This window comes from Ochlerotatus camptorhynchus, unplaced genomic scaffold (genome assembly GCF_037179485.1).
Source record: "Ochlerotatus camptorhynchus isolate MF236.1 unplaced genomic scaffold, CSIRO-AGI_Acam_v1.1 ptg000022l, whole genome shotgun sequence".
NCBI classification, from domain to species: domain Eukaryota; kingdom Metazoa; phylum Arthropoda; class Insecta; order Diptera; family Culicidae; genus Ochlerotatus; species Ochlerotatus camptorhynchus.
Genome location: NW_027040514.1, coordinates 4,311,864 through 4,456,042, shown reverse-complemented (window position 1 = coordinate 4,456,042; position 144,179 = coordinate 4,311,864). Strand labels below are relative to the sequence as shown.

Below are 144,179 nucleotides of genomic sequence, written 5' to 3'. Positions count from 1 at the left end.
CATTGGATTGTCAGTGGAAGGTTATCAATGATCCCCATGGTGGCGATCATTTGCCAATCATCATTTCAATAAAGTGTGGCCCTCACTCTGCAGAACCATCTCGGGTTCCATTTGATCTTACAAGGAGCATCGACTGGCAGAAATATGCAACGGCGGTGACAATCGGTGTCGAATCAATAGATGCGCTTCCACCATTGGAAGAATATCGATTCCTAGCCGATTTGATTTACAAAAGCTCACTGGAAGCACAAAAAAGAAAAGTTCCAAGTGCACCCTTTAAAAGGAGACCAGCCACACCTGGTTGGGACGAAGAATGCACAAAATTGTATGTAGAAAAATCTGATGCTTTCAAAGCTTTTCGTAGACACAAAACCTCCACTTACTTCGAAAAATATTCAAAGCTTGAGACAAAGCTGAAACAATTAATCAAAGCAAAAAAGCGCGGTTAATGGCGCAATTTCGTCGAGGGACTCTCACGAGAAACCTCCATGAACACCTTGTGGAGGGTGGCTCGCAACATGCGTAACCGCTCATCTTTCAATGAGAGTGAAGAATACTCCAACCAATGGATATTCGATTTCGCTAAAAAGGTCTGTCCGGACTCAGTTCCAGCACAAAATATTCTTCGAGAAGCGTCTCCTAGCGGCGGCTCTCTGGATAGACCATTCTCAATGCTGGATTTCTCTATGGCTCTTCTTTCATCGAACAACTCCTCACCGGGAAGCGATATGATTAAATTCAATCTTCTGAAAAATCTCCCAGATATCGCTAAAAGACGCTTGCTAGATTTATTCAATTCCTTGCTAGAAAACAACATTGTACCGCCTGAATGGAGACAGGTCAAAGTAATAGCCATTAAAAAACCTGGCAAACCAGCGTCTGACCATAGCTCATACCGTCCGATTGCTATGCTTTCGTGCATTAGGAAATTGTTGGAGAAAATGATCCTTCGGAGACTCGATCACTGGGTCGAATCAAATAACTTGCTATCAAATACACAGTTTGGGTTCCGCAAGAGCAAAGGAACAAACGATTGTCTAGCGCTGCTTTCCACAGATATTCAACTGGCCTTTGCGCACAAGGAGCAATTGGCTTCAGTATTCTTGGACATTAAGGGGGCTTTTGATTCAGTTTCCATTGAAATTCTGTCAGACAATCTGCACAGATGTGGACTTTCTGGAATTTTAAATAATTTCTTGTACAATTTGTTGTCAGAAAAGCAAATGAACTTTTCTCTTGGAAAACTGACAACTTCCAGAATTAGTTACATGGGCCTGCCCCAAGGCTCATGTCTCAGCCCTCTTCTTTATAACTTTTATGTCAAAGATATCGACAACTGTTTGGCAGAACAATGCACGCTAAGACAACTTGCAGATGACGGTGTGGTTTCCGTAAGAGGTCCGCATGCCGTGGACTTGCAAGGACCATTGCAAAATTCCTTAGATAACTTGTCTTCTTGGGCTATGAATCTAGGGATCGAATTCTCGCCGCAGAAAACTGAACTGGTAGTGTTTACTCGAAAGCGGTACCCAGCCCAAATGCAGCTTAATCTTTTGGGCAGAAACATTACCCAATCATTGTCTTTCAAGTACCTTGGGGTCTGGTTTGATTCAAAGTGCACTTGGAATACCCATATTACGTATTTGAAGCAAAAATGTCAACAGAGGATCAACTTTCTCCGTTCAATTTGCGGCACATGGTGGGGTGCTCATCCGGGAGACCTCATAACGCTTTATAAAACAACTATTCTCTCTGTTCTAGAGTACGGCTCTTTCTGCTTTCTCTCGGCAAGAAAAAGTCACCTAATAAAATTGGAACGAATTCAATATCGTTGTCTGCGTATTGCTCTAGGCTGTATGCACTCAACGCATAACATGAGTCTCGAGGTTCTGGCAGGAGTAACACCCCTCCAGAACCGTTTCTGGGAGCTCTCTCTCAGAATACTAATCAAATGCGGAGTGACAAACACACTTATAATTGCTAATTTTGAAGAAATTCTTGGGCTGAACACACAATCTCGATTTATGAGAATCTACCACCACTACATATCGTCGGATATGTGTCTTCCTTGTTATACTCCAGACCGTGTTCACTTCACCAATCGCAGTTCCTCAATTGAATATGATCTGACCATGAAACAAGCAACTCATGGGATTCCCGATCAACTTCGACCTATTATTATTCCGCGTATTTTTACTGAAAAGTACCAACAAGTCAATTGCATGAAAAGATATTTTACAGACGGGTCCCGTCTCAATGGATCCACTGGCTTCGGTGTCTTCAATGAAAACTCTAGCGCCTTCCGCAAACTTCAGGAACCTTGTTCCGTTTTTGTTGCTGAGCTGGCAGCAATCAACTTCGCATTGGGGATGATGTCCAACATGCCCGCAGACCATTACTTCATCTTCTCGGATAGTCTCAGTTCCATTGAGGCTATTCGGTCGATGAAACCAAGTAGGCACTCATCTTATTTCCTTTCAAAGGTAAGGGAGCAGATGTGTGTGCTGGTCGAAAGATCATATATGATTACCTTTGTATGGGTCCCCTCACATTGCTCAATCCCAGGCAATGAGAAGGCGGACTCTCTCGCAAAGGTGGGCGCGCAGGAAGGCGAATTGTATGACAGGCAAATTTCACACGATGAATTTTACCATTTAGTGCGTCAGAGTACCCTTTCGAGTTGGCAAACCGATTGGGACACTGGAAATCTTGGACGGTGGTTACATTCAATTATTCCTAATGTTTCTTCGAGAGCGTGGTTTAAAGGCTTGGGCTTAAGTCGTGACTTCATTCGCGTGATGAGTAGACTTATGTCCAACCACTACTCGCTAGATGCTCATCTCAATAGAATAAACCTCGTGGACAGCAACATCTGTCGGTGTGGAAACGGTTACGATGACATCGAACACGCAGTTTGGCAATGTACGGATAATGACGCCGCCAGAGAGCGACTTTTGAATACCCTCGAGGCCCAAGGAAGACAACCCTATGTTCCTATCAGAGACGTGTTGGCAACCCGTGATCTCTGCTATATGCAGTCCGTTTATGTTTTTCTTCAAATGTCTAGTATAAGAATTTAATTCCTTTTGTCTTTTGTCTCTCTTTATTAGTTTTTGTTTGTCTTGTCCCCCCGTCTCGATGAGTCTCATCGTCGCCCACTGGTCACCCACCATAGCCGGTCAAACTCCGGACGAAGCTAGAACAGCACTACCGTTCATACTGGCGACAACGCTCTGATGAGACAACGAAACCCTACCTCAAGCTCCTCCCCTGATCCTATCCTTCGAAAATGTACCCTTCTAACCTCGAGTAAGCCGCGAGTAATCGGCCCAACTCCTACTAGACATAGAATTAAGTGAATTTTGTTACACACAGTGAACAATGAATTATCGGCTCCGTAAAGCTAACGCGATTGAGCCTTCCAAATAAACGAACTAGATAAAAAAAAAAAAAAATCGAGTTTGACGTATGTTTCGTCATCGATCAAAGTGCAGACCTTGTGTTTCGTCACGGAATCTTGCTTCATGTGCTGGTTTGGATGTTTACTGGCTTTGTACGACTTGTATCCTTCCCTGGCAAGGATGGTCCACACCGTTTGAAAGTTGGCGTTGTACCTTCTGGCCACATCTCGGATCGAAAGACCGGGGTTGGCTAAACGCACTTCAACACCTTGCTGCGCAGCTGACGATCTCTGGTTTTAGATTTTTCGTAGGTTCACTGATTCCATTCCACACTCAGGGTTTCCTTGTAGGTTTTGAGCACTCGACAAATTGTTGTTTTCCCGCTTCTTCAGCACTTTAGCCGGAACTCCGGATTTTCCAGGTGTTTGTGCACAGTATGTTTTCTTCCTCCGAGTTCCATTTTACGTTATTTCTGAACGCGATCGACTACTATGATCAAACTTGCCCGAATTCAGGGGAAACATGTCAGAAGGGTCTAACTCGAAACGCAAACAATGACTTGGATCGTCGGTTTCTTACGAATGACTACATACTTCTGACAAGTTTCCCCTGAGTTGTTCTCTATAGAAGTGTAAACAAACCACTATCAAAAATTTTCGATTCCCAACACTACACTGAACCAAAACATCTTCCTGGCATCGAATGATTATTGCCTCACTCAAGCCCTATAACTATTATCAGATGATTTTGAGAGGATCTTCATTCGATTTATCATATATAAATGGAATATAAACAAATCAAATGACAATCATCCATATAATGAATGATTTTAGATCGATTTGCGAAAACCAAAGTAGACATAAATCAAACACAAAGTCATAGGATAATCGTATTATTTTCAACCAATTATTAAATTGAAATTATATGACCGATTTTCGGATGAAAATCAGGTGCACAACATCAAGTCATTTTACAATTTATTTATGATTATATTATTTACAAGTTTGTGATTTGAACTGAGCTGGCGGGTCCTTGAGAGATGAATGATGATGGCTAGGTAGAGCCAATTGAAGGGCAAAGATGTTTATACAGCAGATTGATGTTGGCTTCGTAGACAGGAGTTGTCAACGATGTCATTACAGGAACGATTGCTCTGACTCTTGGGAAACGTATCCGTAGGTTGCTATGGGGCCTGGGAAATAATGGGAAAACTTCAATAGTCTCATCATGCACGTGCATCTGGAACGAAACTTATCTCCTGGCCTCGTTAGTAAAATTGGTCGACCACGACGTTTGGATGGTCCAGTAGCGCTGACCGTTCCAAATGCTGACATTCTTGAACGTTAAATGCGTTTGGGTTAGCAAAATGATACGTTTACTTACATCTGAGCATTTCAATTCTCTTAAGACCTTTGAGAATATATAACAACTTTACACTCAAGTTAAAAGATTTTATAGGGCAAATCAAATGATTTTAGTAATGGGACTATCTCAAATGATATTCCATTCGTTTCCAAACTGAATTTTTTTTTTTCATTATATCTAACATATTTATTACTAACGAAATACACACAAAAACATGTCAATATTCATTCACCAATCAAAAGAGCAGCACATGCTTCCAAAAAGAAAATCATCCGACTAATTTTGTCATCCGGGTTTCAGAAACATTGCAATTGGATGCAACTGAGTGCTAGTGGCACGCGAGGGGGTTCGTCACTCCGCATAGTGTGCCAAAAGCACAGTTGGGCACACTCATTGGCACTATATGGCACCCATGGTTAGAAATTGTCATGATCTTTTAAGATACTGGCAAAACTGTACTATCTCTGTGCCTGCGCCACGCATGTGTCAAATAATGCTTGTAAACACATTTCAATCTATGGATTCGGTGAAACCGCTGCCATGAATTTTCAGCCCAGGCCCACCCGAGGGGCACGTAATACAAAGAACCGGTGCGTTTTTAAAATACCGAGAACAGATTCCCCAGCAGCGCATATCCTAATGCCTGTCCGAAGCAGTCATTCATTCTGCGCAACCCTAATAAAAACATAATGGTTTTATCAAGGGGTAGGTCACTCCACACACCAATCGTTCGTCATCTTTTTTGTCAGTGTACCGCATGTGTGCCGCAGGTGTGTCGATGTTGCCGGTCATAGAACAAGCTGCGATTGTTTTGACACCTTGAATGTTTTGGTTTGAAATCGCAAGCATAAATCGGATTGAGGATGACGCGGGAAGTGGTGGGTGTACGAAATTTTGGTGTTTTGTGTTCATAGGATAATAAAAGTCCTGTGTTATAGGGTATTATAATGCCCTCAAGAGTAGACCAGAAGCCTGGCCTTTCGTGATGTGAAAAACAACGGTCTATCAGCGGCCGAAACCGGTGGGGAACATTATTGGAGTCTGACTATAGAGGATGATGAATATGATTTCTTAAGTTTGTTTAGTGTGAGTTGCAGCATTATTTGAATTAAGTTTACTAATGGGGTCTTGTTAAGTCCTCTTGAGGTCACTCTAGAACTTACATTTCGTATTTAGATCTATAAGTGAACTGCTGGTCTGAGTTCCTCTGGTATATACAACTAAAGGATGTTCCTGAACATATAGTCAAACAGCACGTAATGTTGTGAACAACTTCAGTGACAGTTGTCCAGCAGTGCTCCCATTTTATTTACACCAATCTAATGCCTACGAGATTGTGCCGAAGGTATGCCGAAAATGTGCCGATGGATGTGCCCAAGCTGTGTAGATGTGCTTAGTGACTTACCCCTTGTGAGAAACTGACTTGGCACAAACCATTTGAAGTTTATATGGGAATTACTATGGAGAAACCATAATTTCGGTTCATATTTATCTCAAAATTAGCCAGTTCACTCTACTTTAGAAAATGATGTAAGGAACAAAAATTATTAATGATTCAAGTCACTGATGTCTTATGATTATGCTCAATTAATTGTTCAGCAGGCAACATTGGTGTTTATGGCGCGTAGAATAGAGCATGGCTACTATGTCACACTGCAGAACACAGTGCTGCCCACAATACAGTTGCTTAATCTTTCCAAAAGATTATCAATCTCTTAAACAATTAATAACTATTCAATTTGACGATTGGCTGAAAAGCGATTTTCTGCAAAGTTGTAGCTGATAAAAATTTCCATAAGGATAGCAATATAGAATTTGTTAACAGTACAATATGTAAAAAGGCTAGGAGACAATGAACAAAAAGTTTTGTTTTCCCATAAAATGGTTTGTGCCAAGTCAGATTCTTATCAAATGAGTTTAAACTTTCGGAAGCTAATCAGGACCCGATTTGAAACCGTTTGAACACTGTGGAGCGAAAATTTCAAATTTTGCATCAGTCTAGTGTGCAGGATACATGAGTGAGTGAGTGAGTACGGATTTCGCTTCCGCACTGTATAATGCTCTACAACTGACGCGTAATGCTTATACAACGGATCTCTTTCAGTGTATACTTTGTTTACAAAACCTTTCCTGACCTGATAAAGCAAAACCTTCTCCGATTTCAACGCTCTCACAGTTCTCGCGATAATTCACATTGATAACAACAACGATGAGCGATGATGATGATGTCGATGATGATGACGTTCGTTCGATGGTGTTTTGTGGAACCGGATTCGCAGATTTGATTATTTTAGTCTACTTCTTGTTCAATTTATTCCCATTCCATGCCTATTCTCGACTAAAGTTGTAAACTTTTCATGGAGTACGATCCGTAGGTAGGTAAAATGTGTTTCCATTGCGTAAATTATTGCTAAATTTGTATCACCGTTTTCCAAAAACAGTCATTCCAAAAGAAAATGTTTTTTTAAGTGATGAGCGGGCGGGTGAGCGAAAATTGTTAAAATCCGTAGATCCATAGTAAATCAAAAATCCGTAGATCTACGGATGAACCCGTAGAACTAACCATTCTGCTCTGGACTGAAGGAAGCTTGTTTCCGCACGTGTTCAAAACTGCGCAATCAAGTCGTTGCCGCATGGCAGGCTTCGAATCATTCGAAACTTAGTCAACTGCAGATAATCATTCGATTTTGCGACGGCAGCAGCACTCCGTGGGCGTAACATGACATACGATACGCGATCTTGCGCTCAGAACTTCCCGAATCGTATACGTTTGCGACTACTAGAGAAGAAAAAGTCCTCATATGCTGCGCTAGTCCGCTCTCTGGTTCGTTGCCGTACGATCGCAGATACCGTGACTGTTGGCTTGAATGGTTGCGAGCAGTATTTTACAATGACTCGTTGGAATTAGTGGTAATTTGCATCTGATTTATTTACACATATTGTGGTAATTGAATCAATTATTTGCCGTTGGAAAGAGCAAAGTGTGCGCCGCGAGTGAGAATGGGGAATCTAGCGGAATCGGTGTTATCGACCGAAGCTGATAAAGTAGGCGAGGGTTTCCAGGAAACCGCGCAGAATATTCACTTCGTTTCTCTCGAATGATGAGTTTGTAACGTCTTGTCCACATTGCTAGATGAATAAACGTAAACAGCGAAACGCAAAATTCTTCAACCGAAATGTGTGGGCACTTCAAACTCATCCTACCGCGTCATGCATGAGTGTTGCTCTCTTTCGTTGTGCGTGTTTTGTTTATTTTGCGTTCATCTCCAGCATCAAATTGCGTGCGCCGTCATTGCTTAGCAGAAGGTAGAACTTTTGTTTTCGTTTCGTTCGCGTTGTGCAAAAAGTGAAAATCATGTCCAGAACGACTTAGAAGCTCTAATAACAGCAATCTAACTTGGTGGTAAATGGTCAATTTTCAATTCTGCTCAGTAGCGTATAGCCGTTAATCATATGCTCTAATACACACTGAATACAGATCACTGAAGTCGGTAAAAACATACCTGATTTTTGAACAGCTGAAAACGTTGGTAAAATTTCAAATGCGTAAGAATTCAATAAAATCGACATAGGGTAAATGATGGGTTCGGCATCCATTGACTGTTTTCCAAAATGTAAACGTTACTTTCACTGTATTGTTCTCACCAAAACACTTCGCTGAATGTATTTAAACGATTCCTTAGTGTTTCAGCTTCAGTCTGATTACATTTTTACAACTAAGCAAACCTGTCATGCCAGGTTTTTACGTAGGACTACGCCTGTGATTTCTATTTCGGGCACACTTTGTGAAAGCCGAAAATGGAACATGTAACAAAATTATGAAAGATTTTGAATGTTAGTAACTCAGCTGCCCTGGACCAATTTCAATAATTTTATCACCAATCGATCAGAACTATTTCTACGCATCTGATAAGTTTAAGGCTTTATCATTTTTAAAATGTCACTACTGAAAATTGCACGAATGTGTAACTGTTGCTATGATAATTAAAATAATCACCGATTGCCTGCGAAAAGCGATCTCCCTAACACAGATTTCAAAGTTGAATTCCATTAGGTCTGACCAAACGGTGTTTATTCAATCACCGCGTGATGAGTAGTGGTGTTCTTCAGTACACAACGAAAGGCTACCTGCAAGCAGCGAACTGCAGCCCACATGAGCATCCATAGAATGAGGAAGAAGCCGCGCCGCTGTTGATCGGAATCAGTAGCTCTTCGTGAGTCGCTGTGGGACTAAAGAGTATAAACAGAGAGAACCACCGACAAACCGACATGAAACTTAAACTTAACTTTTGATCGAGAATCCATAACGGCCGATTCAAATATGCAGCGATCCTATCTGTCAAAACCATAGCTTTCTTTTATCTAGATAAAAATAATTTGTCCACGATAGATTAGACACGAACCAACTCATACATTTTGTACGCGTGCTCGTGGCTAGGATACACATTTTTCGCGAACACGGCGGCAGATGTCAGTTTTGTGCTTTGATCAGAAATTTCATGGGTGCATCGATTAGCTTGGGACCGAACATAGTACCAGAGCTGAGCCATAAAGTTGAGCACGTTTCTTCGGGACCTTCTGGTCTTAGAGTTACCTCTATGGTAATATCCTAATTAAGAGGTCGGTCGACAAAGTAAAAGTCAAGCATCTGACAGTGACAAAGTGGCAAACAGATTTAAGCTAGACAAGTCACTTTTCAAATAGACCAATGTAACATATCCACCATTTTGAGAAAATTTAAGTTGAAGATCGACAGATTTTTATTATTTAACCAATACATTTTGTAATACTATTTTTAATGTAGTCAGTGTATAATAACGTTGAAAATTTAGAAGAAACGGTAAAACGGTGAAATAAAAAACCACATAGGACGTTTTGACAAGTCGAGTTGTACATCGGACATGTTACATTGGACGATTTTTCTCAATGACGTAATCAATGAGTGTTACATTGGACGTTTTGTCTACATGATACTAGATTTCCTTTCACAGATTTCAGAGTATAGTACCTAACTTTAGATTGGCTCCGCCTTTGGAAAATGAGCACCAATCATGTTACACACTTAGAAAATAATACCGAACTCGACTTAATTTTCTACGAAACCTCTTCGGTTACCAACGAGAAACCGAATAAACGGTTTAAAAGCATTTTTTTTCCGGCGTATTTATCGAATCAGACCCAAATTTCGGTAGCATAGTATAAATTTGACAGAAAGAAATGAAGGTTGAACCGAAAAGTACGGTAAAGTATCGACATTTACGAATTCGGTACGTGAAAACCGAGAAACTCGGTAAACTGAACTGGATGTTCGCTAAAACGTGTTAAACGTCAAACGCTTAAATGTCAAACGTTCAACTTGCGCTCAACTTCGCGACGGTAATTTTAACCGAACACTGGGTTCTCTAAGCTGAGTCTAAAACTAGTCAGCCATTTTTCTCGCGTGTGCTCGTCGGAAGTGTGCAAATGATTATTAGATTATTGTTTACTGGATAGGTTATCGTATTATACAATTACCTTTAATTTTTATTTTCAGTCAGATGATGATTTTCCTACTGATACCAACGTCCCGGTATTGATTTGCTAAGGAGCGTTCATGGAGGCCTCAGCAGACTTTGCCGTCTGTTTGGGATCAATGTTGGTGAATGTCTAACTTGACGTTGCATCTGCTTCTTTTTTTACCGGAACATGTTTTGTTTAATGATTTTCAATAAAAAAAAAGCACATTACTGCATCCCAGAACAAATAAAATAAATATATTTCATACGTTTCCTTGACAAAATTGGTTTTATTTTTATGAAAATTCGAAGCAACGTATCCTCAATCAAAATTTAAAGCAGGATTTGAAATTAAAACCGAGTGCTGCTCAAAAAACCGAATTCTGTAATTACGACAGGTGGGTCGGTTTATTTGACAGCGTTCGGTAATTCTTGAGTAAACCGATGTTCGGTTATTTCAGCTTAAATTTATTGTTCGTCAACCGAGATTTTCGGTAACTTTGACAGATTGTGGGTAAAAAATAACTAACGACAGCTCGGTTATACTTCTTTGAACCGAACAGACTACCGAGCGTTCAGCAGATAAAAAACTCCGAGTTCGGTATTATTTTTTAAGTGTGTAGGCAGTCCGAATGACCGAAGTAACAATCATAAACCCATCATTTCAAACTGTACATTGAACAATTTTTGATCAATGATTATCTTAAATAAATGAAAGTAAATTTGGATGGATGTTTTTGTATCACATACAATGATAGAAGAGCAATAGTTTGTATCGCTTAGCTAGATTTGTTTACGTTTGTTACATTGGTCTATTTGAAAAGTGACGCGAGAAATGCAGCCAGGCTGCTGTCACGAACTGTCATTGGGAGCCAAGCAGTTTCATGATGCTTTTCTTACAGTTGAACAAGAATACACAAGGCGGTATTGAAATCTTTCGTAAAGTAATTCATGACAAACTGTCGTTTCCAGCTATTTTATTCAATGGGATACCTTTTTTTAAATTCATTCAAAATCCACACAAATCAACATTGAAAGATACCTTTAACCAAGATTTTGTTAAAACATCTAATAAAATACCAAACAGAAAAGTACAGTTTTTCACTCCACACTGAACGATCTCAAACCACAGACAAACAGACGTAACTCTTCATTGTGTATCTTCGTTCATGCATTTAACGGTTGATTTGAATATTATCAGTTCCGTGAACTACTCGCCGCAGCGCTGGCATCGGATCACTTTGTCGTTTCTTTATATTCTATAGAACTTTTATGCAATATTGTTTACGAGTTAGCGAGCAAGTTTGTTTTCCGCGAGAAGCCAGATAGATGTCGTTACTGAGGTTATATGTTTTGAGATACTATGTTTTCAAGAACAAGTTTTTCAAAGAGTTACGTCTGTTTGTCTGTGCTCAAACAATACCTACACGGTCAAAGCAATACACGCTGTTTTGCTACGCCTGTTTTGATTTGATTTCAATAGCACAATGGCAAGAAAAACTAGTATAGACTTCTCTGACATTTGTGAAACACACAAGTATTAGTGCAGAACTTGGGGTAAATTATGAATATTAGTGCAAGAAAACCTTTGAATTCACCCAAAGTTCTGCACTAATACTTGTGCAATTCATAAACTTCAGAGAAGTCTATACAATGAATTCCATGTGTGCTATCTGCTTCTCCCTCCCAGATTTAAACCAGTATAATTCTCGATCCATTTTGAACTGATTGTGGATCAAGGCAAGCACTGTTCCAATCTGGTTTGACAGGTGTCCCACTGGAGGATTTGTTTTGTTTTCTTTCGTAGGTGGGGCTTTTGTTTCTGCCGTCGATTTGTTTCGTCGATTTTTTTGTGAAACGAGGGCGGTTCCAGCAAAGTGGTCATCGCTAGCAAGAAACAATCGATTGCTAGGAGAAAGATTATCCGGAGGAAGAGGATTGTTCGAAAGAGGATTGTTCGAAAGAGGATTGTTCGAAGAAGGATTGTCCGCAGGAGAATTGTCCGCAGGAAGATTGTCGACAGGAAGATTGTTTGGAGGAGGATTGTCCGCAGGAGGATTGTTCAGAAGAAGATTGTCCACAGGACGATTGTCCGCAGGAAGATAGTTCGGAAGAGGATTGTCCGTAGGAGGATTGTCCACAGGAAGATTGTTCGAAAGAGGGTTGTCCGCAGAAGGATTGTTCGAAAGAGGATTGTCCGCACGAAGATTATTTGGAGGAAGAGAATTGTCCGCATGGAAAAGTTCATCAAAGTTCCCTATGACTCGCGAACTTTTCCCTTGGTGAACTTCGTGAAATATCGCGAACTTTTCCAACACTGGTCCGCAGGAAGATTGATCAAAGGAAGATTGTCCACTGGACGATTGTCCGCAGGAAGATAGTTCCAGGAAAGATCTTCAGAGACAATCAATGGCGTTCAAGGAAAACGTTGGGGAACGACACTCATCCTGATGCATGTTGCTTCAAAAAAGATATGGCAACACTGTGACGGCATGCGAGCGGAATTGAAAGAATTTTCGGAATAGACAGAAGGATCAACAGGGATATTCAGGATATACTGAAAAATAGACAAAAAATCGAATAAGGATGTCTGGAGAAAAAATGTTCTGACTGATGTTCTGGATATATAAGCAGAATTTTATGGATAAATTTGATGGGGATACAGGATGCATCCGAATGTATCGTTCCCCCTGGAACATATAAAGAGCTTCAGAGTTCCGGATAATCTTCTTCCTCCACGTACTGCTTGACTCGTCGGTAGCAGACAATTCTCCTCATGCGGACAATCCTCCTTTGAACAATCTTCCCGCGGACAATCATCTGACTGGCGGGATCTAGTCCATTCGGTCCTTGCTACACAAGGATCGTACCTGGGTCCGCCTTGCATGATTTCTAGTTGGACCCCCAACAATTAAGTGATAAAACTGATTCCATTTTGATCAACATCAACAATGACATTAATCCTAGCTCTGAAGTTCAGGTTAGGAAAAAAGTTAGGTTAAAACAAAACGTCAGCTATTGTTGGTAAGCAAAGCGAAAGCATTGTTGACAGCATTCCCCCATGCACTCAAAAATATAACTACCCACAAATCTAAAAAACCTACTACTGCGTGCACTTCCATTCTATTACCGAGAACCATGATTTTTCGATAAATTCCTTCCACGCTATTGGTCCTGACCTTTGGGTCCATGGTTAAAATAATCCACCATTTGCAAGCTTGAATGTCACTTTTAACCACGAGTTAAATGTAAGTCGGCAAATGGTTCACAGCCAAGGGGTAAGTCACTCAACACATTTGCCAAAATTAGATTCGACACAGCTTGGGCACATCCATCGGCACACCTTCGGCACAATCTCGTAGGCGTTGGATTGTTGTAAATAAAATGGGAGCACTGCTGGACAATTGTCATTGAAGTTGTTCAAAGCATTACGTGCTGTTTGACTGTATATTCAGGAACATACTCTAATTGAATATATCAGAGGAACTCAGACCAGCGGTTCACATATAGATCTAAATACGAAATGTAGATTCTATAGTACCCTTAATTCAAATAATGCTGCAAGTCGAACAAAACAAACTAAAGTGAAGTCTATTCATCATCCTCTATAGTCGGTCTCCAACAATGTTCCACACCGGGTCAAACACTTTCCGGTCACTGATAGACCGTTGCTTGCACACACGAACGGCTAGGTTTCTGGTCTGCCGTTGAGGGCATTATAAAACCCTAAAACACAGGACTTTTATTATCATATGAACACAAAACAAAAAAAATCGCGTACCCGCCACTTCCCGCGTCATCCATAATTCAAACCAAAACATTCAAGGTGTCAAAAATACCGAGTTTCCAGGGTGGGTATCTTACAAACAATCGCAGCTTGCTCTATGACCAGCACAATCGGCACACCTGCAGCACATTTGCGGCACACTGACAAAAAAGATGACCCAAGATTGGTGTGGGGAGTGACCTACCCCTAGTTCACAGCCTAAGTTCATCGATGAGCGAGCAAGGTTGGGACAGAGGCAGTCTATGTTGTTAACTAGACCAAAACACTTGCTTCAGGTTAGCCTCTATCAGAAATTCGGATGCTAGGCGAAAGAAACCTAGATTCTGGCCGGTGCGAACCAAATACTTTTCAGCAAACCGTTGCAGATCTTCAAGCAGCGCAATCAATTTGCAAACAAAGTGTTTGAAAATACTAACAAAAGTCCAGATGTAGCACCAAGTCTTCCAGTGGTGAATCTCCAAAATTCTCCTCCTTCTCAAAGTGCTGCACACGGTGCAGGGGATGGTGCAAGTCGATGAAAAAAAAAACGAGTCCGCACGAAACTGGTCCTAGCAGCAGGCCATTATATCCATCGTAGTAAGCATAAAAATGTGATGCAAGAGTTGAAACATACAAAGCAGGCCGTGAACGGGTGTGGTGGTGCGAGGGACGAAAACAGCATCCAAAAAACAAAAATGGGCTTGCAGCACGACAAGATGCGAAAGATGCAGGAAGAATGGAAAAATATAGCCAAAAATTATATGGATGTTCTTTTTTTTTTCTCGCATGCCCCACGACGATTGTTCTTCTCGGTGGCTTTTTGCACTATCTGCGGTTTTAAGGTTTTAATGTGGTTGCTGCTGCTGTTGTTGAATTTTGGCAACACGTTTTCGGTTTTTTTTTTCTTATTCGATTCTATCATGAAACCTTGAGATGATTTTCCAAGAAGAGCTCTTTCCTTGAATAACTTTGATATTAAAGTTGTTGTTTTTGTTTTCAGAATAAATTTATGATACAAACGGCTGGCTCAAGGATATGCGGTATATGGTGTTTTTGTATTCGATGTAAGAAATGTTAATAAAGCATTCGAAAAATGAAATATATTTTGGGCGTTTGCTATGTAATCAGAATAATAATATTAAACCACCCTCCCAAGTATTGAATATTCTTTGGAAAAGTGCATATTTGCTCTTGTCAATTATTTTCTCGTAAGAAACATGTGCAGAGAATGTAAGAAACTGATACTGTCATTTAGTTTAAAAAACTTAATTTGTTTTGGTTGCATAATTACCTATGGGAAAATGTTTATCAAGCGATATTCTGATTATATCCTTCGTAATGCTCGAAAAATATTAGTTTTGCTGTAATTCGAGCTGTCAAACCTGACATTCTGCCTTCTGCACTACCGTAAAACAAATATCGCCAAAATGTTGTAATCGCTCGGGCTCTCATGTTACCGCAGTCTGCTCTTCTCATAATCCCCCCCCCCCTCGCCCTGACGAGTCCAATATTTTTTGTCCACACATATTTTCTAGCTTGTCATTCCTGCTATCATAGCAACCACCGCCGTGCGCTCAACCGGCCTGCTTAGTGCTTAGGAGCCCGAAAGAAAAGAAGAAACCCACAGGGTACTTAAAATGCAAACAACTTCACGAAAAGATCCCATTAACTTTTGAGCAATCAATTCTCGCCGCCGTCGCCCGACCATCGTCTCCGCTAGATCCAAAGCGAGGACTACCGACCGAGCGAGCGAGCGAGTCAAAAGGACTGCCGGGGAACACATCCTGCTCGTTTTGACCGTTAAGAACTGAGAACTTCTGTGCGCATCTCAGTCCACCGCGCCGCGCCGTTGCCGTTGCGTATGGACAAAAGCAGGAGGCACAAAAATGACAATCAATCTTCTGGGTCTCCTCACCGCACCGCCGTCATGGCCTACAAGCTGTCCGTAAGAGGATCAAGCGAGGCTCGGCTGATTATATACATATATGGCTGCTGCGATGGGGTCCATTCTCCATGGCTGCAAGCACAGGATGTTGGGTACAAGTGACGAATCGACACATTGTTGTGGTCCGGTCTTTTGCGAAGAACAACGCATGAAAAAAGTGGAAGAACCTTTGCCCTGCTTTTGTTTTTTGCGAAAAACCCCCTTCGGGGGCCAAGCCAGCAGTATAATGCAATTCCACTTTATTTTTATTTAATGTTTTCCTTTGCCGTGGTCGTCGCGAATAATTGATGGTTCTGCCCCAGGAATACCGGTGGGTACAAGGAATCCTTCTCGGATGCATCGTTTTCGGGATAAAATGGGAAAGGATGGAATGGAATTCTGTAGCCCGGTGCCTGTAGGAGGCGGAGAGCAGGATTCTGCTGGACCCCAACGAGAGAAGTGTTCAAAATTATGGTTCTCGGGACTCGTGATCGGGAGCGGAGATCCGGTTGGAAGGAACCGGTTTGAAAAAAATCCGGTTTTGGGGTTCGCACACCCGGTTTGTTTTACGATTTACGAACGTAAACAAGTTTTTTCGGTTCGGTATACATTCATTAATAACATGTCGCATTTGCGGGTTGCTGAGGTTTTGCAAAAAGTCGATTGCAAACTGCGGAGAGACCTCTCAAGGAACGGTTTTTAATTGAATAATTTATCAGCGCCATCTATGATGCAATTCTTTGGGGGGCTTCGCATGGTTACTTGGCGACCAAGATTGCTTTGACTGATTCGAACACCTCGCCGAAATCTGCGGGTAAGCAGCTTAATAATTAAGCAGGCATTAATTTATTGAACCTTTCGTTAACATTGTTGTCGTACTGGTAACGAAAAAGTAACACATCATTTCGCCACGAGCAATCCCAAGCGAAGGCTTTAATTATCTTGCTCCGTGATTCCGAACTGAGCGACCAGTTTTGCAAGTTGTTTTCAATTTGATGCTGCCATTAAGAAGTATAAATGAGTGACTTTTTCGCTTACAGCAATAAAGCTTTATGGCAATTGAAGAAGTGCTCAAAATACTCCATTATTACCCCTCTGCTTATTGCACCTCTAAATTTTGACTGTGTAATTTGAGCTTTCCTTCGGAAAATATTTGCATCAGTAAACAGTATACAATCCTGACAGGCAGCATCCGATCCAACCTCGACGCTGTCAAACCGCTAATCAGCATGGTTGGATGATGCCATTCACTGAATCAGCAACAAACAAGTGTTTACCGTCCGCTGCGGGCCACTAATTAACCAGCCGTTCTAATCTCTCCATGACACCGACGATGATACATATTAGTATGGTGAAAGGCTCTGGCCTCATTTTCGGCGCTGATTGACCCCTCGAGCAGTGCATCGATAACCCCTTGCTTACGGTGTTCTGCGCGTACAGAGAACGCATCATATTTACAAAACCATAACTTTCCATCAATTTACGTCTCTGCGGTCTTATCTGAAGGCCTGGTGAAGTCTGATACAGAATGCAAAGAAGCAGGAGAGCTGCGAACGGCTCTTATCAGGGAGGCAAATGCGGCGTTTCAATACTGCGCCGCTGCAATACAATGTGGTTTCTGTTTTCTCTTCTCCACTAATCAGCTGTTATCAAACGGGGAAGTTTAACAGCGCAGTTGGAATTTTCAGCGTTCCTTACGGCACTACTGTAACTTGCGGCATACCTGCTGTACTGATGGTCAGAACTATAGACAGTCAAGGGCCCATTGACCTTTCTGACGTTTATTACACGCTCACTTGAGTGCCGTGGACCCCCGGTACTCTGACCGTTTTCAATCTCAACACTTTTTAATTTAAACGCCGTTAATCTGCACGTCGTGCAAACTAAAAATGGTTCCAGCGTCATTTAGCTCATGGAATGGAAAACCCGCGCTTTCTGATGCTCACAGGGTTACTAGATGTTCAACTTGAAAAAAAACTTCGTTAATACCGTGCGGGACCGAAATCCGTACACCTAAGCACGAGAGAATCATTAACGGTCAATACTAAATAATACTATCACATTATGCTCTGTACCACATCATTTTCCTTTACATTTATCTTTATTTTTCTAATATTTGCAAACACAGGTCTTAAAATTACCTTTAATTATTAGAAAAAAAAGATTTAAATTGCACATATCTTGAATCAAAATCCGTACAGCGTTCTACGATTGAATCAAAATCCGTACAGTTTTGAATCGAAATCCGTACACTGTGTTGAGGATTAATCAAAATCCGTACAGTCATGAATCAAAATCCGTACATGAATGTAAATCGATCCAAATCAATGTAAAAAAACATGTTGCTATCTTGAATAAAGTATTTTTTTTTTAGTTGCTTGGGTAAGAGTCCAAAACAGCTATATTCTTTTAAATACACTAGTTTACAGCATATTTGAACTTTGTACGCTGATGGTCATTTCCCATGTAAAATCATGCGCTGAATCCAAAAATGTAGTCCAAAAAAATCTCAGTATGATAGTTTTGGAGATAAAGGGGTAAGAGAGGCATAGTGAGCATCGCGTGCTCCAGCTTGGACTTCCAGCCGTTCAGAACAAATTTGTTGGCTGTAGGATCAATATCATCATGATATTGATCCTACTACCAGTTGATTTGTTTCATGCAGTTGGAGATCCAGAGCCAAAATTCGGGATGCTCACTATGCCCCGCCTGTTCACTATGCCCCTCCTTCCCCTAGCTAAAAAATGAATTCTCACTTTAAAAAAAAAAAATAAAGCACAAATATCTCTGGCTGCAATGAAGTGATATTAATTATTTTAACGCCAAATTAAACGTGATAAAATTTTATTTCGATCGTTATAACACTATTTTTCCGTGAGGGTAATGGTAGAACCACCAAAAACATTTTAATTTACATTGCACTAATTCAATTTTTCTTAGGAAAACTTAAAAAACAAACTATTAACTAACAACAATACCATCAATCTCACTGACAATTGATGTTCAATTGATCGGACGAAAAAATGTCTTACCTCTAATTTAGCGTTAAAATAATTGATATAATCTCATTACAACCGGAGATATTTTTATTATTGTAATCAAACTTGTTTAAAGTGAATTTTCATTTTAAGCTGTATCTCGAAAACTATCCTACTGACATTTTTTTCGACTACATTGTTGAATTCAGCGCACGATTTTACATAAGTATCATTCGTCAAAGGTTCATTTCTTCTTTTACTTTTTTTAACTAATTATATCAGCGTTAGATTAATTGATGCTCCAATCGATTCAAAGGAGAGGTAACTGATTTCTTTTTATTTAAGAAGGTGACTGTTCTGGATTTTTATGCTAACTAATATCATGTTTAAGGATTCATTTCCTCCAAATTTTATTCTATACCAGTGCTTTGGGTTAAATATTCTTTCTGGAGTTTTCCTCCGATCACAACTTCGAGGTTTTTGAAATTTGACATGTGATAACGTGCAAGATGCGCCATACTTTGGAACTTGGGGGTACTCCAGATCAACGCTACAAAACATTATTAACCGGGAGTAAACTGGGCGGTGTAGCCTGGACAATGTTGTCGAATCAATAATAGCAAACTTAAGATAAGACTGCCGAAAGATCTTTAATAAAACGATAATGGAAACGCTCCACCAACCCACTGGCATCAAGCGATAATCTAACCGTTTCCTAAGATGGTAGCCCTATAATGGCGGATAAGTAAAAAAAAATACAACCATCTTAGAAACCAACAAAAAAAGAAAATGAACTGACATCAAGGATTAATTTTTCGTTTTGTGCATGAAAATTAAAATAGGTAAAATAACGACTATAACTTAATTTAATTTAATACGTCAAGAGAGTAATAATCATAAAAATGCAGATCTTTCATTGCTTCATTTCCACAGCTTTCTTCTGCTTCTTCTCCATTGTTACCATTGCCTTTTCAAGTTATAATGCTTTCTTGCTTGCAACCCTAATAAAAATAACCATAATAGAGAGCTTAACGACGTGTTCGGGGTATCATCCAAACCATTTGTGGGATAGTTCGTTCATGGTATTTGTTTATTAGGGAACTTTCTTTCCTCTTCTTCCTTTTCTTCCTCCTCTTCCTCTCTCGCTTAACCTTTTTCTTTTGTCGTTCCTCAATCCTTTGTTTATTTGCGTTCTCTTTATCAATTTTCGCCCGCACTACTTTCATGTGTATTTCCGGTCATTTCTCGCTGGTAGCTACTGCTGGGAATGCTCTCTGGCCCATTTCTGTCTGCTCTCTGTAAGGGAGCATCCAACAATGACGTAGCATATTGTTGATCAATTGTATACTCCTCCCCCCCCCCCCCGTAGCGTATTTGGCTATATCCAATACATGGCTGGTCACAAATTCTGAAACCCTCACCTCCCCCCTTAAATGCTACGTCATTTATGCATGGTCCCTAATTTGAATACGCGTGTTGGTGATATCCTGTAGGGGAGCTGCGTTGTTTTACTTTTCGGCTGGTTCTTGACGCTCTTCATTAAAAGATATTAATAATATAACATTTACAATACGAATAAAATAAGAGAGTAGCGATTCAATACGGCATCTCTTATGGTGGTGAATGGAACGACAAAATCCCTGGATGCTTCTCGGTAAGATTTACCCGCACGCATCATTGCCACAGTCTTCTCCAAATCCTCCGGCGTGTATTTAGCTTCCATGATCTGCTGAAAAACATTGGATAAAGTGGAGTCGTCATTGTTAATGCACAAGTGTACGGATTTAGAATCAGCTGTTATATATGGATCGAAATCCGTACAGTACTAATTTTGATAAATAAATACCATATGAATGATCCATTGCTTAGAATTGAGATATAAAATGATAAACACTTACCTTTCCGATCGACCTTCAGGAAACTACTTTCAAAAATCACTTAAATACGCTTAACAACTGGAAGTAAATCCGAGAGATTTTCTTAGAAAATCGTTAAGAACGCAACCGATTGACAGAAATGCCCGACACGTGATAAGGTTTTTATTTTTCTTATTTTAATTGCATGACATACTGCTTAATTGTTGACGTAAACATGAAGCTAATGCATGAATGAACATGAATATGTATTCATGTATAATATTTACATTGTCATGATGTAATAAATAATCAAATTCAACAGGGTGTACGGATTTCGGTGGTGTACGGATTTCGGTCCCGCACGGTATGGATGAAGTATCGTTTAGATTAGTGGATACCCTCGGTAATCCCATTTTCAAGTTCGTTTTTTTAACTCTTCATTAGTTCTAGATTCAAAATAAATTACATTTCATTTTAACTTAGCTCCAGCTACTACAGTAACTTATGTAGCTGAGTGTGTTTACATTATTCCTGCCTTGGAAATTCAATATTTTAACAGGTTTTCTATACCTGCATGTCAGTAAATCAATTGAGGATTGCAACGATTTCTGCCTAAATTATCAATTATTTTGTTGGACATTTGTTCTAAAGTCTCAACATTCGAAATTTAGTGTACCTCGGTAGTACTGTACCAGGGAGACAACTTCAAAATCATCTTCCTTTGAAGGGATTTTTTCGTGGACGTGCAACAACTAGACCATATTGACACATTGTAAAGCATGGTCGGTCTGAAAACTTGTTCAAATATTAGAAATTTATTCTTCGGGCAAAGTTTGGATTTCCTTTTTATAAGAGGATACAAACATTTTAAATATTTGTTACACAATGTCTTGAATGCCCTCAATGTGATCTTTAAAAGTTAATGTTTGGTATAGTACTAATCCAAGATATTTCACTTGGTTTGCCCAGGAAAAACTACTACTACACACTACGAAAAAGTCGTGTAAATTTGGGTTCCCTGAGACCAACACATGTAAGCGGCCCTTTTGACATAAGAATCAGTTGAAAGAAACGAGAAAATCAATTCAATCAAACGTTCTCTTCGTTTTTCCTTATCTTTCGGTTTGAGAAAACTTAATTTTACATGAAATGTTTGTTTACGTTCCATGATTTAAGTCAAATATGGATTACGTCTCGTGTAAAAGTAGTTATTTCTAAGTGTGTAGGTTTCAAAAACGAAGCTCTAGGCTTATGTGGAAATATTATAGGTTGAGTTTTGGAAGCGTTGGGAGAAATCTTCCATTTTTGTAAATGAGAAAAGAAAATATCTAAACTTTTCTGCAGTCTGCTGCAAAAAACACGAAGACTTCTTCCTTTAGCGAAAATTGCCTGTGTCATCGGCCCAATAATGCTGCCCTGTGGAACTCCAGCTCTAAAGACCACCCACATTTAGATCCATTTGCGTTGCGTTGACGTAAATTTGACAGTTAGGCAATATATTTAGCTGTCACAACGCGTCCGATCCGGATCTAATGTGCGTGGGCCTTAACAGGTAGTCGTTCAGATTTTGAATTTTGATAATTTACCTGCAGGGTTCTGTCAGTTAAATTATTTGAAACAATTTCACAATATAGAGTGGAAAATTAAACTTTTTCAATTTAGCAATCAAACTTTCATTCCAATGCTTTTTCTATGTCTAGAAGAGCAACTCCAGTTGAGCAGCCTTCGAATTTGTTTGAACGAATTAAATTGGTAACTCTTAAGAGTTGATTAGTAGTTGAATGCCCATGGCGAAATTCAAACTACTCATCTGAAAAAATCAAGTTTGTATTGATGTGAAACATCATTCTATTCAAAAGTATCTTTTCAAAAAGTTTACTACTTTAAGAAAGCAAACTTATTGGACGGTAGCTAGAAGCTTTAGCTGAATTTTTATCCGGTTTCAAAATTTGAGTTTTTTAATGAGAATATAGAAAATTCCATCATCACCTGGAGCTTTCATATTATGAAACTTCGTCCAAATCAGCCCCCCAGGAATCATCAAAAATATTTTCCCGGGAGAAAATATTCAGATAATTCTGAACAATAAGACTAGTAAGACCCAAACTGAAATTATGGTGTTTTTCCTAAAAATTTGTGAGTTTCCAAAAGGGTTTGGAACTCGGATCTAATTTTGAAATACTGTTTTCAAAATTTTTCATTCACTGGACAGAGAATCGCTTTTTAATTTGTTTTTGCAAATCCCGCCAGATATTTTTCTTGGCAGGATCGCGTGTTCTTTGATATTGCCTCCTACGGACATTTTTCAGACGGATCAAGAGCTGAAGATCATCGTCTATTATAATTAAATCGAATTTAACCTCGCATTTTGGTACTGAGGCAGCTCTCGTATCAACTAAAAAAGTAGTCAGCTATTCAAGAGCATAATTAATTTCATCTTTGGTTTGCAAAGGAATGTTTGGATCAAAGCCATATTCCATAAATGTTCGACATTGCTCCCAATCAGCTCTATGGTAATTGAAAGTAGAGCTGTTGGGATTAGAAATTATTTCTTGGGATATTTCAAAAGTCAGCATGGGTAACCAATTGGCTACAAATTTGACATGAATCAGTTAAGACCAAAACAATAGTTGACGGATTTCTTGCAGAAGAAAGACATGTTGAGCTGTTTGGATATTGAATAGTGTAATAACCTGCAGAACAATCATCAAACAGAATATTACCATTTGAATTGCTTTGAGCAATAGTTCATGAGCGGTGTTTTGCATTAAAATCACCAATAATGAAGAATTTAGACCTATGACGGGTAAGTTTCTGGATGTCAGAGAAAATTCTTTTGCTGACCTACGCATTGGAATGACAAATAGGCAGCTATAATAGTAAGCCGTCCAAATTTTGTTTTCACAGAAACTCCAAAAGTTTCAAAAACTATGGTTTCTAACGAAGAAAGAATTCGATGTTTGATTCGTCTATGAACAATGATGGCAACTCCACCACAGGCTCTATCAAGATGATGATTATTATTATTATTTCATATTATATTTTTTTATGGATTGCTTGATTTATTGTACAGTATTCTCCAGTTCATCCGACAAAATCATGGTCGGACTATCGGGGTTTGACTCACTAATCAAACTGTCAAATCCATACTAAAAATCAAAACAAACACTCAGCAGCACAAATCTGAAAATTTACAGCACAATGTATTTAAGCGCGTGTTTATATATTTTTTTTAATCCAACATTTTTTGGATTAACGGGGTCCACACTAGTGAAGGTCCAAGCGGAAGTGGAACGGAAGTGGAACGGAAGTGGAACGGAAGTGGAACGGAAGTGGAACGGAAGTGGAACGGAAGTGGAACGGAAGTGGAACGGAAGTGGAACGGAAGTGGAACGGAAGTGGAACGGAAGTGGAACGGAAGTGGAACGGAAGTGGAACGGAAGTGGAACGGAAGTGGAACGGAAGTGGAACGGAAGTGGAACGGAAGTGGAACGGAAGTGGAACGGAAGTGGAACGGAAGTGGAACGGAAGTGGAACGGAAGTGGAACGGAAGTGGAACGGAAGTGGAACGGAAGTGGAACGGAAGTGGAACGGAAGTGGAACGGAAGTGGAACGGAAGTGGAACGGAAGTGGAACGGAAGTGGAACGGAAGTGGAACGGAAGTGGAACGGAAGTGGAACGGAAGTGGAACGGAAGTGGAACGGAAGTGGAACGGAAGTGGAACGGAAGTGGAACGGAAGTGGCAGCTTAAAATCCCGATCTGAGTAAGAGTTGGATTGAAAACTAGTTCGGACTTCGGTTAGGCATCTTGTTGTCACTAGTGACAGCTGTCAAACTTGCCGTTTCCGTTCGGCTTCCACCCACATTGCGTTTGGGCTTTGAGTGTCGGGTGAGCGGGGGGATACTGTAAAATTGCCTAATAATTTCACTACACAACGGTCTATCTACGATGGGATTATGAGTTACGAATTATCAAAGTACGTGATGTCCGGAAAAATCCAAATAATTTAACTTAAATATTCCGGAAAAGTGTGTGTGTGTGTCATCCTCTACCCCTCACTCAACTGGGGGCGTTGGACAAATATAACTGCGAATAATGTGATTAAATCTAATGATCCGTAATGGTGCCCTTTATGTTGGGAAGATCAGTACTTTAAAAAGGATAACTTTCGAGGCAAGACAGGGCGTCCTCAACATGTTTAATAAAAAATTATGTCCTAATCTCTACAACAGGTACAGCAAAACATCACACAGACACCCTTACTTGAACTATCTATTCAGTGGTTGAAGGAAAAGAAGAGCCACCGTAGCCAACTGAAGCTTAAACCGGGTACCGGGAAATCAAAGCCCTGTCGTATTTACTTTTAAAGTTTTTGCATTTATAAATACATTTCATGTTTTGTACTGGTCAAGGGATGTACACTCTATATACTGATTTTCCACCAACTTTTTTCTCAGTGTGCCTCAAGTGTGCCGTACTGTGCCAACAATCAGCGTTGCCAGGTTGTGTTCGGACTTATCGGTATCAATGGTTTTAAAACATCCGTATTTATCGGTATTTACAATTTTAATTAATTTTATATTGTTGCGGTTTATTTGAACTTTTGGACTACGAATGACCTTTCCAGGAAATTCAGAAGAAATTTATGGGGAATGTTTCCGAAAAAACCTCCAGAGAAAGAAGCTTTTCTGGAGGAAATTTGAAGAAAGTTTTAGGAACAATAAAACATCCGAGGAACTTCCAATTAAAATATTAGAGACCCCTCGAAAAGAACCAAACTTATCACTGTTGACCATCATAAAATCACAAGTGAATAAATAAATAGGAACGAACTCACCAAATGAATCCACGAGCAATGTCAACCGGATGAATTTGCATGATGCTGCTGGTACTTTCATGGTCTCTCTTTCTTGCTTGAATCAGGATGATATCCACCAAGCCCTTGACCGTTTCCTCCATCTCGTATTGACATTTGAATCAGCATGTTGTCTCTCCTTGAATACACCCTGATTCCTGGTGTTTCCTTTTCATCAGGGAGGATTTCCTGTAGTCCTGTATCTGTGATCTTTATGTAATTTTCAGATTTCCATCATCCATATCTAGTACATCTAATATGAAATGTCACTAAAGGAGTCCTCAGGATCGGCATTTGTGGGTCGCTTCTCTGTGATGTCACTGAAAACGAAAGAACATCGGAGGAGTTTGTTTTCGGAGCTCCTTCTTGACTCTTCGCTTGAATTCCTTGTTAGCGGCTTCTGGACCGGTGTGATATGTGGGTCTCTCAGGGTACGGTTAATGTGGGAGTACTCTATTCTTGGAAATATCAAGCGTAACTATTCAAATCGACGTATCTGATTTTGTAAACAATCACCTCAATCGACGATTTGTGGCAACTGCTAGCTCACTCACAGAACCTAACGACACCAGCTAGTAGGGGAAAGATTTCCCTACCTAATAATGGTGTTTGTTTGCGTGGGTGAATTAGCAGTTAAGACATATCGTCGATTGAAGCGACTGTTTACAAAAGCAGATACGTCGATTTGATCCAATCTAATCCAGCTGCTGCCCTCTGAAGCTTTGAATCACTTCGGAAATCACTATCAGATTATTAAATAAAAAATATGCCGAAATCTTTCTCCTAATTTTTTTTTTTTTTTCGCAGAAAAACTACAAGGGACAGCCCTATAGGATTGTGCGCAATGGTGACGTAGGACTACGTGGTATTATGTATTATTTGTTAACTGCAGCAGAAGCTTGTGTTTTGGAGTAGGAATAGGAATTTGAGTGGGGTTCGTTCTGTTTATGCTCTTTAGTATGACGCGCTTGACATGGATGGTCCACAGCAACTCACGAAGAGCTACTGATTCCGAACACTAGCTGTGCGGTTTCTCCCTCCTTCTATGGATGGTCATGTGGGCTGCAGCTCGCTGCTTCCAGGCAGCTTTTCATCGTGTATTGGAAAACACCACCACTCATCACGCGGTGATTGAATAATCATTGTTTGGTGAGACCGGATGGAAATCAACTTTGAAATCTGTGTTAGGGAAATCGCTTTTCGGTGATAATTTAAATTATCAATTTTCAATAGTGACATTTTGAAAAATGATAAAGTCTTAATTTTGACAGATTTGTAGAAATATATCTGATCGATTGGTGATAAAATTATTGAAATTGGTTCAGGGGCATCTGAATTATTAACGTTTCAAATCTTTCATAATTTTGTTACATGTTCCATTTTTGGTTTTCACAAAGTGCACCCCCATATAGAAATCATAGCATAGTCCTACGTCAAAAATCACAGCGAAGAAAATGCACGTCAAACTTGTTCAAAGGCAGAGCCTACTCCGTTGCTTGTGGTAACTACAATCCAATGACATCAAGGGTTGAGTTTTACGGTATGAAGTTTTCAAATATTTTTTTGCAAAAATCTGGTACTTTAGTGCTGTTTGTTTTTTTGTTTTTAAGATTATTCGAGCAATGTTTAGAGTATTACGTACAGTTTTCGGTGAATTTCTAAAAAAATACGGAAATTCTGCAGTTTTGATTGCGGAAAATGGTAAAACAATACTTTTTACAAAGCTTTTGGTAACAATACATTTTACAGAACGAATCCAGCAAAAACAGTAAACACTTTTTCTCGAGTGAGTCAACTCAAATCCATCCGTGCACTCGTCTATAACTCTAGTTCCCTCTGGTGGCTGCGAACCTGAGATGAAATTTTTCCCTCCACAAATTATATAAATAATGGCCAATGTCACTCCTTACGGGCGATTTGGTTTAAATATCTTAAAATATTTAAATGTAACGTAGCAAAATAAACAGCTTCTTTCTTCCTAATGGTGTGGTAGAGAAAGGAGTTTTGAGACAAACGCGTTCCTACAGTTATTAAATTCATTTTCAAATAATCTTTAATTCCTCTGAGGATTATGTCGAATCATTTGCTCAATATTTCCGTCCTAACTGCCCATCACACTAAACTGTAAACCCCTATACCGTGAAATATATCAAAATATACGCAATTCTACAGTCCTAATTGCCGTCTCAACCCAACCGCTAAACCTTTTTCCATCATATTTCATTCGAAAACACGAACCCAGCCAGAAAAAAAAAACCTCCCTCCCATTATGTCGACCCGACGAGTTGCGATCTCGCGATCTCCATTTCAAATTATGTCCAAAAATGACCGAGGAAAGATAGGCCACACGGTGCGCGGCTGCGATGCTTGCCGGTTGGGTCACGCCAGCCAATTTTCTGAAACAGCACTACTGTCCCATCCCATCCCAGCCCATATCTACCAGCACAGCCATCAACCCATCGCATAATGAGTGAGTGCCCCTCTCATCAGAATGTGAATGATTTACTGCCTCGAGGCGGTTCGAATTGCCTTCCATATATTTTTTTTTTCTTGGTTGGTCTAGGTTTCCATTTCGATGGCGAAATCTAATACGTCTGTCCGAATCCTTCTTCGAGACCCAATTCATTTCATTTTATGTTAGTTGTTTATTTTTTTCTTTAGTTTTGCGAACCGAACCAGTTCGGTAGGTCCCCGCGGACGAGTCCAATAAATTTACTGCCGCAGATAGCGGCTCTCATTTAGGATTTTCGGTCCGATCGTCACTTCTGTAGGAAGAAGGCAAGAAGCATAAACTAGATGGCTCGATCTATTCTACATGTATCGCTCATGTTTTATTTATGCATCAGGTTAGGACGTTTGGAACGCCGAAGAGCTATGATTGTCAAGGTTCTATACCTATACGCATGTTAATATGTTACCTAGGAAGGTAGATTCCATTTGGACGCGGACGATCGACTTCTTCTCCGAACCATTGGAAACAGATTTCGCGGACAGTAATAATAGGATTAACTTGTTTGGTTTGGGGGCTTAGAGGGGGGCATTTTAATTAAAGCTGACTTTTGAAAAAGCTGATGGAAACTACTCATGGAACTGTCTGAGCTAGGGGTAGAGTTTCTGCTAATGAGATATTGAGTTGGGGATCGTTTCTATCGGAAGAGTTCTATCGTTTCTACACTTTAAAAGATATCGTTTTAATTTGTTTATCACATTTCGACAGTGAGCATGCATAAGGGCGAATACGCGATGATCAATTCTCTTCATCGATTTTCTCTTTGCATTGCTACAGCAAAGCGAAACAATTTTCTAGAATTTGATCAATGCAGAGTAATAACAGGTTGTATTGGCTATCAAAAGCAACAGCAAACGCACCCAGAAACGTTAAATCGAGCGAGTTATTATATTATATATATATATGTCGATTTATAGAATTAATGGAGAAGATATCATTCTGAACATTGCATTAGGTCCTAAGTAACATTGGCAGATTCTCTTCGTCGACTTTCTCTTTGTATCCCCACGGCCATGTAAAGACATTCGCATGAATTTACCAGAGTCGATGTTATAATAAGAGTCCCGCCAAGAGAAAATGTGTCGAACAAGCAGCACTGTTTGTGATTTATTTTTCGTCAGAGTAAACGGCAACCAGATTTTTTGCGTTAGCATCGGATGACTTTCACTCAGAAGTGAAAAAAATTCATGTCGATAACGATAACGATAACGGAGAAAAAATACTACCCAAAATTTGAGTTCTTTTTACTTAATATTGACTTCAGCCTCTCACTTGTACTCGTTATTGTTGTCAAAAAAGGAACAAGAGATTCGACCCAACGATATAGTTCAGCCCAATAAGTTACTTTTGAGTAAAATGTATATTCTCAAATTTACGTGAATTAAACTTAATTTTGGGTAGAATATACTCAAGAGTAGGTAATTTTTTTTTGCTGGTGTTAAATGGAAACTACTATATGCGATTTACTCAAATTTGGGTTATTGGGCTGAACCCCGGAATTGAGGGAAAAGTACTTAATTTTGGGTAGTTTTTCATTTCCGTGTGGGTTCAAGTTATTAATGAAAGAGAAAGTCGATGAAGAGAATCCATCAATGTTAATTAGGACCTAATGCAATGTTCAACTTGATACTCAGTTAAATCCATAAACATTTTGAATGTGGTTGAATAGATGTTATCTGATTGATATAAATATCATCTTACAGAAATGATTTTCATTTTAATAGGACCAGTATTTTTCTACATTTAGCATAAGCTGCCACGGAAGACGGCCACCGATGTCTGAATCACTTCGATTGAAGCTAGAATTCCTCCAGTGTTGCATTCAAATATTACAGCAAATCTTGGGATCCAAATTAAGACGGATTATTTCGAGCGATATAAGTCAGATCTGCAACGGAACGTGGACTGCTTCTGCGACGGGAATTATTGACAATAATATTGATGATGTGAATACAGAAATATTGTCAATAGCAATGTATTGACGTTAATTAAAATGTATTGAGAATACGTTTATTGTCAATAAAAGCAATCGTGTAGGGTTCACTTATGAATGCGTTCAATTAAAGTGTTATTCTAAGTTAAGTGCACCCTACACGATTGCTTTTATTGACAATAATCGTATTGTCTTTTCCTTTAAGTGCCCATTACATGTATCAATATATTGACAATAAATTGACATACTGACAATATTATTGAAAAGGTGATATTGAAGAAGATGATTGATGCCAAGTTTTGACGAAAAGCTGATTTTAATTTCACTTTGTCAATACTAAGAATGTATTGACAAAAAACCGTCATTTTCACCATCAATATCATCAATATACAAATATTGACAACATTAATGGCAATACGTTAGAAGCCATTTTACCTCAATGTATTAAATTCAATATTACTTGTCTCAATTTCCCCACACAAGAAACATGGATCAGCGAAAGAAAGTGTAAACATGTTCATGTTTGTATTAGGATCCAAACACACTGAATTCGGATCACCGAAGTCGGTAAATTTGCCGGGTTTATGAACAACTGAAAAAATTGGAATGAAAATCAAACGAACGTTACTAGAAATAAATCAATAAAATCGACAAATTTGTTTTGTATCCTTAAATGGGGTTTACTAAGTCCGCACATTTTCGAAATAAATTTCCAAATTTTTATATTTTTCACTGATTTGTAAACTTTTACCGAACAGTTCCGTTGTTCAAAAATTACTAAACAGTGGAGTCCTGGTTTAGTGGATATATATAGAAACAAATTTTCACCCAACATTTACTTATACCTGCACATTTTAAATTAATTTTCAGGATTTTTGGAATAAATACTGTTAAATAATAATCTATTCCAGACCTACTCTTAAGTTCTCAGAATGATGTAAGAACTAGTTGATTAATTATAGCATCCAATTTTATTTCTGATGTTACTGAACTCTCCTGTTTCGTTAGAACAATAATGTTTACCTAATGTTACCAAAGTGACTTTTGTCACTAGTGAAGTGAGAAAAGTCACGTGGTGACGTGACTCTTTGTGCATATCAGTCACCCCGACGTGACTTTTCTCACTTCACTAGACAAACGTCACTTCGACTCTCGAAATAACCCCCATAATGCTTAGTTTTATCATAATGATACACTAGTTCTATCATGATGAAAATCCTTTTATACTTTCTGGCAAATTACTATTGATGATTATTAAAGTCTACTATAATGACCAGAAGACGTGCAAGAAATTTAATGTAGGTAATATGTCATATAAACTGTATTAATGACCACACATATAGTATATTTATTAACATAGGATGTACCATGAACGTGGGTTATTCTGCGTGAGCTTTAATTCCGCAGATTTGTCATTCAAATACCAAATTGGTTTACCAAATGTTGTAACTTTATGACAGGACACAGAAAATATACACGACATGTACTTCCATATTGATCGAATTTAATCAAATCGATTATCGAGTGCGCGGAATTACTACACGTGGGAAATAACCCACGTTCACGGTACGCAGTTTCCCAAATAGAAACTATCATGCTGATGTTTTGGTAAATATTCATAAATTGTACTCATGCATATTATAATTAATTTACGTTACGTGTAGGTATGTGAAACACTGATAGTATTTATTTTATTTTTAAGTAAAAAGATAACATGATTATGCTTGTGATATTGTAGAAAATGTGCATTCATATAAACGAGGCCTGGGTGATTGGTGACTGAAAAAAGAGACATTTTTTATTTAGTTTGAAATCGATTGTATATCACACACGAAGATTTAAACAAATGGCAACACTGCATGTCTTGCTGCATGCGCGAAGGTGCTTTGTGAGTCAGTCGATCTAATGACGTACGTTCTCCCTCCTCTTGGTTAGGGGAAGAATATTGACAAAGTGAAATGAAAATCAGTTTTTCAACAATACTCATCATCAATATTACCTTCAATAATATTGTCAGTGTGTCAATTTACTGTCAATATATTGACCCGTGTAACGAGCGCTTTAGTGTGTTGTCATTAATGTTGTCAATATTTATGTATTGATAATATTGTAAGGAAAATTTACAATACGATGTTTGTCAATATATTGACATGTGTAATGGGCGCTTTATTTAAGGTCGGTCTCTGTTCCGCAATCTAGTGCCAATCACCGACGGACATCGATTGCCATCCATTGACGTCAACCGAATGTGCAGGAAGGCAGCTTCCACACCTGCGTAGGATATCGCACCCATTCACAACAAACATGGGCCGGGACCAACGGCTTTGCTTCCCTTCCGAAGGCAGACGTGACCAGAGATTTTTATGCCTCAGAAAAATCCCACCGACCTATCAATAATCGTTTTGTCAATACGTTCTATATTGACGTGAATACATCGATATTGACAATATTTCTGTATTCACATCATCAATATTATTTTCAATAAATCCCCTTCGCGTCAATATATTGATACGTGTGGGGTTTGCTTTAGACTTCCCCTACACTCTAAAATATTACTTCACAAAGAATGATTCAAATTTCATCATTTTATGTTTAAGCAATCTACATTGATTTGATTAAAATTCATTTCAAATTTATACTAAGTCCAGATAATGGCAAAGAATTCGTTCGGGATATATCGCTGATTTTGCCTTTGACAGGTTTGCAAAATTTATAAATTATTTCTCTCGTTCCATTTATTGACCCAATTTAATAAGTAAGAGATTGACATATTGCTGGAAGTTTTTATAATCAAAAGTAAATATCGGTTTCTGGTCGCTAAGTGTCTAAAAAAGTTATCAAATTAGTTTAGAAAAAATGTTAGTGTAATAATTCAGATCTCCGCCTGCACGATGGAACTCACAGTGCTAGGAGCTTCATAAAAGGTGCCACACTGGTTTGTTTACTAAACTGAACTATGCCCATTTTGTTATGGCAAGTTTTGCTATAAGAAATGTTCCTCGTGTTTATTAGCGAAATTCACATCAAAGGTTGATTAATTGCGTAGGAAATCAGTTATTTCAAGTTCAATTTTTGAATTAAATTCTTCAAATGCATTACTATTGGCTAAATCCAGTTGATCCAAGAGGTAGGTCACTCCACACATCAATCTTGGGTCATATTTTTTGTCAGTGTGCCGCAAGTGTGTCGATTGTGCCGATCATAGAGCAAGCTGCGATTGTTTGTAAAATACCTATCCCGGCAACCCGGTATTTCTGACACCTTGAATGTTTTGGTTTGAAAGCACGGATAAATCTAATTGATGATGACGCGGAAAGCGGCAAGTGTGCAAAATTATGGTGTTTTGTGTTCATAGGATAATAAAATCCTGTGTTCTAGAGTTTTATAATGCCATCAAAGACAGAACAGAAACCTAGCCTTTCGTGATGTAAAAAGCAACGGTCTATCAGCGGCCGGAAAGAGTTGGAACCGGTGGGGAACATTATTGGAGACTGACTGTGGAGATTGATGAATAGACTTCTGTAGTTTGTTTTGTGTGAGTTGTAGCATTAATTTAATTTAGGGATACAAATGGTGTCTGATTAACTGCCTCTTTCTCTTGAGCCCACTCTAGAACCTATACTCGGTATTAAGATCTATAATTGTACTGCTGGTCTGAGTTCCTTCCTCAACAGAGGATGTCCCTGAACTTACAGTCAAACAGCACATAATGTTGTGAACCACTTCAATGACAGTTGTCCAGCAGTACTCCCATTTTATTCACAACAATTCAATGCCTATGAGATTGTGCCGAAGGTGTGCCGATGGATGTGACCAAGCTGTGCCGAATCTAATTTCGACACAATGTACTGAGTGACTTACCCCTTGAGTTGATCGCATATGTTCAAATAGATAGCCAAATTTTCACTATTATTGTGTTTTTTGTAATATTTATGTGCTTTCAGTTTTCAATTTTTTAAGTTTTTTATTTGTCTGTTGTACCAGACTGGATTTTTAGAGCTTCTGAAGCGTCTTTTTTTCTTCAAAAGTATTTTTTTCCGTAATTATTCCTGATAAAATTTGGTAGACTGCAGTTTCGACATTTCCTTCATTCCTTAGAATTATTTGCCAATTGACGCTGTTTAATGAACTGTAATGTTTCATTATCCCCAACGACTAGGAGTAAGATACTTTCATTTTCAGAGTCCAGAATGAAGTCGGCATGGCGTTGGTTGAAGTCTCCATAGATGTGAACTTTCACCTCAGGAGGAAGTTGAGATATAATTTGTTCAGCATTTTGGAAGAATGTTTCATAAGTGTTTTTATGAGCATGGTCGGGTGGAAAATACACTGAAGCGAACACATGTGATTTCACCCAAACATGCTCAAATTCATTACATTTAGCTGAGTTAAAATTGGCCAAAAGAGCTATGAGGACTCCGCCGCCTGACTTCTTCTGAGACGCATGGAAATTCCTGTCGTCTCTGAATACATTAATTGCACTTCCAAAGATTTCTTCACTTCGAACGCTTTCATCCCAGCTTGTTTCAGTTGGCAGAATTACCGAAAAGGATGAGCATAATGAATTAGTATATATTTCCTTCATTTTGGCTGGGTTTTCATTAGATTGAAATTGTAACAGTAAACCAAGATTTGAGTCGCATTCTGTTTATGTGAAGAAATTGTTGCAAGTGCGTCGGTTGACAAAATATTTTCTTTATTATTATTTACCAGAATTTCAGTCGCATTCTTATGAGAAGGCGAAGGAACTTCTGGGAGACTAGTTCTACTTACATTATAGTTTTCTTCTGCAATGAGAGAGTCGTCTTTCATTCCTTCCGTAGAGTTCGTCGATGTTAATGAAAATTTTGAGGGCTGTAGAATTTCCGTGCGGTCTCCCTAGTTTACTGCAGTCGTTGTGTGCGTTCGCTGGATAAGAACGCTCGGTATGACTTCAGGTCTTCTAAGGCGTCATTTCGTGAAATTACAAGTTCTTCGTGGACGTTCAAGAAAATTTCGCGTAGAACAACAACAACAACAACAACAAAATTGATGTCTGTTGGTAGGCCTTCAGCTGCTAGCATTAAGGTCCCCCCAAACTGGCGCGTTTTTAACGCGGCGGCAGCGAATAATTCGCGGCGGAAAATTCGCCACGTTTTAAATGCATGGCGGCTTACGGAAGCGCTCAAACCAGTGGGCAAGTTGACGCTGTTCGCGCGTTTTGGCAGCATTTCTTTTGCGTTCGCTTTCGATTCGCTGTCTGCAGCGTTTTTGCCGCCGAAGAAGCGTAGTTTTTGTACCGAAAGTGATTTTGGCAAAAATGGAATCCTTAATAGAATTGGTTCGAAACAATGTTTTTCAAAAATTTCTGAACTTGTAATTTTATTTACTGCTCCCTGAAATTTGATCAAGATCTCAGACTATCATTGGAATTTCAACAATAATTCCATCTACAAAACTCCCTGAATCCCCCCGAAATTCTCCAAACTCTAGCAGAGCTTCTATGTAGTTCCAAGAACTTCTACAAAATTCGTTGCTCTACTAGGAATCCGCTCAACTTATACAAAGATCGGTAAACTGCTATAAACTCACTGCCCTTCAAAGAAGCTTCCGGAGGACAAATCTAAGGTATTTGTGAGGATAGTTGACCCACGATGTACAATTGCATATGCTATGGTAAATCTAAGGAATATGTTAGTAGAACTACAATAATTTATAAGGAGAATTTAGAAACAGTAAGTTGAATTCCAAGGGAAGGAGAAAATCAAAAGCGATTTTAGAAATAAATTCAGTTCTGAGAATAATTCCATTGAACTTTTTAGGAGTATGACAAATGAATTCAAAGGTGAGTTCCGGAGAAGCATTTAGCCGAACTAAAAAGAAATTTCCTGAGATAATTCATCTGAAATATCGGGAGAATACTAAGAGCGAACTCAATACTGTCCGAGAGTTAACGGCGCCGGTGGTGTAGTGGTAAGCGTGATTACCTCTAACTCCAGCAGGCCTGGGTTCAATCCCAGTCGGCGCCGCCGGGATGTTCTGAAGCATAACATCTCTGATCACGCCTTCCTTCGGATGGGAAGTAAAGCCGTTGGTCCCCGGTTCATGAGTTTGGTGGGTCGATATGTAGGGTCCAGGTGTGGGAGCTGCCTTCCTGGCACGTTGGTAGCATTGGTGCTCAGCACGGAAAACAAGATCGACGGAAAACAAATCAAGGAAAAAAAAAAGGTTCACGAGAAATATCAAATACGCCATTTTTAAAATGGTTTTCAATGTTCAAAATGGCCGAATTTTAGCTCAAATGTGAATTATTGCCCATAAAAAACAAATATCCAAAGTTTCCTGCACATCGAAGAAAGACGAGTCTGAAATTCATATGTTTTTGCTATTTGGCCAGGAGACGCTCATTATCTAAAAGTTAAAATATTGAAACGAAAGTTTACCTTTTCTGATAAACCAATCCCATCGAGTATCTTCAAACATACTTAAACATTGGAATCACATCCAAGGCACATGGTAAATGTACACACTGCCCAAAAGGTATAAAACTTTCAAGATAGGAAAAAAAAACCTATTTGCATAACCACACGAAACGCCCGAAAATTGTCCTCCCATCCATGCCCATGCAGTTCCTCGTCCTTATCGGTAAGCAATTCTTTGCGTTGCCATCACAACCATCGTCGTCGTCGTCGCCTTCTTCGAGCGTATTTGAACGAGGAGGCAGGCAAGAAGAAGCATCATCACGAAATTTGTATTTGCTGTATACAAACACGCAGCAGCAGAATACCCATTATAGACCCCGGCCGTAAAAAACGTATATTTCAAACAGGAACCTTTTCTCCATTTTTTTTAATTTTTTGGTTGTTCATCGTTCTGCTCTTGCGGGTATACATTATATATCTGTGTACAGAAATTTTGGTTGAAAACATCTTTCCTGGTCCTCGAAAAAATTGGGTTTCGCCTTCTTCCATCGAGTCTTCGTCGAGGAGACCCTCTCTCTTTTTTTCTCTTCCGCAGTTCTTAATTTTCCAATCTGATTCGGCCGCATAGGATCCCTGTGTACAGGCTGGTCGGTCCTCCTGAGATGACGCAAGAAAGGAACCAGTCCTGCTTTTCTTATTATGTATACCAAAAAAAAAGTGACGTTTGTTTGGTTCCTGGAAAGGTAATGGCACCGAATGTGGTCGCAGCTTCTGACAACTTGATTGTCAGGTATCCACAAGCACCGCAGTTTGTATAGTTGTTATTACAGTATGTAAGTCAGTATTACTCATAATACGCTATTAGATTTCAAACACAGACAATCAAACATAGTACTGTTAATATTATTACTAGTATAAACATCGTTTATTAAACCACAAACGAAGTGACAGACGACTAACTGACGAAGAAATCAATTCAAATAATGTGGTTCACTGTAATAGAATTTTCTTTAATTTTGTTTCGATTTGAACAAAGTTGATTTTGTGTTCAACGATTCTTTGACAAAGTGTAACGAGTGTATCATTTTGTCATTTTTTTTATCCATTTCAGTTTTGAGTAGAGTGACAGAGATAGAACCAAAACATTTGAGTATTTTTGGTGAAAATGCTAGTACAATCCAGTAGTAGTTTTGCCATGTGTTTCACTGAAAAATTACAATAGCAGGTTCGTCACCAAAGTTATCTAGCCGCTCCGTCTGTCACTTCGTTTGTGATTAAACATTATTGCCATCTGCTGCTGACTGTGTAATAGACAATGCCCTCCACAGATGGTGATAGTGTTCAAACGTCAAACCACAGAAAAACAGACATAACGCATTGAATATTTCTCACTGTAAAACATCGTCGCTAAAACACTACCGCCATCTGTTGAGTACACTGTGGTGGGTAGTACGCTGAACAGATGGCGGTAGTGTGTAAACGTCAAACGTAAGGGAATTGGCTATGCACGCCACAGGTGGTGGTACTACCAACTACGATACTTTTAAATTGACCGTTAAATGCTTGTTCGATGAACAACTTGGGAGTGTTATGTCTGTTTGCCTGTGGTCAAACCCCATGGTAACTGACTATGTGCGCCACTGGTGGCCATACTACCAACTAACAAAAATATTAATTATTAACCGACTAAAGGTTGGCAATGTACAGCATGTAGCGTTTTAAGGAATAAGTGCATCGATGACACCAAGACGATTAGACTTTTGTCACACGGTTTAATAAGTGAAAACGCGCTTACTTTTCCAGTTCGATATGAAATATGCACTATTTAGGCTCACATTTTCTACGTTCCTGCTCTCTATCATCAAGAACCTTTGGTCCATAAATGGTACCCTAACCGTACATAAAATATAAAATAAAGCATCACCGAAATTACCTCGAAAAGAACGTTGCAGGCTCTATCTACCTAAAACCAAGAAGGGGGAAGTAAACACCAAAGCAGAAAAAGGATTCTTTTCTACCTGCCCCACCATGCCATCGAGGCCGGGTTTGACCGATCGACCGCGATCGTCGAGGGAAGAGAAGCAAACGATATAAAAGACGATGTTTTGGGCTTCTTCATTTTCCTTCCCCTACCGGGTAGTTTTCGTACCTACTTTTTTTTTTTTAGGTGCACTTGGCTTCTTGTGTGTATCCTTTCCGTCGTTGTCCTCCCTCGTTCGGAGTCTTGATCACTCGGCATGAGTCGTGATTTAGGTTCTTTTTTTTTTTCTTTGTCTCAGGCAATCTCCCTGTTTCGTTGTGTGCCGTGATCGTACGAGGGTGGATTTTGGGATTTAAATTGTGGGGATTTTATAGTCAGGTTATAATTTTCGGCTTCTTCTGCTCTATCTCGTGATCGTACAGCATAGTAATCATATTTGAAAAGTACGGGAAATTTATCAACTTAGTCGCATAGAAACGCTGGAAAGACGAAGACGTTCAGCACAGGCTGAAGGAAGGCAACCGCAAACCGTATAACAATGCACAGATTGGATCATAAATTACTACAGTTCAAGTCATATTTTAACTTTCTAGGCTCAATATTTGAATTTTATCGTTGTATAAAATGTAAAATATAATGTATATTTCATATACGATCAGTAGTTTTTGTATCGCACAAAAGTAAATATTTTTCTGATTTAATAGCAAGGCTTGTGAAATTTATTCAACTTTTGTTGGTTAGGTTGTGTATTTTACAAATTAAAAAAAATCAATGTGCATTTTCATGTAAATGGCTTTTGGTTTTGTAATATATGGCATTTTTGTGCATTGTAAACGTTGATATATAGTCGAATTTCGCTCGTTGGGCTATCTTTAAGTGGGCTACGTTTTAGTTGGGGTCCCGTTCGTTGGGCTGTAGCCCACCTAAATCTACACACTTAATCTAGCTCGGTAAAATCTCCAACAGCCGATTACTTCGGCATTTACTTTTGCTGATATCTCTGTAAAATATCTGTTTGTTAGCTGATATCTCAGCAAAATGTTATTTGTTAGCTGAGTCTCGGCAATTGTTTGACTGAATCTCAGCAAAATAAATTGCAGAATTACTCGGCTGTTGGAATCTCGGCAAAAAATTTTAAGTGTGTAAGGCTCTGAACCATTTGGTGGATTATTTTAACTTTTGGTTAAAATTTGCCAGATGGAAAGTTATCGATTAACCCTGCACACTTAGATTTTTTTGCCGAGATGGGCACCACCGAGCAGCTCGGCATCTTATTTTGCTGGAAATTCAGCAAAAAATATGTTTGTTAGCTGAGATCTCGGCAAAATTCCCGTTTGTTAGCTGAATCTCGGCAAGTTTTTCACTGAGATCCAGCAAAATAAAATGCCGAGCTGCTCAGTGGTGCCCATCTCGGCGAAAAAATCTAAGTGTGTGCTATCCGAGCGTGGTTACTTCTGACAGACAAGAAGTTAAATTTTGACAATCGTGGTTGAATTCTTCTCGAAAACCGGTCGATCGACAGCACAGGGATTTTCGAACATAGAAAATAACTTTCGAAGTGTCACTTTTAACCACGAGTTAAACTTACTCGGCAAATGGTTCACAGCCTAATTCAAACGTTATTTCTGACAGTGCTGATTCCATTTCGAGGGGATCATAGATGAACAATTTGGAAAGTTGCTAAAAGATTTCGATGATAATAAACAATCGCTGTATCCCTCAACCAATGTTCAGCTTGACAGCTCAGCCCAACTCACGAAAGCCTCTCACTAAGGCTGTGAACCATTTGCCGAGTTAAATTTAACTCGTGGTTAAAAGTGACATTTCGAAAGTTATTTTCTATGTTCGAAAATCCCCGTGCTGTCGATCGACCGGTTTTCGAGCCACGGTTGTCAAAATTTAACTTCTTGTTTGTCAGAAATAACCATGCTCGGATAGCAGGGTTAATCGATAACTTTTCATCTGTCAAATTTTAACCAAAAGTTAAAATAATCCACCAAATGGTTCAGAGCCTAAGTGGGCTATGGGTTTATTCCAACGAACGACAGGTGACTGCACGGTAAATGAGAACGACCCAAATTTGAGTTTAGTTCACTCATAATCGCCAAAAGTGCAGGAACTCAGCGATGAGTAAAATTTGTCTCATGGTTTTTCTGTGGAAAACCTAAAAAATCTGCCGGAAAATGAGGAAATTTACGAAAATTTTATCCAGTCTCGGAGTAGTACCAAAAGACTGAGTGAATCCAATCTTTACTTTTCTCAAATTCGGGAATTTTTCCCTGGAAAATCCTGGGAAAATATGAGGCAAATTTACTCTCCGCTGAGTTCCTGCACTTTTGGCGATTATGAGTGAACTAAACTCAAATTTGAGTCGTTCTCATTCGCCGTGTGTACATGCATTCTGGTTGTCGGGGCAATATTTCAAAACTTCAATTGCGCATCAAAGTGGACAAATAAGCGTGTTGAAAGTGCTAATCGTCTTGGTGTCTTCGGCACACTTATTCCTTATGAACCAAGAAATAAGTGCCATCAAGACACCAAGATGCATCGACGGAGAAGGAAAGTGTACCAATGTCACAGTTTTGATGCACTTTTGGGGTAGGGCAAATGCATCAGTCGGCATACTTTAATTGGAACTTATTGGTGCACCTGCCTTAGTTCAGTTTAAGTTGCAATTAACCGTATGAGCCAGGGCGTTAGTGCTTAACAATATTCATGATTAATGATTAATCACAATTTTACTTACTTACCAATCAGGCTAAGGCCTTGATGTCCTCTGCTGTCCAAAGAAGTCGTCTCCACTCTACTCGATCCATGGCCACACTTCGCCAGCCTCGTAGTCTGCGAAGGGTCCCCAGGTCGCCTTCTGCTTGCGAGATCCACCTTGCCCGATGCGCGTCTCTTCTTCTTGTTCCTGTTGAGTCGCTTTCGAGAACCATTTTCACTGGGTCATCGTCCGGCATTCTTACGACGTGCCCAGCCCACCGTAGCCGCCCAATTTTTGCAATGTGGACAATGGATGGTTCTCCCAGCAAACTGGTGCAATTCGTGGTTCATTCGCTTCCTCCATGTTCCGTCATCCATCTGCACTCTACCGTAGATGGTACGCAACACCATCAACTTTTGTATCAGCTTTTGTAAACAATGCATTTAATCGTCAATTTGGCGTAACTGGTAGTTCGCCCACGCATGCTAACACTACCATCAGATAGGGGAAATTTTCCCCTACCTGCTAGGGGTGTTAGTAAGCGTGTGCGAGCTACCAATTACGTCAAGTCGACGATCAAATGCGTTGTTTACAAAAGCTGATGCGTCTTTTGAAAAATTAATCGAGATATAATGTTTTATATAATAATGGAATCTCACCCGATATGTTGCAAAGGAATCCATGACATCATGATAATTTCGAAGAGCTCCCATAGATGTACCAACCGGTGGAAACTAACGATTTTAAATTGGCTCTCTACTTGACTAGCCTCCTTGGTCCCAAGTACATCTATAAGCGTTCCCATTCTAGTCGAAATTCTAGTATTACACTATGTTTGTTTTGATTCGCTATGAAAGTTTGACAGATAAAATGACGGGTTCGTGGATTTTCCTATGTTTCGAGGGGTGCATCGATTAGCTTGGGACCAAAGAGAGTACCAGAGCTGAGCCAAAAAGTTCAGCACGTTTCTCGGGACCATCTGGTCTTAGAGTTACCTCTATGGATATACTGCCGCTACTTCTTCAACCGGTGTTAAAACAGTACTCTCACGTTCCTTTCCCAAACAGCAGCGTAAACTCCCATCAACCACGAAACATACTCTAGCCAACCGATGGCAACTAACGATTTAAAATTGGCTTACTACTTGACTAGCCTATTGGTCCCAAGCAAATCGATTAACGTGCCCCATTCTAGTCGAAATTCTAGTACTACACTATGTTTGTTTTGATTTGCTATGAAAGTATAACAGATAAAATGAGGGGTTCGTGGATTTTCCTATGTTTCCTTCGGGACCTACTGGTCTTAGAGTTACCTCTATGCTCTAACTGCGCTAACTAGAGGGATCTCAACAAAGAAAAAATAACTGCGTCCACTTTCCATCACCAGTCACTCGCAATAAACAACGGCTTCAGTTCGCCAGTACAGTCTGTAACGAATCAACGCTGAATCAACTCGAGACCAACGCTGAAATCAGAACCGATAACTCCAGCGACCAGTCGGTGCCGGTGCTGTAGTGGTAAGCGTGACTGCTTTTTCACCCAATGGGTCTGGGTTCAATCCCAACCGAGGTCGAAGGGATTTTTCTGAGGCATAAAAATCTATGGTCACGTCTTCCTTCGGAAGGGAAGTATAGCCATAGAGGTAACTCTAAGACCAGAAGGTCCCGAAGAAACGTGCTCAACTTTTTGGCTCAGCTCGGTCCCAAGCTAATCGATGCACCCCTCGAAACAGAGGAAAATCCACGAATCCCTCATTTTATCTGTCAAACTTTCTTAGCAAATCAAAACAAACATTGTGTAGTAGTAGAATTTCGACCAGAATGGGGTACGTTAATCGATTTGCTTGGGACCAATAGGCTAGTCAAGTAGTGAACCAATTTTAAATCGTTTGTTTCGTATTGATTGTTGATATAGCCGTTGGTGCCGGCCCATGTGTGTTAAATGAGTGCGATATCTTACGCAGGTGTGGAAGCAGCCTTCCTGCACATTCAATTGCCGTCAATGGATGGCAATTGATGTCCGTCGGTGATTGACACTAGATTGCGGAACAGAGACCGACGTTAAATAAAGGAAAGAAAGAACTCCAGTGACCGAAAACAAACGCGTCTAACAGAACCCACGGCACACTTCGATTGCTTTTCTGAAACACAACCTTAAAGGTGTATTCAGATCTGAGCGATATTTCAGCGATATGATTCTACGCCAGTCGCACAGCTATATTTCTACCGTTCAACACGGTTTTATGCCTGGAAGATCGGTCACGACGAATCTACTAAGCTTCACCAACACTTGCATAAGTGCTATGGAAAGCAAGGCTCAAGTTGATGTCATCTATACTGACCTGAAGGCGGCTTTCGACAAGATCGATCACAATGTGTTGTTGGCTAAACTGTCACGTCTCGGATCATGCTCTAAGCTAGTGTCTTGGCTGAACTCTTACCTAACGGGAAGGAAACTCCGCGTTAAATTTGACTCCTGTGTTTCTTCGACCTTCTGCAATACATCCGGTGTTCCCCAAGGAAGCAACTTGGGACCATTATTGTTCACACTGTTTTTCAACGACGTTGCTTCGAAATTAGGCTTGGACTGCGTGATCATCTACGCCGATGACCTGAAAATATATTTAGTTATTCGCTCAACTGAAAATTGCCACCGTTTGCAACATCTTCTAGACCTATTTTCTGACTAGTGCCATCGGAACAAGTTAATTATTAGCGTACCGAAGTGCTCTGGTATGACCTTTCATCGTTCAAAACAACCGATATTGTTCGATTATCACATCAAGGGTACTTCACTTAAACGAGTTGAAGTTGTGCTGGATCCAAAACTGATATTCAATTCTCACTACACTTCGATAATTGCCAAGGCGAATCGACAGTTGGGCTTTATTTCGAAAATTTCAAAGGATTTTACGGATCCATATTGCTTGAAATCCTTGTATTGCGCGCTGGTACGGCCAATTCCGCTTCTGTTGTTTGGACTCCAAATGATGTTTCCTGGACCTTAAGGATTGAACGTGTCCAGCGACGATTCATCCGGCTAGCACTGCGTCATCTACCTTGGCGCGATCCGTTCAACCTCCCTGCCTATCCCGATCGATGTAGACTGTTGGGCATGGACACCCTTGAAAGAAGGCGAAGACTACAACAGGCGACATTCGTGGCGAAGTTGCTAAATGGTGAAGTCGATTCTCCCCGGCTACTTTCTATGCTGGACTTCCGTGCTGCTCAACGTCCTCTTCGGCAGCGGTCACTACTACAGGACAGATTTCACCGTACTTTGTTTGGATATAATGAACCAATATCGTCGATGATTCGAGCTTTTTCGGTGGTGGAGGATCTTTTTGAGTTCGGCGAAACTTCTGGTCGTTTTAAAAATAGAATTACTAGTTTGTCAATTTTGTAAAAAAAATTGAAAAAAATTAAGTGAAATTCAATCATTTTAGTTTCTTTAACATGAAACTTTGAATGGGTTTATAATCAGAAGACTTCATAAGCAATAAGAATACAACAATGAATTTGTGATGGCTATATTGGAAATACATTTCATAGGTGATGGTTTGAGTACTTTTTCAAACAGGCAAAAAACACGATAATTGTTTTATAATATGTTTGTAAAATATGTAACACATACTATATAAAAAAGTATATACGATATCAACGGAAATACCCTAAGCTACAATATGGAATCAATGTTTCTAATTCGGAAAAAGCGCAGCGAGTAAATTTAATATTTATATTATACTATCAAAGTTACCCGCATTATCAAAGATACCCCATTTTACGGTAATGTTATTGTAGTGATCAACAAATGATAACTTATAGTCGAGAATAATGCCTAAGTCCCTTACTTGATTACACCTTTAAACTGTTTTCTCACCAAGGGAAATTGTGTCATTTACTGTGGCATGCTTTCTTGTAAACGATATAGAATTACATTTACTAAAGTTAAGCTCTAACAAATTCTTCTTAAACCAAGTGTAAAAAATGTCAACTTCTTGCTGAAATAGCTGCAGATCAGATGCTTTAGATATTTCCATGAAAAGTTTTATGTCATTTAAACATGAAGCAGCTTCAAAATGTATTCTATATCATTGATAAATAAGATGAATAGTAGTGGACCAAGATGCGAACCTTGAGGCACACCAGATGTTACATGAACGACATACGACAACTTTCCTTCAAATCTTACTCTTTGCATTCTCCTTGACAAGTATGACTCGATCCTTTGCATTAGCCAGGTATTAAAACCTAACGTAGATAACTTTAAAATCAACAGTGGTATATCCACTCTATCGAATGCTTTACTAAAATCAGTATATAATGTTTTTACGTAATTTCCCTTATCCATTACATTTAAAGCATATGTTACAAAATGTATCCAATTAGTAGCTGTAGATCGACCTTTAACAAATCCATGTTGTTTACTAGTAATGAGAGATTTAACTTGGGAAAATATGTTTGCATGTATGATGGACTCGAAAAGTCTAGGAATGGTAGATATTTAATATAGCAACCCCGGGATAGTTTGTGATATCCGATTTTTTCCGTTTTTAAATAAAGGGATTAAAAATGATTGCTTCTTAATTGAAGGCAGCATGCTGGCGTATAACGATGAATTAAACAACCAAAATAAAGGCTTTACTGATTCTTTTGAAAGTGTTTTTAGAAGAATAGGTGGTAAACCATCTGGACCAAGGACTCAAGAGCATGCAAGATTTCTTTGAGGGATAAATTGTTAGCTGTAATATCCGTCATTGGCTCCGGAAGATATGAAAAATATTGATAATCGCGATCATTCTCGTCATGAGTTGTGTAAATGTTCTGAAAAAAGTCAGCAAATAAATTAAATTATCTAACTGCATTTTAGAAGGAAAGTTCTTTGATTTTTGTCTCTTTTTAGCAAAGTTAAAAAAGGGTTTTCGATCTGTTTTAATATTATTTTCTACCTTGATATTATGTTCTTCATATGCATTTTTCATTTCTTCATTCAGTTGATCACATATTTCTAGATAAAATGTAAGATTTTCTTCACTATGGTTTCTTTTATAAGTTTTATGTGCTTTCTGTTTCCTATTTTTAAGATTGATAACATTTTTATTGTACCAAACTGGTGTCTTGGAATTTGTGGGTTTCCTCTGTTGCAATAATTTGATAAAATGTGTCCACAACCTGTTCTATTTCAAGATTACGTATTGTAGTTTGCCAGTCAATCCAGGCTAATTTTTCTTTGAGAAGTACATAGTTTGCTTTATGAAAGTCGAAGTATGTTTCAGATAAATTATTATCCAACGTTGTCGTTTTGACGTAGACTACGTCTTACGGGAAGGTACTGAGGGTAAATCGAAAATCTAAAATTGCGACTGTCACGAAAAGGTGTAATTTTTTGAACGCTTTAAGCTCTGTCATTTATAGATGAAATTAAAATCCGAATTCACCAATCGATAGGAAATACCTTTCGTAAGCTGTTGCAATAAACTTTTTTTTTCAATTTTTCATAAAAAAAACTGTTTTAAAAATGGACAAATAAAAAGAAATAATTTTATCACTGTTTTCATGAAATAAACGGTCTTCCCAAGCCCAGTCCTCATAATCAAGTACAATATGGTTGCGATTCGTGCTGCTTGAATCAGAAAAGTTATAAAACAGCGCTGCTAATGTGCCTCAACTCAATTTCGCTTCGGACGGCGGGTAAGCAGGTAGCAGCAGCAGCAGCAGTAACAGCAGAAGCAGTAGGAAGGCGGTTCCTGTCAAGCGCGCAGCGTTCAAGTTTTGCACCTCGAACTTTGGCGCAAGCGCTCCTTGGCTGAATGATAACTACAAATCTCGATTACTTTTCGAAAGGACATAGGGTAGAGAACTACTTCGGCCGAATCGCCCATTTTGGGCCTATCGAGCAGAAAACTTCAAATAAATCCATGATTTTAGAGTTAACAAGTCAATTATGCGTTTGGTACGATACTTTAGTTAATAAGCTACGAAACTAAGTCAATGAGAACGCGTGATATGAAGATTTGCACCCATTATTCCCAAAAACAAAAGAAGCGCTCGGACCGAATCATTTTTTATCATCATCCGATAGGCCGAAGTGAATTCATTGGCTTTTCAATGCGTTAGGTCGAGTTTAGAATCCGTAGGCCGAGTTTGGCTTCAAGAAGCAGTGTTAGACTTTTGACAATATGTCAACGATTGGTTGATCTTTATCAAATATTACGGTACGTACGGAAAGGTAAATAAATTTGGAAGCCATCAGTAATAATAACATTCCGTGTGGTGCTAAACTGCGCTAGATTATGAGAGACTAAGTGCGGGTTGTGCTTAATAGGCCGGAAATGGGGTAGTTAACCCTATCAGCTTTTGTAAACAAAGCTTTTTATCGTCGGGTTGGCATAACTAATAGCTTGCCCCACATACTAACACCACTATATCAGGTAGGGGAAAATTTTCTCTATCTCATGGTAGTGCTAGCATGCGTGGGTGAGCTACCAGTTACGGCAAATCGACGATCAAATGCGTTGTTTACAAAAGCTGATACGTTCCTTCGAAAAAGTAATCGAGAAATACTTCTTGGGCTGTGTACCAATTGCCGAGTTAAATTTAACTCTTGGTTAAACGTGACATTTCGAAAATCCCGGAAATTGATCAGTTTTCAAACAGAACTCAGCCACGGTTACCAAAATTTTACTTCTAGTCGGTCCGAAATAACTTTCTTTCTTTCTTCTTTCCTTTATTTAACGTCGGTCTCTGTTCCGCAATCTAGTGCCAATCACCGACGGACATCGATTGCCATCCATTGACGGCAATCGAATGTGCAGGAAGGCAGCTTCCACACCTGCGTAGGATATCGCACTCATTCAACACACATGGGCCGGGACCAACGGCTTTACTTCCCTTCCGAAGGAAGACGTGACCAGAGATTTTTATGCCTCAGAAAAATCCCACCGACCTCGGCTGGGATTGAAACCAGACCCATTGGGGTGTTAGAAAGCAGTCACGCTTACCACTCCCCCTCCGGCACCGGCTAGGTCCGAAATAACCACGCTCGTATAGCAGGGTTATTTGATAACTCATCTGTCACTTTTAACCACGAGTTAAATTAAACTCACCCATTGCGACACAGCCTTGGAAGTAAAATTAGGGCCATCCATAGATTACGTATATTTTGGACCAATTAACCCCCCTTCCCCCTCGGAGCGTGTTTTGCAATACACCTAATACATGGCCGGTCTCAACTTCTGAAACCCCTCTCCTCCTTCAACTACTACGTTATTTATGAAAGTTCCCTAATCATTGGGCAACACTGAAAGGCAGCAGCACACACCACACAAAATGGGTTGGACATTTATGCGAAATTTCGGTATTGATAGTCAATATTTCGCAATCAGAACATTTTAGCTTGAAATCCCTCCATTTAATTCTCGGTACATCTTTAATCTATTGATTGAATTAAAAAAAATTCTTAATATGGTTTTTTTAAGATTTCGTGTGTTTTGTGAACGCACATTCATTATTTTGCATAAGAAAACGGGAACGGGGTGTTTCTGTGGTGATAAAAAGGATTTTCCTACACATATTACAGTTTTCTCTACCAAGCACTGAAATTATCAGACGGTACCTCTATTTATGCTTTTAGATTAGCTATGAAAGTCCCTCCTACTTGGAAAATTATGCTATAGAACGGTTTATACAACCCCAGTTTTTTTTTGCTGATGGGGGCGAGGCATAGCCAGCCGTTCGATTGCATAATTCTTCAAGTAGGAGGGACTTGCAATGCTTATCTCTTAGCATAAATAGAGGTACCGTCGAGTTTTTTTTCAGTGGTAGGTTCTGAAATTCGACAGTGAGCTTTCAAATGGGTCTACTTGTAATGTTCGATTCTCTTCATCGATTTTCTGTTTACATTGCTACACAGCTAAGCAAAAAATTTCAAGCTAAACATTGCATTAGGTCCTAAGTAACACTGACAAGATTCTCTTTGTCGACTTTCTCCTTGAATCCACTCGGCCCAGGTATTTTCAGCACACAATCGATAAATGAAGTTTTTATCTAGCATCTAATACGACAAATACAACAAGAAACGATTCTGTGCTCAAGTTATTAAGACTGTGTTCCATTTGGTGAATTTTTACTTAAATTTGACAGATGGAAATTTTTTCAAATAAACCTGCTATTCCAGCAGACTTATTTCTGACAGACAAGGAATCAATTTGACAGACGCTTTCTCGAAAATCGGCCGATGTACAACAGAGGGATTTTCGAACATCTTAATTTATTTTCAAAGTGTCAAATCTAAGCGAAAATTCTCCAAATGGAACACAGCCTTAGTATTTTTTTTTTTATTTGTTCAATCGGTAGATAAAAGATGTACCGAGAACTTATCGGAGGGATTCATGGCTAATTGATATCATCTCGATCTGGGAGGGAGAAACAGACTCAGAAAATGTGAATGTCAAGGGAAGCCACAAATGAGCTGTCACAAACTGTCAGTGGGAGCCAGCAGTACAAAACATCAATCAATGGGAAGTATTGATATCGAATACAAAATATTTTCTTGCTTGAAAACAATTTGCACTGCAAAATTTTCGTTTCTTCAGTTCAGGAATCGGTATGCAATTTAGCTAAATTGTAGTGTATCAAGCATGTTATATCGTAGATTTGATAGTTTTCTCAAAATGAAGGGGGTTGTAGAGATATTCAGGTACGGTTACTCTAAATTTTCGGGTTCGTGTCGGGTACGAGTATACGAAGAAAATATTTTTGAGTTCGGATCGGGTAAGGGGTATATTTGGGTACGGGTAGCATCGAGGGGCACGCAAAAACTTTAACTCCGGCACAGGAAGTAGCCGTAATTAAATTAATTCCATTAATTACAAGGGTCAAACGGGTTCGGGTTCTTGAAATTTTTATGAATTGGGTACGGGTTTGGTTCGGGTATTCAAATGTCTATATCTGACCATCTTTATGGGATTGTTTGTTAATGTGATGTATTGTTATTGACAAATAAAGGAAATTCTTCAAATATTCACATTTATTCATCATTTCATAACAGTTGGTAACAACAAAATTTCAGCTCAAATCAACTCAACATACTTCGGCTATCAAATTTTCTTTTCCTCATTTTACGAACTCTGTTAGTTTTAATTTTGAAGAGCAAAAATCTTTTAACAAGCTTGAATTTGATATTATGGCAATTCTGAATTTGCAGCGGCAGCGACATCAATGTCTTTTGTGCCTGAAGGATTACACTTCTGTTAGTTGATGCCTTGTCAGTGAAATTTTCTTTGAAAATTGAGTTCATACACGTAAAGAAATAAAATATTTCTTTCGAAACATAGGCATGAGCCCTTCCGCTCGCATTTGCTAGTAAACATGAGAATTTGCCATAACTTTTATCAAACGGAATCACAGTTATACAATCTTGTATATAGTAAGAGCATGAAGTGCTGTTCTTTCTTATGCTTCCCATTAGATATCCTGCAATGTGAAATAAGGCGTTAGTTTCGGCATTATTCAAATTTAGAAGGATCTGTTTCGCCATAGTTGATATTTCAGCTTTCGAAAAATCAAGAGTTTCTTCCAGGATCGCTGTAGATTGCGTTGAAGAAGGTTGCTCTGCGTTGTTCAAGTGATCCATAAATCCTGACAAATATTCTCTGTCGTGCATGTTGTAAAAAGAATTTTTGACGACTACCAGGTCTGAATCCTCTTCGGTGATCATCTTTTTCATCACCAAAAGCAACCCATTCAAGCACCACAGCAGAAAAGTTCGCGTAGTTATGATCCAGAAGAGCTGGCGAAGAGTAGAGGGGACGGGATTTATAAAAGTCCAACAACCGATCGCTCTCTTCCGGTTCGTCTTCAGGAGGTAGCAAGAAAGCTTCAATCGACGGAACGGCATCTTTTTTTCGTTTTCTTCCCATTTTTATCGACGCGGAAGCAGTCCTCCAAGAAATGGGCCTGCAAATAATTAAAAAAGATCATGGCAACATTGATAAAATGAAAAACACTTGTACCGTCAACACACGCTACAGACTCGCGAGCTTGGTTTAATTTCGCCGGTTCCGGAATCCATCCGACAGAACTTAATCCATTAGGATCTTGTGATATAATCAGTAGGAAAGCGCAAAAAACCCAATCCAGGATAATTCATGCTGTTCCGGCCGCAGTATTTCACCTGACACTTCATTTTGGCTGATTCGTTACGAGTCTCTACAAGTGATTTTTCAACTCCAAGTTTACACAAGCATTAAGTCATTCGACGGTAACACGTAAACAACAGAGACACGAAAAACCGAAACCCCTCATTATGGGAACAAATTACTTGATAATTTTTATTTGCCAAGAATTTTCTTGCGCAATATTGTGATTGATTTATTAGATTTTGTGTGTAGTATTTGCTTCTCCCTCCCAGATCTCGATCAACTATGAAATGTTGCATAACATTGATGCAAAATTGTGCACTCCGTTTTTGTGTGTGCATTTATTTTTAGCGTTTTGAAGTTGAATCGCTGAGGATCAATCTCATTACCATAGAAAAATTTCAAGAGTACAGATTCCAGCTCTCCCAAAACTTATAACAAAGAAACTGGAACTTCACGATTGTTGCAGTACAGTGCACAAGGAATTTCAATTTCATGAGTGATGTCACAACCATCCAAGATTTGTGTCCTAGAAATCTTGAAGTGATAGGAAATGTCAGCCATCATGACGGTTATTGTTGGACGCTTCAATGAATCACTTGAAGAAAGCCTTACTCATATCTGATTGTAATTTAGGAACCAAATGAAATAGAATATGCTCTCGCATTTTTATGAGGTCCTGAAATTAACCAAGTTTTACTAAGTAGGAAATCCAAAATATGTACATAGGACCGAAATCATAGGTTACTTCTACTGTATTTTAAATCAATATCTAGAAAAACTGCACGAGAATTTCACTACACAGCTTAACGTAGTCTACGTCAACCCTGCGATCGTGTCTTGTACACAACCCCACCAATTTTTCCATGTATAAATGTGGAGTGTGGAACACTTCGTTTTTCCAAAGAGGGGCAGGTGACTCTGATACCCAGAAATCATCAGTCATATTAGTGAATAACAAATCTAAGTAGCAGTTATTTTGATTTTTTATGTGATTTATTTGGTTGAGTCCAATTTCTGCACTTTTGTCGAACAGAGTACGAACGGTATCAACATCAATCTAACAGTAATCTAATACAATAATTCTTTATTTGTATAATAACCACAGTAAATCGTGGTAATTTCATATGCCCTGACGACCACGTGCTCATGCAAATTTGTATCGTAAACCCTACCCAGTACGGCCTATCTTCCCCGCAGCGACAATCAATCCCAATCAAAACACAACAAAACACCGTGAGAGAGAGAGAGAGAATAAATAAATTATTCTCTCGAATTATTTGCGTCGGAAAAAAACAACAGAATCACTCACACCATCAACCGCCGTCACACATGCTCTCTGTCGAGCAAAAAAGAAAAACAACATTCAACACAAAACAAACCCCATCAACAAAACGCAACTCCCGCATATCAGCAGCAGCAGTAAAAAAACCAAAAAAACATCCATCGATCGTTCGTGTATGTACTTTGACGGAGGGGAAACTGTCATCCCTACCACCACGAAAGACTGCGCCGCGCTGTGTTGCTCGTTCTGCGAGAGAGAAAATTCTCTCGCATCCGTCAGTGTTGCCACACATTCGCATTATTCTGTAATGGTACAGATTTTTACTATTCTTGGACAATTTTTGATTTATAGATAACAGATTAAAAAAAAATACATAAAAATTCAAACAGATTTTGGGAAATCATCAAACAACAGATTTTTGTACCTGAAAATCGAAAAATATGTGTGGACATTGAAATGCCGATGAAAACGGTGGCATCACTGGGCCCGACTTCGGTTTCGATTCGGCGTTCGAGCAGAGCGGGAGAGAGCGAGAGTGTGCACCGTGCACGGGTAGGCCCCAGCAGCAGAGTCAGCAGTCGGCGCGGTTTGGCTTGTTTGGCATATCGACGCATCGTTCCAGGCAGACTCGAGTCAGTTTTGAAACGAGCGGCGTACAGAGTAGAGGTAGCCAACTTTGATTCACACCCCCCAAGAGTCCCGTGCAAACAACAGCAAACTCACAGAAGTTCAGTGTGAAACTTAAAAAATATCAGCCCAGTCGAAGAGTAAAATTCTGCCTGTACAGAGAACACTGATGGCTGAGTAGTTTTCGTTAGTTTCGCGTGAAGTTTTTTTTTCGTTTTGTTTGTTTGAATTTCTGTTGGAAACAAGTTTTGCCTACCTGGCTTATTCCGTTCCGCCAACCCCGCGAGATTCGAAACCAAACGCACTGCACTGAATCGCACCTTCGTTGGAAAACGTACGTAGTAAAAAAAAAAGAGTAAAGAATCTGTACTCGATCGTACAGAAACGGAGAGTTTGTTCTGGTTTTTGCATTCCGGGTCAAAAATTTCCTTGTGGAACAAGCTTTCGAGAAAATACGGGGAAAAAAACGAGTCCGTTTGTGCTGTGTCGAAATTGAAAGTGATTACTGATTTCTTTCTTTTTTTCTTTGCAGAAAAAGAAGAAGAGTGGTTTTTTGTATGAAGAGTAGAAGAATTTAGTTCCGAAGATCCGAAGCAATCGAGCGAAGAAGAAATACAAAAAAAAGATATAAATGCATGAGCAATAGTGTACAGTGAATCGAAAATCATTCTTTGCAGATTGGCAATAGATAGTGCATTTTCAACAAATACAAAAGCAATAATAAGCTACAACGTGATCAACCAGTGATAACGACGAGAAGAAGAAAAAGTGCAAACGACGGTGCTTCCTGAGAAGAGTAGTCCTTTTTTCAAAGTTTGGTTTTTTTTGAAAAAAGCGAGAATTGACACCCCGTGCAGGTAGTACTAGATCGCGTCAGTCAGTTCAGTTCGTCTGTTTATCTCGCAGAGCAGAAGACGTCGCAGAAAAGCTACTACCAAGATAGCCAGAAATCAACGGAGAATGTCTACCGCGATAATGCACACCGGGGCGTTCTACGACTTTGGTGATTTTACACTCAAGGTAGGTAGGTAGCCTATCTTTTTAGTCGGTTCGGGCATTGAAGTCTAGCCCGCCGAGAATGGCAGTCGTTCTGCTGGGAAAGGGGCGTGGGCGGGATTTCGGGATTTAGGGCGCATGAGCAGTCGTAGAATTCTGGCAACCTGTTGAACGATGCTTCGGCATCGGATTCGTGTCTGTCGATCCGTTGAGATCTTTCGATATTCGTAACGAGGGTTTGAGGGAATTTCCCAGCCTAGGTCCCGTTCCGGTGTCGCCGCGTGCGACGACGAGTGATTCGTTCTAGGTTGAGTGGTGGATTTTCCTCCGCCCCATTCATTCGTTCGCTCGGCGACCAGAGTCAAGTGCTTGACGAACGGAATGTAAAGGGCGAGTAACAAGTGGTATTTTTAGACGATCAGGCTAAATAATAGAAGATTAGTAGCTGGGCGATAATGGAAGCTCGCGGTTCTGCTGTTGGAGTTTCCGGGAATCCAATTAGCACTTGGAACAGGTTTAATGGCTATTTCCGGCGAGGTTTTCGGTGGGATTTAATTTCCGGAAGACTTGCGATAAGATTTTGATTAACACATCTCGAAGTCGCGACTCGAACGACCAGTATTTTTTTTTTAAATTGTCCATTTTCCCCAATGATTTTATAATTATTTTTATTAATGGCTTTGAAGCTCTTACACGAACTTACGCCTATTCTCAACTTAGTGTTATTTGAAGCACTTTCACAGTTATTAATTGAGAGCTTTCTATGTAAACCTATGCATGAATTCGTATATTGTGTGGCAAGTACAATGATATTCTATGCTCAGAAAAGTCGAGTACATTTCCAACTCAAAACATTGTCTAGACCGAGGGGGGCGACTCTATCTACGATGCAGGAAAAATTGTGTTTGACTGCGGTTAGCTGCTTGCACGCTGAGTAGGTAGAAAGAAGATTGATGACGATTCTGATGATTTCCTGCAAAACGATTATGCGCGATGCGAGAAATGAAAGAAGATTTTTTGAAGATTGATTCGCTAGTGTGAGATTTGTTGAGCATCTAAAATGGAGATTTAGATGTGTCGCCCCCTCGGTCTAGACCGAACCGGAAATGCATGTTATGTATTAGAAGTAACATCAAGGAACTGAAGAAAAATATAAGACACTGAAGGGTTTTGAAGTGAAAATTTATTCGAGTGTGTACAATAGGGTGCTTCATTATAAAAAAAAAGGTTATGAACTTCTGATAGGGTACCCTCCAGTTCGATTCATAACTTTAAAATATGAGCCTGTGCAAACAATGGTAAAGATTGATCAAGGTTTAGAGGTCGCGCCAATGATTTGAATTCTGTATAAAGATTTCGGTGAATTATTTGGTACGGGAAATTATTGACTTTCACTTACATTGGTCTAACTTTGGTTGTAGCTGGGAAATGGCATTTATTGAATTGAAAATTTAGTCGATTTCTGAAATTGTGTATGGGTCCAGACTGACTGATCGTTGGCGACTGATTGGCTTTTTGGTAATTTGGTAATTCCCATACAAATTTTGAAATCATTGGCGCTACCTCTAAACCATCATCAATCTATACCAATTTTTGCACACGTCCACATATTGGGGCTATGAATCGAACTGGATGGTGGCCTAGCAGATATTAAATTCTTTTTCCGAAATGAAGCACCCTAGGGTTGACTTCTAGTTCGTTTACTTGGAAGGCTCAATCGCGTTAGCTTTACGGAGCCGATAGTTTATTGTTTGTAACAAAATTCACTCAATTCTATGTCTAGTAGGAGTTGGGCCGCGGCTTACTCGAAGTTAGAGAGGTACATTGTAGTAGGATAGGATCAGGGGAGGAGCTTGGGGGTAAGGTTTCGTTGTCTCATCAGAGCGTTGTCGCCAGTAGGAACGGTAGTGCGGTTCTAGTTTCGTCTGGAGTTCGACCGGCTATGGTGACCAGTGGGCGACGGTTTTTCAAAACTGAAACGTCTTAATGGGCAAAGAGGTGTCAACAATAAGTGTTCCATAAGTGACCATTTTTGAACTGATGTTTATTTTCAGTAAAATTACACAACTGAGACTCACCAATTATTTTCGAACTTTTAATTTGAAAGTTACTTGTTATTTTTTGCTGCCAGTTTAGAAAAACACGCTTAGATTATAAATCACAAATCTGACCACAGTTATTCAAAAAACAGCTAAAGCTTAACAGCTGGGGAAACCGCAAAAGAGTTGTAATTTTATTTTCACCAGGAAAAAAATCCGAGAATAGTTCCTTTGAGCAAAATCTGTTTGAAATTGGACTCCAAACCTAGCTTAGTTATATTCAAAGAAAGTCAATTTTACTCATTCACAACTCGACCGTATTTCAATCTTTGTCGTAGGATGCTAAATCCATTAACACGAGAGTGGAAACATATGCATTATTTCCAATGATCAATAATATCAACCAATAGCAAAATTCTTACATTGAAAGCAAAATTTACGTCAAATTGTTGAAACAATGGGAATTTTAGCTGTTGTCATAACGAGTCAACATTTTTCCATCAAGGCTGACCGAGTTGGATAATTACGCCGAGTGGTGAAAAAAATCGGATTTTGCAACAAGTTTCATGCAACATTTCGTGCACTCGAAAGTGTGCCGAAAAGCAGCACACAAAAAAAAGTGTGTCGAAAAGTAGCACTTTTCGGTATTATGCTTCACAATTATGCCGGTTATTCTAGACCATTTTGGCATTTCTGAAACAAATTTGGCGCATTCTGAGGCCATGTCTGATCGTTCTAAAAACAATTTTTGGTGATTTTTTTTTTAAATAAATTTTTGTGCTTGTAAGCAGTGGGCTTTTAGGCGTTTTTGGGCCAATTTTAGAACCGTGAATACCATGCTTTTGTTCTAGAACAATTTGGAGATTCTAACCCATTATGGCAGCTCTTAGGCCTTTTTTGCGTTTCTACGCTCATAATATTTTGGTGATTTTGCGTTAGTTTGGCTTTTATAAATCAACTTTGGAGTTTCAAGGCCATTTTTGGCGTTTCTAAGACCATTTTTGGAATTAAAAAAATAACCAATTTTGGCAGTTCTAAGGTTCCGTTTGACCTCTCTGAAAACCAGTTTTGACGATTTTGGTTTTCGCAAGCGTGATTTGAAGGACTTAGAGTGTTTTTCGGAAGTTTTGGCTTGATCAAGCGATTTGGATTTGTGGAGCATTTTGGCATTTTTGGGCCATTTAAGAACCTTAAAGACCATTTTGGAGATTCTTCGGTCATTTTTGTGTTTTCAAAGTTATTTTGGTGATTTTGCGTTATTTTGGCGTTTATAAATTATCTTTAGAATTTCAAGGCCATTTTTGGCGTTTCTAAGACCATTTCTGGAATTAAAAAAAAATCAATTTTTGCAGTTCTAAGGCCCCGTTTGACCTCTCTGAAAATCAGTTTTGACGATTTTGTTTTAGCAATTTTCGTGATTTCTTAGACTTAGAGTGTTTTTAGGAAGTTTTGGCTTGATCAAGCAATTTGGATTTGTAGGGCATTTTGGCATTTTTGGGCCATTTAAGAACCTTGAAGACAATGTTGGAGATTCCACGGCCATTTTTTTGTGTTTTCAAAGTTATTTGGGTGATTCTGCGTTATTTTGGCTTTTATAAATCAACTTTGGATTTTCAAGAAGGCCATTTTTGGCGTTTCTAAGACCATTTCTAGAATTCAAAATTCTAGAATTCAAAATTCTAGATTCAAAATTTTGGCAGTTCTAAGGCCCCGTTTGACCTCTCTGAAAACCAGTTTTGACGATTTTGTTTTCGCAATTTTTGCAATTTGATAGACTTACAGTGTTTTTAGGACGTTTTGGCTTGCCCAAGCTATTTGGATTTGTGGAGCATTTTGGCATTTTTGGGCCATTTAAGAATCTTAAAGACAATTTTGGCGATTCTACGGTCATTTTTTGTGTTTTCAAAGTTATTTTGGTGATTTTGCGTTATTTTGGCTTTTATAAATCAACTTTGGATTTTCAAGAAGGCCATTTTTGGCGTTTCTAAGACCATTTCTAGAATTCAAAATTCTAGATTCAAAATTTTGGCAGTTCTAAGGCCCCGTTTGACCTCTCTGAAAACCAGTTTTGACGATTTTGTTTTCACAATTTTTGTGATTTGAAAGACTTAGAGTGTTTTTCGGAAGTTTTGGCTTGATCAAGCGATTTGGATTTGTGGAGCATTTTGGCATTTTTGGGCCATTTAAGAACCTTAAAGACAATTTTGGAGATTCTACGGTCTTTTTTTTTGTATTTTCAAAGTTATTTGGGTGATTTTGCGTTATTTTGGCTTCTATAAATCAACTTTGAAGTTTCAAGAAGGCCATGTTCGGCGTCTCTAAGACCATTTCTGGAATAAAAAAAAAACATTTTTAACCAATTTTGGCAGTTCTAAGGCCCCGTTTGACCTCTCTGAAACCCAGTTTTAACGATTTCCTTTTAGCAATTTTCGTGATTTGAACGACTAAGAGTGTTTTTAGAAAGTTTTGGCTTGATCAAGCGATTTGGATTTGTGGAGCATTTTGGCATTTTTTGGGCCATTTAAAAATCTTAAAGACCACCCAAGTAACATTTCTGGTTTTATGAGGGTTCTGTAGACCGTAATTCAGACTTGTAGAATGCTTTAAAACCTTGATAAAACTTGCAATGTTGCTTGGGCATTTTGGTGTTTCAATGTTAGTTTGGTGATTCTGAGTTATTTTGGCTATGCTAAAGCCACTTTGGAGGGACCATTTTTTCGTTGCCAGGATTAATTTTGGAACTTCTGAGAACAATATATTTAACTATTTTTGACAGTTCTGAGACCACGTTTAATATTTCTATTAACCGACGATTTTTGAGCAATTTTTGAGGGGATTTAGAGGGTTTTTAGAAAGTTTTGGCGTGGTCAAGCTATTTGGATTTGCTGCACTTTTTGGCGTTTTTGGGCCAGTTAAGAATCTTCATGGCTATTTTCGCGATTTTATGGTCAATTTTGGTGCTTCAAAGTTATGTTGGTGATTCTGCGATATTTTGGCTTTTCTGAAGCCACTTTGAAGTTTCAAGGCAGTTTTTGGAGTTTCTTAGACCAATTTTGCAATTTTTGAAAACGATTTGTTTAGCCATTTTTGGCAGTTCTGAGGCCACGTTTAACCTTTCTATAAACCAGTTTCGATGATTTTGGAGAAATTTTTGTGTTTTGAAGGATTTGGAGAGTTTTTACGAAGTTTTGGTGTTGTCAAACTATTTGGATTTGTTGCGCATTTTTGGCGTTTTTAGGCCATTTTATAATCTTAAAGGCCTATTAACTAATTTCATGGTCATTTTTTATGTTTTTTTTTATTAGGTACCAAGCTAGATCTGCGTGACAGCTTTGTTTTTATTTTATATTATTAAAGGCCATTTTTCTAATTTCATGGTCATTTTTGGTGTTTTCAAAGTTATTTAGGTGATTCTGTGTTATTTTGGCTTTCCTAAAGTGGGATTTTTGACGTTTCTTGTCGGCTTCGGCAATACCTTAACCTATTATCGTCAGGCGGTAAACAGAGTCCTAGAGCACTCAAATTTGGCCAATAGTTGCTCTGAAACACAATGTATGCACATGTCAAAATTGAGCTCTCAAGTACGTTGTTTACCCCCCTGACGATAATAGGTTAAGGTATTGCCGAAGCCAACTTTTCCCCTATTTAGATTTTTGCACGGTTTGGCGTTTTAAAGCCATTGTTGAATTTTGTATTTTTTTTTTATACTTTAAAAGTTATTTTAGTGCTTCTGCGTTTTTTGGCTTTTGTATAAGCCACTTTGAAGTTTCAAGGCCCTTTTTGGCATTTCACAGACCAATTTTGGAAATTCAGTTTTTCAATTTTTGTCTTTTGTCGTCAAGCTATTTGGAATTGATGATCCATTGGGAAATGTTTTGAACCTTATTGCCTATCATCGAAGACTAAAAATCAAGAAGACTGTTCCCTTCTTCCATACAAATGTCAAACGTCGCTGATAACAGTGCCTCTGTCAATCAAAGGTGGAACTTTGAAGCACAAGTGTTAATGAGACTGCTCATAAACAGTGACTGTGTGTGTGTGACCTAATGTCACCGAAACGAAAAAGCAGAACACGGTACTCGTTGTTGTTTTTGTTTTGCTCTACAAAATTTCACGACAATTTGTATCCTAATCCCAGCAAGCCGTGGTGGTTTTCCAACTCCAAACCGAAAAACTTGTCATGGTAGAGGATTGACACTCGGATCGATACCTAGTGAAAGTAACTTTTACTTGCGAACGAGAAACCGAAATATTGTTCATTTTGCCTGTTGGAAGCAATCAATTATAAGGAATTGGGAGCTTCCACCACCATTGAGTGAACTACCGTCATTCGGAAGCTGCTGAAAATTCAAGAATTCAAAACAGAAGAAAGATCCGGTACCTACATCGCGATCCAACGGAAGGCGGAGCAGGATCTAATGTTGGAGAAAATGGAAATGAAAGGTTGAAGGACTACAATCCATTTTAGATGTTTGCAGATGTAACCACCGGATAGTGATCCTCTGTATGCTTTAACAATTCTTGGAATCGACCGACCCCGTCCAGAGAATGCTAACAACAGTGTCGAATTGGCCAGGGACATTCAAATAGTCAGCGAGTACTGTGCCAAGCTGCCGAGCGTCACAACTTAACTCCCCCGCTGTGGCCAGGTGCCAAAGCCGTGCGGAACGCATTTTAGTAATGCACCATACGAATGCCCATAAATGCATCACTAAAGGGCTTAGAAAAAGCGGACGATAACTCTGAGATAGCAAATTAAAGATCGAGGAAGGTCCCGCCAGCATTGTGAATGGCATCATTGCTATAGTTTTAATTTTCAAAACAAATTTACTGAAGAAACGTTTCACCTTTTACGACAATCATAACAACACCAATAATTGACAGTCTTTTTATATCTACCTATGTGTGTGAATGCACTCGTGAATTAACACACACACCGCATCACACACAGGTTCCACTTTTGCTCAGAAGAGGCGTTGCCGTTACTGTCTCCTGATTTTTGGAAGAGTTGCCAGTCTTCTTGATTTGTAGTCTTCGCTATTACGGTAACTCTTAGGCCATTTTAGCGACCATAGAACTTCACAGGTGTCAAGCGACCTTAAGAAATATAGAAAACCAGGAAATCTAGATCTAGAGATCTTTGGGGAATTTCAGATCTTAAGAGCAGTTCCCGTACCTTTAATCCAGAATTTTGGAGCAGTTTAAAGAACTACAATCGTAAATTGAGAACAATTCGGGATAGTTCCATGATGTGCTGAAAAAAAAATCGAGAACCCTTAAGATGTTCCGAGAATTTAAGAAAACTTTAAAGGTGTTTACGGGAATTCCATTTATATCCCAGCAAAAACGAGATCTTCAATAAAATTGAGAGCTGTATTGAAGCTTCGGGAACATCAAGATAGATCAGAGAATCAAAGGGCAGTTCAAATAATTTCAAGGCAATTGTTAAAGAAGTTTCGAGAAATTAATTAATTAAGTTATCTTTATTAGGGAGGCTTTCAGCCTGTGGCTGGTTCGCCTCCAGAATTTCGAGAAACTTAAACAAAGCTCCGAGAGATTTTATGGGACGTGATAAAAGTTATATGATCATCCGGAAAACGTAAGAGTATTTTAAGGGTGTGGAGATTTCAAGAACTTAAAAAAAAAATGCGAAAGTTTAGCTTAGAGACCATTATTGAAGTTCCATTAATTAAAAAAAAAACTAGAAGCGACAGCCCTATGGTGACAACGTGGTCTCATATAATAGATGTTATTTGTCACCTGCAGCAGGAGCTTATGCTTTGTGTAGGAATAGGAATATGAGCGGGGTTCTTTCTGTTTATACTCTTTAGTATGACGCGCTTGGCATAGATGGCCCACAGCGACTCACGAAGAGCTACTGATTCCGATCAGTAGCGGTGCGACTTCTTCCTCCTTTTATGGATGCTCATGTGGGCTGCAGCTCGCTGCTTGCAGGCAGCCTTTCGTTGTGTACTGGAGAACACCACCACTCACCACGCGGTGATTGAATAAACACCGTTCGGTGAGACTGGATGTAATTCAACTTTGAAATCTGTGTTAGGGAAATCGCTTTTCGTAGGCAATCGGTGATAATTTTAATTATAATATCAACAGTTGTACATTCGTTACATTTTGAAAAATGATAACGTCTTAAATTTAACAGATGCGTAGAAATATTTCTGATCGATTGGTGAACACATTATTGAAATTGGTCCAGGGGCAGCTGAGTTATTAACGTTCAAAATCTTTCATAATTTTGTTACATGTTCCATTTTCGGTTTTCACAAAGTGTGCCCCCATATAGAAAACGCAGCATAGTCCTACGTCAAAAAATGCGAGAACTTCTAACAAGCAGCGATATCTTTAAGAAATTCCAGCGAACTTCTAATAAATTTAGATATTTTTAGATAGTTTCATGATATTTAGCGAACTTAAGCAAATTTGCAGTGACTTCCAAGGAGTTCCGTGGAATTATGGCGTATTGCAAGAATTCTATGATTGATCCAAAAACGTCAGAAGCGTCAGAGAATATAGAAGGGGTTTTCAGAAACATTTCGAGAACTTCATAGAAATCTATGGAGCTTAAGGGGAGATCCGCGTAAGCCAGGAATCTGTATGAACATTAACAAAATGCGGGAGCATTTGAAAGAAGTTTAGTAAGCTCCACAAATTGAAGGAATTTCAGGGGGAGGTCAGTTCCATTAGTTTCAGAAAATTAGTGGGAAATTCAAAGCAGTTCCCAGATTTTCAGACAACTTCAGAGACGTTGGATAGTTAATTGAGGTCTTCGCATAAGTTCGGGACGGTTCAATTAAATTCAGCGCGGTACAACAAGCTTCATGAGAACTGCAAACATTTTAGAGAAGTTTTGAGAATTTCAGAAAAGAACAGAGAACCTCAGAGCAGTTCCGTTAACATTAGAGAAGTCACATACATTTTAAAGATGTTTAAAGAACTTCAGCGTGTTTAAACCTTTAGAGGAGATCCATGGTCGTTAGAAGAATTGAGGAAACTTTAGGAAGTCCTATAAAGTTCAGGGAAGTTTAAGAATTTGATGTCAAGTATTGTGAGCATCAGGCTAGTTTCTCAAACTACAAAAGAACTTCAAGGCAGTTTCATTAACTTCAGGAAAAATTTGGGAACTTTCAAGTAGTTATGAATACCTCAGAATAGTCCATTCCATATTCAACGGAGATTTCCATTGAAATTTTCCTCAAAATTTAGATGAAGCTATCCTCCGAGTTCAATTTTCTTTTAGTTTTCCTCTAAATTACCTTGAAATTCTCCACAATAAGAAACGCTTTGGAGAGATTCTCCGAATATTCATTGATTTCATTTCAAATTTCCTTTTGAATCTCACTTCTTTATCCTTGGAATTCTACTCACATTGAAAGTCTCCTAAGAATTCTTTGGCATTTCTCCTCACAAATTCCTTAGATTTCTTCTCATTATTCGTCTGGCAAACTCTCCTGAATTTATTTTCCAAATTCCTTTGAGGATGTCCTAGAGTTATTCTCAGATTTAATTGCAATCCTCCTTTTAGTATTTTCAACAAAAAAAAACAATCCAAGGACTTATGCTCCAGATTCGTTTTCTCCCACAAACTCTATCAAATTATACTCAGAATACCATTGGAATTTTCCTTTGAAGTTCACAGCAGTTGTGCTCCTCAGAAATTCCTAGGAGTTTTCATTAAAATTTACTTTTAATTCAATTCAGGGTTGCTTGAAATCCTACTCAAAACTATCAGGCTTCACATGAAATTTAAAATTCCTCAAAACTACCTATATATAACAATTGTATAGGAAAATTTACCTTTGAGTGACAGATGACGCGATTGTGCCTGTCTCATACCGACTGTATGAGAAAATGGAAGAGTTGCCAGTCTTCTTGATATGTTGTCTTCGCTTTTAGTCACTATTTGGTTACTTATTCCTTCAACATTGTCAATAAAATCACTATTTTAACAGCAGGGATCGCCACCAGCCCTAACTTTGTCTCAGACGTCGTTTCGACCAGAAATTCCGTTCCCGTGTTACAATTTTTTGAAAAATTTCAAAGACTTGATGTGGAAAATTTTACAAGATCCAAAATGGCCGAATTTTAGCAGTAACGTGCATCATTGCCCATAACTAACAATTATGCAACGTTTCATGCAAATCGGAGAAAGTGCTTCCGAGTGCTTCCGATTCGTCATTATGCGTGGAACTGGTCATTTGTCAAAATGGCCCTAAATGCGTTAAAAATGACCTTGAGTCGACACAAAAAGACCTATCTGGTTAAAATTAATAACGCCAAAAGAGCTTTCAAAGGTCAAAATGATTAGGACACTCTTCGAACAACGTTGATAAAGTTATAATCAACTTAAGTTCAAAGAAAATGACGAGCCAAAACGATCTGCAAACCCTCGAAATAATACTGCCGAGAACTCCAAAATTCGCTTAACACGTTAGGTCCCCTCTTATGGAAAGGAAAAATCATGCATTTCAAATTCATTTGCTCAAAACTTCACAAATTTCCCCTTATTTTAGATACTGTAGTGTTCGTTCTGGGAATGTCCATAATTTGAGATATTTTGAGCAGAGTGCTAGGTAAGTGCCTTTCTTGTCATAATTCATGGTTTTGCAAAACGATATCATTTGGCGATATTCAGAGGGTCCTCAATTACATTTAGCAGTCCAGGTGGCGTTTCTTCGGCGCAAGTGATCAGATTGAGATCGGTACCAAAACCTAACTAGAAATCGAACATTAGGTCTTGCTCTAGTTTGGAAGCAAATCGCTGCTACCCCAACTGTGTTGCAAGTCTAACTGCCCGTTACTCGCACGGGGCATATTTTTTGGGCGTTTTACTGGCGAAAACTGCCTATTTTCAAAACTCTTTCATTCCTTAATCAAAACTTATCACTCCAATTGCCTTAAATTCGACCTTTCCGCCTTGCACCGGTCAGCATCGGGGCCTATTACCGGAGGCGTTCCATTTTCAAAAAGGGCGCAACCCCCCAAAACGCCCCCATCATAGACCAAGCCGAACAGGTAGCCCCCGTTCGCAGTCGTTCGGAAAATAGCTCAATTTCCGAGGAAATCGTGACGCTGGTGAAGCCCCAATCAAACGGGACACCGGTCCGGGTTTCACTTTCATTTTCCAGCACACAAAACCGCTCGCTAAACTTACAATTAAGGTAGGGCGGTGCTCGCCCGCTCGGTCCCCACTAATTTGACAGCCACTAGGAGCAGTTTTTGGAGGCGAGTGGCGTGCGGCAGCTCATGATGCTCGTTGGCCAATAATCATCGCTGCCCGGCCATTAAAGTAATAAATGAGTGCGAATTTAAATAAACGGCGTGCAAGTGCAAGTAGGCGCTGCCCAAGGGGCGATGAAGGGGCGAGATCTACTTGGCGGCGCCAAACGGTCGCCGTCAATTCCCTTGGCCACACTGCCGCCGCCGTTTCCAATGTGATTTGTAGCGTTTTCGAATAAAAAGCAATTAATAATAAAAAATACATTGCTGTCGTCGGCGGCGACGGCGACGACGACGACGAAGACTGACTTGGGTCCGATCGCGCGAACCATCATCATCATCGTCGTCGTCGTTGGTTGTGATCAGCTGCGGTTGTTGTGGATCTTGTTTTGAATAAACTCACACACATTCGGAGCGCGGCAGCAAGTTCCGGGTGCCTCCCTTCACTTTGGCCCACGAGTTTTACGGCAGCGAACGGAGGGGGGCGCAAGGGGCGCGATTTTGAATAAGACTCAATTTCTTCTCATTTAATTCAATTCTCGAACTGGGTCCGCTCGCTCTCTTTGTCCACTAGCCAGCTTTTTCTTCATCACTTGTCTTCATCAAGCTCAATTGCAGCTAGTTGAGGCAGTTCTTTGCAAACCGCCCCTCCTCAGACCGGAGCTGTTGACGTCACGCGCTCCGCTCCATACTAGCGCAAAGGTGACAATGTCCTTTTAATGCGTTCCCCCACGAGATTCCGACTCGGCCGGTTCTAGGCATCCGCGCCAGATCGGTATCGACACGGCTTTGCATTGTGGGATATCAAGTGACGCGCGTAATGCGAAACCCGATCGGACTGGTTTTTCGCAACCTCCGCAACCAGGCTTGGATCTCCGGAAGGGAGCTTGCTTACAGTAACCACACAGAAAGAGAAAACCTGTTATTAGCCAACCTCTTACAGCACCAGTGCCGGCTGGGACTGGGGGGCCACGAAGCGAGGTGGCAGCATTATAATTAAGTCATATCTGGTAGATGATGCTGTCAGTTGGTCTAAACTAAACGGTTGGGATGCACTCTTCTTTGGGCAGGCGATTCCAGCGTTGGGGGGGCGTCATAAGGGGCGCAATCGCCCCACGATCGTCATCTGCCTGCCAGCCAGCCGCCCTCGTTGAGTGAAAGTTAGTTTGGTAGATGAAAAAGTGCCAGCCTCAACCACAATTTAACCAAGGTCCCAAAGAGCAAACGCAGTGTCAGCAGCAGCACTCTTTGGGGTGGAAAAATTGAATAACAAGAGAAATTATGCAAATTTTCTCCATGTCCCAGTGTGAGTGCAGTGCGTTCACAACAACAACCGGTTGTATATTTTTGGCTTCGTTGACACCGCTGGATGACATTTCGACTTGTGTGACGATCTGCAGATATGGATGATGACGGTGACAGCCAGCAGTTGTTTACCGAGTCGCGTTCGGTTTCTACTTTTGCCGGTTTTTTTTTTTTTTTTTTTAGGTGTTTTCGAGAGCTGAATTGTTTGGCTTGACGACGTAGGTACTACGGCGTGTGCAGTTTTCGCAATCTTTGGAGTAAATATTTGCACCCGGGGCCTCGGACAACGGATCGCCTATTTAAAGAGCTGTTTGGCTGGATGATTGGTGGCTTTTGTAAACAATTACGTGGCGGCAGTGATGGCAGATTCCGTAGATGTTATAATTTTTGAAAGTTTTGAGTGGGTGGTTTAGCAGTCGAAATCCGTACAAAGCAGAACCACAAAAATTCCCGTGGAATCCGTATTTCTGTCAATCAATTTTCTGTGGTGGACATACGGACTGTAGTGGTACTAGATCGATGGATGGAATGTCCAAGTTGGGCAACAGCTGGCTGATATAATTAGACTACAGTGTGCTTCCTGTTAATGCTATCAAGCAATGTTCAGATGTTCGAATATTGAACCGATCATCCGACTGTCAAAGTCGTTAAAAAAAATTTAAAACACAAATTAAGGTGAAAGGGGATGTCATTAACATTCAAATGCACTTTCTTCCTTCAAAACCAAAATTACGTCCATGAAAATGTAATCATTGCATTCTACTTGCCTACCGGAACGCAGTGAACACATTTTCATTGACAGAATTTTGGTTTCTAACGAAAAAAAACTGCATTTGAATTTAAAAAAAAATAATGACGTCCCCCCTGGTTACAGCATAAATTTTAATACTGACAGCATAATATGGTCAGATTAGTATCATTGTGAAGTCGTTAGGCACAAAGAAGATGACTCTCTATTTATTAGATTTAAATGGTTATTAGGCTAGAGGTTATTAGATCAAAAAACTTCAGGCCAATGGACGTTGAGCCAATGGACGTTGGACCGATGGACGTTGGACCGATGGACGTTGGCCCGATGAACGTTGGACCGATGGACGTTGGACCGATGGATGTTGTACCGATGGACGTTGGACCGATGGACGTTAACCAGATGGACGTTGGACCGATGGACGTTGGCCCGATGGACGTTGGCCCGATGGACGTTGGCCCGATGGACGTTAGCCCGATGGATGTTAGCCCGTTGGACCGATGGACGTTGGACCGATGGACGTTGGACCAATGGACATTGCCTTAACTTGATGGACGTTGGCCCGATGGACGTTGGACCGATGGACGTTGGACCGATGGACGTTGGACCGATGGACGTTGGACCGATGGACGTTGGACCGATGGACGTTGGACCGATAGACGTTGGACCGATGGACGTTGGTGCAATGAACGTTGGACCGATGGACGTTGGACTGATGGACGTTGGACCAATAGACGTTGGGCCGATGGCCCGATGGATGTTGGACCGATGGACGTTGGACCGATGGACGTTGGTGCGATGGACGTTGGACCGATGGACGTTGGACCGATGGACGTTGGACCGATGGACGTTGGACCGATGGACGTTGGACTGACGGACGTTGGACCAATAGACGTTGGGCCGATGGCCCGATGGACGTTGGACCGATGGACGTTGGACCGATGGACGTTGGACCGATGGACGTTGGACCGATGGCCGTTGGACCGATGGACGTTGGAACGATGGATGTTGGACCGATGGACGTTGGACTGATGGACGTTGGACTGATGGACGTTGGACCAATAGACGTTGGGCCGATGGCCCGATGAACGTTTGACCGATGGACGGTGGATCGATGAACGTTGGCCCGATGGACGTTGGACGGATGGACGTTGGGCCGATGGACGTTGGACCGATGGAAGTTGGACCGATAGACGTTGGACCGATGGACGTTGGACCGATGGACGTTGGACCGATGGAAGTTGGACGTTGGACCGAAGGACGTTGGACCGATGGACGTTGGACCGATGGACGTTGGACCGATGGACGTTGGACCGATGGACGTTGGACCGATGGACGTTGGACCGATGGACGTTGGACCGATGGACGTTGGACCGATGGACGTTGGACCGATGGACGTTGGACCGATGGACGTTGGACCGATGGACGTTGGACCGATGGACGTTGGACCGATGGACGTTGGACCGATGGACGTTGGACCGATGGACGTTGGACCGATGGACGTTGGACCGATGGACGTTGGACCGATGGACGTTGGACCGATGGACGTTGGACCGATGGACGTTGGACCGATGGACGTTGGACCGATGGACGTTGGACCGATGGACGTTGGACCGATGGACGTTGGACCGATGGACGTTGGACCGATGGACGTTGGACCGATGGACGTTGGACCGATGGACGTTGGACCGATGGACGTTGGACCGATGGACGTTGGACCGATGGACGTTGGACCGATGGACGTTGGACCGATGGACGTTGCACCGATGGACGTTGGACCGATGGACGTTGGACCGATGGACGTTGGACCGATGGACGTTGGACCGATGGACGTTGGACCGATGGACGTTGGACCGATGGACGTTGGACCGATGGACGTTGGACCGATGGACGTTAGACCGATGGACGTTGGACCGATGGACGTTGGACCGATGGACGTTGGACCGATGGACGTTGGACCGATGGACGTTAGACCGATGGACGTTGGACCGATGGACGTTGGACCGATGGACGTTGGACCGATGGACGTTGGACCGATGGACGTTGGACCGATGGACGTTGGACCGATGGACGTTGGACCGATGGACGTTGGACCGATGGACGTTGGACCGATGGACGTTGGACCGATGGACGTTGGGCAAAAAGACGTTAGACTGAATTACATTACTTCGAATTACGGTCCGATTGAAGAGGTAAAGCTGAAATGGTAATTAAGTCAAAGGACGTTAGACCGCAGGACGTTATGGCCGAATGAAGTTTGGCCGAAATGTACATAAGACGAAAATCAATAGAATGAATAACGTTAAGCCAATAGATGCTAGGCCAAATGACGATAAGTCTAAGGACGTTATGCCGATTGATGTTTTGCCCAAGATCGTTTGGTTGAAGAACGCTAGGCCAAAAGACGGTAGGTCAAAAAACGATAGGCTGATTAACGTTTTTCCGAATCGTTTGGTTGGAGAACGTTAGGTCAAAAAACGCTAGACCGAAAAACATTAGGCTGATTAACGTTTAACCGAAGCATTTGGTTAAAGAACTTTAAGTCAAAACGGTAATCAGGTCATAGGATGTTAGACCAAATGACCATAGGCCGCAAGACGTTATGCTAAACGACGATAAGCCTAAAAAGTCATTAGTTAAAACTACGTAAGACTGCATGACGTTATGCCGAAAGACATCCAGATCTTCTGCCACTAATGCCGGAATTTTAAAAATAAGAATCGAAGAATTTTTTAGAGAAATCCTAAAATCCCGAAGCCTGTGACTGAAAAATTAAAATTTGGCGTTTAGTTGGGTTATTTCGAAAGAAAAGTCTTTGCAGCTTGAAAATTAAATCAATACTCTGGTCTGGCAAACAAGCTTACGATTTTTGCTTCATTAATTTGCCAAGTCTTAGACTATCGCTTTCTAACTCCCGGACTAAACTTGCTTTAAATTATTACATCAAAGATTGTTGTAAGCAAATTTCTTCCATAATACCACTGCCAGCCAGTGGGAGTTAGATTGAATACACACACACACACATTAATTTGCCAAGTCTTAGACGTTTTGAATTTGGCTTTGATTCGGAATCTTAAAAAGTGGCAAAATTCCAGAATCTTGGAAACTTCACCAAGATTTTCAAAAAATTAACTAGCTTCCAAAATCTTAAAAATTTTACTTAGTCCACGAAAAAGTTTAAGATTAGTTTACTGCTCCGGAACCTTGACAATTTGATAAAGATTCACGTGTTGAAAATTCAGCTAAGTTTCAGAAAATTAAAAACTGAACTATGTGCCAGAAGATTGAAACTTGGAACCCAAATCTGGAGGATCACTCGCAGACTCTTGAATTCTTAGTTCCCAGCAATTTTCAGTTGTCTTGAAAAATCGGCTTGCCTTGAAAATTGTACCCAGCCATCAACCAAATCCAGAAAATTAAAAATTTGGTGCCAAAAGAATCATGGAATTTTTTTTGGCAAATTACGGATTCCTAAAAAATCGGCTTCGAGTCCTGAAAATTCAAGTTCCAGGAGATTAAAAGTTTGACTTGGTGTCAGAAGATGTAATTTAGATTAGATTGGATTAAATTTAACTTAGTATGCTTAGTTAGAGTAACATGGAAAGATTGATACTACAGTGGATTCTGGAAAAATTGCCTAGCTCCAAAAATCTTGGAATTTTTTGCTAAAAAAAATTCAAATTTGCGTAAGCTCCGGAGTTCTAAAATTTGTACTAAGTCTTAGAGGGTTCTAAATTCAACAAAGTCGCAGAACTTTATACAATTGACTAAGTGCCACACACATCCGTCGTTCGGTAAATTTTGAACTACAGAACTGTTCGGTAAAAGTTTAAAAATTTGTGAAAAATCCAATTTTAAAAAAATTTATCCCAAACTTGTACAGAATTTGTTCAGTTTACTCCATTTATTGATGAAAACTATGATTATAAATTTTCTTGATTTCTCACGTGTAACGGTCATTTGAAAATTTTACCGAGTTGCTCTGCTGTTCAAAAACTCGGTATTTCTACCGACTTCTGTGATCTGAATTAAGTGTGCAAAATTGAAAATAAGCACCCAATTGGAAGGATCGTCACTAAATTTGGAAGACAATCCCTGATTTCTTGAAAAATCTGCTTGACTTGAAATTTTTACCAAGATAAATAGCTAGGAGACCTGAAAATTCATTCAAGTCCTAGAAGATTACAATGTTATCCAAGTGTTAAATTTGGCGCCAAGTTAGAGAGTCTGGTGAATCGAATAGGTTTTAAAATCTCGAAAATTTGGCTTACTCCGAGAATATTTTGAAGACTGAGGCTTGGTAAAATTTTCAAGATAACGGAACAGTTTGTTTACTCTTCCGGAATCTTGAAAATTTTACCAAACCTCAGTCTTGAAAATGCAGCTAAGTCCCAGAAAGTTAGAATTTGAACCAAGGGCCAGCTAATTTTGAGCACCAAATTTGGAGGATCGATCTCAGGTTCTTGTAACCTTAGATTGGTTGTAGCGTTGAAAATTTTACCAACCAAGTCTCATAAGATTAAAAATTTGACTTGGTGTCAGAAGATTTGACATTTTAGTTAGTACGCTTAGTTAAAGTATCTTGAGAATATTGATACAACAACGGATTCTGAACTCGGGGTGGAAGGCTAAAATTGTCTCTTCTCGAATCTCTTCCTCCCATGTATTTCGTCTTCGATCCGTTAATTGCAATTCCAACTCGCCTAGCTACAGCCTTCAGTCTGATGTGCGTTTCTGCCATCGTCGCACAGTTCCGTGCCATGATGTCGATGTCATCGGCGAAGCCAAGAAGCTAGATGGACTTCCTGAAGATCGTGCCGCTCGTGTCTATCCCATCTCTTCTGATCACACCTTCTAACGCGATGTTGAATAGCAGACACGAAAGTCCATCATTCGGATTCCAAAACATTGTTGACTGCATTCGGGGACTTCATTTCATTTGAATAGCTTTGCCTTCGGGCTTGAACGATACTCGGTCGCAGTGGCTTTTGCGATGTAAGGAGCTCGGTGGCCTAGTGCCGACTGTTATTGTCTGCTGGAGGAAAATCATGGGATCTGTCCTAAGCCCCTTTACATTACTGAGTTGATGAGGTTGCACCCTCGCAGCACTTAGCAGCTTTTATCTGAAGTATATGGACGTTGTAAAACATAAATTACGTGCGACGTTCCAGTATTGAATCCCGCCCAAGCTTCGGAAATTAATTCGACGCCCCAAGTCCAGCAAAATTCCACGACTTACGCGACAAACAGAATTCCAAAACCTCCCTTTTCCCAACCTCATTATCGGAGGCTGACCTTGAAACCCGCTTCCAATTCCAAAAATAACAAAAAGCACCTTTAACACACATGCGGAAGTTCTGACTCGTTCGACTGACTGTCCACCACAGCAGCTGTGTGCGCTCGATTAAAGCTAAACACATTCCTGCCCTGCCACTGACACTGGCACTGGACACAGCCATTCATTATCATTATTTAGCATGGGGCGCTTTTCGTACCACTTTTTGTTTTCGATGCCAGGGGGTGAACTCGCGGCGGTGATGACTCAGAACAGCGCGAGCGACCCTTCGTGATCGATCGTTGTCGTCTAAGCGGGAGTGTAGCGCAATTTCATCGAGTCCGGGTCGGCAGAAGTCAAGGAATTTCCGCCCGGTTCGGTACGACCTTCACCAGTGCAGTGAGTGCCCGCGCCCTTTTCGTTTTTTTTTATCGAAGGAAATTTCTCCCTACCGAAAAGAGCAACACATTATGCGGGTGTTTGTCGCATTTTTCTTCTACCGAATGCGGGTGCGGCGTTTATCTATGGAAACAGTTTTCTTTTGCGATAGGGGGAAAAAGGTAGTTCGAAAGCAGGGGCGTTTCGTTCCCACGATAGATCGCTTGCTTTGGGTTTCGGTTGTTGAAAGTACGACGATAATCGTCGTTTCGTTCTATGGGCCTGAAAAGTGTCAAATATCATGGTTGTGATTGATGGAAATGGGCTTCTTTTGGAACTAACAGGTGTCCCTACACGGCCAATGAGATCAACTCAAATTTGAGCAGGAACTCAGCGATGTTTTTTTCAGGAAGTAAATCCCGAATATGAGAAAAGTAACTCGTCGCTGAGTTCCTGCACTTTTTGCGATTATAAGCAAACTGAACTCAAATTTGGGTTGATCTCATTGGCCATGTATGAACCGACGACGATGACAGCAGGAAATCGTGTTCGAATGCACACAAGTGGTTACGGACTGAACCCCAGCTGACCCACTCTGACGTGGGCAAGTGATTCACTGGGAGGCGCGCAGCCCGCCTCGGATTACGCCCCAAGTGCCGAATTTGCCCTCGATTCGACCCAGTAGGCAGCGCCAGTGCAAAACGAAAACATCGAAACTTGACCAATAATAACCGACTCACTCTCGCTCGGTGGCTGCTTTCCTCAAGTAGGCGACGAGATATTGCATAACTTTCACTGCTATGGCAACGAGCACGAGCGAACGGCCTTTACCGTACTGATCGAACCACCTCGATTCCGCGATTAGATAATGGACCTAGATTTGTGCGGTGTGTTGCTTTTTTTTTGCCACTCATGTTGCCATTTTTCACGCTCTTCTCGCCGGGCCCATATACACTCCATTATGAAGCCATCATCTCCATGGTGCTCATTTTTGTTATTTTCACTCGCACTCGTCGTGACGCTGAAGGAGTTATTTCGCGTGCTCTCAATCTACCCATTATGCAATTTCCGAACTCCAGTCCGGTGTCCGTAAATGTGTGTTATTAACCGTCGGTTGCCCACCCGCCCGTTCGCCCGTCCGCTCTGCTCCATGGGCCCAAGCGCCCCCAAAATTGGTGCCACACTGCTGCCTCAGCGACCTACTGTCTTGTATCATTGCTCGCCCCGTGCTGTCAGAAATTACGGGACCAAAAGCGAAATCATTTCATTAATGGCCGACCTCTGCTTGTTTGTGGTCTGGAGTTCTGTCTGCCCCACGCCCGAGAAACCTGCCCGGAGCTCATCTGCCATAAAAAGTAAGAGTTTAATTACGCTTCGTCTTCTGGAATCCACAGCGCTACGAAATAGGAGAGGAAGTAAAAATTGCATAAATTAATTGTTCTTTTCCTCCTCCTCAAATCCCGCCTGCCAGCCGCCCCACTTCCCCATCCCATCAATCAACCTGTTCTGTTGATGTTCACAGCGTGTTGTTTATCTGTTTTTTTTTTGCGTGCAACTCCTCCATAAAACATAAATCAAGCACGCACACACACTCACACAGTAGCTCTCACGTAATTTTGTTTTTGTTTGCGCATCGCTGAACATCATGGAACAACGTTACATTATAGGCCATTCTTTTGGAGTGGAAAGAACGGGGGAGGGGCGGTGATTTTTTTCCTATACGATGTCGGTGAAATATGTGAACTGCGCGTTACGACAAGTGGTTGCTGGTTTTCGTTGGGAAATTCGGTCTCTGGAAACGTCCATTTCATAACGATAACAATTGCAACTCATGGTTTACTAATTGTGCTTTACGTTTCTTCTCTATTTCGCAGGTAATTATTCGGCTTCCGAAGCTTCGCTTGAGTTGGGGAGTGGTTAGAACGAAGCAGCACCGACCGGAGGAGTGGTTTGACAGGTGGAAATTGACTCAAAATCAATAGTTGGGTGAAGAAGAGTTGAAGACCATCGCTTGAAAATGCTTTCGACAACGGTAGGCTTTAGGTAGTGATGAACATCGCTAGAACTATCCCCCAGATAGACTGCGTATGAGCAAGTCAATTGCGCATTGTGGATTTTCGGAAATACCTCAAGTCCCCTCGCCCATCAAGTGAGCTAGGCAAAGGAGTGCGCATTTGATTAGTATTGTCGCATTAATGGCCCTTCGCTCAATTTCAAGTTCTGTTCAATTTTCACACTGCCGTTCTACCAATCTATCCTCTTCTGAACTTTCACTAACTAATAAATTATCGCACTAAAGCTATATGTTGATATTAGTGTAGCTTCACGTATGAAGTAACAAACACTTTGATTGAATGTATAAATCATGTTGCAGTATAATGTTTGGTCCCTAAAATATTGTGAAATCAAAACTGACAGCCATTGTTCTTGCGAAAGCTGAATTTTGTTGGAAAACAATTCCTCGAAATGCCACAGCTTCCTACTAGTATGCCAACGAAAATTATGGATGAATTCCTCCTAGTTAAAAAATCCAATAGCCTGTTTAAATCTTTTCACCAATGCTGTCAGTTAACCATTGTTGATTATTATATTGATCGGTAAAGGCGCAGCTACTAAGCAAGACCATGCTAAAGGTTGCTGGGTTCGATTCCCGGTCCGGTCTAGGAATTTTTCGGGTTGGAAAATTAGTCGACATCCCTAGGCAGAGTATGATTGTACTTCCCACACAATTTTACTAATGCAAAAATGGTACAGGCATCGAAAGCGCTCAATTAATAACTGTGGAAGTGCATCTAGAACACTAAGTTGAGAGCACGCAATAAGCTAATATGCGATAAGCAATAAGCTTGAAATGCGAACAAGAAGAACTATCATTCCAATAGATTAAAATGGTTTCATCGAATCTCTTTTACTATAATGCTGTCAGTTTCCCATTATTTGTTAAACAATTAGCTTTTGTGTTAAAGCGTAAATCATTAGGGTTAGCTGATTTTTTTTGTCATGGAAAGACTTCTCCTTTATCCTTACTTCAATTCAAGGTACGAAATACAAAGTTGCTCAATTTTAGTCTGTATTCCATGAACAATTTTAAAGTGTGCAACAGTTGGGGTCACTAACTTTCAGCACTGATTTTTAGTGAATCCTTTTTTTTAAATATCCGATTTAAATTAAAACTGACTTGGTTGGAAATTCTATCTAACATGAAGCTTTATTGTGATTATTTATTAGCTAGAGAAAGGTCTGAAGAGGGTAGATTGATAGTTCCGCTAGAGTATGGCAGTATGAAAATTTAAGATAAGTTGAAAATGAGCGAATGGCCATTAATGCGACAGTACTAGTCCCTAAACTAGTACCAAACTGACTACTCTTGCTACAAATGATCGCTTAGAATATTTTGCGACGGCGAGTAATGCTGTCAGTTCGATTGTATGTTGATTGTGTTAATTCCTTAAAAAACAATTTAAAAAATCAATTCAGGCCTTAAAAAATATATAAATCGACGTGTTCTGATGCCAAATACAAGTAATGCTGTCAGTCCGGTTGTGTGTTAATTTGTATAAAATTATATTGATTCCTAAAAATTAAAAAAAAAACGATCAATTCTAGATAGAGCTGGAATTAGGGCGAAACAGCTTTTGTAAACAATGACTTCTCTCGATGATCTCTAGAAAGCCAAGGCTCACTCACTCAAATCAATGTCCCATCTGGTGGGGAAGACTTCCCCTTCCCGTTGGTTATGTTGGTTTGCGTGGGCGTGCCTTGAGTTTCGAGAAGTCATTGTTTACAAAATCTGTTACGCCCTAATTCCAGCTCTATCAATAATTGGTTCTTTAATTTTGAAAGGTTTATCGGTTTTTATAAATCATCTGAAAGAACGTCGTTTTCCGAACTCAACAATAGGTTTTTCGAGCCCATATACTTTCATCTCGATTTTTAAATCAAGATTTAAAACAAAATAACAACTTCACTATTCACGACACTAAACTAACAAACTGACAGCTCGCTTCCATGCAAAGTCCCACCCAGGGGCGCTAACATGGTGATTTTTGCTAATGTAATCGCACTTCCAGTGTTCCAGTGTACCTAAATTTATGAAATTTTGGATTTCGATTTACAATTTTTAAAGCATATTACCTCAACACCCGTAAAGATTCCATTTCAGTTAGTTAGAAGTTGACCTGTTTTGATGTCAAATTCCCTTTACCGACTACGGGCTGTCGAAAATATCTTCAAATTTCAGTAGATATGCCATCTTCAATTCGCAATCGTGTTAAAAATTGGTTCACTATTCTTACGATTTATTTTCAAAAAATGCTGTCAGTTCAAATATCTGATTTAAATTAAATCTAACTACTATATCAGTACATCGTTCTGGTAAATGAACGAATGGTCACTTTGAAAGTTAGTGATGATGCCTGGGCAGTTTAAAAAATGAACAGTTCTGACCTTAAGAATGTAGCCATCGACGCGCTTCGATGATTTATTCTTTTGACAAACATCTGTCTGTGTTCCATCTTCAAATTAAAATCGTGTGAAAATTTGGTTCACTAGCCTGAAATACTGATTTCAGAGCCCAAGTGATTCAACCCAAAGCTTACTGCTGTACCAGCGAATCGTTTATGGTCTCTTTGTGTATTGGTTTAGCAATGCTGTCAGTTTAACATTCGTTGTTCAGTCCCATTTTGAGTTGGCTCTCGACTTCTGTTTACAATATTAAACAAATATCAATTTTTTCAGGCCTCGAAAATGCATGGATAATGAAACAAAAATGCATTTTATAAAATAAACCAGAGACATAAGATTATCTCAGAGCAGTTCTAATAATCGCACGCAAATCCTGCTTATTGAAGACAGACTGATAAATAAAGGTTGTCTGTTGAAAATATCATCAAAACTAGCTGAGTGTGCCCGGCCTTGCTCGGGATTGAATATTAGCTTGAGTTTACGCACCAATTAAAAAAAGGATGCTATATTTTACGTAGCCCCGCTTTATCTAAGGGGCCACCCCTTATGACCTCCACATGCCAAATTTGGTTCCATTTGCTTTATTAGTTCTCGAGTTATGCAGAAATTTCTGTTTAGTTTGTATGGGAGCCCCCTCTTACAGAGGAGGGAGGGGTCTCAAACCATCATAAGAACCTTCACCGGCCCCAAAAACCCCTGCATACACATTTTCACGCCGATCGGTTCAGTAGTTTCCGAGTCTATAAGGGTCAGACAGACAGACAGACAGACAGAAATTCATTTTTATATATATAGATAGATAGATTTAGTGTGCATTTCACCTACAATCCAAAACGGTGTGACAATTTGGTTCCCTAACCTCTCGCGCTGATTTCATTGAAAATGCTGTCAGTTTACAATTTGGATTTAAATTAAAACTGACTGCTATACCAGTACATCGTTCTCGGTAGATCAAAAAAGTGACACTTTGAGTATCTGTTGAGCAATGCTGTCAGTTAATTTGTACTTTAGATCTTGAAACTTTATGATGATGCCTATATATTTTCAAAAAATTAACCGTTCTGGTCTTAAAAATGTAGAAATTAACGTGATTCGATGTTTGATTTTATTTACAAATGACACCTGCAGCAAACATCTACAAATTTCAACCTGTGTTCCATCTTCCATTTAAAACCGTGTAAAAATTCGGTTCATCTATCTGAAATACTGATTTTAGAAAATGCTGTCAACTTCTTTCAATATCCGCAAACCGTTTCAATTGATCAACTTACGGTCTCTTTGTGTATTGGTTGAGCAATGCTGTCAGTTTATCATTCTTTGTGCAGTCTTATTTTTGAGTTGGCTCTCGACTTTTGTTTACTAAATGAAGCAAATATCTAAATTTTCAGGCCTCAAAAATGCATGGATAATGAAAAAAAAGTCGACTGTTCAAAAAAATTTCAAAAATGAACAATTCAGACCTTAAAAATGTAGAAATCGACATGCTTTAATGCTTAATTCAGTTCACAAGCGACGCCTGCTGCAAGCATCTTCAAATTTCAACATGTGTTCCACCTTCAATTTAAAATCGTGTGAAAACTTGGTTCACTAGCTTGACGTACCGTTTTCAGATAATGCTGTCAGTTTAAATAATTCAGATTTTAACAAAAGATTATTTCTACACCCGCAAACCGTTTCAATTGATCAACGTATGGTATCTTTGTGTATTGGTTGAGCAATGCTGTCAGTTTATAATTCGTTGTTCAGTCTTATTTTTGATTTGGCTCTCGGCTTTTGTTTACTAAATTAAACAAATATCAATAATTTCAGGCCTCGAATATCCATGGATAATGAAAAAATGCACATTGGCAATAAAACCAAAGGCATAATATTATTTCAGTGCAGTTCTGAATAAATACTAATAATCATGACACACAAATAATGTTTACTGAAAAAAGACTGAAAATGAAGCATCGTCTGTTCAACATTTCATCAAATTTTAGTTTGCATTTCATCTACAATGTGAAAATTTGGTTCCCTAGCCTCTCGCACTGATTTCATTAAAATGCCTTCAGTTTACAATTCGGGTTTAAATTAAAATTGACTGCTATACCAGAACATCGTTTTCCGTAGATCAAGAAAGTTACACTTTGAGTATCTGTTGTACAATACTGTCAGTCCAATTAAACGTTAGCTTTTGAAAGTGAGTGATGGTGCCTAAAATTTTTCAAAAATGAACAAACCTTCAAAATGTAGAAATCGACGTGCTTTAATGCTTAATTCAGTTCACAAGCGACGCCTGCTGGAAGCATCTACAAATTCCAACATGTGTTCCACCTTCAATTTAAAATCGTGTCAAAATTTGGTTCACTAGCTTGTCGTACCGTTTTCAGGAAATGCTGTCAGTTTAAATAAATCAGATTTAAACCAACGATTATTTCTATACCAGCAAATCGTTTCAATTTATCAACTTATGGTCTCTTTGTGTATTAGTTGAGTAATGCTGTCAGTTTATCATTCGTTGTTCAGTCTTATTTTTGAGTTGGCTCTCGACTTTTGTTTACTGAATTAAATAAATATCAATAATTTCAGGCCTTGAAAATGCAATGACAAAAAAAAATGCACACCGGCAATAAAACCAGGGTCATAAGATTATCTCAGTGCAGTTCTGAATAAATATTAATAGTCATGACCTACAAATAATGTATATTGAAAACAGACTGAAAAAGAAGCGTCGTCTGTTCAACATATCATCAAATTTTAGTTTGCATTTCATCTACAATGTGAAAATTCGGTTCCCTAGCCTCTCGCACTGATTTCATTAAAATGCTGTCACTTTACAATTTAGATTTAAATTGCTATACCAGAACATCGTTCTCGGTAGATCAAGAAAGTGACACTTTGAGTATCTGTTGCATAATACTGTCAGTCCAATTTAACGTTTGATTTTGAAAGTTAGTGATGGTGCCTAAAATTTTTCAAAAATGAACAATTCAGACCATAAAAATATAGAAATCGACGTGCTTTAATGCTTAATTTTGTTCACAAGCAACGCCTGCTGGAACTATCTACAAATTCCAACATGTGTTCCACCTTCAAATCGTGTGAAAATTTGGTTCACTAGCTTGACGTACCGTTTTCAGAAAATGCTGTCAGTTTAAATAAATCAGATTTAAACCAAATATTATTTCTATACTAGCAAATCGCTTCAATGAATCAACTTCTGATCACTTTGAGTAATAGTTGAGCAATGCTGTCAGTTAATAATTCGCTGTTCAGTTTCATTTTGAGCTTGCTCTTGATTTGTTATGTCGCATAACAATTTACAATGGCAAGAATGGATCACTGTATGCTGTCACTTTTTATCTCACGACAATAGACGCCACCATCCTGTGGGCAAAAAGTGAACCGGGAAAATAACAAAACTGATCAGCACCTGGCCAAATATTTTTTTTTCAGAAAAGGTCCTTATTTCGTTAAAATCAATTTAATCAACTTTCAGGCCTCTAAAATGAAAGGTAAAATTGACAGATGCAGTTCGAAAACAAAACCAGAAGGTGGACATTTTTGCAGCGTTTTTCAGAACAAATATTGACTAACCTCGCAGAAATATCAGTACCGACCAAACACTATTCAACGTATATTTTCAGACAATGCTGTCAGTTTAAATTTCTAATTTAAATTAAAACTCACTGCCAGCTCAGTACTTCGTTCTGGTAAATGAACGAATGGAGCCCATCAGTATTTTCTCAAATCTGTCGAAATTTGTAGATGTTTGCAGCAGGCGTCACTTATGCAAACAAAATCAAGCATCAATTTCTACATTTTTAAGGCCAGAACGTATCATTTTTGAAAATATGTAGGCATCATCGTATACTTTCAAATCCTAACGTGCAATTGAACTGACAGCACAACAGATACTCAAAGTGTTACATTGTTCATCTACTAAGAACGATGTACTGGTAAAGCAGTCGGGTTTAATTTAAATACAAATTGTAAACTGACAGCATTTCAAGAAATCAGTGTGAGAGGCTAGAGAACCAATTTTTCACACCTTTTTGGATTGCAGATCCCGTGAAACAACCGATTACTGACCGATATCATATGGACCACATGATAACTTGCCTTGTTTTGCTATAAAATGTCAAATGAATACCAAAATATTAAGACGTGGTCTTTCACTCAGTGTTTTTTGTTTTGTTACTTCACGTGTGAAGTTAACGATTTTGCTATACTTTTGCTACATCAACACTTTAGTTCAATAATTGATTAGCTAGAGAAAGCTCTGAAGAGGGTAGGTTGATAGTTTCGCTAGGTTACGGCAGTGTGAAAATTGAATAAAAAATGGATTTGAGCAAAGGACCATTAATGCGACAGTACTAGTCAAACACGCACTCCTTTACCTAGCTCATACATTAATGGATGAGTGGACTTGAGTTTTCCTTAAATCCACAGGCAAAAGAGCGCGCGTTTGACTTGCTCATATACTGTCTGCGACTGTGTAGTAGTTCTATAATAACTAAATTATGTATTAGCTCTTATGTAAGGCTCGTCAATACCATATTCAGGTTGCCAGTTATGCTATTATCATACCTGAATTTGGTACCTGCTGGGAATGAAATACAAACTAAAATTTGATGATATTTTCAACAGACGGCACATCTTTTTCATCCAGCTAAAGTTTTCACAAATTACAAATCGGTTCATGATCGAAGAGAGCATGCCATCCTTGAAATGCTGTCAGTTGTTTTATTACAACGATTCGACATTCTACCGTTTGAAAATGCTGTCAGTTTCCAGCGAAACCCATCGGATAATTTCTAATGGTTTTTCAGCTTGTTAAAATTTTGATTTTGGCTCACTTCAAACTCTCAAAATGATTCGAAAATAAACAACCACGCCCATCGGGCCACACTTAGTGAAAGAAACACGATAAGGGCAATACGATTGTCCTTTGGATTGATACTGTCGCAAAAGCAGGTACAATCCAACTGTCAATGGTGTAATCAAGCGAACGAACTAAATGCTGTTGAAAGTCGAATTTCCACCTTGGATGGTACTGGAAATGACAGCTCATCGGTTTCAAAGATCTCATCTGATAAAAACATCAATACCACTCCGAAGCCGCGTGATCATCCAATCGCCTGGAAGGTCGACTCCCAAAATGCCCCCGAACCTATGTATTCCAATCGATCAATGACCACAATGGTGTGGCAGGTCGTCCATCCACTTTGAAATAGCAGTTGGCCTAGATTCCACGCACCAATCAAAACAAACCGAACTGGCTTCCTCCGATCGGTCGGTCGGTCGGTCGGTCAGTGCCCAAATGTGGTCCATGTTCGAAAAACGCGTAAACGGTGCGTAATTCGGTTGGCCCCCGTTGTCGCCGGGGGGCATCTAGGCATATGTAGGAAATCCGGTTTCGGCTAGTGGCGCCCTCGAGCCACACGCACTCGAGAGGACCAGTTACGCGATCTATTTAGCCTAACGAAACAACAAACGAAAGTGAAATGCTCGTTTCGCCGCCTTGGCTCTTTGCATAGACACTGCAAACGTATTGTTGTTTTGAACGATTTGAATGTGACGTGAACTGACGGAATCGAGCGTGCATTTTCGAACGAAATCACAGCGCAAATGAGAGGATTCCTTTGTCTTTCACCCTGTCTTCTTTGATGAATGGGAAGAGGTCTCACCAATTATCTGTGTAGCGTATTTGCTTGGTTACGGATACTACCAGATTGGCATTGGATTCGAACTGTGACCCACTTTGAAGCGGAACGCACTGCTAGGGAGCTTCTTCCGCCATCAATTGCAATGGAAACGAGCAGAAAGAAAGGAAAATACGGCGAAGCACTTCAGCATGTCAGCCCGAGAAGAATGGGCCGATTGCAATGTGTGGTATTATAAATGGTTGCTTTTCATAACTCGTTTTGTAGAGCTGTGCTCTTTTTGCTTGCAACGACTCCGAGACTCCATCGTCGTCGTCGTCGTCGTCAAGACAGCCAACCAACCAACGCTTGCTTAGGCTCCAGACAAGAGTTATTAGGTAATAGTTTTCTTTGTCGACTCAGTAGTACTCGTGCTGTTGGAAGATGTGACAAACGAACGAACGAAATAAATAAAACTTCATCTGTCCACTGCAGCGTAACGAGCAGAATGGCAGTCTTGTCAAGTCGATAAAGTGGCGAGAGGTGCGATCGAGGAGTGTTCTTCGCAAACTTCCGACCGTCCGCCCTGATTTCTTTCGAACTGCAACATGGTTGCCCCTCGACGACCGGGTTGCATAATACAATTTTTTGGACAGCCAGTCGCCGTTTTTTTGACCACAACACGGATGCGAAAGTCCACCAATCTGACAAAACTCCTGACTCATCCACTCGGCGAAGGCTCTTTTTACATAACGAGAGTACCACTTCTCGCCCGTTTAATATCTTTGACAGCTCCTAGCCGTCCCTGTTACGCCGCAAAACGCCTGCACGCAGCCCAGGTTGACAGCCGCCCGGGCGCTCCGCGGCTGCAGCAGCAAGAAGAAACTTAATTCACTTAAGTCTCTTTTGAATTGATTTTGTTTATTGATACTTGTTCCGTCCTCGAAGCAATCGCGCAACAGCCGCACGCGGTATCGCGTACGATTGCGCGTAAATCCGCCATATTTTATCGATATTATTACCCTCTGTCTGTACCGTTTCGTACCGCCTTCCTACGCGATCGCGCCCTCCACGTCCGCCCCGTTTCAATTCGCCCCCACTCGGCACGGCACTAACAATATAATAATAATAATAATAATTTTGCACGCACATCCGCTTCATCATCCCTTCTGCGGCCGCTCCGGCGACTTAATTAAAATTAATGCTCTTTTCATTTCCCTTCGTCCAACACGCCCCTTTCCCGCCCGAATCCGCCCGCGCATCCATTTTCCGAACCATTCTTCGCTCGCTGCAACGGGATATAGAGATTTGCATGCAAGACATCTGATTCGCGGCTTTGTTTGCCGAAAACCGTCGCAGACGGAAGAAAATGCGCTCACGTAAACTTTCCTCGATCGGGCAAAGTCTAGAGAACCGCCCGCCACCCGGGGGCGGTATGGCGGCTGGCGGCTGGCATAATTTTCCGCTTTGGCGAGAGTGTAAGTGCGGAAAATAGCTTCGTTTTCGATTTCAATTGGCGTGGTGCTTTTGTTTTGATCCGTTTTCCCCTTTCGATTTCCTATGCTAAGCTTCACCGGTATCAAAAAAAAAACACTCACAGCATGCGCCGCTCTGATGCAACTTGGCGTGGGTTGGATTCCGTGTGAAAGTTTCCCATGTTGAGACAAACAGAACTGACATTTCCGCTTTTGCCGGCTGTGGGGGTTCGGTTCTTCTTCTCGCCGTCCGTTTAGTGCGAGCGGAGTTCCAATTAAAGCGAATGTTGAATGGGGAAACGTCACGATCGACGACGACGACGGCGGAGGCGACTGTTCCGAGTCGATATTGACGGGTGTTTGACTAGCGATCCGCAGATTAAGGGGAAGCATTTCGTTAATGGAGTAAGGATTGATGGAAATTTGCATGTTAAAAACTGAGCTTTTTGAAGAAAAAAAACTGTCAGTAGCACAAACTGACAGCATATGAAGGCATAATTTATATTTCTGGGGATTGTTCATGGCTTCGAGCCGTACAAACCTATAGATTTGCAATTGGAGTGTATTAGAATGCTTTGTTGGTTATTCGTGAATTCTTGATCGCTAAGGAATGTTTGTGATTGTTTGAGGTGGACATAATTCGCTGGGAAGCAACTGAAAAGCTTTGATGGAATTTATATCTTGAACTGTAACCAGTTCGTTTTTGTTGTTGTTTGTATATATATATAGTATATAGTATAGTATATAATTATATTAAAGTTAAATCGTCCAGCTCAAAACTTTGTAGGAGTAAGCGGTGTGACCATCATCATCAACATCACAATCGTCATCAAATTCTGTTTGTAGATTGAAAATATTCGAAAGATCTGACAAAAACTGACAGCATTTGCGATAATTTTTTATCAAATGCTTAATTTATGTCACAATGAACTACCAGGGCTGCTGATATCGGTCGCGCAGTCTAGGATTAGTTAGAATTATCAAATAGTTTTAGAGGAAGCCTATGAATCTCACTATGCTGTCAGTTTTAATCCGTTAACTTTATGCTAAACTTCGCCTCTTTTAAAAAGTTAATTTAAAAAATATCATCTGGTGGTTTGAGAAATGGTCAATTTTTTTTTTCAATTAAAAATTCAAACTGAACTGTAAGAACAGAAGCTGATTAGGGGTTGATTTGAGATGTGCAAAGCTGATTAACACCAGGCTGAATTTATACATAGCTCATGATAAATGCAAACTTATGGGCTCTTAAAAATTTAAAAAAGATCGTAGAACAAGAAATGTTGGTCAAATTTTTGAACTTTTTGTTTTGTCATGTAATAATTTTGAGGAGAGTTTCTAGGAACATTCCAAGGATATTCTGATGAGAATTTTTTTAACTAGTTCGTTTATTTTGAAAGGCTCAATCGCGTTAGCTTTACGGAGCCGATAGTTCATTGTTCTTTGTTTGTAACAAAATTCACTTAATTCTATGTCTAGTAGGAGTTGGGCCGAATACTCGCGGCTTACCCGAGGTTAGAGAGGTACATTGTCGAAGGATAGGATCAGAGGAGGAGCTTGGGGGTATTGATGAGCATTGTATGGGGATCTAGAGGAGAACAGCAGTTTCATCTTAATGAGAAGCCTGAGAGAATTTCTACGAGTATTCAAAGAGAATTATAATCAGAATTTAAGGGAATTCCGAATAAAAAAATTACCAAGCGAATCGTATTCTGCGATTAAATGAAGACAAACGGAGGAAATTAAAACGAATTTCTTAGGACATTTTCCAGAAAATTCTAAGCGATTTCGGAGGAAAATTTCACGGGATTTCTGAAGAGACTTCCGAAGGATTTCTGAGAAGAGTTTTGACTAGGACTCAAAGAAAATTTTCAGAAGAATTTCAAAGGAATCCAATACTCAGGATAGTTTCAAATGATTTATAAAGAAAATTCCGTGGAAAATTACAAGGGAATTCTAAAGCGAATTCCAAGTTTTAAAGATAAAGATTTTAAATCTTTATTTATATCTTTATTAGTATTTGAATTCCAAGATGTTACGAGAAGAGTTTTCTGTTAATTTTAATAAGGATGTCATGATAAATCTGAGCAGAATTCCAGGGTAATTCTGGAATTAATACTATGATAATTTTGATTTGCAACCGGAAAAAAATCTAATCCTGGTATATTTAAGCTGAGTTTCGTTTTTTTACATGTAGGGTAAGGTGAGACAAGATGGCTAGCTAACCCATCTTGATCCATCTTGCTCCACCTTACCCTATATATTTTTGGCAAAGTCCGGCATCTTGAATATTAAAAGCAATTTTAATTTTTGTTTTTTTTTCATTAATTTATTTGATAAGGCTCAATCGAATTAACATTGCAGAGTCGATGATTCTTGGTCACTATACAATACATCTTAAGTCAAAAGGTACAACACAGTAAACACTTTATCTTCCGCTATCCAAAAAGCCTCCTCCATCAGAACTGGAGCCGCTTCCAGTGGTTTCATTGTATGGCAGTGTTGCCAACGGGGGTCAGAGCGCTTCCATTGCAGCAATGGACGTAAAACGTGGTCAGCACTCACACACTCATCACTGAACGGTTGCTTTCCAAAGTCGACGACGCATCGACCGAAAGAACTGCTGATGAAGAACAATGGTTGCTGCCGGGAAAACAGACGATCGCGTGGCACACTGCCGAGTGAACACTGAATTTTCAATATTGTTGGGTAATTAAAATAATACGAACAACTGTTGACAATTATGCATCAAACGAACAATTCTTTCTTTCGGTGAAGACTTACTCTGTTTCACTTATCAATTCTGACGTAATCTGGTGTAAAAATTCGGCCATATGTTACGGTTTATTGATTTTTCTTGATCCTACCGTTGAATTTCCAGTTTTCGTGGTTCGCTGTCTACCCTGTAATATGTATCAAAATGTCAGATGGTGTCAATGTCGATGCATTTTAAACGTATTTAAGAACCTAGTTGATGTATAAAACAGTTTTCAGTTAGCAAATTCCAATAGATTCATTATTCTTTTAAACATCAGCTGTTTGTTTTTTTTTTTTTTTTTCTAATTGGCATGATTTTGAGCGAGACACCCTTTAAAAACATGCTTATCTTTGAAGTTTTGATGTTCTAATTATTTGTAAATGCAGCTTGTCATAAAATTAAGATAAATTTTAGTTTTTATTTTTGTTTTCCCTTTAGTCAAGGTACTCAACATGTAAAGAAATGAAGTTGCCTCATTATTAGTTCATCAATTTGCAACCAACCAGCATTCGGCCAAACGGCATTCAGCCAAATGACGCGGGACCCCAAGATCTGTTAAAATCAATTATTATTCATCACACAGGGTGGCCACTGACCCGATTTAACCGGGAATCGAAAACAACCGGGAGAAACCGGAAAATAACTAGGAATTTGATTGGAACTATAATCTTGAAAAGTTTTCCAACACCAGGATCTTGAAATTTGTTCTCAACTGAAATCTCAGAATTTTGTCAATTTTTGTTAAACCTGGATCTTAAATTTCTTTAGGATCATTTCAGAAGCTCTTCAGAACTAATTTTAGTTTCAGGATTCCCCTCAATAATCTTATAATTCTGTCCGGTAATCCCTTGCAAGTTATTGCGTAAAATCGAAGACAACAAATCAAGAAGACTCTCAACTCTTCCATTTTCTCATACAAACGCTATGAGACGTACCTGGGTCTGTACCTAATCGCGTCATCTGCCGCTCAAAGGTAAATGCTTCGAACGAATTTGATAGCAAAGATTACATCCTCAGAAGAAGGGTTTGTGTATTTGCTCATTTTTCTATGCGTTGCTTCCACCTTCACTCAAGTGCAGCGCTACAGTATCTGTCGCTTGGATTCTGGCAAAGTTGCCAGGCTTCTTGATTTGTTGTCTTCGGACCCCACTTTACGAATTTCCTCCAGAAAACTCTTGAAAATTAATCTACGTTTATGTTTGAATTCCTAAAAATTCTCGCGTGAAATTGCTTTAATTTCCCTCCATTATATTCCTTATAATTTGCTTGGCATATTCCTAGAAATCTCGTGGTATGTTGAAGTTAACTTTAACTGAATTTCCTATCGGGATCTGGCATCGAATTCCCTATTGGGATCTGGCATCGGTGTCCTATCGAGATCCGGCATCAAATTCCCTATCGGGATCTGGCATCGGATTCCCTATCGGGATCCGTCTTCGAACCAAGAGGATCACAATTCTAACGTTTCAGTAAGGATGTTTAAGTCAGCCGGACTCCTAAAGCGGATCAGTTTTGAAAAATAACGACACTTCATACAACAAACAGTTTAATACTTACCTCTATTCAGCTTCCCATCGCGAGATAATTCCAGCTCCACCTCCGATAATCCGAAATCGTAGGAAGCTGCCGGCTGAAAAAAAGATTTACAAAAATTAAAAACATTGTTTTGGTTGTTTCCATTCAAAAACAATTTACTTACCATGGGTATGAACTGGAAAACCGACGGCCCGGACGAGGGGGACGACTCTATCTACGATTCAGGAAAGATTGTGGTTTGCTGTGGCTAGCTGCGCGTACGCTGACTAGATAGAAAGAGGATTGATGATGATTCTGAAGCTTTCCTGCAAAAAGAGGATGCGCGATGTAAGTAGATGCGAGAAATGAAAGAAGATTTTTAGAAGATTGATTCGCTAGTGTGAGATTTTTCGAGCATCTAGAATTGAGATTTAGATGTGTCCCCCTTCTCGGGCCCGGATAAACTTAAACAAGTACTTACCACGCACGAAATGAAAACCACGTAATCAGCCGCCGCAAAAATGACATTCAGAATTTAGAAAAGTGTTATCCCAATTATTTTTATTTTTGATACTACGTCAGAATGCCATTGAAATGTTCCTAAGAAGAGGAAAAATCGCCTGGAACCAGTGTTGGAAAAACCACCAATCAAATGATATTTTGTCGCTCTCATGATGTTGATTTTACGGGCTCCTTTGATATTGCGAGACTATTCACAACGTGGAAAGTTGAAGCTGAGAGTTGACTCGATTCCGTTACACATCTTTTTCTTAAAAATAGATAGTAGAGTTTGCTATCTCTCTCTCTACACTTCACCGATGGCAGCCACGAAGCTACGGGTGCCAACAGTGACGGTAGCTTCGTGTCACATTCGGATGTGAAGCAAAAATGATGAAACTCAAACTCACCACGGCTTGGTTAGAACTGCAGCTGGTGAGTTTTGCTAGCTTGATATTCGTAGCTAGGATATCACAGCTTGAAATTTCATCCGCAGTTGTATGCTTGTTGATTTTGTTCGACGAAAATCAAGCGTCAATCAAGTGGGCATTGGTGAGATTTGGTTTTTTTTATATTTTCCCAACACTGCCTGGAACACAACTCAGAGTTTCATTGGACATATTCTTCTTATATTTTTTTAGGAACTCTCCTGAAACCGCAGGGGATTGACCTTCTTGGGATGCTTTCGCAGTGTCTGCTTCATAACAGCCCAGTATTTTTCGATGGGCCTTAGTTCCGGTGTGTTGGGGGGGTTCATGTCCTTGGGTACGAAAGTGACCCCGTTGGCTTCGTTCCACAACATTTAAAAAGTGGTACGAAGCTAAATCCGGCCAGAAGATCGTAGGGCCCTCGTGTTGCTTCAACAGAGGAAGCAGACGCTTCTGTAGACACTCCTTGAGGTAGATCTCCCCGTTTACAGTCCCGGTAGTCACGAACGGCGCACTCCGTTTGCCACATGAGTAGATCGCTTGCCAATCATGTATTTCTTGGCAAACTTTGAAAGTTTCTGCTTCCTTACTTCCTCCGGAACATCAAACTTGTGCTGGGCGGTGAAGAACAGTAGCCCCGAAAGCTGCCGGCAGTCCGCCTTGACGTAAGTCTCATCATCATTCATGATGAGACAATGAGGCTTCGTCAGCATCTGGGTGTACAGTTTCCAGGCCCGTGACTTTCCCACAGTATTTCGCCGTTCGTCACGATTTGGAGCCTTCTGCACCTGGCTCTCTGAACGAAAGACTTGGACAGATTCAACTTTTTGGCCACATCCCTGGCCGAAGCATTGGGATTCCGCTTAAACGCTTGCACGACACACTTGTGATCCTGATCACTAATAGAACATCCATTCTGACCGCATTTCTCCTTCCGTTCGATGCTCAGAGTTTCGTAGTATCGTTTGATCACACGATTCACCGTTGACAGCACGATTCCGAGTTGTTTTCCAATGTCCCGATGAGAGAGTTGAGGATTTTCCAGGTGCTTGCGCAAAATCAATTCGCGACGATGCTTTTTGGGTGACGCCATTTTTTCCAAAAACTGACAGCGAGAAAAATACAGTGTAAACAATACACTCTAAACTACTTCTACCCAAATTTTCAAGAGAAAATACCCAATGGGTAATTTTCTACAGCGTTTTTTCCGTGATGCAATTTAATGTGGGACACTCTTTAGGGCTATTCAAGTTAATCATGTGATGTTTTGAAGATCTGCAACTGTTCAAACATTCAAATGACGTCTTTCAGACATCCTTCCACGATGGAAGTTTGATTAGAGAGTATTTAAAGGATTTACCAACCGGTGGAAACTAACGATTTTAAATTGACTCACTACTTGCCTAGCCTATTGGTCCCAAGCAAATGGATTAACTTACCCCATTCTAGTCGAAATTCTAGTACTACCAGGGCTGGTATCGAGTCACTTTTTTCAAGCCAGTCACTAAAAAATCTCTTTTTTTAAGACCAAGTCACTAAAGTCACTTTTTCTTGTAATCAGTTATTTTCAACTTTTCAGCGTGAATTTATTTCAAGATTGATCATTCTTTGCTTTGTGGCGTTTAATCGTCTTTCTCTATCTACAGGGTGTCTACTCATTTTTCTAAATAAAATTACAAGAGTTTTCCAGGTTTTTCCAGTACTTTAACGGACTAATTCCAGGTTTATTATAAAACAGTCATTTTTTAAATGCGTTAGAAATATTTTTTTTGTGGATCAAAAACAACAGCAATTTACCCAATCGTTTTAATATAAGGTAATCAGTTTTAAAGAAACAGCTTTACAATCAAATCCATTGAATGTTGAAGTTTAACACTTACTTAACTTCTCACTTCATAAAGATAAAAAATACCTACTTAATTTGAGTAAGTCCAAGCTGAAAATATTTCAGAAACTTCCCAGAAAAGCAGAGAATTTCAGAGGAATTTAAAGGTGTTTACGGGAATTCCATTTATTTCCGAGCTGCTGCGAACTGAGATCTTCAATACAATTGAGAGCTTGAGGGAAGCTTCGAGAACATCAAGACAGATTAGAGAATCAAAGGGCAGTTCAAATGATTTCAAGTAAATTGTATAAACTTTAAAGCAGTTGCGAGAAACTCATGGAATTTCCGGAAACTTCAGCAAAGCTCCGAGAGAATTTATGGAACGTGATAAAAATTCTATGAACATATGGAAAACTTGAGAGTATTTTAAGCGTGTTTTTCATGGAGATTTCAAGAACTTAAAAGAACGCAAAAATTTAGCTAAATTGATTAGAGAAAATCAACGAATTTCCATTAATTAAGCAAGCAGTGATATCTTCAAGAAATTTCAGAGAACTTCTAATAAATTTAGATACTTTTAGATAGTTTCATGATATTCAGTGAAGTTCCGAGTACTTCAAGGACGAATCAGATAGCTTCAGAATAATCCCATTAACTTAAGCAAATTTGCAAAGACTTACAAGGCGTTCCGTGGAATGATGGGGTATTCCATAAATTCTTTGATTGATCCAAAAATGGCTGAAGCGTCAGGGAATTATGAATTGATATTTGAAAATTTGCCGGGTTATTCAACAAATTTAGAGAACTTCAGGTACCCATATATAAGTTCAGGGAAAATTAGTGAGCGTTTATAGTGGTTATAATACTTAAGGAAAATTGTCGAAACTTCAATCTTTTGCTTTAAATGTTCATATCGTACATAAGTGTTTATGAGATACTTATTGGATAAGTCTAAAACATCAAACATTAATTTTCTCTTAGGTCACTTTTTAATCACTATTCTTACAACTATAAGTCACTATTTGGTCACTTATTTCTTCAACATGGTCACTAAAATTACTATTTTTGACAGCAGTGATCACTACCAGCCCTGTACTACACTATGTTTGTTGATTCCGTATGAAAGTTTGACAGATAAAATGAGGGGCTCCTGGATTTTCCTATGTTTCGGGGGGTGCATCGATTAGCTTGGGACCGAACCTGGAATTAGGGATATCATCCCAACTTTCTGTTGCATGGACGTACCATTGGAGTGATGCAAAATTTGAAATTTTCGCTCCACAATACTTAAACTATTCCAAATCGGATCCTGACTAACCTCTCAAAATTTGAACCCATTTGGTGAGAGACTGAGATGGCACAAACCATTTGAAGTTTGTATGGGAATTACTATGGTAAAACCAAGATTTTTGTTCATGTCTATCTAATAATTCACCATATCGGTCTGCTTCAAAAGCTTTCAACTTTACTTGTAGGAAATTTTCCCAGCTACAACTTTGCTCAAGACCACTTTTTGATTAAATGCAAGGATCGAAAGTTATCAATGGTTCAATGCGCTGATATCTTATGATCATGCTCAATCAACTGCTCAGCAGGCAACATTGGTGTTTCTGGGGCGTTGAATAGGACACAAAAATCATGACTACTATGTCACACTGCAAAATACAGTGTTGCCTACAAAGCAGCTGCTTGATCATGTCATAAGTTTACCAATCTCTTAAATAATTAATAACTTTTTCCTGTCTTGTTTTACATAGAAACGATCTTCAGCAAAGTTGTAGCTGAGAAAATTTTCTATAAGAATGTCTGTTGAGCTATTTCGCAGCTCAATATGGAAAAACACTAGAAGGCAATGAACAAAAAGTTGAGATTTCCCATAGTAATTTACATGTAAACTTCAAATGGCTTGTGCGAAGTCTGTTTCTAACCAAATGAGTTGTAACTTTGGGAGGCTAATAAGGACACGATTTGAAACCATTTAAGCACTGTGGAGCGAAAAAGTCAAATTTTGCATCAGTCTAGCGTACCATCTATGATATCGTTAGTGTATGGTACCCGTTTATTAGAGTTCAGGTTGATCAATTATTATTCTTAAGATATTCAACTGATTATAAAATTCAAATGACATCTCCAGATAGTCTCTCATGATTTCTGGTTGATCAGATATTAGTGAATTCAGATTGATCAGGATTCAATTGGCTCTCTCAAGATACCGATCTGGTAGTACATGAATGATCTCCATTTGATCAAAGATTGCAATAAAGTCCTCTGGATATTTTTCAAGACTTCAGGTTGATCAAGTATTATTGTGAAGATACTCTCCCAAAACTGCACGTTGATCAGGAAGTATTCAAAAGATCTCTAAGCTAATCGAAGATTTCAGTGAAGCCTGTGAATATTCAAGTGGATCAAATTTTATTCTGAAGGAGGTCCACAGCTGCAAGTCTCTCTAATAAAGGAAAAAATATATTCTGGAATATCCGATTTTGGTTACATTATTCATATTCAACATATTCAGGAAGAAGCTTAAAATATGAAGGCAAATACTTCATTTATTTATCAAAAATCTTCATATGCCAGCTTAAAATTAAAAGAATCCATCGGAAGTCTTCTTCAGCTTCCGCATGTCTTCAATAAACTGCACAAATCATGAAATGTCTTCAAAATAACTGCATGAAAAAATACCTTCACAAAATTTTAAATGTCTTCTAATCTGGGGTCCCTAGTATTGAACATTTCTCCTTTTTTAAATTATTATTCGAAGGTGAAAAAGATCAAATATACATTTCAGAACATCGGTTAAAAAATAGAAACAAACGACTATGAAAACAATTTACTTTCACTTCCCGGGATATCAAATAAATATTTCCCGAATCCCGGAATGGTGGAAACTAGAGGAGCGGATTCAAAACAAACTTCTTTGGCAACCTATGCCTAGGTGAATTCTAGCAACACTGCCAATGCAATCAAGATAGGCGCTGCTCGTTTGGTTCAAAACCAGCCAGTCCACTCCTTTCTTATACTAGACCCTCTCTAGTGGAAACCGCCGGGAAATGGATGCTCTAATCGGAACCATGCTTTCCGATCAATAAATATCACTATTGTTCACTTTTCCCGTTATTTTAGTCACTAAACTAACTGCTATTATATTACAATCCATGCAATCATAGTTTAATGCAAAATAACCACTTCACGGTTGACATACAAACTGACACAACTGACTGACAAACTAACAAAGTAGCACCGAGGGGCGCTAAGATGGTGATTTTTGCTAATATGATCACATTTATTTAAAATAGTTCCATGGATGAAATTTGGAATTCCGGTTCCATTTTAAATGTAAATTACGAACATGTATTCACCTCAACAACCCAATTGAGGTGAGTACCCGAGCAATAGCTGAGATCAAATTGAAATATAAATTTGATGTTGTGATTTCGCTGATAATGATTATTCAGGTTGCTGTCGTTTTGGTCGTTTTAACGGTTAAAATATCAAAATTGAGAGCAAACAAATCTTCCTGTGACATCACATTGAAAACTATTTCTGCTATCATTGAGAGCAAACTGAAAACTAAAGTTGATATCCATTTTTCCTGTTGATAACAAAACAAGTATCCAATTTGATGTTATTCTAAGGCAATGAAAACAAACCCACAACAACATATTTTTGAAGAGCAAATGTACAGCAAAATGAAAACAAAATTAGGTATCAAATTTGTCAATTGCTTAATCTGAAATCAAATTATGATTTCAGTTTGATGTTGATATCAATACTTGATTTCAATTTGCTGTCATTTTTATGCTGGACTTTGCTCGGGTATGCTGTCAGTTTTCACTCCCAAAGTCTTATTCATCTTCTTCTTATTTCCTTTATTTAACCTCAGTCTCTGTTCCGCAATCTAGTGCCAATCACCGACGGACATCGAATGCAATCCATTGACGGCAATCGAATGTGCAGGAAGGCAGCATCCACACCTGCGTAGGATATCGCACCCAATCCTTCAAACGCACATGGGCCGGGAACTCCCAAAGTCTGTTCAAAAAATTTTTGATAGACAATGTTTTGTTCATCGCGTGAAAAATAAGGCTTAAAATTACTACCAAACACCAACCACAATGTTACTTGGACCCCTCGTTGTGAAAGAACTCACAAAACACACTCTAATTCCCAAACACTCAATCGAGTTGGAATCAACCCTCATACTCATTTAAATCAAACATCAAACCAAGAGTTGATGAATTTGTTCCGGATTTTCCTAAGTTCCATTCATACTGCGATAAGTCAGAGATGCAAGTCAAAGTATTTCATCCATTACCGGTCAGCTGTTATGCATTTTCCAGATAGTGATTTACAGCGCTGCAAGCGCGCATGACTAATCGTGACAAAGGTTAATTTCTCGCTTCAAACAAAAACGCCCACCGTGTGCTGATCACGTCTCCTGACCACCGTAGTCATCACCACTGCTGTGTAAAAAAAAAAAAAAACATTCCCTCCACCGGCTGCTGTCATACTAATATGAAACCGTATGTGGATAAATAAGGCGCAAAAACTGAGGCCGAACAGCGCCGCGGAGTTTCATGACCTTTGACAAAACTGCACATTGAGTCTTATCATCTTGCTGTAGACACACCAACACATGGTTTCTCCGACTGTATGCGGAAAAGTACAAATGTTATCATCCGCTTAGTCACGCGGAATTGCACACCGGCCGTATGACATTTCCGCATTCAGCGCTTTGAGGGTTGAGAGTCCTATGAACTGCGGAATTGCTGTCGTCCTCAAATGCTGACAACGACGACGCCAGCCAGCGAGTGATGTAATGTTCCTTCTAATCAGAGAAAGTTTTTTTTTTGCGTGTCTACTGTGCAGTGCATACGTGACAATTTTACACGGTAACCGAACCGAAAATCACTGATAAAAAAAGAACGGACAGTGTTGAACAATGGCCGAGCTCACGGGGCAATCAACGCCACTGACTGTGGAGAAGAAATTAAGTGGCCTGTCAACCGATAAGGCTCGCATACACCGACATGGCTGCTTGTTCCATCGCAGTAAGTAAATTGAAATTTACAGCGAGCGAAAATTGATTGCTTATCATACCGACACACACACACACACACCCGCAACAAGAACGCTCGCAACTTTCATCCCAGTAGGCATATGCGTCGAAATTACGCTAAATGAAGCTTAATTGCATTTATTTACGCCGGCGATGCTGAGTACCACGTGCGACATGGGACAGTTATGTTTGGCCATTTGTGCGATGTGTAATGACAGATGACGGTTTTCGATGAGCGTCCGTCCGTCGGTCAGTCACAGCAAGCGCGCGCGTCCAAGCGAAAAACACTCACCATATACTGTGTGCGTGGGCGACTATTTATAGAATAGGCCGGAGTGTAGTTCGGACAAACGAGCGTCACAAAGAGTAAATAATTATCATACATCATCACTGCGCGACAGGACACACAGAGGATGGTACTTGACGTGGTGCGGTTACTGACTTAGGCAGGCACAGGGAGTGCATTGATCTCTTCGGCAAGCGGGCGAACGACGAGCCGATCGGTCGCCATATTGTTCCGCACTTCGCGTGCACGTCTCTTTGGGCAGTACCACCAGGCAGGGCTGTCAACATTTTCCTCTTATTTTACCGACAAGACGTCCTTCAAACGAACGCTTCGCTAAGGTCTTCTTGTGTGCTCTTTTTCCCGTGAAAGAGAGTGATTTACAACCAAAACCCGGAACTCGCAAGCCCTTGGTCTCTGACGAAGAAAGAGCGCACTGCAGCTAAGAAAAGGGCAATAGGAGGAAGTTAACCGCCGTCGCCACCAATCTCGCGCTCGGTACAAAGAAGTCGTGTTTGTTACCGGCGAGAGTGGTGTATTTTACGACCGCGCGATGCCTGGTATAGTTCGTCAGAGTCAGTCAATCCGCGAAACAAAGAAATTAACTTTGTGAACAGCGAGCAAGCGCACGCCACACTCTATTGCCCGCCGTCGCGCCCCTCTTCCCCGCCTTCGCCTATTACCCAAAAAATAATAAAATAAGCTGGTAGAAAACAAACGGCGCGAAGAAAACACCGAGGAGACGGAGGAATATAGCAAAAACAGACACACTTTTTGGGACGCAGTAGTAGTGGCTTGTACGCGACGGGGCGCGTTTTGTCCAAGGTCACACTCGCGCCCCTCTCTACCACCGCCCGCGGTCCATTACCATCCCACACCGCTCAGCCGTCGGATTGACGGTGTGGCGTAACCAAACTTTTCAGCTGCTTCTTGTACGCTTTGAGCTACACATTGAGCCATGCATTCCAACAGCAACAACAACTACAACAATTGTGCGAGTTTCGGCATGTGGAATTTGGAACAAAGGCCGGGGCGTGAGGAAATTTCTGTCAGTATGAGTGTTGCGTTGATGAAGCGCTCGAAGAAATATGCACGATTGTGATTGCGCGATATAGAAGCCTTCGTTTTAGGTGTGTTTCCAAGCACTTGAATCCTTCACAACTGCGCTCAGCTGGCCATGGAATGGATGCACCCGAGAGGATGCTCCGCACAGCCGCCTAAACGCCCGACATCGGACTGACATTCGACAACGTGGGCAGAATCCGCCCATCGCGCAACAAATTAGGAAAATTTCGCTTTCAACTGAACACAACAATGGCACTTAACCATCAAGCAGCCGCAAACAGTCAGAGTCGTAACAGTGCGGTAATAACAATAAAGCTACCTTTTTTCTCACTCTGTCTTCAACCCAACTACACAGTGACTATGCCTAATAGTTAATAGATGGACAGGTTATTCGTCGTGGCTTAGAAATGGCAACACAACAATGAGGTGTCTCAACTGTTGCGTGACTGGGTTGATTATGGAAACGTTGCAGCCCCAACTCCACGCCCCACCCCGTGACTGACGGCCATCTGATGATATTCAGGAGCGCGTCATAATTGGAAAGAATTAATTTAAATTTACAGCGCACGTTGTACGATTCCTTCAGCTGAATGGTGCGTGCTGTAAGAGCTAATGGTACCCCGCAAATTTGGCTACACGGGGGAAGGTTGTTTAGTTGGGGATCGGTGGTTATGTTTTTTCTTTCTCGGATGGATAACCTTTATTTATGACAGTAGTTGGACTGGTTGAATGAGCAATTAGCGACTTTTGGAGCGTCCAAGTTTCGAAATGGGCAAAGATGGGTTGCTTCTTAAAACGCTAATCAGATTTTGAGTTTACCGCCCAGTTCATTGAGCTGCTGGTGTCATTTGAAGTTGTGATTAAACATTAGAATGTATTTGAGCCGCCACTGAAAGCGAATCTTACTCGGAGAGTGATTAGCTACTACTCATTTGTATGGAGTAATTTCTTGATGTGTTCACGACACTCAAATTTGCAAAAACGTATATCACTCATAGAACGAGTAAATTTTTACTCAAATATGAGTAAATGTCACTCACATTTGATTGACATTTTACTGATATTTGAGTAAACATTTACTCATGCTAGCCGGCGCCGGTGGTGTAGTGGTAAGCGTGACTGCTTTCTCACCCCAATGGATCTGGGTTCATATTCTGAGGCATAAAAATCTCTGGTCACGTCTTCCTTCGGAAGGGAACTAAAGCCGTTGGTCCCGGCCCATGTGTGTTTGAATGGGTGCGATATCCTACCCTGCGTAGCTGTGGAAGCTGCCTTCCTTGCACATGCGATTGCCGTCAATGGATGGCATTCGATGTCCTTCGGTGATTGGCACTAGATTGCGGAACAGAGACCGACGTTAACTAAAGGAAAGAAGAAGATTCACTCTTTCTATGAGTGACCTACGTTTTTCGAATTTGAGTGAACGGAACTCAAATATGAATTAGATTCATTTGACGTGTTGGTTACTGCGATGAGTGACCTACACGCTATTTCGAAACAACCCAAACTTGACGGATATGAGTAGATCCTACTCAAGTTTGGATTGTTTATACATAGCGTGTACGCTTTAAGAAATTCTACATACGAATGAGTAAAGATTCGTTTTCAATGTCGAATATAATACGAGGGGCTCACAAATCGATGAAAATATTTTAGTTTTGTAATTACAAGCTATTGATTTTTTTTTAATCCCGTTCTAGCAATGATATTCTAATTTGATAATGTTGATAAGCACTGAAGGATGCAACTGTAAATGTATTCTAAAAATGTATATTTTGTTATTGTTTTTCATTCATCCGATGATTTCATCAAAACATTGTTTTCGCTGGATCGAACGTCCAAGTCATACAAACTACTCAATTTAGAAGTAGCTGCTGCTGAATTTGTATTCATAGCTTGTTTACCGACTGAGACCGCTCGTTATTTCCGGATCAATCCCACCGAAAATCGACCGCGCAATATTCTTCTGTTCTGCACCAAGAATCCAATCAAAAATGCTTTACTAATTCGGTTTCTCTTTTTTCTCTTTGCAGGTGAATAATCCACGATGACGTTTGATTTATACGGGGTGGCAACTCGATCAGAAAAATCGGGCATGAGTAAGGATTTTATATGAACAGGGAAAATGGCTCGATTTTGAAAAATTCTCACCAGGAAAATTGTCTTGTAACAAAATATTTGAAATAAGCTTAAATGAGATAGGGGAATTTACGTATTCTCGGCAACCTAAGCAGCGACCTTCTTTTTATAGCCTTTTTCTCTAAGGAACGCACACATATGCAGTATTGGTTTGTTTACAATCTTTTGCTGCCAGCTGCTCTAACAATTTCAGTCGAAAGAATTGTCAAAAACTGTTTTGAAACGCTTTTACAAAGCTCAAATCTTCTCTAGTGAGAGCGAGTATTGTCGGCAACCAGTTTTTCTTCGGCAACCGTTCCATTTGAACTGCATGTAAATCTGCTGTTCTATTATCGGCAACTCGAAATCAGCTACAATTTGTAGTGTGTGTGTTTCATTTCAAGAAAACCTTGCTAGATTGCTTTTTCTCAGTGGTAAAAATGTAGTCAAATTAAAGCTGAAAGCATAAACAATCGTTTGCATGCATTCAGCGAAGTGTTTTCGTCAGAAAATCCAGTGAAAATAGTGTTTCAATTTGGGTTGCCGAAAATAGTCTGGCATGCCGAAGCCGTCATTTCCCCTATTTCCATCTCGATTTTTAATTAAAGATTTAAAGCAAAACATTAATTTCACTGTTTGACACTAATCTAACAAATTGACGGCTCGCTTCCACACAAAGATCCACAGATGGCCGCTAATATGGAGATATTTCGCACTTATTTAAAACAGTTCCAGTGCACCAAAATTGTAGAAATTTTGAATGTTGGCTCTATTTTTATTGCAGATTTTCCGGATTTATTTCGGTATTTCAGGATGATTTTGGTATTTTAAGACTATTTTTGAGTTTCAGGTTATTTAGGTGGTTGAGTAGTATTGCATTCAATCTCGACGACTTCTAAGCTGCATGTCAACACAAAAATTCGGGATGAAGAGGGACCATCCAATTGAAGCGATTTGGACGGGGAGAGTGAAGATGTCAACTACCTTTTGCTAACATTTCATGGATAAAGGACGGGCTCTTCTCCCCATTCATTGGGGTATCTTCCTGTTAGATGGCTCGTTTTCTGACAAATTGGCTGATCAAGTAGTTGAAAGGAGATTCTTATCTGTCCCAAGGAAATGAATAGGCGAATTGCCTATTAATCCATCCATTCGTTTTTGGCCCTTCATACAGCGATTTGCTGATGACAATCAGAGGTTATTAAGCTTGATCAAGTTCAACAGTAAGGAGAGCCCCCAGCTATCGGACTAGTCTCCGTGCTGCAATGAGTGGTAGACCACTATCATCATCATCATCATTTAGGCGGTTGAGTAGTATTTCAGATTCATTTTGACATTTGACTGTATAGTAGCATTGTCAAATCGATATTGACGTTTAACATGGCGTTTTGAAGGCAATTTCAAAGAACTTTTGAGCAGTTTACCGCCAAATGATGAATCGATAAAACTCGACCTTTTCCGAATTGCATGAAATTCTTGATGAAACTTTGAATAATTGTTTTAATAAATTGTGGCACGAAAACGTCACTTTTGACCCAAATGACGTTTAAGGCAAAGTTGTAGAAAAATATAATAAAAAATCTGGGAAAAATATACACGATAAATTTTGAATCGTAATTTTAATACAGTATTGAATTCTCAAATATTTCAAAATGTGCTTATTCAATTTTTGTAATTTTACTTTAAAAAAAAGCAAACTTTTGGAATATTTAAAATCATGTACACTTGAAAATTGATAAAAAGCTTAAAACAAGAACTTTTAGTATTTTTTTTTTAACATTTTGTTAACATGCTTTTTTATTAAATTGCTACACCGGAAACAGTATTTGAGGCAATTTAAAATAGTTTTCAAAAAATCGCATGTTTAGGCACATTATTTTAAAAATAAATAAAAATTGAACAAGGACATGTTGAGATATTTTAGAATTTAACACTTTTTGTAATAAGGGGCTGTCCATCAACTACGTAGACAGGTTAGGGGTGGGATGTGTTTGTTCTAAAGTCCATTCAAATGTTTAAATCTTGCATCAAAGACTGTACACGTAGTTTATGGATAGCCCTTAGTATCGCAGCAAATTATCCAAGTCCTCGAACTTAATTGTTTTGTTGGTGGAGAAGAGCTTTTCAAAGTCTCTAAAATTTAAAATTTTGTTCATTTACAGAATCATATTAAGCTTTTGACCTAGCTGGGTCATCAGTGCGAATTTTGGACGGAATAAAAAACGGTCATAGCAATTGATTTAGAAAATTTTAACTTAAATTAATTTAGTTATGTAGAAATATCTCAGACAGTGATGAATCTTCATGACTGAGGAATTCTAAAAAAAATGAGTTCGGTGGGTGGGTAAGCCTGATTGCCTCTCACCCCAAAAGGGCTGGGTTCAATACCAGTCGGCGCCACCGGGATTTTCTGAGGCATAAAATGTCTTCGGAATGGAAGTAAAGCCGTTGGTCCTCGGTCTATGATTGATGATTGATAAGTACTCAGTACGGAAAACAAGATCAACGTGAAACAAATCAAGGAAAAAAAAGTTACGGCATTTGTTCGTGATCGAAGGCCTTAAGAAAAAAAAACAGATATCAGATGTCGTATTTTAAAAATTTTCGACGATCACAGATTTAAAAACAAACATAAAAATAATTGGAGCATTATCAAGGTTCTTGCAGAAAGAACCTTCATGTGTGATTTTATCAAAAATATTTCGATGAGAAATTCAAAAAATAAAAATAGACTTATGTGTTATTTATTTAGAGAATTCTATTCGTAAATCTATATGAATTTTAAGGAGTAACATATGTAAATAAAGATAAATCTAAAGATTGCTTCCGAGGTAGTTCTAGACACCTCATAAGTCCAGAATAATTCTAAGGAATTTGCGGGGAGCGCATTAAATCAATACTAATGGGAATTCCAAGGTAGTTCTGAGGAGAATCTCAAAAGAAACCTTAAGAAAATTCAAAGAGCATTCCAAGGGAATTCTATAAAGAAATACCACGGGAGTCCTGAAGCATGATTTTACGGGAAATTTAGAAAAATTTCAAGCTGAACATTGCATTAGGTTCTAAGTAACATTGATCGATTCTCTATGTTGACTTTCTCTTTCGTTAATAACTGGAGCACAGCATAATTTATTGTCGTGTTTGTCATATTAGATGCTAGATTAAAGCTTCTTTAGTCGATCTGTGTGCTGAAAATTCCTGGGAATATCTTTACATGGCCGTGGGGATACAAAGAGAAAGTCGATGAAGAGAATCTTTCAATGTTACTTAGGACCTAATGCAATGTTCGGCTTGATTTAGGGAAGGCTTGGGAAAATTGAATGGGAACTATGGGGAGAATTTTGGGTGAATTTTGTGGAGAATTTCAAAAGATTTCTGTAAAGAACTCCAATGAAGTTTGGACTAGAATTCCAAGATTAAAATGCAGATAATTTTAATCCAAATGAATTCATAAAAATCCAAATATATTCAAAGGAAAATTCCAATGTACTGTTGAGTAGAGTTCCAGGATTATTCTGATGATAACTCTATGGAAGTGTTTAGGATGATTCCAGAATGCATTCCTAAATCCCAAATTTCTCACGATCTAGATTTTAAGTCCTAGACGCAGTCAAATTTTGTTTTATGTTTGTGATCTTTCCATCTGGAATAATTTTCCTCGTTCCATAATTAAGAGATGTTTTCTTAGACTGCGATGCAGAAAAGTTGTCTAGGTCTCAGAGTTCTGAAATTTTTTCTTTGTTTGAGGTGTTACAGAAGATTCTATTCTTGGCAGGAATAGAGAAAAGAACGATTTTTTAAATTATATACTCATGGCTAACTTAGATCTACATTTAATTCTAGACTGATGTTCTTTCCGTTTCCAAACGCATCGCTTCAGCTTTATCCTAGATCTTTAAAATTGATTGACCTAAATTTGTCAAAATATGTCTAAATCCTTGAATTTGAACATTTTTCTCTGTGCCTCAATTTTGCGATCTAATAGCCAATTCGCGATTTGCATCTATTATCAAATTGTAAAATTGTGTCCTTAAAAAATAGGGGTAGACAAAAGAGTCCAGAGTGAGTTAGAAGTGGAAGTTAGAATTTTACTCAAAATAAATTTTAGAAAATTACCGTGTATATATTTTTTCCAGCAAAACTTTTCTTTTCTCAACAACTTTGCCTCAGACGTAATTTCGATCAGAAATTACGTTTTCGTGCTACAATTTATTGAAAAATGTCAATGACGCCGGCATGGTCGGCAGCGGTTTGGAAAAAAAATACAAGAGCCAAAATGACCAAACTTGTTCCAAAATGAGAATGATTGCCCATAATGCAAAATTTTATTGAAAATCGGTAACTCTAAGACCAGAAGGTCCCGAAGAAACAAGCTCAACTTTTTGGCTCAGCTCTGGTACTCTCTTCCGTTCCAAGCTAATCGATGCACCCCTCGAAACCTAGGAAAATCCACGAACCCCTCATTTTATCTGTCAAAGTTTCATAGCGAATCAAAACAAGCATAGTGTAGTACTAGAATTTCGACTAGAATGGGGTACGTTAATCGATTTGCTTGGGACCAATACGTTAGTCAAGTAGTGAGCCAATTTAAGATCGTTTCCACCTGCTATCTAATTGTTTTCTATCGACTGATAGGTCTTTTGGCTCGATTGGCTGCACTTATGTGGCACTTCAATTGGCTGCAGATACGACTTCTCGCTTCTCTATCTCTCTCTCTCTCTCTCTGTATGACTAATAATCAAAATGCCGTACTTTTTAATTTATATCCTAAAATAAATCAAATGTTTGAAACAAAAGATTTCACACATTTTCTAAAGCTTGTACTCAAACAAAATTTTGAAACCTAAAGACAATCATTTGCGATATTTTGAACTGAACAAAAATTAAGAAATGAAGCCTTAATTTTTTTTATCGAGATACAAAGACTAATTATTTTTCAATGCTGATTTTTTTTAAGTATAATCACTTCATCTGAGATTTTCCCCCGAATATTTGGAAACATAGTGTAGAGATGTTTCAAAATATTCAGGGGAAATCTCAAAATTACCATTTTAAAATATACTTGATGACTTCATATGTCTTCGAAAGTCTTCACAAAACATGAAAATGTCTTCAAAATGTCTTCACAGAAATGCAGGTGTTTTCAAAGTGAAGACATGCCTTTAAAGCTGGCATCCCTGCGTGTAAACTTGTATTGCTTTTCACACAAACTAGCAATTTGCAAGAAATTTTTCATACAAGCAGTGTTGGCTAAAATCAAGATCAGAAAATCAAAATCAGCAATCTTTCAAGATCAAGATCACCTAAAATCACAGGCACCAATATCACAAGCGATCATCACTACGAAAATCACTCGTGATTTTCGACCAATATCAGCCGTGATTTTCGATTCTCAAAATCAACCAGCATCAATATCAACCAAGATCAAAATCATCGAAAATCATAGGATTAGAAGATATGTGAAATTCTAGAGTTTGGGGCATTCCGAAATTCAAGTCAACATTCCGGATGTAATTAAAATGGTGGATTTCAACCCAACATAGCTCGCACAAATCTAAGATGGCGGACCAAAATCTAATTTTGGATTTTGGTCCGCCATATTGGATTCCAAAATGGCGGCGGATGTCAATTTTTCGCTTCCTCTCATCGAGCCCATTCCGTAGATACCCATATTGCATGGGTTTAGATGAATATTCCCTGTCCGGGGCCACCATATTGGATTTTGGTCCGCCATCTTGAATTCCAAAATGGCGGTGGATGTCGGATTTTTACTTTGACTTTAATACCAATCTACTGATTTTCCGTTTGGTTTTTGTTACCGCAAAATCAGCTAAGGTTAAAATCAGCTCTGATTTTCTGCTTTGTGATTTTGCTACTCTCAACATCAGCTAAGATAAGATCCGCCGTGATTTTCAGCTTGTGATTTTGCTGATCTCAAGATCAGCAGTGATATTCGACCGTTCCTGATGTTGGATTTTCTTTCAAGAATGTTTATTTTCATACAATATTTGAAATATTCCATGAACTCATAACTTTACACTATCTTTAATGTAAACGTAAAGGGCGAACACGAAATTATTGCAACACCTTTAAATAAATTTCACGGAGGTTCTATCCAGCTTTCCATGCTCGGCAATGGCGGCCTGTTTGTATGAATAAATGTATCCTTCACTGTGCTTTTTGACACTATCTGAAGGTTTGGATTTTGACCCCTCCCTTTCCCTCTCCAAGGAACACAAGAAAATCGAACAACATACGCCACCCAGTTAGTAGTGTCAAAAAGCACAGTGAAGGATTGATTTATTCATACAAACAGGCCGCCATTACCGAGCATGGAAAGCTGGATACATGTATCTAGCTCAGTATACATATATATTGGATCCATTTTTGGGGGTTGTTTGGTAAAATGGACGAGACTTTTGCTTCACGCCATCCATAAGAGCTTGTACAGTCGTTTCCGGTACCCTTTTCCTCCGCATGTCATTTGCATCCTTTACTTTCTCCTTGGTCTTGCTGAGTTCCCACTTCATCATGGTCCAATAGGTTTCGATTGGGCGTAGTTCTGGACAGTTCGGTGGATTCATGTCCTGGGGGACAAAATGCACCGACTTAGCCTCATACCATTTCAGCACGCTTTTAGAATAGGGACATGAAGCTAAGTCCGGCCAAAACAATGCATTGTTTTGGCCGGACTATAAAGCAAACCATGCTGGAGGTGGCTGGGTTCAAATCCCGGTTGGTCTAGGATTTCTCGACTTCCCTGGGCATAGTATATTATTGTACTTGCCAAAAAATATACACATGTAAAAATCGAACAGGCTTGGACGGCTTTCAATAAACAACCGTGCAAGTGCATCTAGAGCACTTAGTTGAGAGCAGGCCTTAAGTTACAGTTGGGACGTTATAGCCAGAGAAGATCATAGATAGCACTAACTAGCGTAGGAATTCCGAATTGTTCTGTCCATCATCCAACAGTCCTTGACCCCCTGATCAACTTCGCCGAAGAAATCATCCGTCTAAATAGTTAGGTTCTTAAGATACAGCAGTGCAAACATATTCACTTCGAATGCTCACTAGCGCCACCTAGCGGAAGAATTCCAAATTGTTCTGTTCATCATCCAACAGTCCTTGACCCCCTGATCAACTTTGCCGAAGAAATCATCCGTCTAAATAGTCAGGATCTTAAGATACAGCAGTGCAAACATATTCACTTCGAATGCTCACTAGCGCCACCTAGCGGAAGAATTCCAAATTGTTCTGTTCATCATCCAACAGTCCTTGACCTAATGATCAACTTTGCCGAAGAAATCATCCGTCTAAATAGTCAGGATCTTGAGATACAGCAGCACAAATATATTCACTTTCAATAATCACTAACGCCACCTAGTGGAGGAATTCCGAATTGTTCTGTCCATCATCCAACAGTCCTTGACCTCCTGATCAACTTTGCCGAAGAAATCATCCGTCTATATCATCGGTATCTTGAGATACAGCATTCAAATCATGCAAAATAGGAGATTTTAGGGCAAAACTGTGAAAAACCCCAACTTACCCTATTGTGCCCAAGATGAAACCCACGCCACTCGATTCCTGAGACTTTTTTCTATAAGAATGACTATTTTTTAGTCTCTTGTTCCAGCGAGCACCGAAGTTATTGAATTTTAACACATTGTTTCGATTTTGTCCCCAGCGTGCAATGGTTTTTCACTGTGCTGCCTCATGTTTGACGTATGTTTCATCATCAATCACATAGCAACTGTATCTGGTCAACATTTCCGTGTAGAGCTTCCTTGCGTGGGATTTGGCAACAGTTTGCTGGCGTTCATCGCGGTTTGGGAAGTTTTGAACCTTGAATGCATGTTATCCAGCTCTTGCCTTGACCTTCTGCACGTTAATTTTGCGGAACACCGACCTTTTTTTTGGCAACATCACGTGTTGAAATGTTGGGAATGTTGCTCCCAGTTTCGTTCCAGCTCCGTGCCTGTGATCTAATGTCAACCGGTAATTGAACCTGTTTATAACTCTTGATACGGTTGAATGATTGATAAGCAGTAGTTTTCTTAAAGCACGATAGTAGAGGCGAACCAGCCTAAGGCTGAAAGCCTCCTAAATAAAGCTAAATTAATTAATTAAAGCACGATGGGACAGCTCTGAATTTTCCAACATGTTTTTCACGCGTCTTCACTTGACTCACTTCCATCTTAGCCGCATCGAAACAGACAATAACGCAATTTACAGGATGTAAACAATACACTTCAAAGAGAAACTATGCCAAGTTTGATTAATTTCCGCCTACTGTGTTATACCCCGTACAGACTAAAGGCCTTTTTAATACACCAGCAACATAGAGTGCGCCACGCGAGTTCGAGAGGAAACGTCAACCAAACCGTTTGTTTACATCAGAATAAGTATTTTTTCACAACGCAAATTAAAGCATTTTTTATTGAAGATCTTGCCAATTTGCATCAGTAATTGTCTTATTTTATGATTTTCCACAGATCTGAACTGATTTGTACCTCAACTATTCACGCACAAGAAATCCGGAAGATCATAACCACTAAGGCATTATTCTAATTTTTCTTTTCTCGCAACAAAAATATTCCTGGACACCAGCAGGATCCTTGCAAAAACGATACAGAATTAAATTTTCAACTGTAGATCAAGTTTTGGAGCATCTCAGATGAATCAATTTATCAGGAATAGTGAAAAAGTGTTCCGCTTCCTATGGCTCAAGGCAAAAATTTATGTTCACAACACTCTTTTTGAAGTTCTTTTATTCACCACCAGAGGCTGATTCAATCACTTAGTTTCTATTAAAAAGGCGTATGGCTTATATCATGTAATATAGGCTGTCTTGCAATGAGCACTCATACATCTAGTTTTCACTGGAAATGCTATGTATGAGTGCTCATAATTTGTACGGGGCAGGCCAGTGACAAGACCTATATCAACAGCAGCGTTTGACAGTAGGCAGCATGTCCTGGGCTCAAATAGTTTATTTTGCTGTGCTGGGCCCGCTGTCACGGTATAACATGTTGCCTACGCGCCTGCCACTGGGCTGGTACGGGGTATTACCTGATTTATAACGAATATACGTTGTATGCGAGTACTCGAATCAGACCCCCTTCACTCTTTGGAATTTATAGAGACCGATAACAGCGCCAAACGGTTTTTGACGAGACAACGTTGAACTGCTGCGTTGGAAGAAAACACGCACACCAACATCGGGCCAAATCAAAACAAGAAGTCGCATCGAAACAGACGATAACGTAATTTGCAGGATGTAAACAATACACTGCAAAGAGAAACTATGCCAAGTTTGGTTAATTTCCGCCTGCTGTGTTACCTGACTTAAAACGAATATACGTTGTCTGCGAGTACCCCGAATACAACGTTTGACTCGTCTAATTTTACATAGCATTTGCAATGTAAAATTAGACGAATTATGCGTTGTATTCGGGGTACTCATATACAACGTATATTCGTTATAAGTCAGGTAACACAGTAGTAGGAATAAAGATATAGCCAGTTGTAAGTATTGCAATAATTTCGTGTTCGCCCTTTACACAAATGTACACTACTTTTTCGAACTGTGTAGTTTCCTACGCCACATTATCATTCAGTTCTCAATCATGCCTCAATGCTGAACAACCAGCAAAAACAAACTCTAATCTCTTTTCCTTCCGTTTTTTTTTTTGCCTTTCCTATTCAAGTAATTGCGTGACAAAGACCCAATCGCCCACCGCCCAACATATTATGATCTTTCCGCATTTTGCTTTTCCCCATAAGGGGGCACATTGCTTTGCCTCGTGCGATCGCGCTTCGCTGACTTGGCGCGGCTTGACATATCAAAACCGATCGCATCCCCGCGCACTGTTTCCCGTCAGCGATTCGCGTATTTATTTAGTTTTGCTTTACTACTTTAATTGCGGCCCTAACAACAGAGAAAGAGACACACCAAGAGAGAGAGAGAGAGGGACTTTTGTTTTCATTCATTGATTGGCGACGTCGATCAGGAAACGATTATATGCTCGCAGCGCCCCCCCTTTCAAATGTGTTTTTTTTTTCTTTTCTAGAAGCAGTAGGCGCGCCCGCTCGTTACAGTCACAGCGTGATCGATCACTCTCTAGGCTAGGGGGAGGTGGGGGTAATTAAATGCTAACCATACATAGAAAACAGCTCCGAAGCATTAAGTGGATGGCGCGAAGCTATTAGCTAAAGCCAATTTGATATGGTCGCACAATCGTCGTCGTCGTCGTCGTCGTCAGACTGTATGGGCACGATTTCTTTTGTTGGAGGAAGGCATCGGTGTGTTTACTCTCGATGTGTAGTCGCTATTGCGAAAACTGAATAATTTTCCGATGAATCGCGGAGACGGAAGAAGCGTCACGGTTCGATGACATTTTCCACCACAGGGGGCTTCTGTGTGTGTATTGTAGTGCGGCTGTTCTCAGCGCAGCACCGAAGCGAAATATTAGGCTCATCATCATCATCATCATCAGTGGAGGTGTCACAGAGTGGCGGTTTTATGGCCGTCTGACTTTTCGAGTGCGATGATTACAAATTTGATATTCGCGGCGTGCAGAGCCGGAACTCGTTTACGTCATAACCGCCACCGCGAGCGGGCCTTAATGTCACATTACATTGGAAAATGGATTTTAAAGGTCGGCACGTGGCGGCTTCGTTACGACACCGTACAGATTTATCGGCTCCTGCCACGCAGATGTGAAGTGTAAAATATTGCAACACCGTGATAGCAATCAATGTTAGGCGAAACCGACTGCAACTGGTTCGAAACTATGCGAACAATTGCATGCATGTAGAAAACGGCGATGACGAGCAGGCTACTACTTTTTCCCAACTGACAGCCATTGTTGGCGGGCGCCCTCACGTGTTAACCGGCAATCTTGGAAACAGTAGCCAAACTCCAAGCTCTCATCGCCAGCTTAGTTTACGTAATTCCAAACTCTCATCGTCATATGGGCCATTGTGTTTACTCGCCTCAATACACAACTACACAACATGGTATGGTAACGATAGATACTTCTTCACACGGATTGACTTGCGATGATATCATCCACTTTTCCACTCCCTGCCTTTTTGAGGCCTAGTAGTAGCTTCGCATGTCAAGATTGTTTACATGATCTGCACCCAGTGGCATCTATTGCGGCATCCAGCAGTCCAAACCGATCGTGTCGTCGGTTGCCAAACGGGTTAAAGTGTCACGCCCCTCCATCTGATAGCGCTTGAAGCCGAGAGTTGTTTTCCACCGTAAGCCTTGCATAACCGAGCCAATTCCAAGGTCTCCGGAGACGCGCGCGCGGGCGCACGCACAACTCGGTGTTTGTCACTGTTTCTGGTTTTCCCAGCATTTTGCGATTATCTCATGTCCATCATCGTATCTTCAGCGCCACCACCACCGGTGGTTCCTATACTAGCCCGCGTGGTGTAATAATTAGTTTCCTACCCCGGGCATGGGTGATCTTCCATGTGAACCGGAAAACAAGACCTTCGCGCGATCGCGCACGCTCGCTGAACCGGTTCGCCGCTCTCTCTCTCTCTCTCTCTCTCTCTCACCTGGTAAGGGTCCGAAAAAGGGGGGCACAACGCGCGATTATACAATTTTGGATGAAGAGTCGAAAAACAAAACTAGGACACTTTCACTCGCTACGAGAGCGCACCGTATAAGCCTCCAGGGCCTGTGAACGTACGCTCGCTCGCCGAGATGGCTCTTTTGTGCCGTTGCGTGCTGTTCGAGCGTCCTTCAGCAAGGTTGTATCGGAGACAGTGGAATCGGAGCGAGCGGGGGGTGTTTACGTTTTGGGGGCCGAGATATGACATAAGCGTTGTGGCGGGCAAAAGTGGCACACCAGCATCGGCCAGAGCGCGCGTGGCCGATCGAAAGAGCGAAAGTGATGGTGGTGGTGGTGGTGGCCGTTTATCTCTCGAGGCTGAATTATGATCGATTCGATGCGGTGTGATTTTTTTTTTTTGTTATGGGGAATGTGGACCACGACGTGATTACGATCATGTTTTTTTTTTGGTTTTTGATTTTCGGTGAGCTGAGGTGTTATTTTCCACCCAGTGACCTAGTAATCGAGGTGAGAAATGTTATAATTGAATAATTTGGCTTGGCAGGGGATTGCAGTTGCCGCATGCGGTCATTCGCGGTTGAAGACCTTGGATTTTGGTTGATTACGAAAATCGGTTATCGGATTTCGGTCGCGGTCTGTTTGGCGTGAACGATTTCAGGATTTATTAACTCTAGGCTCGTTTGCCAGCTTGATGTTTCTTCAGTGTATTCAAATGTCTTATCTAATGGAATTAGGTTTCGAGAGATATTGAAGCTACAAGATTTCATCAGTTGGGTCGACATGGAAGTGGTGCATTCCGAATGAAGTTTTCCTTGCGGGATAATGATCCGCTCACTTGAGATATCCAAGTTAGAATCGTCCACCGCATAAATCGCAGTCCGGTGATGAACCCGACATCATGTGGCAAACAGAATACATGTTTGATGTTGTGGCCAAAAGCAATTCCTACTTATTCTAGCTGTGTAACGATACCTGGTTGCATTCAATTTACCATTGTATGAAGGGTTACAAACGGAGCAGAGACACTTACGCGTGATCCACGGAAGCAAGAAGAATCTCCTTCAAATGATAAAAAAAATTGTTCCAACCCGATACAGAACAAGCCATCATGCGAGGGGATATCCCAATGAGTGGGGGGAAGAGCCCACCATCATTTCGCGAAATGTTAACATCAGCGAGTTAGCAATTCCACTCTCCCCATCCTAATCGTTTCAAGCAGGCCATCTGGTGAAGGTTCATAAAAGTGATCAAAATACGAACAAGTATTTTATCGATAAACAAACATTCATGTTGAATACATCGACACTTCGAGATGGCAAGTCTATTTGTCATATTTCTCGGACGATCCAATCATCTCGACCAGTTTCGGATGATGTACTACTTAACTTACCGATCAGGCTAAGGCCTTGTTGCCCTCTGCTGTCCGAAGAAGTCGTCTCCACTCTACTCGATCCATGGCCACAGTTCGCCAGCCTCGTAGTCTGCGAAGGGTCCGCCGGTCACCTTCTACTTGGTCGATCCACCTTGCCCGCTGCGCGTGCGGCATTCTTACGACGTGCCCAGCCCACCGTAGTCGCCCAATTTTTGCGATGTGGACGATGGATGGTTCTCCCAGCAGCTGGTGCAATTCGTGGTTCATTCGCCTCCTCCACGTTCCGTCATCCATCTGCACTCCACCGTAGATGGTACGCAACACCTTCCGTTCGAAAACACCAAGGACGCGTTGGTCCTCCACGAGCATAGTCCAGGTCTCGTGGCCGTAAAGGACCACCGGTTTAATCAGCGTCTTGTAGACAGTCAACTTCGTGCGGCGGCGAATTTTATTCGACCGGAGCGTCCTCCGGAGTCCAAAGGAGACACGATTCCCTGCCATAATGCGTCTTTGAATTTCTCTGCTGGTATCATTTTGGGCGGTCACCAGTGAGCCCAAATACACGAACTCATCGACCACCTCGATTTCGTCACCGTCAATATGAACTCGGGGTGGGAGGCTAACATTGTCTTCCCTAGAACCTCTTCCTTTCATGTTTTTTATCTTTGATGCGTTGATGGCAAGTCCAATCCGTCTAGCTTCAGCCTTCAGTCTGATGTACGTTTCCGCCATCATCTCAAAGTTCCGTGCCATAATGTCAATGTCATCGGCGAAGCCAAGGAGCTGGATGGACTTCCTGTATATCGTGCCACTCGTGTCTATCCCTGCTCTTCTGATCCCACCTTCTAAAGCAATGTTGAATAGCAGAAACGAAAGTCCATCACCCTGCCGTAACCCCCTTCGAGATTCAAAGGGACTCGAGAGTGTCCCCGATACTCGAACAACGCACATCACTCGATCCATCGTCGCCTTGACCAATCGCGTCAGTTTATCCGGAAGTCCGTACTCGTGCATAATCTGCCATAGCTGATCTCGATCGATTGTGTCGTATGCGGATTTGAAATCGATGAACAAATGATGTGTGGGCACGTTGTATTCGCGGCATTTCTGCAGAACCTGCCGAATCGCGAAAATTTGGTCCGTGGTAGCGCGGGCACCCATGAATCCCACCTGGTATTGCCCCACGAACTCTCTTGCATATGGTGACAGGCGGCGGCATAGAATTCGGGAGAGTACCTTGTAGGTGGCGCTCAGCAGTGTGATCGCGCGGTAGTTGCAGCAATCCAACTTGTCGCCCTTTTTGTAGATTGGGCATACGACACCTTCCATCCACTCCTCCGGTAATATCTCCTCCTCCCAAATCCTGGAAATTACCCAGTGCAGCGATCTAACCAGTGCTTCACCACCGTATTTTAATGGCATACTTGGTAGTTGATCTCCACCAGTTGCTTTGTTGTTCTTCAGCCGACCGATCTCCTCCTCAACTTCTTGAAGATCAGGGGCCGGTAGCCTGTCGTCTTCTGCGCGTGCTCCAAGGTCTGTTGCCGTGCCACCTTCGTTTTCTGCTGGTTCACCGTTGAGGTGCTCGTCATAGTACTGCTTCTACCTCTCAATCACCTCACACTCGTTCGTGAGAAGGTTACCGTCCAAGTCCTTGCACATATCGGCTTGCGGCACGTAGCCTTTGCGTGAACTATTTAGCTGCTCGTAGAACTTCCGTGTGTCGTTTACGCGGTACAGATTTTCCATCGCCTCGCGATCTCGGTCTTCCTGCTGACGCTTCTTCCTTCGGAAAACCTAGTTTTGTCTGTTCCGCGCTTGTCTGTATCGCTCCACATTCAATCTCGTGCGGTGTTGCAGCATTCTCACCCGTGCTGCATTCTTCTCCTCTACTAACAGCTTGCATTCGCCGTCAAACCAGTCATTTCTTCGGTCCGGGATTGCAGCACCTTGTGCCGCTGCAGCAGTACTACCTATCTTCAAGAGAAGCTGCGCCAAGCTGCTCTTCCGTGGGTAGTGCAACTTCCAGCTGCTGCGCGTAGTCCTGGGCAACTCCGACGTCCCGTAGTTGCTTAATGTTGGGTCGCGGCGTTCGACTTCGACGTGTGTTATGCACCGTCGAGAGTTTTGAGCGCTTGCATACTGCAACTAGGTAGTGGTCCGAATCTGTGTTCGCACTGCGGTACGTGCGGACGTTGATAATGTCGGAGAAGAATTTCCCGTCGATTAGAACGTGATCGATTTGGTTTTCTGTGTGTTGGTCAGGTGGCTTTGTGGATATCCTTGCGGGGGAAAAAGGTACTTCGAACTACCATACCCCGAGAGGCTGCAAAGTTCACGCATCGTTGGCCGTTGTCGTTCGATACGGCATGCAGGCTGTTTGGCCCGATTGCCGGTCTATACATTGCCTCCCGTCCTACCTGAGCGTTCATGTCGCCGATGACGATTTTGACGTCCCGTTGCGAACAGCCGTCGTACACCTGCTCCAGCTGCGCATAGAACGCTTCTTTCTCGTCGTCGGGTCTCCCTTCGTGTGGGCAGTGCACGTTGATGATACTGTAGTTGAAGAAACGGCCCTTAATCCTCAACTTGCACTTCCTAGCGTTGATCCGCTGCCAACCAATCACGCGTTGGCGCATCTTACCCAGCACTACAAAGCCGGTTCCCAGCTCGTTGGTGGTGCCACAGCTCGATGCCCGCTTTTCCATACCTTTTGTCCCGTCCAGCAAAGTTCCTGCAGTGCTACGACTTCGAAGTTGCGTGGTTGAAGTTGGTCATAGATTAACCTATCGCAACCCGGGAAGCCGAGCGATTTGCAGTTCCTTGTTCCGAGTTTCCAATCGTAGTCCGTAGGTCTGTGCCGATTGTTCCGATCCGTATTTCTTTCTTCGGTATTTGCAACTTTGTTTTTTTTTCCAGGGCGGCTTGTTGGGCCTGCCCCAACCCCCTGTCTCGCCGGGGGTCCATCGTGCACAGCTCTGTTTAGAGTCCAACGCTGGCACTAGGACGGTGATCAGCCGCTCCTAACATGGAGAACGGACGCCGTTTTGAGCCGCACCTCCATGGTGAACGGACGCTCGGGTTTGGTGAAGCATTTCCTCTATCACCGTACTATGGTTACCGCGCCAGTGTTCGCGTCGCACCTCTTCACTTTGCTATTGCCGGACTGGCAACATTGCCCAGGCTACGCCACCCAGCTGTGTCCATGTTTCCGCTGGTAGTCTTTTGTTATCATATGACTCGAGGAGGCGTGAAGTAGGAACTTGTGAGGACCAGGGCTAGGTATTCCGCTCCTTCCAGGTTGCCAACTCACCATTTTGTAGCCCACTGTACTAGGCAAAAGTAAATTACAGTTTGCGTTGTGTCCTGGGATCGACAAAAAGTACTGAGAATCTTCAAGATTTTTGAATAGTGAGCGATATTCAGATTACCGCTGGTCTTTATCCTTCAGGAACAGAGCAGTTTTCTCAACGCCTCTGCTTAATTGGCGTTGATGGCACTGTGGAAAAATTTTCTCTTCCAGCAAATATAGACAGTGTCTTATGGGAATTGTCGGTGGATTTAAAGGATAGTACAAAGTCCGCCCTGTTTCACGTACAGTCTGACGTTTGCTTATGGATTTTCTCATAGGAGTAAAGAGCTAGAGAGTCGCCGTCAACGCCAATAACCTTCGTTCAACCCTCACCAACTGTGAACGTGAACGGAACCTATTGCTGCCTAGCTGCCTTACACTTACCAAGGGGGAATGCTTGTCCCGGCTTGATATGGTGGAAAAACTCGATCTGCCGGACCAAATACTCAAAATCCGGCAAATTACGTACCCCGCACGTACTACAATACTCGTCGAAGCAATCCCGTTCCCATGGCTTGGCAAACTGCCGCTGGATCACTGTGCCGTTCTACTGACGGTGGACATCCATCCTTCCTCTTTTGGTGCTTCTGCTGTGACTTCCGGATGATCGAGATACGGTCCCGTTTCTGCGATACACCACCGAGATTTTGCTGCGGCCGTCGACGGCAGTCTTCTTTAAAGTAGAACATCACTACATACTTGTGTTCTTCGGTTTCTCGTTGGCTAAGTCCATAGCGACCCAGGTGTAGAATTTGTTGTTCATCTCCATCTGTTTTATGAACAGCGCGCTGACGATATCGAGTGAAATTGATCACGTCTCATGAAAATGCTGTACTTGGTCTTAACACAACCGTGGAAATGCAAAGAGAAAGTCGACGAAGATAATCTGTCAGCTTGATTTGTTCTTCGTCTTCCTGACCGGGTGTCATTCCGATTTGGTCCGGTTGATCGTTGATGGGTTTGAAGTCCGGATGAGGATCGCACTCACCGGAAACATTTGTAGTGGTTACCTCTACGTCCTCCCCCTCTTCGGCTTCGGAAATGACGGTGGCTACTCTGGCCGAACATTCCGCGGGGGTAATGGTTGGAAGCGTTGCCGTCGGAGCTGGAATTGGGTGTTAATCAGTTGTTGCCCAACCAGAGGGATGTTTTCTAAATCGGAAACTGTAGCGGTGGATTTTATTGGAGGGGCCACGGTTGGAATATTGCTCACCACGCTATGTTTGATGTGCTGTGATGGAATCTTCGCGCTGTAGCTAACGTACATGCTGCTAACGACTGCTGTTACGACTACTGGATCAATCGATGCTGATGGGATCGTTGCATTTTAGGTGAAATTCCAGATGTTTAGAAGAATAACTGTCTAGATAGCTTGTTTGATCAGCGATGAGCCTTTTGAAGTGACAACTGGGACTGGCTGCTGAGGAGGAAGAACAACTGCTGAAAGCTGGCTGGAACTGCAAGTTCTTGATGGTAGTAAGCAGGCATCGGCACAGATTCTTCCATAATATTCAAGCTATTTGAAAGCCTCAGCTTACTTGGGTTTACTTTGTTTACAAACAAAACTGGCGTCTAATATGAGAAGCATAATCTTAAACGGACTAAACGGAGGAAAAAAATCGATAAACGTCGATTAAATATTGAGGTCTCGATTGAGGTACATTGAGTTCCCCGCTGCAAAAAAGCAACTCAGAGTAAACCTGTCTCACCCCTTGTTTCTGAGCTTTGACAGAGTTGATGCTTAGAGGTAGAAATTTAGCTTCAAATCTCTCCTCAAGAGAATCACGACCGTGGCGAAGTGCGTTGTGCAGAACGTGAGCAGGGTATCGTACACCAATAAGGTTCAAATCGAATGTCTGTTTCAGCAAGTGAAAGATGTTCTCCTTTCCTCATCTTTTAACGCCATCAAAATTCGTATTAGTGCTATATTAGTGGAAAATCTTTTACATTCGTTTGCCTCTGTTATACATTTTGTATCTGTTATACATGATGAACCAGAGCGAACAGAACCCACCATTGCTTTTCAGTGAATGTAAATTATATTAACTGAAAAACGATAACAAGCTCTGCCCGCTCTAGTTCGTCATTTATAAGAGATACAGATTTGAGTAACTGACAAAAGTTGTAGCTTATATCAAAACCTACACAAGTTCCTTTCATTATTTTATAAAATTCTGATGACAAAAAAAGTTAGATGCAAATGAATGTAAATGAATGCACGAAATGAATGTAAATGGTTTTCCATGTCTGGTGTTGTCTCCACTGAAAACTACTAGTTTGTCTGGCAACACATGATCAATTATTTCAGTTATCGTTCCAGCTTTCTCATTAGCCACTTCATGGAGAACCAACATCCTCACTGGAATGCCACCTTTCGATGCATCGAAATACTGCACAACGATAGGGATTAGCTTTATGTTTCCGTGGTTGCCCCCGGCTGTACTTACACTAACGAAAGGAGTTCCGGAGAGTTCCTTCAAAGTAACGTCGATTGAGTGCGGTGAAAGAACTCCAGTGCTGATGGCTTCTGCCTTAGTACGAGCGCAGCTAATCTTTCTGGCCGTTTCGGATTCGATCGATTTGAAGCTGTTGTGGTGCATTACCGTGTGAAATGCCTGAGCTCTTACTGCTGCTTAAATTTTCAGTGCCGCTGTAGTGGACTTTTGCACTATAAAATGAAAATATGTACATACCGCTGTTGACCACGAATCACACTCACAGCATTTAGCCTCAAATTCGCTCCATCCCTGAATGAAGCAAGGATACTTCCGGCGTAGTTCATCGGTGAAATGGCACTTCCGTTTGGACATTTTTTTCGATCTGTTTATTGCATCTGTTCACACAAACTTAACGAATTAAAACTCAGAATTTACACCGTAATTAGAAAAAGCGGATTCAAATTGAAAACAACCCGGCGAATGAGAACAACCCAAATTTGAGTTTAGTTCACTCATAATCGCCAAAAGCGCAGGAACTCAGCGATGAGTAAAATTTGTCCCATGGTTTCCTGTGGAAAACCTAAAAAATCTGCCGGAAAATGAGGAAATTGACGAAAATTTTATTCACTCTCGAAGTAGTACCAATAGACTGAGTGAATCCAATCTTTACTTTTCTCAAATTCGGGAATTTTTCCCTGGAAAATCCTGGAAAAACGTAGGAAAACATGAGGCAAATTAACTCATCGCTGAGTTCCTGCACTTTTGGCGATTATGAGTGAACTAACCTCAAATTTGAGTCGTTCTCATTCACCGTGAATCAAAGAGATCTGTCACATTGTACACGCTCACAAAATTTCAGTCAAAAATGAGTGATTTTTTACACGAGAAATTCACTTTCTTTGAATCAAGGGGCAAGACAGCTCCTAATCATGAGCCATTTCATATTTGCTTTTGAGGTACCTCGAGTAACTCACATTGCTCTGTGAGCAAGATCGCTGTCATTTGTTTTCTCACTTTTCGCATCACAGCAACAAATGGAGGTGCGAAGCCGAAAACCTGTTGTCAAGCAAAACAACAACAAAAATCGGGGACTTTCCGGCGTACAACTCCAGGCGAGTATGATTGCTATTCTGAGCTTTCGCTCCTAAATTTCCTTCGGTTTCCAGTTCCCGGGATCGGTCCTCGAATGGCCTACGAATTTTAAAAAAAATCAAAACGTGCGTGGGCTGAGTACTAAAAACGACTCTATTTCCTTGGCTGTTGCGGAGGTTGAATATAATTTGATCGTACTGATGGAAACGGGAATGGGATGACCGGATCTATTCATCGCAACTTCGGATCACTTTATTCCGTCTTCAAGTGACCGATCTCTTCCCTGCACAGTCGAAAATCGCGCGGTGGAGGCTTTCTGGCTGCTGTCTCAACTAGACTAATCAGCTACCTAAAGTACCTCGCCCATTTCCAGTCTGCTGGAACAGCTCTGGATTGTCGTGGAATTTCCACAAAATTTTCTCAGTATTGGCACTGTCTACCTGGTGACTGCACGATCATCCGTGAGCATCATCGTTAGGTCTCGATTGAGTCCCCGCTCTCCCGTACTACTATTTGGCGACTACAACCAAGCTGGTTTACAGTGGCGCTTTACCGACACACCATTCATCGACCCACTGCTATCGCATATGCCGGTGGCTTTGCTGTACTCTTTTAGACGGATTCAACTTACACGGGTTTAGTCAAGAAACACTTTTCCCAACCGAAACGGACGTTTGCTAGATCTTGTCCTGGCAAATGATTTCACATTACCGGCCACTAATTAGTCTAGATGCTGACCATCCCGCTCTCGTCGTGTCATCCAGGTTACCTAACTACGATTTCAAATAGACAAATCTGCATTCTCTCAATTCTCAATTCTCTTCATCGACTCTCTCTATCGTAAATAACTCGACAGTGAGCATGCATAAGGGCGTAAACGCGATGATCGATTCTCTTCGTCGATTGTTAATTCTTTGGTACTAGCAATGTAAATATTTACCTTATTTGCCAAAACCCAGGTAATCATGACGTTTGATTATTGAAAACAATTTGAATGTAGAAAAGAGACCTACTGCTGTCATGATTACCTGGGTTGCGTCAAATAAGGTAAATATTTACATTGCTTGTACCAAAGAATAGCTCGCTAGATTTAACATTTCTCGGTGCGTTTTCTGTTGCTTTTGATAGCCAAAACAATCTGTTACAACTCCGCGTTGAACAAATTTTAGAAAATTGATTCGCTTACCTGTAGCAATGCAAAGAGAAAATCGATGAAGAGAATCGATCATATCGTATACGCCCTTATGCATGCTCACTGTCGATATGAAGGCGGTAAACGGAGTAAGCCGAGGAGCCGAGTACAGTCAATCGATGAACGTCGATTTAATTTTGAGGTACATTGAGCTACTCGCGAGTTACTCGCAGCAAAAACGGAACTCAAGAGTAGGTAAAGCTGTCTCACCCCTTGCTTTGAATCAATCGATTTATTCCTGGAGGCAAGACAACTGCACTCAGAGTAAATATATTTGCCAAGGGGGGGAGGTGGCTGTCAAATACGAACAATCTTCGCCTACCTCGCATAACTGGTTCCAAACGTAAACAAGCCATAAGAAACCTACAGCGTTTGTTTACGTTTGGAACCAGTTTCATACAAGCTGATCAGTAGGCTCATTTGACAGCACGTCCCCCCCCCCAGATATTTGCAGCGAGTAAATTTGAGTTACTCATATTTACTCAAAAATGAACAAAGTAGTCTCGATTTTCTGATCAAAGAAATATCATCTGACAGCATATTTCGTTTGAAGCATCTGTTCGCACATTTGACAGATCGAATCGCTCGTTTAACAAATCGAATTGTGGACAAACGAAATGCTACTGTGGTGGTTTGACTGCACGACGGTTTTACGGGGCTTGGATGCCTTTCAGGCGCCTTCCCTCGTTGGTGAGGATTGACACGGCCTAGGACGATACAGGAGTGACTGGAGTGACCCGTTCCAAAATGGGAATGCTCATTTTCGGTTACCTGATGTACAACCTGAGCTTGAAACTTCGTTCGTGGTCAATAGAGTTGGTCCTTGACTGCTGATTGTGGTATACTAAGTAGCTGCTGATTCTAGGCCAGATTAGGTCAGCTCTGGCCAGCTTCGCCAGCGGAAGAAAACCACTTCAACTTTAGCGCTTTGCCAGCAATCGTAAATGAATCATTGAAAAAGCGTTGCCAGATGTATTGCCTCTAGCAATGAATTAAATTTTATTAAAACAAGCAATTGTGAAATTTAACTGGATGTATTTAATAGTGAATAAATATCAGAAACTGAATAAATTAAAAAAAAAAACCATTTTAGGCATTTTAGCAGTCCAATTAAAAAAATTACAGAAGATTTAATTCAACGCAAACAGAAGAGATGGTAACAGTGTCACAAACTATATTGCTTTAAGAATTGAATTTATTGAATTAATTTAGCCTAATCCGAACCTATCGAACCATCCCAAAAGTCCCTACACAGAAATTCCAAGAAAGCACGTCAACTAACTTTGCTTGACAGCATCGGTTTCAACATAATTTTCAATATAACAATCAGGTTGCTATGAGTATATAAGACATTGAGCAGCGTGAGTTACTCAGAGTTACTCAAAATTAGCTTCGGTTTTACTCATGATCGATAGCTGTCTTGCCCCCAGATTTATTATCTGAAACCAAAAATGTTGAATCATGTGAAATATAAAATTATTGTGGGGCAAACAAAAAAATCAGGACAAATCGTAAAAATTTTAAAAATAAATCAGGACGCTCCAAAACGACCTCAAAATCAGCACATGTCCTGCTAAATCCCTACCCACTGCATTTATATATTTATATACATATATGTAGAATATATGAATGATCGCAGTAGGCCGCGCTTGAAAGCTGACGTGTTTTTCTTTTGCTGCATATTTTTCGTCAGCGAGTTGATTTAAATTAGTGATATATCGTGTTATGCCTGTGTTTGCCTTGAGTGACTCGGTTGACCTTGAATTTAGCCTCCGAAATATACGACGCAGCTTCAGTTCTGTTCTTCGGTGCCGGTTTTCATTGCCTCCCGGGAGCCCGGTTCTCCGAGTTCGGATGCTACACTTTTGGCGTATAGTTTCTGCGGTTAATGATTAATTTTAAATATACGAATGGTACTGCCAACGGCGACTACGGCGATGACAACAGCGAACTTAGGATCTTACCATTTGTCTAGGATTTAACACCTTTGCCCGGCACCTCAACTGAATCTTCATGTCACTGTCTGCAAAAATATCTCATAGTAATTACCTGGGTACTGCGGACTCACTCAATATGCTTGTCAACTGGGAGACAGTATGAACTGTCAAACGGAAGCCAAACCTTCAGAAGCCACAAATATAGTTACTCTCCTTATATTTCGTCAATTATTGTCATCTCATATAAATGAACCGTACTTTTTCATAACTTATTATTGATTGTAAGCTTAAAGGCAGAAACTGATGGGCTCAGTGAAGAAAGTTTAAAAACCAGCACAGCTTTGATAAGTTAAGCTGTGAACCATTTGCTGAGTTAAATTTAACTCGTGGTTAAAAGCGACATTTCGAAAGTTATTTTCTATGTTCGAAAATCCCCGTATTGTCGATCGACCGGTTTCCGAGCCACGGTTGTCAAAAATTAACTTCTTGTCTGTCAGAAATAACCATGCTCGGATAGCAGGGTTGATCGATAACTTTCCATCTGTCAAATTTTAACCAAAAGTTAAAAAAAATCGCCAAATGGTTCAGAGCCTTAGCTGGGTTACAATTCCAATATAAGAGTCAAGGGGGCTCGAGCACTCCTCCTGGCTCAGAGTTTTTGGCGGGATTCAATTTGACGGATTTAAATTTACCGATAAAAGTGATTTCGCTGAACATTTTGAGAGTGTTATGTCTGCTTGTCTGTGATCATATCTTCACTATCCCAAGTTCGGCTAATCCGTGAAAGTGGATGCATTTTTCTCTGGCACTTTTGATCTAACTGCAATCTCATACTCGAAATGTGCCACGACCAAATTGGGTTGTTTAATTTCGAAAAAATATAACGATTTTTATACATCATCTGATAGAGCTTCGTTTTCTGAGCACAATGATATTTTTATAAATCCCGTAGACATTGATCTCGATTTTTGAATATAGATTTAAATTTTTGATCGTTGGCACTAAATCAAAGTCCTACAAGGGGCGCTAAGATGGTGATTTTTGTTAATGTAATCGTACTTATTTAAAATAGTTCCAGTGTACCAAAATTGTCGAAATTTTCGATTTCGGTTCCATTTTTAAAGCAGATAACGAATATGTATTTACTAAAGAGCCTGAATTTATAAAGAGACGACATCTTATCCATTTGACAGGTCTTCTGCCCGATTGGAATGACTTTTCCTATGACTTTGACAGACAATCGATTGTTCCAATTTTGACATGTCGCCTCTTTATAAATTTAGGCTCTTTAGTATTTACCTCAATACCCCTAAACAACCCAATTGGCGCAACAACGCTCTCTGAGCAAAGCGCACACAAGCGCTAAACAAGATCCGAGCAAAACAGTCGTACACGGTTGATAATATTGTGTGTAAGGCTGAATATTGAAATGGTTTGTTTCGAAAATATCTTCCAAATAAAAAAGCATCATCCAAATAAAACGATTTGCCTACTGACTAAATCTGGTGTCACTCGTGTCTTGCAGATGCAGATGAATGTAAACAATACAGAGTCACCGCGTTTGCTTAGAAAACAATACCGTAGCGAGTCAAATAAAGAAAACTTATAGCGAATTCGTTTATTATCGGGGTTGGAACCAGTGCGAAACCGAACTTTTTGTCAGTGCGAACCTCAACCTGAGCTAGGTTTTGAAAACAAACGAGCAAACTGACGTTTATCAGAAAACAAGCAGACCCAATCTTGATACCCGAACCAGGTTGGAACTGAATAATAAACAAATTCGCTATTAATCTTTGAAGCTCGCTTTGAATCAGGCTTTGAATCGAATTTGAAAGTGACCAAAACCGCCACCACTCATCAATGACTATGTAATAAACGCTTTCACACACCCCTCGTGAACCATTTGATCGGATCTCGACTTGTCAGCACTCAGAACTCATAACCCGCTCACTCAGCCCACTCATTCTACAAACTTCTCGCCGATCATTTCAAAAGATCCAAAATGCACCTAAATCTTTTTATTCCCTTCGATTTCCGTTTTCGATCACGACGACCATGCAAACAAATTATTTCGGACTATTTTCACCACACATTTCGATTAAAAAACGCCAAATCTAGCACCGTTGACGCACCGCAAGCGATAGAAACCCTCAATAATGAAAACCGATCAATGTTCACACAGGACCGTTTGCATTGTTGTGCCTGCTTGGCGCGTGAAAATCCAAATCACAACAAAGCAACCCCCAAACATAACGGGACTAGTAGTCTCTCTGTGTCTTCTCCGCCCCGACGGACGCCTCCAGTTTGGCACAGTGCTTTTGGTCATACCGGACGACAATCCAAATTCTTCGTTTCCGTTAGTGTTCAAAATTCACCGTTTTCTAAAAAATTCGATTATTGCTTCAAAACCTCCTCGTCCGAAATGGAAGCCGCTGTCGCCGTGGTGAGTATCGTTGGTGGTATGGTGCTCTGTCATCCCTACCGACACACCAGGGAACGATCCGCTTATCAGTCACATTTTGAAAGTGCCACAATATCTGCTCGATCCATCCGTCTCTGCCGGGTCCAGTCCACCGTCGTTATCAGTTATTATTGAATGAACAATATTATGTTGATAACAGAATCCCCGTGTCAGTAGACTGGTTGACGAAGTTCCAATAAAAGTTGTTGCCTTCCCGGTGCGATAAGATACGACCGAACCGCCCGGAGAGCGCATGATAAATTGTGGTTCTGGTTCGTTCCCTTCTTCCTGGCTGATGATACGTATTTTTTTCATCATCCATATTTTAAATTTCAAATCCGAATCCATATTCAATCGGAACAGCGGGATACGCTCGATTAGAATTTCCTATGCTCTTGGCTTGGCCGCAATCCATCACTGAATAACCCATGAATCCCCCCGTCTCAATTTGGGTAAACAAATCTAACTGGACATTTTCCTTCGCTCTTTGTCTGCTTTCAGAATCAAACAAACTCCAGGAGCACAGCGCAAATGACGATATCGGCCAGCAACAGCACAAACTCCAGCAGCAACAGCAATGCCTCCAGCTCTAGCAACAGCAGCAGTAGCAGTCCTCTGATTGGTAGCACCAACCATCACGCTACTAGCAGTCAGATTCTACTTCAGCAGAACATCAACGTTGCTGTGGCACACCAGCAACAGCAGCACCATCATCATCATCAACAACAGTCCCACCTCCACCACCAGCAACAACAGAACCACAGTCAGCACCATTCGCATTCCCACCAGCACTCCTCACACCATCAGAACCACCAACAGCAGCAGCAGCACCACAACGCACAACAGCAGCAGCAAGCCAATGCCCGGCAGCTGTTACTTCACAATGCCCTCACCCGCACGACGTCGCACCCGGTGGGAACGACGGCCACTTCGTCGGCTACCGCGGCTGCAACGATGGAATCGTTGATGGAGCTGCTGAGGATGTCCACAGCGGCCAGTGCGCTGGTGCAGTCCAACGGTAGGGCTGGCAGTGGCGGCAGTGCTGCTGCGGCGGCTGCGGCCGCTGCAGCTGCAGCGTTAGTGTCCACGTCCTCCACCGGGGGGGGCAACAGCGGAGGAGGAGGCGGTGGAGGCCACCGGAAGTTGGAACGTACGCAGTCGGAACCGCTACCGCAGCAGGTCAATACCTCGAGGTGAGTTTGATTTTTTTTTGGATTTTCGACAACATTTGGGGTCTTGATACCTTGGACTTATTACTGGACGTTCTTCAGAAAGTTCGTTCACAGACATTTCCGTAATTTGAAGGAAATATTGCTTATAACGGCGCCGGTGGTGTAGTGGTAAGCGTGATTACTTCTCACCCCAGCAGGCCTGGGTTCAATCCCAGTCGGCGCCGCCGGGATGTTCTGAGGCATAACATCTCTGATCACGCCTTCCTTCGGATGGGAAGTAAAGCCGTTGGTCCCCGGTTCATGAGTTGATGGGTCGATAGGTAGGGTCCAGGTGTGGGAGCTGCCTTCCTGGCACGTCGGTAGCATTGGTGCTCAGCACGGAAAACAAGATCGACGGAAAAAACAAACCAAAGGAAAAAAAAAAATATTGCTTATGAGTCTTATTCTTTAGAGTACGTTTGCGCTTGATTCTAGGAAGTTGTTTACTCTACTTAATTTGATTCAACAAGTTTTAAAGTGTCTAAAGAAGCCCCTAACTATGGTATCTCATTTGTATCAAGTTCACGATTTCTACAACAATTTATTAATTCAATTTCTCACTGTTTCCAATTCAGTCTAATGACCCATACAGTCCGATTGCGTTCGCCCTGCAGACCTTACAAAACGACTCACTAAATGCTGGGCCTTTGAAAACTGGGCTTGAGTATTGAACCGAGAACTTGTGTGCGACAAATTTCTACATGGTTCATTGAAAAAATATTTAATTCATGAATCCGATGTTTATTCGACTAATGTTCAAGAACTAACGTGGCATAGAAATTAAAGCTTTTTGAACCGTGGTGAACCGCACCGGTTCACGAAAGCTACATTTATCAGTCAAATAAACATCGGATTCATGACATAAACACACATTTTAGTGAACCGTCAAAGAAAATGTCCGGTGCAGTCTCGGTTCACTACCCAGGTCTTTTGAAAACATGAGGTTCAAGCTTTAAAAAGTGATACGTAAGTCGATTTTTAAAAGTGCAGATGGGACTCGATTATCGGTAATTCAAATTATTTTCGGGAAGCCTGGAATTTGAAGTCATCGGGAAAAAATCTGGATCAATAAATGAAAAGAGCCCATCAGCATTTGCAAACAAACGGTTGTAAAGCCCTTTCGCCAGAAAGCGAAGGCCGCTCACGGAAACCAACGCGGTCATCGGATTGGGGAATGTTTCCCCCTCACGATTGTGGTGTTGGTTAGCGTGGACGGCATTCGCTTTGTAAGGAAAAAGCTTTAGAACGGTTTGTTTACCAATGGACTAGATTTTCAAGTTACAGCCATTTTGAAAAACTGTTAAGAGAATTTCCAAATTTTATTTCCTGAGGAATTTTGAGGAGATGTTAGAACGAATTCTAGGAATACCACCAAGGTATTTTAGAGAAAATTTCCAAAGGAGCTTTGGGAAGAACTCTGCGAATTTTTGTCACATAAGCCGCCTAAGAGTGTGAACTCCAAGTAAATTGTGAGAGTTCAGAGTAGAATTTTTAAAGTAGCTATGTGCAATGCAAACGCAAACGGAAGCAGCCGAAACTGAATGATGACATCGCTTCGTGTTTTGATTTGCGCTGTATCGTCCGTTCAGTATAGTCGCTATATTCATAGTCTGGCGGATAGAATTTCGATCTATCAAAAAGTGGAACCAATTCAATATATTTTAGACCAACAATTGAAAAGGTACTATCAACATTTATAAACAAACGTAAATTATCCTTTCCACTTCAATCGAACGCAAATTACCGGCTTCATCGGATAAGGGAAACTTTTCACAACACAAAGATGGTATTAGTTTGCGTAGGCGAACCTTGAGTCACGAGAAAATGGTTTCCGACGTTTTGTTCGCAATAGCGGATGTGCTCTTTTCTGTTGTTAGTCGTGATTTGCTCGATTGGTTCCGCTATTTGACAGCTCAATTGGTTCCCGAGATTCTATCCGCCAGACTATGAATATAGGGACTATACCGTTCAGTGGTGTGGGCAGGCATGTAAAATCATTTGCATTCATTTCATACATTCATTTACATTCATTTGCCTCTAACTTTTTTCATCAACAGCAGTCCGCAAAATGATGCATAGAGTTTTTGTAGGCTTTGTTATTAACTACAACTTTTGCTCATAACTTAAACCTGCATCTCTTATGCATCACGAACTAGAGCGGGCAGAACTTGTTACTGTTTTTCAGTGAATGTAAAATACATTCACCGAAAAACAGTAGTGGCTTCTGTTTGCTCTGCTTCGTCATGCATAAGAGATGCGGATTTGACTTGTTTATAAAAGTTGTAGCTAATATCAAAACCTACAAAAGCTCTTAACATCATTTTGCGGAATGCTGTTGAAAAAAATAGTTAGAAGCAAATGAATGTAAATGAATGTATGAAATGAATGCAAATGATTTTCCATGCCTGGGTGTGGGTTCCTACATGGATAGATTTTGGTGTGCGTGTTTTATTTCAACGCAGTAGTTTAACGTTGGCTCGTCACAAACCTTTTGGTGCTGTCGTCTGGCTTCATAAATTCCAAAGAGTTAAGGGGGTCTGATGAAATCCATGTGAGTTTCAGTATTCCTGTGATCACATATCTGCAAATCCCACCACAAAATCACATGAATATTATGAGGCCGAAGAAATTCATATGAAAAATCTTATAAAATACATGTGATCGTATAAATATTATGTGAAATTCAGACGAATTCCATTAATTTTGATTATGGATGAAAATCATTTGCGTTGCCAATGCACAGTGGGTCAGAAATTAAATCTAGCAGGGGAAAAAATAATAACGTTCTGGTATTGCGTCTTCAGTGAAGTGTTTCGTATTGATTAAGACTTCAATTTGGTGGATAAAAATAGTTCAATTTTTGCCCGCAAAGATGGTGCACCGATACGAATATTATTTTTAGAGTACTAAAAAATGTAAAACGACTGTTCATTTTATAAGATGAACGCCTTTATTTTAATATGCGAAGCTAACTTTTTACCTAGTTTTGTCTTATCCTGAATTAGCGTGTAGTTCAGTAAACAAACCCTTGGGTGTGAAAGTTGAATTCAACGCCTGTTCTAAAATCTGAAAAATGTCGCATAGTATTGGGAAAAATAGCGAGTATTGGGAAATGTTCGAAGTCAAAATCATCAGATCATCATCCCCTGCTTGTTTCAGATGACGTTTAAACAGCTGATTATCACGCTGAATCATTGTTTACATTTCGACCGGAACAGATCGTGCACAAATGGTGTACTATCCCCAACATTTCTCTGAGCCAATTAGCGAAATTGGAAAGTGTAAGCATCGGAGCCGTTCGAAACGCGATTATGGTGATGAAGCAACTTACAGGACAAGCAAAACTCTGGACGTAAACCGAACCCTGTTGACCGAAATCTGGACCGGAAAATCGTGCAAGCTTTCACTCGCCAGAAAAGTGCTTCGGTTCGAGACGAGTCGAAGAGTAACGTCCAGCGGGCCAATGCAAGAATAGGTCTAAAGACGTATAAGAAGCAGAGGAAGCCAAAGCGGAGTGGAAAACAAGCCGCATCCGTCAAACCGAGGACTCGGCAGTTATACGACCAATTGCTGTGCGGAAAATCGGTGTGCGTAATTTTGGATGATGAATCATACGTTAAATTTGATTACAAAACTCTTCCTGGTGATCAGTACTACACCGTTCGAAGTGTTGACGACGCGGATAAGTCGATTTTTTACCGAAGAATTCGGTAAAAAGGTTTTGGTTTGACAAGCCATTTGTGAGTGTGGTATGCTTTTCAAACCGTTTGGGACAACGGAGACAATGACAACCGATGTTTACGTGCGTGAGTGTTAAGCGTCTGTTACCCATGATCCGCAAACATGACGCCTCAGTACTATTTTGGCCGGATTTGGCGTCTGTTCATTATCCAAGGACACGGTTGCCTGGTATAAAGCCAACAAGGTCCAATTCGTACCCAAGGAGATGAATCCGCCAAACTGTCACTAGGCCAGGCCAATCGAAACTTTTTGGGCCCTGACCAAAGCATATTTGCGGAAACATGTAAAGGCAGCGGATTCCGTTACAAAATTCGAATTTGCTGTATACAGAGTTACGTTATTGTTTTTTTTTAATCGTGCTCATACATTCTGGGACACCCTATATTATGGATTTGCCAAAAACTAGACGTACACTGAAAAAAGTTTTCATTTAGTTTCCATTGGGATCGCACGTGATATTTTTCCAATAACAAAATTAATGATTTTTACCTGAAATTCACATAACATACATATGATCACATAAATTCTATGCCATAAATCACATAAACTTCATTGGACACATAAGGTTCATGTGTTCTCGTGGTGCGATTCCCAATTATGAGATCACATGAAAGTTATGTGAAATTCTAATGGATATTTTCCTTCGGAAATGTGATTTGTTTTTTGAGTGTAGATAAGGACCATCGGATCCAGATTTGGAAAGAAGAGGTGTACAGTTCCTTACATCACGACATTCCTAGTCCGTACTGGAAATTGCGCATAATCTAGGGGTCAGCGTTGGAACGGTTAAGAATATGATTAAGAGAAACTACATTCGAACCTACCGGAAGCAGAAAGCGCCGAAGAGAACAGAATATCAACAAATTCGTGCCAAGAAACGCTCCCCAAAGTTGTATAATCTGCTGCTTGAGAAGAAATTCGGTTGTGTGCTTATGGAAGATGAAATATACCTATGTTAAATTGGACACAAGAGAGCTTCCAGGACCGCAGTTTTATAATGCTGTTATTGGTAAGAAGGATCCTAACAACATCCGTACAGTTCAAATTGAGAAGTTTGGGGAAAAAGTTCTTGTTTGGCATGCAGTTTGTACGTGTGGTCGTAAAAGCCAGCCGTTTTTTTTTTTACTCGAGGAACAATATCAGGAGTAGTGTACAGAGAAGAAGGCATTAAGAAGCGCCTGGCTCGGCTCTATCGTCAATACGGCACTCCGCCCTTGTTATGACCTGATTTGGCGTCCACTTGTTATGGCCTGACGGCGCGTCCACAACCTTGAGAAACTGTACCAGAACATCGTTTTCGTCAAAAAAGCGGGCGATCCACCAAATTGGGCAATTATGAAGCGTTACTTGAAGAAGAAGGGCAAACAAGCTACAGACGTGGAATCTTTCAAAAAAAAAAATGTGGACGAAAACTAGCCAGTAGGTAACGCAAGAGAATGTGCAGAAGCTGATTAGAGGTGTTCTAAGTAAGGTTCACCGCTTCCACAAGGGGTACGTGAAATGCTGATGTTTATTACTCTATACGGTTCTTTTGTCCCTGATGAACATGCTAAAATTTAATTTTTGTGAATTCTTTGGGGCTTAATAATGTTATTATCAAAAGCAGGTGTCCACCTTTTAAAATGAACAGTTCTTAATACATGATTTTATGAATTAATTTTCTAAAAAATGCGAAAATGAAAGCAAAAAATCTCAGAGGTATATTGCGATATATTTGAGATAGGGTAAATGACGGCTTCGGCAATACCTTATTCTCATATCGTCATGGGTGTAAAGAACGTCCTTGAAAGCTCAATTTTGACATGTGGATACATTGTGTTTCAAAGCATCTATTGGCCAAATTTGAGTGCTCTAGGACTTTGTTTGCCCCCTGATGATAATAGGTTAAGGTATTGTCGAAGTTGACATTTCCCCTATTTGGATTTGAATCAAACAAAAGATATAAACAAATGCAGCTCGTATTACTCTATTACGTACATTAAAGCGGGTTAAGTTACCAATGAGAGTACCAATGCTACCGACGCCAGGGAGGCAGCTCCCATACCAGGACTCTACCTATCGACCCATAAACTCATGGACCGGGGACCAACGGCTTTACTACCTTTCCGAAGAAAATCCCGGTGGCGCCGACTGGGATTGAATCCAGGCCCTTTGGGGTGAGAGGCTGTATTGAAGTCCTTAACAACTGTGCCTGACTGATTTGGTTATGATTTGCATTTGTGGGAGATGTTTAAAATTTGTATAGGAAAGTATGTGGAAAACGGATCTAAACTATTCATATGCTATAAAATATAAAATTTAAAAAATGTTACAATTTGGATCAAGCCGAAGATTAGGATTGGAAAAACTATGCAGAATAACTTGTGTCAAAGATCGCAACTTGATTAGACATTTGCGTAACATTTTATTAACTTTTAACTTCAGGCCAAGTGTGCTGCGCATACACATAAGCTAATACACAGGCCTGTAGGTATGCGTGGTGCAGTAGGCCAAAAGTTAATGGTTGATAACTTTTTGTACAAAAGTCGAATCAATTTGCAACGTTGTTCTCAATAGTTTTCTCAATCAAAATCTCAAGTTTGAACAAAATTGAGCGAATTTTGAAAATCAACATCAGCATTGTTCTACCAGTTTTTCTGTATGTAGGGGAAATGGATGTAATGCCGGCCTAAATGCCCCTAATTTGGGCTCATAAATAAATTCAGCAATCGACTAAATTTTCAATAGCGACCAAAAATATCCATTAGTACCGTCCCAATGACGTGTGCATCTAGATAAAATTGATAAATAGCAGATTTTTAGCGATGGGCCCAATCTTGGATCCTTAGGCCAACATTAGAGCCATTTCCCCTATTTGATTTAATAAAATACAGGGTGTTCAATAAGTTCGAATACAACTTTTCATCGTTGTGTAGGTGCGTGCCATGTGCAGTCTGTGTATTGGTATTGGTGTCATCTTTAGTTCGTATGTATCGCACATCATCAAGCACATCTGTCCTCTGTCCAGCGTTGAAAAAGTACGGCACGGGAAGTCTACTGGTATCCAATTTGACATACGTCTCGTCTTCCATCAAAATACACCGATTCGGCTTTTGAAGGAGAACGTCATACAAGTTCCGTGACCGTATTTTCGAAGAAGCTACCTGTGAATCCGTCCTTTTGGGTGCTTTTGGCTTCTTGTAGGCTGTGATCTTGTTCCTTTTCTTGATATTCTGCACAGTTCCGACGCTAATGTCAAATTTTTTGGCAATTTCACGAACGGAACACGGTTTATGCAATTTCAAAAGGCGTACTGCTGCCAGCTCCTTTTTCTGCTCCGATGTTCCCTTTTTGCGCCCAGATTTCGGTAAATCTTCAAGAGAACATGTTTCTCCAAACTTCTTAACAATCTTGAACACTGTAGATTTACTGCACTTCACGCTTTTTGCCAATTCTCGAAACGACAACTTTTCGGACAACCATTTGTGCAGAATTAAACTGCGAGTTGATAAGCTAATCCGACCCATCGTTCGAAATTTCTCACTTTTTTTATATTTTTCAGGTGTGTTGCCAAAATAAACAATGTTTTTACACACTGAGCGAAATTCACAATTTTTCGTTACGTTTTAACCCTAAACCATTGATAAACAGGTGTCCATTTTCCTTAATGAACAGTCGTTAAGACCGAGGTTCTGGAGAAGATTGTGGCCCAGGAACTTCGGGAGCTCTACGGAAAGGATCATTACGTCTTTCAACAGGACGGCACACCGGCCCACACGGCGAATATCGTCCAAGCGTGGTGTCGGGAGAATTTGACTGATTTACTCGATAAGACTTTGTGGCCTCCCAGCTCCCCGGAACTTAATCCCCTCGATTTTTATGTATGGTCGTACATGCTGGACAAGCAGAGCGAACATCAAGTGAGCACTATGGACCAATTTAAGGTGCTCTTTTCCAAGATCTGGGACGAGATGCCGATGGACCAGGTGCGTGCCGCGCGCGATTCTTTTTAGAAACGTCTCAAGCTCGTCATACAGCACAAAGGGGGGTGCTCCCATATAATATGTCGTAAAGGTTCTTAATAAACATTGCTTTAATGAAAATTGACTCAGAAAAGAATATCTTGTATTTTCATTTTTTAACACATTTTTAAAGTGTATTCTAACTTATTGAACACATATTGTTTGAGTCAAATACGAATATCTCAAATATATCTAATATACATCTAAGATAATTTGAGGAATGTAAAGTAAATTTTAAGTATTCTAAAAATAATAGCATTGATGTGGAAAAGATTCGATTGATCAGTACAAATCGAACGTGAATTACAGGTAAATTTTATAAAACTTCGTATATCTCAGTCGTTTGAAGATGTACAGCTTTTCATAAAATTCTACGTTCGACAAATTTGTCGAAAACAGTAAACTGCACTGGACACTTCAACTCAATTAGATGCAATCCCAGAGCGTTATTATTTTTTCCCCCGCTAGATTTAATGCCTGGCCCACTGTGCAATGGAAGCTAGATGAAAACTATTTTTGAAGTTTGAATCTCTTATGATCGGGTTACAGCATAAATCTTAAATCACAATTCCGAAAAACGAAGTTCACCTTAAGGTAATTCCTTGAAGAGTCATAAAATGGCCGTCATGATGGCTGATATGTCCTATCACTTCAAGTTTTCTCGAGCACAAATCTCGCACACTGTTGTGACATTGCTGATAAAACTGAAACTCCGTGTTGCAAACGTGGACCTCCAACTGATGTTTCGTTCTCTTGAAGTTTCGAGGTGATAATGAGATACCTAATTCAGAAAGATCATACTCAGATACCCAACCATCCCATTGCACTGACAACTGTTTCCGATCATAACGCAAACCCCTTTCTTTCCGATTCCTCCGCAGATACAAAACCGAACTGTGCCGACCGTTCGAGGAAGCGGGTGAGTGCAAGTACGGCGACAAGTGCCAGTTCGCCCACGGCATGCAGGAACTGCGCAATCTTCAGCGTCATCCAAAGTACAAGACCGAGCTGTGCCGTACGTTCCACAGCGTCGGGTTCTGTCCATATGGACCCCGGTGCCACTTTGTCCACAATGCCGAAGAGGCACGGAACCACAACCGCTCGGTGGCCGCCTACCACGCCCAGCTAGCTGCGGCTGCCGCAGCTGCAGCAAACTCCAACGGCCAAAGTCAGCAATCTTCCAATGCGGCAGCTGCGGCCGCGGCTGCTGCCGTCCTGCAGCAAGCTCAACTCCAACAGACTGCTGTACTGCTTCAGCAACACCAGCAGCAACAGCAACATCAGCACCAACAGCAGCAGCAGCAGCAACAGCAACATCAACTCCCACTCAGCCCGGCACTGTCGATGTCCACCGGTTCGGATCGTGCTTCCCCGATTGGATCGCTCTCGTTGTCGCCTACGACTTCGATGGCCAGCTTCTTCCCCGAACAGGGCAGCCCGACGGCCATCGGCCAAGGAGGTCCAACCGGGCAGAGTGCCTTCAACTTCCCGGCGTCGCCACCGGCTAGTCCCATCGATGGTGGCCACTCGCCGATGACCACTCCTCCACCGCCTTCCCCGTCGCTGATGCAACAGTCCAACAAGGGCGGCGTCTCGCTGGATTCCGTCGAGGCCCGACTGCCGGTGTTCAACCGCCTCAGCTCGACGATGGATGCTTTTACCAATATGATGATCTAGATCTAGCTATTAGCTATACTTTTTTATAGTGGTGATCACGAGGGGTTGGTTAGCTAGCAGCAGCAGCAGCGAGTGTCGTCGGTGTGCGTGTGTTGTGCGCGTTGTGCGTTGTGATATGTATTTTTTTTTTCCTTATACACGAATATTATATATCTTGTATAACACGTTGCTGTTTAGTTGGTTGGTCCGGTTGTTGATCGGTAGGTTGTGTGTGGGAGGAGGAGGGTTTGTGGTTGTTCTATTTTCTGTACGCACGCGCACACACACACACACATACCATTCCAGAGAGAGAGAGGGAGCTGGCTGACCACGGATATTCTTTAGAAAAAAATCACGCAAAGGCGCTTCACACGCACGCACGCACACACTCTTGGACAAATATGCATATTATTTACACATATAACTCTTTATTTTATATATAAATATACAGTTGTTAGGAGAGAGCGAGAGAAAGCGCAGTTAGATTAGGAAAACTGTGGTTCTTTTCTATTTGGAGGTTTATTTTCCGGGGAAGTTTCAACTATTTATTCAAACTGAAAATATGTGCGTGTGTGTGTGTCGGCACCTCACGAACACAAACGCATAATGTAAAAAAATCAAAACAACACTCAAGCAAACGAATATTTATTTCAACACACGTGTAAACAAAGGCACAAAATGCAAATTTAATAACGTTGGAGCAAGTGTAGCGAACGGAAATGTAACACACTTATTTAATTATTTATTTTTTATGATTATAAACTTTATTTAAACATGTGAAACGAGGATTCAACAACAACAACAAAACACCTAAGGCACGTACGGACAGACGCACACAAACATGCACACCTTCACGCGTGATAGCACGCCTTTTTCTTTGATTTGCTTATGCTCAAAAATGGACGATGATTGCAAGCGAAAAAATGGAGCTAGTTTTTTTTTCAGTGTAGTTTGTTCATTTAAGTTGGAAAAAGTGTGTTTGTGTGTACCTGTGTGTAATTTACCTACCTAATTACCGTTAAAAGAAGAGAGAAAAGGGAAAACAAAATATGTTTTAAGAAAAAGAGAGAGAGAGAGAGAGAGCGAGTGAGCAGTCCTCGTTTAGATTGATATGTATATTTTGAATGGACCGAGAAGGAAAAAACGAAGCGAGATAGATGTGTAAGAAGAAGAAGAAGAAGCTTCCAGTGAGAGACACTAGCAAAAGACGAATTTCGATTTCACAAACAGCAGAACATTTTCGATTAGCGTAAAAGACGTCAATTCTCCCCCTCGTGTTTCTATTAATTATTAACTATTATTATTATTATTATTATTATCATGCTATCTTTATTATTTTTTAATTTATTTTATTTATTTCCTCCATATGCTTTACTTTCTTATTTTATTGCGAAAAGAAAGCACGATTTGTAATGAAAATGGATTCTTTTTCTGCTCCACGAGTGTCGATGACTGTTCACGTGCTTTGACTTTTCCTTGTACAATTTTTTACCGCTGATAGCCCTTGGTCGCCAGATAGTGCCTTACCTCTGGATCTAGTTTACAAAGCGCGCGACACACAGCAGCGGTGTGCGCGTCGATATAAGTCATGTACAGGATTTTCTTTTTTTCTTTCCTAGGGATTTGCCCTACCTCTGAAAACATGCAATCAGGAATGTACATTTTAAAAATTACTTCATTACCATTTAAGACGGAATAAACATACAAAGAAAAGAAATGTGACACGTTAACAGAATGTAAGACGAAAAATCCTCTAGCTCTAAGTTATTGCCGCTTTTTTCCCCCGGGTCTACTCAGGGCCCAATTCTTCCGAAGATTCTTCCACACACAGGATTTAAGAAAACGACGTTTTTTTTCTGTCTAAAATAGTGAAACATTTTTTATTGAGAGAGCCACTGACAGCTTCGGACGCCGCTGTCTATTTGATTCGGTGGACCCCCGTCGCCCTTGGAGTTTGAAGGATAATAATCTTTTTTTTTCAGTCTCATTGTGATCATAGTATGTAATGCCTTTTTTTTTAATACGTGTTGATAAGCCTACTGCCATCTGTGTTACTAGGAGGAAAGAAGGAAAAGGGGGGTGACCGCTCAAGCGACGACGAAGACTACCTGTAATATCTATTTATGCGAAAAGACAATGGCCCAGGGCGGGGTCGAGGGGTCCAACGGCGGCGGCAACCGCAAAGCAGTGCGCTCTCGGATATTTGCTTTAATTTCCCTTGTGAGGTTAGATTGTAAGGCCAGAGACAGAGAGAAAGTTTAACAGAAGAGAATATATTTGTACAGAAGAAGGTGAAAACACTCAGCAAATCTTCCATTAGATTTAGGGTTAAAGAAAAGAAAGATTATTATGGTAACAATTTTTTTTTGCGCAACGTTTCTGTAGGTATAATGTGTAATAATGGTAAGCTAGGGTTCCCCCATCAGGATTCCTCGTCAGGCACGCGTGGAAACGCTATTCGAATCGGGTCGTCGGAAGAAAGTGTGGGGGGAGGGTTCGATTCAGCGACAATCTCTTTTTCCGTTTCCTTGTTTCGTCATATGTTTACCCATGTTTGTGATTTTGGTTTGAAGACGCATCGAAAGGTCGGAGTTTGTTGGACGTGGACACTGAACGAAATGTGCACGATGAATTGGTCCCATTCGATGCGTCTTTAAATGTCCTCTTAGCTCGCCAAGTCATGTTTGCTGTCTTAAATCTAAATCTCCGCGGTTGAAAAAACGTACACGCAAACCTGCAATAAAAGCCAAGAGTTAAGAAAGAGATCTCTCAATTTTTTCTTCTACTTATTTATTGCATTTTTTTATGTAACTTATTTAATAAATTATATACGTAAAAGTTAAGAGCCCACCAACTATCACCAGCACACCCCGTACTTGCCTTTTAGACTTTCCGCATTTCGTCGCCCCTTCCACTTACATGTTAAGAGCGCCCCAACTCAAACAAAAAACCAACACTCTTTAAACGAGCCACCACAAACAACAATCAATCAACAAGTCTTCCATGAAGTAGTTTAGTGGCAAAAAACAAGAGAGAGCATTAATAGAATGTGTAGTTAGAACAAAGCGAACCGAGAACAGGAACACGCAAAGAGAGAATGGCGAACGACTCGATTTGAATAATGCTTCCTCCCCCTTCCGCTCCCCCTCCCAATTCCCTCTACCAACCCGCGAAACTCTTATCATTCTCATTCCCCCCACTCGTCTTTCGACGACGACGACGATGATGATGACTGAGGAACTGAGCAAGCAAGCAGTAACTGATAACATACAAAAAAATGAGTCTGATGTTGAAGAAAAACACACTGATGCGAAAAAAGACGTTATTATTATACAAATAAAAAACACACATACACCCAAAACACTTGCATGCATACAATTATAGCATATATATTTTTTTTATCTGTGTCTTATCGTGTAGAACCCTATTTAATTATTTATGACCACGCGCGAAAAACTGATATTTAAACAAACGAGAAAAAAAATAATGCCAACAAATCCAGAGCTTCAACCTTCCGTTTTCTATCAGTGTACTCTTATCTTATTGTTCCCCTCCCTTCCCCATCCCCAACACTAGCTATTATTATAATTATTAAACAATTAAAAAAAACTATAATTTACTATATTGATGCAAACAAACAATGAAAATAAAAACACGCAAATCATCGAGGGGCCATCTACTATGCAATCCTGAGTTATTGGTAGTTACACTTAGAAGAAGAAAACAATCGGAGAAAAAGCTACTCTTCTTTCTTTTTTTGTTCTTTTTCCTTTGTGTATGTACATTCAAACATAATAAAAATAGAGAAGGAAACGCAAACCTTCCTTCCTTCTTACAGCATAATTATTATTATTATTTTATATACCTTTAATAAAATTATATTATATATTTGTTTTCTTATTTAAACTAAACCTAATTAAAAAAAAACCTATCGATTTTTTTTGTTTCTATAAAATATTTGCAAATAAAAAGACAGCGGCGGCGTTAGGAGTAACGTCGAAAAAGAGAATGATAGGAATGATAAATGAAGCGAAGAAAAAAAAATACAAAAAAAAATCAAAACAACTGAGTATGTAACAAGCTACCTTAAATACACACACCCACAACACGAACGCGAACATGAAAGCGCTAGTGGAGAAATTTTCAAAAAAAAAATCAAAACTGTTGTCATTTTCCCAATGTCCGAAAAAAATCCGCTTCCCGCACACGCCCGATTAAGATTCCAACTTTACTTCGATGCATTTTTGGAAAAATTCAAATGCAGTTTTTTTCTGAAAAACTGCGTCGAAAAAACTGCATTTGAATTTTTGGAAACACTGGACTGGGTAAAATTTTCCACGATAAACTTTTTGAAATGCGTGGCGATGCTGTGACACAACCCGCCCGTCCCGTTGTCGAGAAGTGTGCTTGTTGACAGCATCGCCACGCACTTTGCACACCTTTGATGTTATGTCAATTAACATAATCCTATAGACTGAGGAAAATTTTCGTCGATTTTCCTCATATTCGGGCGAGGAAAAGCCGTGGGACTGTTTACTCCGTCTATATGCGATTTTGGGTGAATAACCAGTCAATATTGGATCGCAGTCATCGGCCGTGTAAATTTAACCTTCACTCTTGGTTGAGTTGCCATGGCGATGATGTTCGATCGGAGAGGTAAGTACCTACCTATATAGCAACTCAGTAGTCCGCCTGATGTGGTCCGTCAGTTTTGGTTTCGCTTCCGTTTGCGTTTCTCCGCTGTGTGGATCGGGATGATTTCGGTCGGCTTTTTATCTTCCACCAAGGTGATGGTTTTGGAAAAAAATGGTAAGTACCAAATTGATCAAATTTTATGCTTTAAGTGGACCTTACACGGTTGCTTTTATTGACAATAATTGTATTATCAATAGGCGTGGAAAATCAATTGCATTCTTTTCATACATTCATTTGCATTCATTTGCCTCTAACTTTTTTCATCAACAACATTCCGCAAAATGATGTAAAGAGCTTTTGTAGGTTTTGTTATTAGCTACAACTTTTGCTCTTAACTCAAATCTGTATCTCTTATGCATCACGAACTAGAGTGGGCAGAACTTGTCACTGTTTTTTAGTGAATGTAAAATACATTCACTGAAAAACAGTAGTGGATTCTGTTCGCTCTGGTTCGTCATACATAAGAGATACGGATTTGACTTGTTAGCAAAAGTTGTAGCTAATAACAAAACCTACAAAAGCTCTTTACATCGTTTTGCGGAATGCTGTTGAAGAAAAAAGTTAGAGGCAAATGAATGTAAATGAAGGCACGAAATGAATGCAAATGATTTTCCATGCCTGGTCAATACATTCTATATTGACGTCAATACATCGATTTTGAAAATATTTCTGTATTCACATCATCAATATTATTGTCAATAATTCCCCTTCGCGTCAATATATTGATACGTGTGGGGTTCGCTTTAAACACGGTTGAATTTGTGCCAGCTAACGAGCAAACCCTACACGTATCAATATATTGACGCGAAGGGAGTTTATTGACAATAATATTGATAATGTGTCAAGGAACCGAAAAATTACCCAAAATTAAGTTCTTTTCACTCATCTCCCATGTTCTGTTCAATAAGCTAATTTTCAGTAAACCGCTTATAGTAGTTTTTATTTGACTACGGCAAAAATAATTACTTACTCGTGAGTATTTTCTACCCAACATTAAGTTCAATTTACTCAAATTTGAGAATATCTCATATACTCACTAGTAGCTTATTGAACGATAGTCATGAGAAAGTCGAATCTCTCGTTCCGTTTTTGACAACAACAAAAAGTGAGAGTGGGATGCAAAACTCAAAATTACCCATAATTAAGTAAAAAGAACTTAAATTAAGGGTAATTTTTTTCTGTGATACAGAATTATTGTCAATACCGATGCATTGATGTCAACATAGAGTGTATTGACAATAAGATTATTGTCAATAAAAGCAAACGTGTAGGGTCCACTTAAGGGTAAGACTCATAGATGCAGTCAGAGGGTGGCGTTGTACATTAACGTTCTGTACAAGCTGCTAATCTAACCGCAAGGCCGATTGCAGGTCACTTTTGAGCGTGCCAAGCTAATCGATGCACCTCCCGAAACCAAGGGGGGGGGGGGGGGAGGTGGCTGTCGAATACGAACAATCGTCGCCTACCTCGCATAACTGGCACTGACAAACCGAAGTAAATGACCATAGAAATTACCAAGAAATTTCTGCTCATAGCACACTACCTCCATAGAGGTAACTCTAAGACCACTGGGTCCCGAAGAAAATCATTATTATTTTTGGCTCACTCAGTACCAGAACAACGGTCCCAAGCAGTCCCAAGCTATTTCACTCACCCCTGCATGTTCTGCATGAATCCACATACCCCTGATGTTATCTGTCAAACTTTCATAGCGAATCAAAACAAACATAGTGTAGTACTAGAATTTCAACTAAAATGGGATACGTTAATCGTTTGCTTGGGACCAATAGGCTACTAAAGTGGTGAGCCAATTTAAAATCGTTACTTTCGTATTGATTGTTGCTACCTCCGTGTTCGCGGAAAACATTTATCTACACCATGAACACGAGTGCAAAATGTATGGATTGGTTCGTGTCTGATCTATTCTGGACAAGTAATTTTTATCTAGATGAAAAGTTTTTATGGTTTTGACAGATGGTATCGCTGCACATTTGTTTTTATTTTCCTTGATTTGTTTTCCGTCGATCTTGTTTTTCGTACTGAGCACCAATGCTACCGACGCCAGGGAGGCAGCTCCCACGCCTGGACCATACCTATCGATTCATCAACTCATGAACCGGGACTAACGGCTTTATTTCCCTCCCCAAGGAAGGCGTGATCAGAGATGCTATCACCGACAAACCGACATGAAACTTAAACTTAATTCTTGATCGAGAATCCATAACGGCCCATTCAAATATGCAGCGATCCCATCTGTCAAAACCATAAAAATAGATAAAAATAATTTGTCCGTAATAGATTAGACACGAACAAACTCATAAATTTTGTACGCGTGTTCGAGGCTAGGATAAACATTTTCCACTCACTTGCTATAAAAACATGATTTTCTGAATTTTGAAATCATTAGATGTTATAATGATATTTTGTACTTGTTAGATACAAGAAGAGGTTGAAAGGCAAGTGTTTGACACATGAAACCTGTCAAATTTGCTTTCAGATAGTCACAATCAGCGATTTTACGACTCGCGAGCGCTCACTCTGAGTGAACGCTCACGAATCATAAGATCGCTGATTGTAACACTCTGGTAGCGAAATTGACAGATTTTATTAGTCAAACACTTGCCTTTCAACCTCTTCTTGTATCTAACAAGTACAAAATATCATTATAACATCTAATGATGTTACACTCGACTTCGTATGCTTTTTCTGCTGGAGAGATTCGAGGCAAGGGTGTGCGTCGTTCTACCATAGAGGTAACTCTAAGACTAGTAGGTCCCGAAGAAAATCATTATTATTTTTGGCTCACTCAGTACCAGAACAACGGTCCCAAGCAGTCCCAAGCTATTTCACTCACCCCTGCATGTTCTGCATGAATCCACACACCCCTGATGTTATCTGTCAAACTTTCATAGCGAATCAAAACAAACATAGTGTAGTAATAGAATTTCAACTAGAATAGGGTACGTTAATCGTTTGCTTGGGACCAATAGGCTACTAAAGTGGTGAGCCAATTTAAAATCGTTAGTTTCGTATTGATTGTTGGTTCTACCATGTTATACATGAAAATCAAGGCAAATGCTTGCTTGTGTAGGTGAAAGCACAGACAGAACACGAAATAAA

The 144,179-nt window shown here is 40.4% G+C and overlaps 1 protein-coding gene across 2 annotated transcripts; it reads left to right on the top strand.

Annotated features, from left to right (window-relative positions):
• Positions 1-53,176: 53,176 nt before the first annotated feature.
• On the top strand, positions 53,177-140,165 carry Tis11 (Tis11 zinc finger protein). 2 transcript variants are annotated; one of them, XM_065227360.1, is made up of 4 exons: positions 53,177-53,260; positions 53,754-54,241; positions 126,257-126,948; positions 135,590-140,165. In XM_065227360.1, exons 2-4 carry the CDS (start codon positions 54,182-54,184, stop codon positions 136,383-136,385), a joined length of 1,548 nt encoding a protein of 515 aa, XP_065083432.1. In that variant the 5' UTR covers positions 53,177-53,260; positions 53,754-54,181; the 3' UTR covers positions 136,386-140,165. The 2 variants fall into 2 exon arrangements, with proteins under 2 accessions (XP_065083432.1, XP_065083426.1); XM_065227354.1 differs by lacking the exon at positions 53,177-53,260 and adding an exon at positions 53,267-53,555.
• The last annotated feature ends 4,014 nt before the right edge of the window (positions 140,166-144,179 follow it).

Bases quoted from the DNA above. Each gene is read 5' to 3' on its own strand.
- Tis11 (XM_065227360.1), top strand. From the start codon at position 54,182: ATGTCTACCGCGATAATGCACACCGGGGCGTTCTACGACTTTGGTGAT. The intron at 54,242-126,256 runs GTAGGTAGGTAG...GTCTGCTTTCAG, and splicing joins TTGGTGATTTTACACTCAAG to AATCAAACAAACTCCAGGAG. The intron at 126,949-135,589 runs GTGAGTTTGATT...ATTCCTCCGCAG, and splicing joins CAGCAGGTCAATACCTCGAG to ATACAAAACCGAACTGTGCC.